Source organism: Gigantopelta aegis, chromosome 14, assembly GCF_016097555.1.
Source record: "Gigantopelta aegis isolate Gae_Host chromosome 14, Gae_host_genome, whole genome shotgun sequence".
Lineage (NCBI taxonomy): Eukaryota > Metazoa > Mollusca > Gastropoda > Neomphalida > Peltospiridae > Gigantopelta > Gigantopelta aegis.
In genome coordinates this window covers 41,981,555-42,099,875 of record NC_054712.1, presented here as the reverse complement: position 1 = coordinate 42,099,875, position 118,321 = coordinate 41,981,555, and the positions used below count along the sequence as shown (strand labels likewise).

General features: G+C 36.8%; 4 protein-coding genes and 1 long non-coding RNA gene across 6 annotated transcripts; 3 read left to right on the top strand and 2 right to left on the bottom strand.

The window, feature by feature from the left end:
* Positions 1 to 26,133: 26,133 nt before the first annotated feature.
* Positions 26,134 to 34,007, top strand: LOC121388845 (triple QxxK/R motif-containing protein-like). Of its 2 annotated transcripts, none has more exons than XM_041520360.1 (4): positions 26,134 to 26,171; positions 28,915 to 29,083; positions 30,681 to 30,766; positions 32,894 to 34,007. In XM_041520360.1, the coding sequence occupies exons 2-4, from the start codon at positions 29,005 to 29,007 to the stop codon at positions 33,005 to 33,007; spliced, it is 279 nt and encodes a 92-aa protein (XP_041376294.1). In that variant the 5' UTR covers positions 26,134 to 26,171; positions 28,915 to 29,004; the 3' UTR covers positions 33,008 to 34,007. The 2 variants fall into 2 exon arrangements, with proteins under 2 accessions (XP_041376294.1, XP_041376295.1); XM_041520361.1 differs by having other exon boundaries at positions 26,167 to 26,249.
* Positions 34,008 to 36,099: 2,092 nt separating this feature from the next.
* On the top strand, positions 36,100 to 40,498 carry LOC121388076. Its single transcript, XR_005959929.1, has 2 exons — positions 36,100 to 40,220; positions 40,272 to 40,498. It is a non-coding gene; the product is annotated as an uncharacterized LOC121388076 (long non-coding RNA).
* Positions 39,141 to 64,143, bottom strand: LOC121388075 (cyclin-D1-binding protein 1 homolog). The gene is made up of 10 exons (XM_041519285.1): positions 64,053 to 64,143; positions 56,910 to 56,981; positions 55,780 to 55,859; positions 53,910 to 53,991; positions 51,952 to 52,045; positions 51,361 to 51,431; positions 49,673 to 49,749; positions 48,708 to 49,013; positions 47,707 to 47,753; positions 39,141 to 42,220 (listed from the first exon to the last, which is right to left on the bottom strand). Exons 1-10 carry the CDS (start codon positions 64,138 to 64,140, stop codon positions 42,112 to 42,114), a joined length of 1,026 nt encoding a protein of 341 aa, XP_041375219.1. The 5' UTR covers positions 64,141 to 64,143; the 3' UTR covers positions 39,141 to 42,111.
* Positions 64,144 to 64,227: 84 nt separating this feature from the next.
* Positions 64,228 to 90,138, top strand: LOC121388314 (xaa-Pro dipeptidase-like). Its single transcript, XM_041519604.1, has 16 exons — positions 64,228 to 64,331; positions 66,914 to 67,097; positions 67,890 to 68,017; positions 69,348 to 69,411; positions 69,958 to 70,005; positions 70,595 to 70,656; positions 71,575 to 71,619; positions 73,972 to 74,047; positions 78,598 to 78,644; positions 79,972 to 80,040; positions 81,521 to 81,598; positions 82,371 to 82,519; positions 85,961 to 86,145; positions 86,531 to 86,638; positions 89,481 to 89,564; positions 89,903 to 90,138. Exons 1-16 carry the CDS (start codon positions 64,312 to 64,314, stop codon positions 90,053 to 90,055), a joined length of 1,500 nt encoding a protein of 499 aa, XP_041375538.1. The 5' UTR covers positions 64,228 to 64,311; the 3' UTR covers positions 90,056 to 90,138.
* Positions 90,139 to 95,237: 5,099 nt separating this feature from the next.
* On the bottom strand, positions 95,238 to 116,299 carry LOC121387987 (dnaJ homolog subfamily A member 2-like). The gene is made up of 10 exons (XM_041519174.1): positions 116,190 to 116,299; positions 108,263 to 108,322; positions 107,384 to 107,486; positions 106,697 to 106,823; positions 106,320 to 106,400; positions 104,589 to 104,722; positions 102,792 to 102,934; positions 100,436 to 100,634; positions 98,777 to 98,904; positions 95,238 to 97,876 (listed from the first exon to the last, which is right to left on the bottom strand). The coding sequence occupies exons 1-10, from the start codon at positions 116,256 to 116,258 to the stop codon at positions 97,694 to 97,696; spliced, it is 1,227 nt and encodes a 408-aa protein (XP_041375108.1). The 5' UTR covers positions 116,259 to 116,299; the 3' UTR covers positions 95,238 to 97,693.
* Positions 116,300 to 118,321: the final 2,022 nt, after the last annotated feature.

Here is a 118,321-nt window from a genome sequence, read left to right as displayed (position 1 = left end):
TGCTGTTAAAGTGTGCTTATTCCTAGTGTTATTATAAGTCACCAGTTATGGGATTTTTATTTTTGTTTTTATTTTTTTGTGGCAGTAAAATATATCTCCCAATTTGTGACACCATATAATCTCAACATAATAACATTACGCCCTGAAAGCTAACAATTTTCCCAATGATGAACATAATTATGATGTACAATGTGTATGTAGGCCCCCGCCACATTTTGTGCTGGGGTGTCGTTGAACATTCGTTCATTCATGCAATGACATATCCAGTAAATAACAAAAACCAAATAAAAAATGAAAGATTAAAAATTAAACTCCACCCACCATTCATGCTCATAGCTTCTAAGGTACAGGCTTGCTAATATGTAATAAAAAAGAATCCTGATCACTACAAAACGAAACAAACATTAACGAAAAAACATAGATCTATTTGAGTAAAGTATTCACTCAAGCCCACAACGAAATAAGCACTTGTCCGTTTGTCCTGACAAGTGAAAATGTGCTAGGACAAACACATTTTACCTCGATAGTTGTTCTATGGACAAGTAAAAATGTTCAGTGCAGTTTCATTTGGAGCAGTCAGAAACTTAAAACTGTTTTGTTTTGGTGCATAGACATTGAAGACGACAAGGCATTCAACACGTATGGACCTAGATGTGAAATAAAATGGTTCATTTCATTACTTTTTCGTTTTATGTGGAGTGCAAGATAAATAAAATAACTGGTTACTGTCTAAAGCTATCGACTTTATCCTGCTCAGCTGAAATGAAGAATGTTGCGAGGCTCTATCGAGCACCTTCGCAGGATAAAGCCTTTGAAGAATAAAATCTTCGTAGGATAAAACCAATATCGTATGACAGTAGCCAGTTATTTCCTATATATGCATGCATGCACACACACACACATGCATACAAATACATACATCACACACACATATACACGCGCGCGCGCACACACACACACACGTGTGTGTGGTTTAAAAAAATTACAGCCTGGTTTTTATACAAGCATTAAGAGATGTAGGCAGACGCATATTTAGTATGCATCACGGCGTAACATTGTTAATAAGCCCATCTAGTCCACACCCACCCCACTAGCACCCACTCCAAAAAAAAAAAAAAAAAAAAAAACGAAGAGAAGAAGCTTGATCCAAGGCATGGAAATCTGACACTGATAAAAAGTTAATTATTAAATATCATTTGATATCACAAAGAAAAAAACAAACAGCTTCTCGTGTGTTAATTGCACAAATAAGAGAATATTTATCATTTTCCTTCTTGCTCTTGTTCATTTCTTCGGTCGTCTGTCTTCCCTTCTAATCTTTCTTTCTTCTTGTTTTTTTTCTTATTGTTTTATTATTTATTTAAAGTAAATAAATATATAAAAAATAAAAAATCATCGAAATCAATACAATGAAAACCAGAACGCTCACCTTGACAAGTTATCTGCTTTTCGTTAGAAACCCCACAATTTTCGTCTTTAAAAAAACACTGTCTGGTAGTGCCAATTCCATTATGGTCAAGAAGATGTCTGCACCTATACACAGGGCCGGATTTAGACCTTGGGGTGGAGGTTGGGGTGGCGGGTCACTTCATGTTCGGGTGGTGCCCAACATAGAAATTAAATTACATGCCAAATAAAAAATGAGCTAATTTTATAATTATTTAAAAAAAATGTCATAAAGGAAGTCCTTAGTTGGGGGGGGGGGGGGGGGGGGGGGGGGGGGGGCTCGGGGCTCTGGAAGAGTGGCCCGAGGTAATTGCCCTCTTTGCCCCCATAAACCCGGCACTGCCTACACAGTGCACTTGCGTGCGGGTTTTGGGAAAGACGAACCTTGCCAAACACGTTTATGGTGTTGCTAGCAATGGTTTTATTTTGCATTTGTACAACATCGAGGGGCGGGACGTAGCCCAGTGGTAGAGCGCTCGCTTGATGCGCGGTCGGTTTGGGATTGATCCCCGTGGGTGGCCCCATTGGGCTTTTTCTCGTTCCAGCCAGTGCACTACGACTGGTATATCAAAGGCCGTGGTATGTGTTATTCTGTCTGTGGGATGGTGCATATAAAAGATCCCTTGCTGCATTAGGAGAAATGTGGCGGGATTCCTCTGATGACTACGAGTCAGAATTACCAAATGTTTGACATCCAGTAGCCGATGATTCATTAATCAATGTGCTCTAGTGGTGTCGTTAAACAAAAACTTTTTTGTACATCATCGAGGTAAATATTATTTTATTTTTATTAATGTTATTAATGTATTTATTTGTTTATTTATTTATTTGTTTATTTATTGTTATTGTTATTTATTTATTTTGCTATTTATTTATTTATTTTGCTATTTATTGTTGCTTATTTATTTATTTTTATTTATTCATTGCTTTATTTATTGTGTTATTTATTTATTTGTTTGTTTTGTTTTGAATGAATGAATTTATTTATACTTTAGGATTTTATTTTAATGGGTCAGTTATTAAGTCAAATACCGCAAAATCCCCGTCTTTAACGTTGGTAGCCAGAAAAGGGACCATGGGGCCATACCCCCCCCCCCCCCCCCCCCCCCCCAACCAACCCCCTTCCCCCAACCAATCACACCTCGTTTTCTCACACGAGCTTTTATAGAGAGATATATGTTTATTTTCCATAGACCCCGTAGGTGGTCCTCAAATAAATACCGCCAGTAAGACATCCAAACAATCTTTAAATATCTTTAAATGTAACATTTAAGAAATGTTTAATAGTAGCCGTAACGTGTATGGTCATTACGTATCTGCCATCGGTATATTAAGTATCGTATCTCTGAAGTAGCAATGACACATTCGTAGAGGGTAATGCAGCCATGAGTCACTGTCTACAGAGCAGAGCGGATCGTGTGCACGGTATATGGTTGCAATTCCGTTTGTAGGAGGACTGCCACTTTAGAGCACGCACTAGAAAGAAAGACATGTTTTATTTAACGACGCACTCAACACATTTTATTTACGGTTATATGGCGTCAGACATATGGTTAAGGACCACACAGATATTGAGAGATGAAATCCGCTTTCGCCACTTCATGGGCTGCTCTTTTCGATTAACAGCAAAGGATCTTTTATACATGCACCATCCCACAGACAGCATAGCCCACCGACGAGGATCGATCCCACACCGATCGCGTATCGAGCGAACGCTGTACCAGTGCAGACGACAGAAACCATTCTACACCTACCGTAACACAGGTTCGTCTGAATGCGTGCACGGTAGAATACTATTTTAAAGTTAAAGTTTGTTTTGTTTAAATACACCACTAGGGACATTGGTCAATTAATTATGGGCTACTGAATGTGAAGCATTTGGTAATTCTGACACGTAGTCTTCAGAGGGATGCACTTTCTCGGAGACAGGAAAGCACATACCACGACCTCTGACCAGACATGGTGCACTGATTGGAACGAGAAAAAAACACAATCAGTTGGATCAGTGGCGTAGCGTGGGTTGCCAGCGCCAGGGGCATGGCAAGTATTGCGCCCCCTAACCAGTGGACCGTTAGCACTTCCCGAGTCCCACCAGTCCAGACTTTTGCGCCATGGGCAACCGCCCCGGTGGCCCTGCCCACGCTACGCCACTGAGTTGAATGAATCCACCGAGGTCGTTCGATCCTGCGACGAGAGCAACTCTGGCAAGCACCCAACCAACTGAACTAAATCCCGCCCCGATTACTATTTTAAGCAAGCGATTGTAGGTATTTTCAGAAATATTGAATCGCTGGTGAAACTATTTTGAGGGCAAAGTAGGCTACAGGTCTTTAACCACGTGCCAGCCATTCATCTGAACTAGATGGGATCCTTCTTATTTTACAACGACACTATTGAGTAGTTTTTGTGGATTCGGAATCACGTGGTTGATGATGTCATAATTATGGATTGTGTAATGACCTCCACAAGCAGTGTCAGAATCAAGGTGAACTGTAGGATGGAGTGTGCTAAGCGAGACAATTGCAGATCGTTTTCGCGTAATGCTCGTGATCGGACATGATACATACCTCAGTGTGGCGCCAATACAACTCAGGACAGCCGATAAGTAGCGCATACATCTGACTGACGGGTATCTTTAGATAAGAACCTGTTCTCACATCAACCAATATAACCACACACATACAATGTAACGAGCGTGGAGCGTGATCGAAACCCGACTTCTACTCATGCTAGAGAATTATTCTAAAACAAAGTAATAAAGATTGATACCATTGACTATACAATGTCGTGTATTTACCATTGTACGTCATCTTCATAAATCAAGGCTAATATTCGTTCCTCGTATTCAGCCTTGATACATGTAGTCAAGATTACTGATATCCACTACTAGCGCCCTCTATTGGAAGAAAATTTGTAACACCGATTATGTCCCTTACACGATGACATCGCTGACCAATCACAGCATCGGTAACATGTGACAATCATGAAAGCAATATAAAAAATTAACCGCCGGACGCTGACGCTGCCATCTTTGTTTACAATAATAAGGGAATCAGATCTCATCGCATCCAATGAAATTTAAGCATTTTGTGGCACGATTTCTTGACGACATGTATCAAGGCTGAATACGAGTGTCACGGGGATCCTATAATACCCGTAACTGAATAAAACTCGATTATCCAAATATCTCTCCTAACTGTATATCTATTAGATCTCTCTGTATCAGGCAGTTTAAAACCCGAGTGGCTCGTCTCTAGGTATGATCAGAGATAGATCTTATCTAAAGTATATGTTATTATAGCACGTTTAGTTCACTAGAAAACACAACAAAAACACTATACACTTTGGAATCTGTATTAATACTATGCTGTCAAATGTACTGCCGCAGTAGTGATTTACAACAACAATAATAATAACAACCCAGAACTAATCACTTAATTAGTTAATCACTAGGTGTCTAGTTTACACAATATTCTAATCACTTCACCGTGATACAACACCCACACGTGTGATAATTGAGAAACGCTTCCAGGGGAACTTAATTAATAAAGGAATTACAACTCTATTCCTAACTGGTTAATTTTTAATTAACCCTTAACTACTCATTCAGTAACCTTGTAATACAGAATTAATACTGGTACCTGTCACAATAAAGCCAATAACCTACAGTTTACCTAGGTCCTCTAGGATGACTGGTTAAGCTTTAATAATTTTAGACAGTGAAACCTACAATTTACTTCGTCAGTTTACCTGGAAACACTGTCTAATTAATATTGGTATAATACAGTATTAAAATATTTAAAGTCACATCAATCACATCAAGGTTATACAACAGAGCAGAAATAATATTTACCAAGTCCAAACGGACGGGTTCCCTGGAAGCCTTCCAATATGTTTCTCCCCGATATCTCTAAAATCCTATCTATTTATTACAAAAATCCGAATATCGCCTGGGGGTACAAGGCGGTACCGAATACCTACAAGTGATATTTCCAGAGCGACCAGGAAGGCATATTTTTCTTAGCTGGTCAGACTAGCTGTCGCCAATCGCTAAAAATCACGGTCGTAGAACCGCACTATCGGAGGTATTACGTAACCACTGGCCACATGGCCTCCACACCTGGACTAAGTGCATATTGGGATGCACGGTCGCGCGAAGGTATTACGTAACAAGGTGCCCACCTTGTCTAAGTGCATATTGGGACTGCACACGGCCATCTAAAACAATTAACATCGCCACAGGCGAAAAACAATTAAGAGCATGGTCCGTCACAACGAGGAACGAATATTAGCCTTGATTTATGAAGATGATTGTACGTATGCGTATCCACCGGCGAAACACTATCCCCAAAAGAATCCATCTTCAGTGCAGTTACATCATTAAATATTTATAATACCTACACACAGCAAGTCGCCATTGCAATTGGGAAGTAAAACTTTTTGTAAAATACCAAATAAATCGTCAATTGTTCCTGCATCACATATGAAATATTCAGTTGAAGGGTGTGATTTTACCTCTTCAGTGTGAGCGAAATATTATAGTTTACCATTTTTCTCATTGAAATACCCAACACTGTTGTGGTTTCAATACCATATTTTACATAGAATTATACCAACAAATACCTCTTTACAAACAATAAACTTGATTGATTCTAATATGTGTAACTATTTTATAACTGTCCTAAAGTCGTTGAACTCTTAGAGTATTCTAGAACAATGGTTACTACGAAAAGGTGAATATATCCAGTTGAATAGGAACACAGTGGAATAATAAATAGTAAAAATACATTTGTAAATTGGTTGTTAACATAAAGTATTACATATACAAATCAAAATCACAAAAGAGTAAACTAAACGAAACTGGTATCAAATTAGGAGATGACCATATGGAGTTTTTAGATTTGCGGGTGTTATTGTCTATTTGATGCCGCAAATGTCATTTTAGACCGAAGGCTTTAGCCTGAGGTCAAAAATGAAACAAATGAAACATTTGCGGGCATCACAAATCTAAAAACTCCATATAGTTATGTCCATTGTAAACTGAATCGTTTTTCTACGGAACTAACTGTATATTTGGTATTTCTTGAAAAAAATAACTGGCTATAATCTAACTGTAGACCCTTGAATCGTCAACTTCGCCTGTTCCAATCGCTAATGACGTCATTGGCTTTCCGGGTGTTATTTTCATTTGATCCTGGAAAAAGAATGTAATTAAACATTCACAATACAGAACACATTCGCTATCAGTTTACAATTTTTTTTATTAAAGATAAGATATAAATAAATATTACAAAACCTGTTTACACCCATAATTCGACGACAATTGGGAACCCTAGTTAAAACTGATATATATATATATATATATATATATATATATAAAAAACAAAAACAAAAACAAAAACACATGAGTGTCTCAGTTCCCAACTGTCGTCAAATTATGTGTGTAAACGAGAGATATATATCCAAACTGGCGTTATAATTATATATATATATATATATATATATATATATATATATATTTTTTTTTTTTTTTTTTTTTCTCTCACCCTCAAGTATATGGAACATAGCTATCCCACGAAAGAAAGCCATGTAAGAAATTTCTATCTTACATGGGATATCACGCGCTTGCGTTTAACATGACGTTGTTTATAATATATGACATCATATTAATGTGAGGTGGTGACGTGAGGTCATTCGACAGTTTTAAGTTAATATTTTGTTATTAAAACCTTCATTTTAAAAGCTGCCTTGTTAATTTGTACTGTTAAATATAATTTAACACATGAAACAAACACGGTAAATACAATAGTGTAGTTTATTTAAGATACAATGGTTAAATAAACAAGTTACTTATTCAACCATCTGTGTTTGTTCGTGTAAAATAATGGTTTATTTACCGAATGAATGAGAGAAAAAGACTCCATCATATGTTGTCATGTGGGATAGAATGGTGAACATTCTGTAATCTGTATAAATTAGTGAAGTATATTTCAGGTAATATGTATATTACCTGATTTTTTCAGCTAATATACATAATACCTGAGTGAAACAGGTAATATACATATTAGCTGAAAAAAATCAGGTAATATACATATTACCTGATTATACAGATTATCTGTAATATATATATATATATATATATATATATATATATATATATATATATATATATATATATATATATATATATATACACACATACAGAGAAACCTGCCTTAAGCGGTCACACAAGGGAGTAGATAAAAGTGGCCGCTTAAGACAGGTGGCCGCTGATTACAGGTTAAGACATATAGTCTTTAAAACATTTGTTGTTGTTTTTTGTTTTAGCGTCTGTACTGCTAATTAACGGATGTGTGCTTCACAGTTTACTATAAATAAACTTTTGACATGTCGCCTCCTTAAGGAAAAACTGCAACTGGAATGGATTAAATTAACCCTTCTCAACAAGTTTGTTTTCTCTTTCCATTTAATTATTTAATTTCTACTTCATGCGGTGTATTGTCATAGAAAGTGAACCTACAAATGTCAAGCGTAATAGTAAACATTTACTGTGGCCGCTTAATACAGGTATTTTAGCGATTTGGGTGGCCGCTGGCCGCGTTAGACAGGTGACCGCCTATTACAGGTGCATTTACGTTATAAATCATTTGGGAGGGAAAAAGTGGCCACTTCAGGCAGGTGACCGCTGAATACAGGTGGCCGCTATATATATATATCTAAGTGGAAATAGAAAGAAGAAAAAGAAAGATATACTTCCAAACCGGCGTCATAATTATATGTGACAAACGTGGAGCGTGATCAAAACCCGACTTCTATTTATGCTAGACAATTATTCTAAAACATAAAGTAATATAGATTAGTTATATTTATCATTGTACGTATGCGTATACACGGGTGAAACACTGTCCTAAACAATCCTTCTTCAGTGCATTTACAGGGTTGAAAATTAACATGAAAACCATGGTCGCCAGCCTAAAATCTTACTGGCCCTTCTCAAATTCAACTAGCCGTCCAATTTAACTGCACAACAAAAATCAAAACTAGAATTTTGTTTGTTGAATAATAACCATGTATAATAATAACCATGTATATAGTCCGTGTGCGTCAGAAGGAAAACGATGAATGAAGTTAAAATTCATATTAAAAAACATATTATTAAGTTTTAAACCATACAAACCCAAAAACCTTTTTTTTTGGTAAAAGAAATCCATTATAAATAAAAAATGTTTCTTTACAAATTACAATTAAATGATACAGATTAAATATAATGTTTAATACAAAAATGCTAGAACAGCCAATTTATGCAGTTTGACGTGTATTGTCTCTGAAGTAACTGATATTGCAGTATAAAGATACTAAAACCATAAAAGGTAGTACTGCGCATGTTTTAGTAAATTAGTCTGAGTGGCAGTCCTCTTTATGGCGATGCAAGAGAGATGAACTCTCAAGTAAAGGATTTTCTAGGGATAAGTTGTTCTATAGACAAGGCACTAGATAAGATTGATGGAATCATCCACTATTTCCCCAAATACCCATACAATTTAATAAATTACTATGTTTTTTTAATGAAATTTATATTTACATGCCAATTAATTGACTTTTGGAATAATCCCTGTAGTAATGGAAAATTTCATTGTTAGTGTGAGTTAAAACTACAAGATAAATTTTAATTTTGTCCCAGAATAAAATACTAATAAGCTAATGAATAAAATACTAATAAGCTAATTAAATAGGATTTATTTGTACCATAACATTTAATAATGTAAAAAAAAAAAAATAGGTCTACTAGATAATTATGGCGTATCCAGTCCATTCCAATTAGCCGACGACTTTAAAAAACAAAACAATTCAAATGTCTACAATATGTTTTGAGCTATATTTGTTTACAATCCCAGACCAAAATCGTAGAAGCTGAAACTTAGTCTGTCAGCCTGGGGCTGTCAAAATATAGCACATGTTCAATAATATCGTCTCTTGCTAGATCTGTAGTTCGCGCCAAAAGAGACGCGGTGTCTTTTGTCATATTGGCCATTCGATCCAGTTTCACTGCGTTTCTTTTTTAACTGGTACCATACTCGCCAGACTTTAAAATCGATGGTCGCCCAACGGACTACCTTTATAAAATTCTTGGTTGCTCTTAGCGACCGGGCAACTGCTAATTTTCAACCCTGATAATGTGTGAAGTTTCATAAAAAGAGGATTAGAAATGAAGACGTAGAAACAGGACGCGATATATATCCTATCGACGATTCGTTAACAAAGTCCAAAAAGAAAACCCCGCTATGAAATATAGTTCCCCAATTTATTATTTCTGAACTAACTTATACGTACCTCAATGTGAAGCTAATACAAAACAGTGCAACCGCAATTATCTGACAGACGTGTACTGCATCTCTCGATAAGAAACATGTTCTCGAACAATATAATATCAAAGCACAAGCAAAGTGACAAGCCTCTAAAGTGGACGCGATTAGACGTCTGAATTGATCAGATATATATCGATTATATTTCTTCTGTGGGTATGTCCACCCATGGGAGGCACACTGTTCGCATAGTCTTCTTCACCATTCCAGTCAACACCATCTTCCACCCGTAGCAAATAGACATGGGATATGCAGCATATTCATTGGCGGATCTAGAAGGGGAGTCACATTGGTTTCATAGGCGCGTGCGCAGACCGGTTTCTTTTTAAGGTTACACACACATACACACACACACACACAGAGAGAGAGAGAGAGAGAGAGCTCCAAGCGAATTTAAAACAAAAAATTTACTTTTATCGGGGAAGCATGACCCGAACCCTCTTCAAAATGTCGCTTCTCACAGTCTAGAACTTCACAAACCCCTGTACTATCGCCTGTCTCATACCCCCTCCGCCACCTACCCCCAGCCCGTTCTTAATTCATTGATTTCCATAAAAATGCATCTCTGAGTACATTTCTTTCAAACAATTCAAGGGAGCATTCCCCTGAAACGCCCTACAGACGTCGCTTTCGACAAACGTTTTAGAATTTTACTACCCCCGCTAACTTACAAAATGCTGGATACGGCCCTGATTCGCAATATGGTTTTCACACATCACCCGTTGACATTAAAATGGTATTTGAAAATCCCCATGAAATGCAATCATATCCTTCATAGCACTTTTCCTGTGATAGTTGGATCACTTTTGGGGCATCACCTGCACTCATATAGTCCTTCCCACATGACATACCTTTTTCATACTATGGAATGTACTACAAGTTATCTATTTCTAAAAATTATTATTATTATTATTATTATTATTATTATTATTATTATCATTATTATTTTTTTTTTTTTTTAATTTTCTAAAACACATTTATTTTTCTTCTTGCGTCAAATAAAACTGAAATTATTTACCCAAAACCCCAATATTATAGGATTGGACGGACTATAATCGGTGAATCTGTTTAAATAATCAACAAAAACACATAGCAACGACATGTCCCGTGTTTAAGTGTTAGTGTTGATATCCTTTCCATCCGACTTGTTTTGCCGAGACATGTTAAATATCTCATCACTTCTTAACCAAGGACATTCCCAGAGGAAAATATGATATGTCCTTAGAAAGGTAAAACACTACGAAGATTATTCCACGCTCGACTCTTCAAAACATGGCAACTATAAATGTGTCAACTATCAAAATTTAATATTTCAACTCAAATTATTAGATTTTCATACCAAAAACCGCCGCCATTTTAGTCAGCCATTTTAATTGTTTGACAACCAATTTTCTGATAGTATTACAAACAGCTTTGATGAACTTATAGCATCCATAAACATCAGTTATTGATGGACTGGCGGTCATTTTCGAAGTGGCCGCCATCGTGTTCGCACCAATTTGAAATAATGTCATCTTATATTTTCATGAACTATACACCCTAGGGATTAATTTCAGTTCCGGTACATTTCACTTTTGGTGGCCTCTGCTGCATGACTAGTCTGCAAAAGAGCTATAGTTTTTTTAGTAACCGAGGCCTGGAAGTATAACAATTGTCACTATGGCTGAAATTAATCTCTACCTTGTTGAAGAACCAAAAAATAATTCAAAATAAAATATGAATTTTTAGTGTTATTATTAGTAAGTAGGTTTAAAATTATAAGTATTGTCTGTTAATTCTCTTACGTTCATTTGGATATGAACAAAAACAAAGATCATCAGCAAACATCTGTGTTCATACCCCATGTTTTGTGTTCATACCCAGATGAACATAAAATAAATAACAGATAGTCCTTAACTGACTTCATCACTCATTATGTTTACAACACACAGGTCTCGAAAATGTTGCCACACACGTTTTCAGAGCAGGGTCCTAATTTACATGACAGGAAAGGTGGGGGGAGGGGAGAGGGGACCGCCTGCACTGGCAGGTGCAAGTGAGCACTAGCAGCCCGATCAAATCGGTAGCAGGCGGGTAGGGGTGGTGGTGGTGCTATGGAATTTGAATGGAGCAGTTAAATGCCAAAGAGAAAAGGGTGCGCAATTTTGATTGAGGGAATTTGGCGCAATTTTGAACGGTCGGTGGAAAGGTAAATGGCCGAGCTAATATAGGTTTTGATATTAGTGAATCGAGAGTAGCTCGTTAATTTTAGACCTCTACGATGCTGTGGTGTCTCCCTAGGTTGCCCATAGGGCCCTTATAAGAGGGCGCCCATCTCACATTGTAAGCCTAATTTACACCAGATATGTGTAATATTTGCACTGAACACTTGTAAGAAATAATATGTGGCCTTTATGCTGGTAACCTTGAAATGACCTTGGGTCAATTTTCAAGGTCATATTTTCCAAAATGGCCACCGGTCGAATGCTATTACTGTAATTAATGTCTAAAGGTAGTCACTTAGGAATTATATGAAAGCTATATACATGCATGACCAGACCCTGAAATATCTTTCAGATGCTTTTTAAGGTCCCATGTCTATTAAATTCTGCAGTTTAACGATTTACATCTAGTGTTACGATGGGGTTATGCGTCTACCAAAACTCTGAAAACAGTTGTTTACAGCAGCTGCGGTGCACAACATTGACCAGAACATGAGTAGCACGTATCAGAATGTTTTTTGACACTTGTGTAAGAATGATATTTTGAGACTTGTGCCAGAATGATTGCTTCTGACACGTATAAGAATGATTTGTGACTTGTGTCAAAATGTGTCTTTTTGTTCCTTGAATCGTGTGAATATGTGTGTGTGTGTGTGGGGGGGGGGGGGGGGGGTCTAATACTGTCAAATAATATTTAAGTCTCGTTTCAATGTTGTTGTTTTTTTTGTGTTTTTTTTAAACATGATTTTCTGAGGCTCGTGTCAGAAAAAAACCCCTCTACAAAAGGACTAAAAAATATCACTAACAATAATAATAATTTACAAAACAACTAGATGCGGTCATACTTGTATTAGAACACATTACCGCTTAACACTGTAATTTTTGCCGAAAATTAATACAAAAGTTGGAATTACATGAACCCAAACAAATGGGTACCGTATTCGGTTTTAAAGAAACACATATAAATAAAATAGTAGAAGATGGAGTTGATAGGAACCAAACTCCTCTACTGTGGGTCCAGGTTAACGGTCAAAGGTCAGTTGACAGTGCTTAAGTGAGACTGTGTAGCTGCCTTGCATCTTACTAACTAGATGAAATTCGCTCTGGGTGAAGTCGATATAGGGATGCGATCGTAAAACTTACTAGCCGATCACATCACAAGTACACGACGGAGATCGGTTTTCTCCGTCATTTTTGTCTTTCTTAGGGACGCAGGGCGAGACGTAGCCCAGTGGTAAAACGCTCGCTTGATGCGCGGTCGGTCTAGGATCGATCTCCGTCGGTGGTCTATGTCTCATTCCAACCAATGCACTACGACTAGTATATCAAATGCCGTGGTTTTTTGCTACTAATGGAAATATGCAGCGGGTTTCTTCTCTAAGACTGTTAGTCAAAATTACCAAATGTTTCACATCCATTAGTCGATTATCAATAAATCAATGTGCTCTAGTGGTGTTGTTAATGAAAACAAACACACTTTTCTCAAGGGACGCAAATCTTGGTTGCTAAGACAAAATGACAACAGGTCGCGACAATACACGTCAACAGCAGGTTTCTAACCTGTTTTTATCTTGTTCCAACCAGTGTACCACGACTGGTGTATCAAAGGCCGTGGTAGTTGCTATTCTCTTTATGGGATGGTGCATATAAAATATCCCTTGATAGGAATGGAAAATGTTGCGAGTTTCCTTTCTAAGAATATATGTCAAAATTACCAAATGTTTGAAATCCAAAAGGCCGATGATTGATGATAATGGTGTTGCTAAACAAAACAAACTGTAACTAACCTGTTTCCAAGTGCTACACTTAACAGTTGACTTCTTGTGCATACGTATTCTAAATATTTAATATGTATGCCATTTGTGTCAGACTGACTGACAGCACACTCAGAACTGTTCCTTTAAATAACAATGACAAAACAAACTTTAACTAACCTGTTTCCAAGTGCTACACTTAACAGTTGACTTTTTGTGCATACGTATTCTAAATATTTAATATGTATGTCATTTGTGTCAGATTGACTGACAGCACACTCAAAACTGTTCCTTTAAATAACAATGACAAAACAAAACAAAAATTATGAAAGATGGGGACTTTTAGAAATGACTCGGCGAAATGAACAATACACGTTAATAGCAGTTCGCTTCCCTGTGTCTTACAGTTTGGCTTACAGCTGAATTCTTTCTTATACCTATTATAAATATTGAATGTGTTTTCACCGTCATATTAGACTACCTGGCTAAGGTTCACACTAGACGTAGTCTCGTTCGTGTCCTTAACCTGCCAGGCTGTCTACGTTTGTACGATAACAGGTTTCTTTTCGAGTACACGCCAGTCAGAAGTATGCGTCTGCTAGCAATTGTTCTGTGTTGCATTTGCGTCAATCTGAGGTAAGAAGAATGGGGAAGGGGGTATACTGATGTTAGGCACAACACACACACTAATACACGCGCACACATACACACAAATACATACGCACGCACGCACGCACACATGGCCAGTGCACATACATACACACTTATATACGCACACACATACACCCAGATACATACACACGCACGGCCAGTGTACATAATACACACACAAACGCACGCACGCAAGGTCAGTGCACATACATACACAACACACACACACACACACACGCGCATGGAATGCACATACATACACACTAATACACACGCACGCAAGTAGTTGTAGAAATGAGTTTTGGCCCACTTTCTCCTATTGGATTAACATGGGTGAGGTGTCACTCCTCAGTGTCACCCGCCCCCACCCCTAATAACATAATATTCCATTTCAGTCGTGGAAAGACTCGTAGGATGCTGATATCTAACAGTGACTCATGTGATATCACAGTATTATAATATTCTCTTTCAGTCGTGGACAGACTCGCAGGATGCTGATATCTAACGATGACTCATGTGATATCACCTTATCATAATATTCTCTTTCAGTCGTGGATAGACTCGTTGTAGGATGCTGATATCTAATGGTGACGCATGTCATATCACAGTATCATAATATTCCCTTTCAGTCTTTTTATATATTTTTTCTAAATAAAGTTTATTAACCCCATAAACAAATTTGTACGGGTTGAGAGGTTGATATCACTACCTTACAGTTTTATTATAGGTTAGAAATTGTACATAATATATAAACTGAAAATATATAGTTGTATATATATTACATATACATACATATACATATACACATACATATGTGTGTGTGTGTATATATATATATATATATATATATATATATATATATATATATATTATATATAGCACATGGTTACCAGGAATGCCCTTAGCGACATGTAAACAAAGTTGGTGCTTGGTTTGAATTGCCTATTAAAGCAGCTAACTGTTATCCTTGTTTAAAATGCTATATTGTGGAACATTTGAACTGAAAACAGACGAAAACGGTGACGAATATTTACAATTTAATAAGCGCGATACCAAAACTAGAGACGGGAACACTACTCACCAACGAGCTGTTAATCCACAACAGTCACTTTTTGGACCCTCATTTTGGCTTCGTACACAATAAATAAAACATATCCAACGGTAATTTTGTGATATGATATATTTGACAAAAAGTACTTTTTATTTCTTTTATCTGTTAAAACTTAAAATTAATATTTTGTCCAGAATTATGAAAAATAAAACACCGACCTGTAAACAACCTTGTCTGCTTGTTATAGGAATTTGACAGGGGTCAAAGTTAGTAGACTAGCTTTTATTTTAATGTGGCGAAGCATTGTAATAATATTGCTAATTTTGAATTTAAATGACATCATATTCCAATGACGTCACTTTGCATCTCCTTACAATAACCATAAACTGGGTACATGACATTTCCTTTTTAAGAATATTGGAAAAATTCCAATGCAAAATTGCTATTGATTTTATTTTAACATTACTAATGCACCTGAATATGTTTGAACAAAATCTTGTGATTAAAAAATTGTACCTTTTACAAAATATGGATAACATATGCTATATTTATTATGTACGAAGCCAAAACAAGGGTGCGAAAAGTGACTTTCGTCGACTTTAACAACAATGACATCGCATACGCCGTCTCCTCGCGTAAAAAAACTTAGATGAACTGACAACCGGATTATTCAGTGGAGCGATGATTTATGGGTGCACATTTAATATGAACTTAATTTTTCAGCAACGAGTAATTCCATGAACATCAATTTAAAAGAAAACACATCGATGACGACAGACATTGAGTGAACAATTCTTGACATTTTTCTTCGTTGATAAAACTGACGCGCTGAAGGTTTTGTGACGTATTACGAGCAAATTAAATATTACATTGTTTGTGAATTTTAGCTATTACATTGTCTTTAAAGGGCATTTCAAACAATATCATTAAAATAGGTAACTTTTCACTCATTCTTTCTTATTTCTTTTTATTTGTTTAAATAGAACTATGTTCCTATGTGTAATAATTGGTGGTTCATCGGTCCGGGTAGTAATACAGCTTACCTAGTTGTGTAAATTGAGAAATCCCCGTCATTAGCTAGCAGTGTTACAATTTTTTAACTCTTATTTGGAAACACAATTCCAATTTAGGGTATGTAATAAATACAAAACTACATATATGTGGTTTTCTGATTTCTGTATTCCACAAGTGTATTTCCGGCAGCGAATACACGAGTGGAATACAGAAATCAGAAAACCACATATATGTAGTTTTGTCTATATATATATATATATATATATATATATATATATATATATATATATATATATATATATATATATATATATATATTACCTTATGCTAGTAATAATGAATATTTGTTCATGAAAAAATAAAGATTTCTGTGGTTAACAGAAAAGGAAGAAAGAAAGATAGACGGAAAGAAAGATTGAATTTAAATATTAAATTTGTATTATTAATACATGTCTATGGGAATAATATTAAATGGTCTCTTTGTTTATTTAATACATCACCTATAAAAATTATACCAGTTTTAAGGTATTTTAGGTATTTTTGATATATATATATATATATATATATATATATATATATATATATATATATATATATATATACACATATATATACACGCACACACATTTATTACAATTTTGCAATTGTACCAACTGTGGTGTTAATGCCTTGAGTGTCATCTACAGTTTTGGGGTGTTGCTTTTGTTGTATTTGTACTCAGCTATATGTGTCTCTGCAAAATCGATTTTGTATTTGTTTTAGTTTAAAGGTAATTAAATAGTCACCATGGATAACTAAATCTTTTGTAGATATGCCTGTAATAGATTTAAAGAGATTAGTCCACTTAGGTTATTCGTAAATATACGTCGGTTGGGTTTTCTAATAGACCATATTTTCATAAATGTTTCCATTTCCGCTATTTTTGATTCATAGTTCAGTTCATTAATTAACCAAGTACGGTAAACTGCTCAGCACCTCATTCTAACTTCCACCTGGTATGATTGTCCCCTGCGCGTGCTGTAACCTCACCGTGGTGCAGGGGTGTAACATTTTCTTTGAGAATGGCCAATACAGCACAAAATTGAAGTTTTGAGTAAAATTCAGTATCCGTAAAATTCTGTGATATTTGTGTTTTTGCACAGTTCTTTACACTGTTTTTGTTTAAACCTTGAATTTTTATATTGATGTTGATCATCACTTTATTTATTTGCATTACCATAGTTTGACACCCAATAGCCGATGTATTTTTCGTGCTGGGGTGTCGTTAAACATTCATTCATTCATTAATTCATAGTATGATTGTAAACTTCCTTTGAATATTTTTTATTTCCTATCAAAATAGCTTTAGATTTAGTATAATTTATTTTGAGGCAAGACACTTGCGCATAATAGTCTAAAATTGACAGCGTATTGTATAGAGACTGTGGGGAACCATTAAGAATAAAACTTGTACCATCTGCATATTGTGATATTAAGTATTCTTTTCCATCCATGATATGATGCCTAGGATTTCAACAAAAAAAATATAAATAAGGAGACAAGGAATCACCTTGCCTACAACATTTTTCTAACTTCAGAGAGAAATCCGTTTTGTATTACACTTGATCTGGAATTATTATATGATGTTTTAATCCAAGTTTTAATAAACGTCTTGAAGTTAAAAAATGTCTAGTGTGTCTTTTTATAAAAGTCCAGGATATTGGGTCAAAAGCTTTTTCAATGTCAGTTAAAAACATGATATCATATATTAATCTTGTATTTTCTTCTATACATATATATGTACCCTTGGACAGACTTGTTGTAAGATGCTGATATTTATCGGTGAGTCATGTGGTATCATAATATCATATTCTCTTTCAGTCGAGCAGATACTAGCTGGACGAGGATTAAATTTATGAATAACGTCGAGATGCTCAAGGACTTCATATCTTCGAAAGTCGTCTTAAATAAAGTTATGTGTGTGCAGAACTGCAGATACAATACTCGCTGTGTAGCATTTTCCTACCGCAGTACCGACCACGATTGCCGTCTTCATTTTGCGCGTTTCTCAAATGGCAACCTTCATCAATCCTATGGCTATGTCTCTTACGATCTAGAATGAATTTGGCCTTGCACTCAGACCTGGAAGATACTAGTTTACCTTCTTGGCAGGTCCGTAGTTGAAAGGGAGGTGGTGGTGGTAGTGTCGTCCTCCGCCTCCCCATCCAAAGAAAAACGATTGGCCTTGCTGTATTGTCAATAAAGCCACTGCAATGTTTACATCGATGTTGTCGTGTGTGTGTGTGTGTGTGTGTGTGTGTGTGTGTGTGTGTGCCTGCATTAAGTGTGTCCTAGTAAAAACTGAATAGTTCCCCCACCGCAACTGGTCTTCTTCGTGTTTTTGTCTGTTTAGTTATTGAGCCAGTTGTTTTAATGCAAATTTCTGCTGTTATGAACTATAGCTATATATTTTTAATTCTTTCTTCGGCTCTTGAACAATAACTCAGTAATAAAAAATACCAATAAGAAGTGTCTGCATCAGGTATGTAAGGGTCATTATCAGATAAAGTCAGACCAGACTCGGCGGTGACGTGGTTAGTCCATTGGACATAAGGCTGGTAGTTACTGGGTTCGCAGCCCGGTACCGGCTCCCACTCAATGGGTTGATGTAAGACGACTACACCTTCTTCTCTCTCAGAAACCACTAAGAAACTAACCTAATGTTCTTGACAGGAAGCCCAGATAGTTGAGACGTGTGTCCAGGACAGCGTGCTTGAACCTAAATTGGATATAAGCATAAAAATAAGTTGAAATGAATGAAAGATATTAAAGTCCCAAATACAGGTTTTTACTTTCAAAAAGTAACTATTTTTGTTTACATTAATTATTGGATGACTTGATAGAATAGACGTCGGGGGATCATATGTCAGTGTTAGCATCTCAAATTAATAACACAACATATAACATTAACACGTATTATCTTTAAATAAATTTGAAAGGTTATCTAGAAGTTGAGCTTTTTGTTTGTTTTTCTTTAAATAATAAATGATTAATTTAAAAGTGACATTTATATTTTAAATGTGCAAAATGAATACTTTTAAAAGAGATTCATGGTTGTTTTCGAATACAATTTTTATGTCAACGAGTGAAGTGTAAAAACCATATTTTCAGAAATTGCGAAACTATGGTTTTCACACATCACAAGTTGACATAAAAATCGTATTCGAAAAACTTTGGAGTTTTTTGTTAATATTTTTCTCCGATCCTATCGAAAACACGTAACACCAAGATATATTTGTTCGGGTTGAACTATTGTTGAACATTTATTTGACCATGGAATTTTTAAAAACGAACTTGGGGTTGATAGTTCGATTAGTGCTACATATAAGACCACTATGTTATCTGAAGATGAAATCGACAAACGTCAAGAATCCGAACACATGTCCATTCCTCTTCTGTATTAGATTCCAAAATTTCACAGAAATCTTAAGAGTGGTGCATCGAGGGGTCCAGCAAATGCACCGCCATATCCTTGTCTCAAAGACTGACCATTATCTTGACCACTATCAAGTGGTATTAATAAATTATAATATGTGGATTCTCGAGAATTCCAAAGATTTACTTAAAGATTTGATTTTTCAATATTATATACAACAATTTTCACGACAAGATTAAGGAAAAAGTCATTCCATAATCATTGATGCATTTGTTACAAAGACCGGTGAACGAAGACATAAATACATCTTCCACGGATCTGGACAATTCGTAAAGACCGATAGTGAATCCAGATTAAAGTATACTGAAACAGACATATGTGATGTGCATATATACAACATATACGTCAAATATGGTGATTATGACATATTGACAGGAATCAGGAATTCCCGTTGGCACCAACTGTGCCCCAATACTCGCCGATTTGTTTCTCTATGCATATGATTAAGAATTTTGACTAATCTGGTTAAATTAAAACAAAGGAATCCGGCTAAAACTCTTAACTTTACTTTGCGCTATATCGGTGATCTTATATCATTCAATGATAGCAGGTTTACAGATGACCTTTCATTGATTTACCCACATGAGTTAGAAATAAAACAAACATCTGAAGCTATTAAATCAGTTTCCTACCCCGATCTATGCACAGAGATTCAAAGCGACACTGGTCTCCAAACTTTCTGGGGGCGGGACGTAGCTCAGTGGTAAAGCGCTCGCCTGATGTGCGATCGATCTAGGATCGATTCCCGTCGGTGAGACCATTTGGCTATTTTTCGTTCCAATCAGTGCTCCACAACTGGTGTAACAAAGGCCGTGATATGTACTATTCTGCCTGTAGAATGGTGCATGTAAAAGTTCCCTTGCTGCTAATCGAAACGAGTGGGCCATCAAGTGGCCAAAGCGGGTTTCCTCTCCCAGTATCTGTGTGGTCTTAACCATATGTCCGACGCCATATAACCAAGATAAAATGTCATGTCATGTCATGTCATGTCATAGGGTTTTACGTGCACATTCAGAACAAGCTGTTGTAGCGCACGCCTGTCGTGGGCGCAAGAGCCGGCCTTGTCCGGCTCCTCCGTCCATGACAGGGATAAAATGTGATGAGTGCGTCTTTAAATAACACATTTCCTTACCTCCAAACTTGCTTATCACAATAGCGCCAGTATCTTATTCAGCACACAAACACCCAGCAGTAGCCTGGGTACTGGCAGAGTCCAATCAGGTTGTTATTTGAACCACGTCACAACAGTAGCATATTATTTAGTGGTATGCACCCTGCTGTGTAAGCATAGAATTTCAATTAATGGAAATACAACACGATCAATTACTGATAAGGTGAAAATATAGTTGTCATGGACAGAGACAGGTATTTTATTTAACTCTCACCTTATGCACACAATACAAAAATGCAACATGTAATGAAGTCCAACTATTTCTTCTCCATTTTAATGGCAGAGTCGCTATATAGCCCAGTATTAAAGCGCTCGCCTTGTGCGCGGCCGTTCTATCCCCGTCGGTGGTCCCATCGGGTTATTTCTCGTTCCAGTCGGTGCTCTGCAACTGGTATAACAAACGAGGCCTGTGGACCTAAACGGTCATCTGAGTATATTACTGACCACACCTAGCAGACTTATGGAAGGAAGGAAATGTTTTATTTAACGACTCACTAAACACATTTTATTTACAGTTATATGGTGTCGGACATATGATTAAGGACCACAAATATATTGACGGAGGAAACCCGCTGTCGCCACTTCATGGGCTACTCTTTTTGATTAGCAGCAAGGAATCTTTTATATGCGCCATCCCATAGACAGGATAGCACATACCACGGCCTTAAAACTTCACCCGATACACAGGGACAAACGGGGGACCCAACATTACTAACATTCACAAATTAGATAAATCATCTATTACCCTTTGCACATATGGAGACTGTTAGGATTTCTGGAAGAAGAAAGAAGATTTTTAAAATAGGCTTAATTTCCCCGTTGTTGTCCCCGCCCCTCAGGGCCGGGGTGGGGGTGGTCAGATTGAAAAAAAAAAAGATCTTAAAACAAATTTCTATACAGATGTGCAAAATTTTGAAAATCTTAAAACATTTCTATACAGAGTTTTAAAATATACGTAACTTGATTTATATATTCTATTATACTTTTCCCCGCAGCTAACCCATTGTCCTTGACAGACAGCCCAGATAGCTGAGGTGTGTGCCCAGGACAGCTAACTTGAACCTTAATTGGATTTAAGCATAAAAATAAGTTAAAGCGAAATGTGCAACTCGTCAGTGAGATTCTCCTTTAGCGAATGGGTTTCAACAGTTAGTTTTAGTAGGCGCAGACACTAGTTTCAGCCCGTGGAAATGGACACTAAGCTTAGCTAATCTACAAACATGCAACACACACATATGGATAAGGTTATAACAAAGAGAAGCTAAAGTATTTGATGATTAAACAGGGAAATACAGTAAAAACCTGGATGACCAAGAATAACTTTCATAAATTAATAAACTAAATAATAAGATGTATCTACTTCTAATTTAAATGATCAAAAACCTGCTTTAATAGTGAAAATATGTCGTAGTGTTTAAAAACTAGGGTCTGTTATTAATATTTTAGTAAAATTCTTACAAAACGTTCGTTGCTTTTTATTCTTGTACCATAACGTCGATCCTTCTTTCATCCCCTGCACTTGCATCATACGTCAGTTGTTTTAAAATGTATCTAACGAGCGAAAGCGAGTTTGATATGTTTTTAAACAACGAGTTTTGAGATAAATAATATCTTAACGGACACGAATGTATTATTCTATTTTTTACATATCCTCAAAAATCATGTTTTAAGCACATTTTAACATCTTTTTCGACTAAAAGGTATTTACAGCCGTTGCATTTGTAGCTGACTTACACGTCACAGACACACGATTGCCAGGTTAACTATACGCCAGAGTGTACTCAATTTCCACGGGGCTGGGTTTTTTTTTTATTAGACGTATGGCATTGGTGACCTGGTTATCACCTCGGAGCAGCCAGCCGTATGTCTGGAAAGTGCTAACACACGTACGTGTGTAAACAACTATGTGTTATCAAAAATAAGGGAAGCGAGAGTTGGTTCGATATTCAACGTTCAACATTCAATATTAAATATTGTTCTGACAGAACAACATTCAACATTAAGAATATTATTTTTGCAAGATGCAATTAGCACTCTTTAAAAACTTCAATTCAAACTTCAATTCAAATACAAGTGTTTGTCTATGAAAACAACTAATTCTCAGTGGCTTGGGAATAAACGATAATATGGGATGGCTCAGAAATAAAGCAAAGTGGTAATCCACGCCAAAATCTTCTAACACTGTAAAGGTATTGAAAAAGAATAGACCGACGCACAATTCTGAAAGTAAACATATAATTTTTATTATTTGCAAAGAGGTGTTCATCCCACCAATACATAACAATTCTGAAACTAAACACAGAATGTTTATCATATGACAATTAGGTGTTCAGCGGTGCACATTCAACTCATATATAACGAACACGGGGTGGCTCAGGGGCAACTTTCAGGTTAACGCCCCATTCATATATATGGTACACAATATAACTACACTACGCTCGTTTACAGTCACACAATTCTAAAACTAAACGTAGAACGTTTATGAAATTCTACAGATCCGTCCTCTAGTGCATGTTCTATGGAAATGTAAAGCGTCTAGGGTGGCTTAAGACTCTATCTGAACGTGACGCCCGGTTGAAGGTCGAAATTCGGAGATCAGCTCAATATTCAGATTAGACCCACAACACCGAAACTAAACATAGAATGTTTATCATATGATAAACAAGTATTCAGTATGCGCATCCAACCCATAAATAACAAACGTAGTGTGGCTGAGGGGCAACTTCCCTAATAACGCCCCATCAATATATATGGTACACAGTTTAAAATCAAGTTACCCACAATTCTGAAACTAAACATAGAATGTCTGTAATATGATAAACATGTGTTCAGCAGTGCGCGTCCAACCCATAAATAACAAACACGGGGTGGTTGAGGAGCAACTTCCCAAGTAACGCCCCGTCAATATATATGGTACACAGTTTAAAATAAAGCTACCGACATTTCTGATACCAATAACATTCTATGTTTAGTTTCAGGATTGTGGGTACCGTAGCTTGATTTTACACTGTGTACCATATATATGGATGGGGCGTTTCGTGTGAAGTTGCCCCTGAGTCACTCCGTGTTTGTTATTTATGGGTTGAATGTGCACTGCTGAACACCTCTTTATCATATGAGAAACGTTCTATGTTAAGTTTCAGAATTGTGGGTAACCTGATTTTACACTGTGCACCATATATGTATATGGATGGAGCGTTACGTAGGAAGTTACCCCTGTGCCACCCTGTATTTGTTATTTTTGTGTTAGATGTGCACTATTGTTTATCATACCAATAACATTCTATGTTTAGTTTCAGAATTGTGGGTCTACTCTGAATATTGAGCTGATCTCCGACTTTCGAGCTTTAACGGTGCGTTACGTTAGGATAGAGCCTTGAGCAACCCTAGACTTCTTATTTCCATAGAACATGCACTAGAGGATAGGTTTGTAGAATTTGATCAACTTTCTATGTTTAATTCCAGAATTGTGTGACTGTAAACGAGTGTGGTGTAGTTATACTATGTACCATATATTTTGATAGGGCGTTAGCGTGAACGTTGCCCCTGAGCCACCCTGTATTTGTTATATATCGGTTTGATCTGCACTACTGAACATGGGCGTACGACCCGGGGGGGGGGGGGGGGGGGGGGGGGGCAGGGGGCAATTGCCAAATCAACCCCCCAGCCCCCCTAAATCAAAATTCGGGCAAATCACGGGGGGGTAAATTCGGGCAAATTTTATCTGGCACTCAAAAATTTCGGGCAGAAATCACCCCTCCAGCCCCCCTAAATCAAAGAGTCCCCATACGCCCCTGATCACTGGTTGGTGCAAGTGGTTTATACCCATATCATTATCATTCTGTTTAGTTTCATGTGTGCGTATGTTGATTATTTCGCTATATAATGACTTTCTTTTGTAGATTCGGCGAGACTTAGCTCCGTGCTTTATTTCCGAGCCACACCGGGTTATTTTATATCCCTAAGCCACCCCTGATTCATACACTTAAATTTGTATCGTAGATTTTGAAGAATGGTGTATAATTCAGAAACCCCCCCTAAATATTGAATGTTGTTCTGTCAGAGCAATATTCAATATTGAATGTTGAACGTTAATTAAATATCGAACCAACTGCAGCTTCCCAAACTGAACCGAAAGTACGTGATCTTCGCTTAATATAGTCACAGCTTCCGATTTTTTTTTAAACTATGCAGCTCCGTTCATAAGCTGTGCTTATCAGTGTTGGATCCAGAAAATCCATTTGGGGGGGGGGGGGGGCACATTGGCATGAAGTGGAATGTCAGTGGAACTTTGGGGGAGATTTGGAGGGGGATCGTAAAAAAAGAAAGAAAATTAGTATATAATAAAATTATAACTATCGCAAAATTTAGGGGGTGGGGTGGGCCCCTGCTTATGCAATCCTGGATCCGCCCATTTCAGTTGATAAAACAGAATAAGGCTTGATCTATATTATTTATGTTTAATATTTTTATATGGAGTTAACTTTGTAAAAAGAAAACAAATTAGTGTGTTTGTTTGTTTCTTTGTTTGTATTTAACATACTAGGCCTATGGCTTCGTTCCAGCTATTGCACTACAAATGGTATGGGGTTTGCTGTTTGTGGGATGGTGCATATAAAAGATCCCTTGCTGCTAATTGAAAAATTCTGTCCTGCACGGGAGAGCTGGCTTAGGCCGACACCTGCGCCCATGACAGGCGTGCGCTACAACAGCTTGTTCTGAATGCTTGAACTGACCTAATGGAAAAATGTTGCGGGTTTTCTCTTTTATGTCAGAATTACCGAAAGTGTGACATCTAATAGCCAATGATTACTGAATCAGTGTGCTCTAGTGATGTCGTTATACAAAACAACCTGGGATTTTTATTTACTATCTGCAAATGATACGGTGGACAGGTCGACGTTTCAAAGTGTGGTGTCATGTTGCGTGTAGTAGTTCCGAGGTATGATTGGCCGAAGTATTCCGAATAATACCGAAGAGATGTTTCGAAGTGTCATCCAGAACGGTGGCGTGAGACCCTATTCTATTGCCGTGTTGACAGTTTGGTACGTGTAGGTTTCTGTGGCTGTTGTTTATGCGGATTGGTTATTTTTTAAACAAGCTGTTTTACTGACATGTAACAGGTGCATGCATATGCAAAACGTACAATGTATTCTAAAATGTAAAGTTATATTGTTTAGTGTTAACAACGGAACTGACAGAAAAAACAAAACAATAGCAGCTAATGCATTGACAGTGTACCGTAAATAACATTAAAAACGTGCGATCGGAATAAAATAATTAAATCCCGGACCTCGTCGTCAAAACGAACGCTTTTTCCCCAGTAAGACTTACGAATATTCCAGCATTCAGTTCATTTAGGGTTAGGTTTAGAGTTAGTGATAGTATTAGCATGCATGCATGCTGGAATGTTCGGAGGTCTTTCTGCAAGGGATCATTTATATGCACCATTCCACAGACAAGATAGCACATACCACAGTCTTTGATATACCAGTCGTGATGCACTGGCTGGAGCGAGAAATAGCCCAATGGGCTCCCCAATGGAGACTGATCCTAGCAGACTGCACATCAGGCCCGCCCACATACCGTATATCTGCACAAGACTAATTCCAAAAAGTTCTGATTAGAGTCATGGGGATTGTGGTTATGACTGTCTCACTATCTGGGGTCTAATTCACTAAACTCGCAACTTTGCGATCTCGCAGTGCAATGCTAAACAGGGCTAGCTCTGGGTGATGAGAAAATGTTGCCAAATCAACATTTTAAACTATAAAAATTGCAAAATACCAGTTATTTTCTAATAAAATTTATTCACCAGATTAAAATAAAATTTGCCGTAGATCTCACTTATTTGGGCACAACATGAACATTTGTCTTTTCTGAGTGCAGGAAGGTCATTTTAGTTCAGTACTGTCATTATTAACAGCTGCTGGAGAGTTGTCTTAATTAAGAAATGCATTTCAGGTTATTTTAATCTAATTAAGCTTAAAGGAACATTCCCCTGAGTTTGCTGCAATTTTTAAGATTTTATCGACTAATGGAGACTTTTTAACGATTGTAATTACATATCAAATATATTGTTCTGCATAAAATATTAGTGGCTGTATATTAAACGTGTTTCTGATCATTCTAATATTTGTACTATGTTAAATTTTATTTTATTTCCTAAAATATATTTTTTCGTACAAACGAAATTATTTGAAGACAACATCCAGTTTGGGCTTCTTACAAATATGACCAGAAACACATTGAATATACAGACATTAATATTCTAAACAAGAAAACATATTTAATATGTAAGGTTAATCGTAGAAATAATTTATTAGTCGGAAACATCTTACAATGCAACAAACTCAGGAATGTCCCTAAGCCCTTTAACATTTCAGTGGTTTTGATGTCAGCATGTTTGTACTTAATTTGGGCATATATATTAGTAATTTCCCTAGAAATTAGGCAAGGCATGGTAGACCAAACACTTTTGGGGCATTTTCACCATTTTCGAGGCACTTGTTTTTCATTAAAAATACAAAATATTAATTGAAATAAACATAAATGTAATTTATGTACTTGCTTTAATAAATGAATGGTAAAAGATATAAAAGGCATATTTTATTAATTAATAATACCTTTTTGGGTGTTTTGGAAAGTCAATTTTATAAATAATTACTGAAAAAGGCTTCTTTAATCTCAGGGCAGCATGGTGCTGATTAAGGCAAGATGGCACTAGACTACTGAGGCATGGTGCCGCACCATGCTAAAACAAGCTGGAGAAAACACTATATATTTTTTCTTACACACCCATTGGTGAGAACATCATGTTTTGTTTTTTATACCACATAGTTGTTTACACATGTACGTGTGTTAACAATTTCAAGACATACAGCTGGCTGTTCCTAGGTGATGATCAGGTCACCAATGCCATACTCTAATAAAAAAAAAACCATGATGGAAATCGATTACACTGTGACATATAGTTAACCTGTCAATCATGTGTCAGTCAGCTACAAGTGTTACAGCTGTAAATAACTTTTAGTTGAAAAAGATGTTAAAATTTGCTTAAATATCGGGCCAAAAGAAATATGGCCTGCTAAGAATAAAGTATGGCCTGCTGGAAATAAAGACCACATGGAAAGAGGGGAATGTTTGGTTTAGTGTGTGGAAAATAAGGTCATCTAAGGTATATTTAAGAGAATGATGGAATTAGAATATATATAGATTCCAGGGCCGTACCCTCCGGGTGGTGGGGTGGGGTGGGTGGCAGGGGGGTGGGTGGCATATGTGGCAGGGAGGAGGCAGTTGCCCCCCTGAGAATCTCACTTTTTTTTTTTATTCCAGAAAATAGCATACACATATTTGGGTTTAATTTGTATTTTGTTTCATTTGTTTATAAAAAGTAGTGCCCCCCCCCTAGAATTTTGATCAGGGTATGTCCCTGGATTCACAATAACAGATGAGAGATAATCGTACATACATGTATATCTGTCTCTTGAAAAATGGCCTGCGATACTGCAGTATCTAGTTCACCTGCTAGTGCTAGGATAACCAATAATAGCTTTTTGCTCACGCGCTGCTATTTTGATCCCCGTGATATATGGTTCCAACTTCGTCTGTATGAGGACTGTCACTTTATCCATGTAAATCTAACATATACTTTTACCAATATACATAAAACAAAGTCAGTCCCAGTAACTACCTTGACACACACACCACCATTACCCCCCCCGACCACAGATGCCCACAGTGCTGAGAAAGTGTTAAACATTCATTTCCTTTATTTTATTATTGTAGATTGTAACAGATCAAGGATGTAACTGACCACTGAACACAAAATATCTCGTCCGTCCTTGCAGGGGAATTACAGCCAAACTAACAACGAATATGGGGAAGAAAGATGCTACCAGCAACGTAAACACCGGGACCCACGTCCCACCAGTCGAACAGTACCGGAAACACATAGGTGATACTTTTACCATTCCAACCTCACCCACTGAACAGTACCGGAAACACATAGGTGATACTTTTACCATTCCAACCTCGCCCACTGAACAGTACCGGAAACACATAGGTGATACTTTTACCATTCCAACCTCACCCACTGAACAGTACCGGAAACACATAGGTGATACTTTTACCATTCCAACCTCACCCACTGAACAGTACCGGAAACACATAGGTGATACTTTTACCATTCCAACCACCCTCTGAACAGTACTGGAAACACATAGGTGATACTTTTACCATTCCAACCACCCTCTGAACAGTACTGGAAACACATAGGTGATACTTTTACCATTCCAACCACCCTCTGAACAGTACTGGAAACACACAGATGATACTTTTACCATTCCGACCACACCCATTGAACAATACCTGAAAGACATCTATGGGTGATATTTTTCCTGTTCCAACTATACCAACTAAACAGTGCTGGAAACACATGTGATACTTTTCCCATTCCAACCACACCCACTAGTACAGCAAATAGAAATATGTGTGATATTTTTCCCATTCCAACCACACCCACTAAACAGTACTGGAAACACATATGTGATACTTTTACCATTCAAACCACACCAACTGAACAATACCACAAAGACATCTATGGGTGATAGTTTTCCCGTTCCAACCACACCCACTGAACAATACCGGAAAGACATCTATATGGGTGATACTATTTCCATTCCAACCATACCCACTAAACAGTACTGGAAACACAAAGGTAACACTTGTCCCATTCCAGCCACAACTACCGAACAGTACTGGATACACACATGTAATACTTTTTCCATTTCAATGACGCCCACTGAATAGTACCAGAAACACATAGTACTTTTCCCATTCCAACCACACCCAGTGAATAGTACCAGAAACAGGTGATAAATAATCCATTGTTTTTGAAATTTGCATTACTTCATATAGATGTAATAACATAAAAATCATTACTTTAAATAAAACATTTTTAAGAGACATTGAAATTTATTGACCTTGAATTTGGATACACATAAATTGACACCACATTTAAATTTTGTCTCTTTATTTCAATAGTTTAATTATGTTTTAGATTTTTAAAGAGTGATTAAGATAGTTAATATAAAAAATGATACCACAACAACAAAAATGTTTTAATAGTTTTAATTTTTTAAATTTTATAACAGTTAAAACTTGTGGATGGCATTTATGCCTCCAATTATATGTGCCACATGTAATTATATCCTTTTTGTGTTATTTCAGGTAAACAGGATTATAAAAATAATTATATACGGTATTTAGTCTAATACTATTTGTGTTACTTCAGGTAAACAGGATTATAAAAATAATTATATACGGTACTTAGTCTAATACTATTTGTGTTACTTCAGGTAAACAGGATTATAAAATAATTATATACGGTACTTAGTCTAATACTATTTGTGTTACTTCAGGTAAACAGGATTATAAAATAATTATATACGGTACTTACATGTGGTCTAATACTATTTGTGTTACTTCAGATAAACAGGATTATAAAATAATTATATACAGTACTTAGTCTAATACTATTTGTATTATTTCAGGTAAACAGGATTATAAAAAGTCAAAGAAAGACACAAAGGCACAAAAGAGACATGCTGACCAGAAGCAATCTGTATTAGGTATTCAGGTGAGATAACTGTGCATAGTATACAGGTACCGGCCTCGGTGGCGCAGTGGTTAAGCCATCGGACTAGAGGCTGGTAGGTACAGGGTTCGCAGCCCGGTACCGGCTCCAACCCAGAGCGAGTTCTTAAGGGTTCAGTGGGTAGGTATAAGGCTACTATACCCTCTTCTTTCTCACTAACCACTAACCAGATAACAACTAACCCACTGTCCTGGACAGGCGGCCCAGATAGCTGAGGTGTGTGCCCAGGACAGCTAGCTTGAACCTTAATTGGATATAAGCATGAAAGTTGAAATGTAAAGGTATATAGCTACTGATAAGATTATTAAAATTTCCATCACTGGGTTATCTTTTCAAGTAAGTCGCATATAATTAAGCAATGTATATAGGTGCACAAATGTGATTAAATGTAAGAACAAATAGTTGTTTCCACTTAATGTACCATATTTAAAATAATAGTTTAGTGTGTCCTACACTTTACAGAATAATACGACTAATAGAGTTTTGTGCATGAATGCATCAGGTATTTACAGAAATAGAAAATCTAAAGGTCTTTTATCAGAAATTAAAAAGTCGGAGAAAACTTAGAGAATTCAACACAAGCAGCCATGTGCGTTAGAAAAGGTATACCTGAGGTGGTGAACATTTCTATCTGAAGCCCAGGGTTAAAACGTCCCACAATTGAAAAAGTAACTTTTTTTTAAATTTGACAATTTTATCATGAGTAAACTGCATTGTCATATTTTCCTTGTAATAAAATTGAACACTACAAATTAACAAGATAACTTTAATTAATAATGTAAGTTTTAATCACACTGGTGACATAGAGACTAATACATGAGTGGCCGTTAAGATACGATTTATCACACAACGAGTTGTTTTAAAACGTTATCTAATGAGCGAAAGCGAGTTTGATATGTTTTTAAACAACGAGTTGTGAAATAAAATGGTATCTTAACGGACACGAATGTATTATTCTATTTCTTACATATCCTCAAGAAAACAGGTGTTAAGCAAATTTTAACATCTTTTTCCACTAAAAGTTATTTACAGCCGTTGCACTTGTAGCTGACTTACGCATCACAGACACATGATTGCCAGGTTAACTATACGTCACAGTGTAATCGATTTCCAGAGTGCTGGTTTTTTATTGGACGTATGGCATTGGTGACGTGGTCATCACCTAGGAGCAGTCAGGCGTATGTGTTGAAATTGTTAACACATGTACAAATTTACTGGTCAGATGAACCAACATTTTATCACAACAAACTCTGTCACATTTATTACCAATGGCAGAACTTTTGGTATTAACTGCTTTGTCAAACGTCAAGTGCAAATCAAACTATAGTACTTAGGCCCTCCACAAGTTCAAAATATTGGACTCGAGTACTCGAGGGTCAAACTCGACCCGACACATACATTAGATGATGATGAGATTAAGGAATAAAGTAAAATAGCATTATGTATCTTAATTCCAGTGCTGAATATGGATGCCAAATCATGCCATTTTAGTGCATTTAGAAACCAGGTGATATTTTCAGTGTTGTGACAGACGGCCAGTTTAAAAGAGAAAGCAGCGCATGATCATATAATTATTGTGTAACATTATATTGCTGATTATTTACTGCTGAAATTATTGTCCTACATTGTCCATTGTATTATTGTTAAATCATTAAATTCCACCTTGAATGGGTACGGGTACGTGAGTCTTGCTAGACTGCCCGTGCCTGAGTACTCGTGGAGAACCTATTATTACTATATATACTGTGTTGTCTTCTCTCTCTGCAGGGGTGGGAATGTAGCCCAGTGGTAAAGCATTCGCTTGATGCGAGGTCGGTCTAGGATCGATCACCGTCGGTGGACCCTTTGGGCTATTTCTTGTTCCAGTCAGTGCTCCACAACTGGTATAACAAAGGCTGTGGTATGTACTATCCTATCTGTGGGATGGTGCATATAAAAGATCCCTTGCTGCTAATCGAAAAGAGTAGCCCATGAAATGGCGACAGCAGGTTTTTTCTCTCAATATCTATGTGGTCCTTAACCATATGTCGGACGTTGTATAACCGTAAATAAAAAGTGTTGAGTGTGTCGTTAAATAAAACATTTCCTTTCTTCTCTCTCTCTCCACAGGAGGTGATTCTGATCGTGGGAGCCATGTTCGGCCTGGTGGCGGGTGTGTATCTGCTCATGTACTGGTACCTGGGGACGTGGGAAAGCGCAGCCGTTGATGAAACGCCCAACTAACAATAACGTGCAATATTTCACTCTTCAGTCTTCGTGCAGCTCCGTGGTGCTTCGATTTTAATTACAATGATTTTTAATATATATCCCAATGTCCCATCCACATCCTCTTGTGGACAATATAGAATGCCCTCCAAAACATGATGGGCCAAATTTATGAAGCCTGATTTTTCTTAAATGCAGTGTTTCAGCACTGTAAAAAGATGTGTTCCCTCCAAATACTGCCACATTACCCCCACCAATATACATTTTGTGAGATAATAGTAGGCTCAGCAAACGCCGTCCTTTATGTTGCCCAGTGGTAGATCCAAGGGTGGAAGAGTTAAATGGTTTACTGATCAGTCCAGTAATAATAATTAATGATGACGTTACAGGCCAACAAATATTATGTCGGGAGAAGCCAGTAAATTATTTTTTCCCTCACATCAAATAAAACCTTTAATGTCTCCAATACATTAAACAGACTGACCAGAGTTTGCTGCCATGGTAACATGTTTCTGACTGCCAATTTGTTTTATTTACTGCTGTATAACATTAAGTTTGACCAATTACTGTGAAACCCCTCTAAACCGGACACCCTTGGAACCAAGACAAATGTCCAGTTTTTGAGGGATCAGGTTTACAGAGGTTAAGTTCAGTCCTGGTTTTTAAAAAGGGACTCTATGAAACGTCTGGTTTTGAGGGAATTCTAGTTTACAGAGGGTCCGGTCTTGATACACCACTCAGTTCTATACAATTTCTATGTCAGAATACAACATGTGACTACTAATTGTAGGGAGTACTCTCCATTGATAACTAACTTGCAAAAAATCAACACATATTGTCAGTTATCTCCTCGTATGCCAGAGAGCACTGCCTCATTTTGCTGTTGTACATGTGGCAATATACCATATATATATATATATATATATATATATGTATGTATGTATTTATGTCTGTGTGTGTGTGTGTGCGTGCATCCATCCATCCATCCATACATAGATATATATACTCTTCAGAAAAAGTAAGGGAACCTGAAATATTAATGTTAATATCAACTATTAGACTGAACATACATTTTGACCACAGACATCCTAGTAAAGAACGTTCAGGTCTGTTTATCAACACACCGAAACACATTCCATAGTTTGCACATGCATCACGCAGTTGCCTCGTACACGTGCGTGGGGTGTCATTCTCGATTTTGACAATTTCAAGGAAGGTCCATTAATCACTGGAACATTATTTCTGTCAATCTTTTTCATTCTGTGGATCATACAGTTGTTTTGTTTTTAGTCATTTTTATTGTTTGAATTTGCGATTTACTGATAAAAAAGTCAACTTATAAATTTCACTTCTGACCTCAATCATCCTTCAAGATCTTTGGTGGCCATAAAACCTACTGTAATACTTAACTACCGGTTGTAATGTTTGATCAATTAATTCACTATTAATTATCATATAACCATTCCCCACAGCTAATATGCCTTACAATTTTGGCAATTGTAAATTCTTATTAGAGTTCCCCTACTTTTTTTGAAAAGTATATACAAGTAACGTCAAACTAGTGTATTAATTAAATAATGCATAGGTTAACCTACTTATAATTATCAAAGAAAGTATCTTGTATTATTTGTTTTCTTGAAGAACTAATTCCTATAACCTGCTATAACAAGTATCGACACAACAAATGGTGGTGTTTTGTCTTTCGAGAACCAGAAGCACAATGAATTGTCATGATCTATTGAAATTCTATACAAACAAAATCAAAGGTGTAGCACCCATTAGCACGTGCGTAATGCAAAAAAATCTTAGAATAGGTCGAGGCTGTCTGTAATTGTTCTGTAAGATATCTTCTTTCCTTTTTCAGTATCAGTAATTAAGTTTCCCCAATAAAGTGGTGTGCGTAATGCTAAAATGTTTTTGGCTATGCCCCTGAAAATGTATGCAGTCATTAAAAGGTTATGTTAGCGTCTGTTCACAGAGCTAGCAAACTCGGTACAGTCTCTTTAAATAAATAATCTGTCTCAAACACATTTTTTTTTTAATAACATAATGTTAAAATGTTTTAACTGTTTTCGGCATTATCAAAGCAGATGTCACTGGTCATATTGCTTTCTAGTTTCTACCAATAATTGAAAAAAAAAATTCTACCTCAAAATTCACATTTCATTTCAACTTAATTAAGGTTCAAGCACGCTGTCCTGGGCACACACCTCAGCTATCTGGGCTGTCTGTCCAGGACAGTGGGTAAATTGTTAGTTGGTTAGTGGTTAGTGATAAAGAAGAGGGTGTAGTGGCCTTACACCTACCCATTGAGCCCTTAAGAACTCGCTCTGGGTTTGAGCCGGTACCTGGCTGCAAACCCTGTACCAACCAACCTGTAGTCTGATGGCTTAGCCACGACGCCACCGAGGCCAGTCAAAATTCACAATGATAATCAGCAATGCTTATGAAAAAGTCTGTTGCAGCATTGATATGAAAGAACATTTTGATCAGTATCGGATATTTACTTTGTTAAAGGCCCAGACCCTAGTTTCAGCCCATGAAAATAGACACACATTTGGATAAGGATTATAACAGAGAGAAGCTGAAGTCTGTGATGTTTAAATAGGGAAAAACTGTCTGAAAATAACTACAGAGTTTATCTTGATAACCATTACTTCTCAGACGAACATGCATTTTTAGAATTATGAAAAATGCATTTTGAGGTATTACCAAAACCCGGATGACCAGAACTACTTCAGGTGTACGGAAATGAATATTCTAAATAATAAAATGTAAGTACTTCTAATTTAAATGATTAAAAACTGCTTTAAAGGAACATACGCTAGCTTTTAAACACTAAGGCATATTTTTTACTATTAGAGCCATTTTTGATAACTGAAATCATACTTTACTTAGATTTTATTGTTTAGATTATCCATTTCCGCACATTCGAAGTGTTTTTGGTCATCCTGGTGTTTTTAATATCACAAAATGCATTTTTCATATTTTTAAAAATGCACGTGCGTCTGAGAAGTAACAGTTATGGAGTCGAGTTTTAGTCTATTTTTAGAGGGTATTTCACCATTTTAAGGTTATAGACTCATGTTTCACTCAATTGTAACGTTATCCAAATGTGTCACAGGTTTGTAGATTAACTAAACTTAGTGTTAATTTTCATGTGTTTAAACTAGGATCTGTCCCTTAAATAGTGAAAAATATGTCGTCGTGTTTAAAAACTAGGGTCGGTCACTTCAGTATATGGACTAAGTTGTCATCATAAACTGATCTGAATTTTCAAGAGCTGCATCAAGACCAAAATTGACAAAAAAGGAACAGAACCATTTTAATTGCTTGTTAGATACATTGTGCTTGCAAAGTGGTATATCCAAAGTGGATTAACTTCCCTTGTATGGTTAATATATAATCAGTTAGTAAATATGTCTGATATCAGTACATGAAACATTGTGTTTTTCTCAAATTGATATCTTGTGGATGTAACAAGTCTTGTAAAAACTAGGGGTGGGAATTCTCCTCAGATCCACTGTTTTCCTCATGGAACATTGTGTTTCCTTGCATTTTAATCGTCCTTTCCTCCCAAATGTGTCCGATGGCACAGATTTTAACCTAGGATTTCAAGAATTTCTGGGACCCCTCTAGATTTTCTCTGTTTTTTTTACAGTTCACCAATTCCCACCCCTGAAAAACACTCCAGTTTATATTTACTGTTTTGGTAATGGAGAACTCGTCTCTTTATTAAGACAGTGGAGCAGGGACCAGAATGATTTTACACATTCCAGATTTATAATTATTCTCATGAGTTGTCAATCCGAGCTTTCTTGTGAGCTGGTGGAATCGGGAAGTGACTGGTTTGGTCAGTTTGTTTGTATTTCTGCATATGACAACAAGCCTTAATTACATTGTCTGCTCACACAGTCATTGATATTGGTCACAATTCTTATTTTGTAGCTGTCTGTGAAAAACCCCCAACTAGTTTGTTCCCACAGAAAGACTGTTGATAAATGTGGAGTACAGTAATAATGGATTTATCTGAGCATGAACTCCATAAAATGTCTTGGCTATTTAATTTTTTTATTTTTATTTTACAAAACCCCTAAAATATTTAAAGGTTGGATCATAGAAACATAATTTTACACTGCTTTCCATAAACATGTAAATGCTTTTAGGGTTTTAAAAACTTTTTGTTTTCTTTTACATTGCATTTTATACTGTCAATTTAATTAACACAAATTCAGTTACAGATTGGCATAAACGTATTGGCCTGGCCATGATAGTACTGGTTCCATCAGCTCTGAACCTTTTTAATATCATACAATGTCATGTTCTGATTGTGGCAGGTTTGTGTGTATATTTTTAGTGACTTAATATGTATATATATTACAGCACTATGCATAATTTTAACTTGTTCATTTGATGCATAATAATAATAATAATGGTATTATGATATTAAAGTATATGTTTACGCTAGTCTTACTCTGGTAGTTTGAAGATGTCTTGACAGATTATTGCATATATATTGTAGGTACCATGCTTTTATCAATGTTTTGTTTTTGTACTCCGATTGGTCCCAGACTTGATTACATTGGACAGATGGAAGTAATCGGACATTGAATCTAGATCTTTTAAAAACTTTATTATTAACATTTTGTTATGGCCATTAGTGGCAGATCCAGAAAATCCATTTGGGGGAGGTGTGTGTGGCCCAATGACACATTGACACATTGTGGCCAAAGCCAAAAATATTCATGAAAGGATGCCTCATATTCTCCAACAAAAAAAGAAGCTAAATTTAAGGGGAGGGGGGAGGGGCCCCTTAGATCCGTCACTGGTCCTTAATAAAAAATATAGTAACAATAAATAAAATAATGAAAAGTACATGTTTAAAACAAATTATATATATATATATACACATACATATATATATATATATATATATATATATATATATACATATACACACACATACACACATATATACACCCACCACCCAGGATTTTTGTTGAATTTACAACAGTAAAAAGAAATGGCAATATATGTATGCCCACTATGCTGCTGTAATCAACAGAGTGTGTCTCACCCCAACCCTCATCTTCACAAGCCCTTGGAATCTCCCAGTGCAATCAATTCTGGAATGACCCATATGTGAAGAGATGTATTAAGTCACAACAGACCCAATATTACAGTGGCGTAGGAAGGTGCCAAAAAAAAGATCTTCCATTTTTCTTTTCACTGTATCCAAGTCTGCAGTCCATACAAGAATATATTTTGCATTTATTTAATATTGTATACTTATATCAGGGTTTGTGTTGTCTTCTAGTCTTTATAGACCGAGTAATATCTTGCCTGTCACATACCTGTGCCGTTGTTCACCTACCCTTGCCACGCTGTTTAAGTCTGCACAGATGTCTACAGATCACCTTTTCGAAAGCATGCACTGTTTGGAAGGAAATGGTTTATTTAATGACGCACTCAACACATTTTATTTACGGTTATATGGCGTCGGACATATGGGCATGAGATCCGACTTGCGGCACGGATTCTGACATGGGCAAACTTTAACTGAAAGTAGAACATGATTAGTACAGTGTAGAATTACGATATATTTCTATTGGTCAATGACCACACAAATATTGAGAGAGGAAACCTGCTGTCGCCACATCATGGGCTACTCATTTCGATTAGCAGCAAGATATCTTTTATATGCACCATCCCACAGACAGGACTGCACATACCACGGCCTTTGATGTACCAGTCATGGTGCACTGGCTGGAGTGAGAAATAGGCACTGTTTGGATATGATTTCTCAGTCTACCAGTACTGATTATAGTAACCGTAGTCCCAGTTGGCAAGACAACATTTTGTTTTCAAAATACTGATTAGCAGTATTGTTCTCGGTTTCATTATAGTCAGATTTATTGTTATAGATATACCTACAGAATGTTTTTAGCATCACAAGAATTGTGTGGAATAATTTGCAATATGTTTCTATTCAACAAGAAAGGTGCTATATACATTAAACCTTTCAACATGTTTTGTTAAGACATACGACAAACAAAATGGCAGCCATAAAAAGCCTTGCAGTCATGCAGTTTCCATTAGCTGCCATAACTTAATATTCGTAAACAAAAAAGCAACAATAGAAAATGCCATCCATTTTTAAATATAATTTATTTTTAGATATAATTTTTACAAAGTATTTGCATACTCTCCAAGAAAAAGAATGAAATGTAGGCAATTAGAACATTAAAACATTATCCAGGTATGTTACTATAAGACCGGGGTACACTGATACAGGATAATATCAAATAATAGTCGGGCATTCCTGCCAAGACATGAGATCCGACTTATGGCACAGATTCTGACATGGGCAAACTTTAACTGAAAGTAACACATGTTTAGTACAGTATAGAAATTACAATATACAATGTATTTCCATTGGTCAAAGGGTCTACCCCACCTCCCCCAATTATTTGTTGGAAGCCATGTGACTGACAAATAAATATGGGCCATTTTTAAAAAGGGTCTCCTTTTCGTTCTGTCCTGAACTCATTGTTTATTGCAAATAATTTTTAAATATCTTAAGATTATAGACAACAATAGCTGTATATGTAGCACTGGATCTAGGAATAATGCCTACACAAGTTTGAATCAATGGTTCAAGCTTTAAATTATTTGCAATAAATAGTGTTCTAGATGAGACAGAAAGGAGATCTGTATATAAAATTGTTCATATATATCATTTGTGGCTTATTCTAAAGAAAAAAAAACAATTACAGCATAATAATTACACTGAAACATATTTAACTGGCCTGTGGGACTGGCATCATTTAAATTATACTGGTCTCCAGTAATTTCTGTTTGTCTGGGGTGAGGGGCTAGTGTTACGTTTCTACCTCTGTTAGTAGAAGACATACTGAATATGACATTTTTCACGTGGTACCACTTGGCTTATCAGAAAGTGAAGGTGGCTACAAATTACTGTATATCGCCATGTATTGGCCTACTCAATGGATACGCCGACCCCTTAGTTTTCCCACTCAATATCTGGTGGTATGATATGTAAGCTGACTCAACATTTATGTAGCTGAAGCAGGCAAAAATATAGATGTATCCGATCGAGATAATGTCAGTCTCCTGTAACCCGTGAATCACAGGAATTTGTTTTGGTGAACTGATCAAAAGTACAGTGTACAAAAACTATTTTAATAAAGATTTCAAGATAAGCTTATAGGTATATAACTACAAAAACTATTTTAATAAAGATTTCAAGATAAGCTTATAGGTATATAACAAGATTAAATTATCTTGGTTCTGTCAATGTACTAAAAATATCTCTTGACTTTACAGCTCTAAGGCTTGTTGCTTCCAGCACAAATGACTTGTTGAATATTGTATAAGAAATTCGATTTCCTTCCCCCTTTCGATATTCTTGCTATCCTACTAGTATGAGAAAATGTATAACTTACGGATGTGCACATATAAGAAAATAAACGTATTGTTATATGAAAATTTGTTGTCGTGGATTTTTACCCGATAGGTCTCCAACTGAAGAAAGGAAAAGAATTTGTTTAACGCCGCCGTAGCACATTTTAAACTAAGATTTTTGGCTATATTTATTCCAATGTCACAGGGCTAGCTCTGCCATTCGCCAAATTCGCCAATTACAAATGTCAGGAACGATTGGCGAAAACATTTCATGTAATAATTGGTATATTGTTGAAAAAAATAACAGTGGATTTTGCATATTTAAAGATAATTTTACGAATGGTTTTACTTACCAAGAGCTAGCCCTGAATGACCTCTGCTCTGTGCTAGTCTTAATTGAGTAAACTAGTCATAGTAGCAGTCCTCTTTGTGGTGGTCAAATGGGTGTATTGACCAGTAAAGGATCACCGTAGGAGTGGCTTTTTTCCTATAAATGAGGCACTAGATACATGTAGACTGGTTAATGACCATTCAACTCTGCATTGTGTGGAGATACGGTCTTCATCACAGATAAAGGTTTTTTTCTTTAGATTCATTTTAACACTTGGTTGAAATAGTTAATGAGGAAACTTGCAGACACTTGGTTGAAATAGTTAATGAGGTAACTTGCACACTTGGTTGAAATAGTTAATGAGGAAACTTGCACACTTGGTTGAAACAGTAAACGAGAAAACTTGCTGACTTGGTTGAAATAGTAAAAGAGAAAATTTGTATACTGGGTTGAAACAGTAAATGAGGAAATTTGTACACTGGGTTGAAACAGTAAAAGAGAAAACTTGCTGACTTGGTTGAAACAGTAAAAGAGAAAACTTGCTGACTTTGTTGAAACAGTAAAAGAGAAAACTTATACACTTGGTTGAAACAGTAAAAGAGAAAACTTGCTGACTTGGTTGAAACAGTAAAAGAGAAAACTTGTACACTGGGTTGAAACAGTAAAACAGGAAACTTGCACACTTGGTTTAACAGTAAAAGAGAAAACTTGCACACTTGGCTGTAACAGTAAAAGAGAAAACTTGCACACTTGGTTGAAACAGTAAAAGAGAAAACTTGCACACTTGGTTGTAACAGTAAAAGAGAAAACTTGCACACTTGGTTGTAACAGTAAAAGAGAAAACTTGCACACTTGGTTGTAACAGTAAAAGAGAAAACTTGCACACTTGGTTAAAATAAATAGTAAGAGAAAACTTGCTAACTTGGTTGAAATAGTAAAACCACCACACAGGCTACTCCTAAAGAACTGCAGCAAGGAATCTTTTTATGTACCCATCCCCAGATGTGAACACATATACCCGTTGCTGGGACAGAACAAGGAAGGAAGAAATGTTTGATTGAACTATACACTCAACATATTTTTTATTTATGGTTATATGGATAAAAAGTCTGTTTTTTGGAGAATTTCAGTTTACATAGGGTCCAGTATTGAGAGATATCACTGTATATCCATTTGCATCACTTTAAGAAAAACAAGGTTTTGCTGCAACATGACGCAAATATCACACCAAGCATAGTTTTAACACCCTGTGTTTGCATATCACTCGGCACTGGATGTTAGTTTTACAATCTTGTTCAGAGTGTGTTCATGTATCAAGGGGCATTGGATGTTAGTTTTACAATCTTGTTCAGAGTGTGTTCATGTATCAAGGGGCATTGGATGTTAGTTTTACAATCTTGTTCAGATTGTGTTCATTCGCCTTCATCAAGAAATCAATCCACTGTTCGTCATCTTCTGTTGTCAGATAGGAATATCTGTAAGAGAAAAAAAACCCCATACATACAATGAGATGGAGAGAATTAAAAAAAATATATAACGAGATCAAGAAAAACTAATAAAATAGAGAAAAATCACATTATACAATGAAATAGAGAGAAAAACTATACAGTAAAATAGCGAAAAAACTAAATATTATACAATGAAATGTTTATCTTTGACCAAATGAAAGGAATGAATGCTGAAGGAAGGAAATGTTTTATTTAATGACGCACTCAAAACAATTTATTTATGGTTATATAGCATCGGACATGGTTAAGGACCACATAAATACTAGAGGAAACCCGCTTTCGCCACTTCATGGGCTACTCTTTTTGATTAGCAGCAAGGGATCTTTTATATGCACCATCCCATAGACAGGATAGCACATACCACAGCCTCTGATGTACCAGTCGTGGTGCACTGGCTGTAGCGAGAAACAGCTCAATAGGCCCACCGACGGGGATCGATCCCAAACTGACCGTGCATCAAGCGAGCGCTTTACCTGAGTCTGAGACGTGAACATCATGGCAATGCCATACAAACTGTATGCGTGTGACATCATTAGAGATGAGTCTGGGCTCAAATTGTATAAGCATGTGCCCTGGACTCCATGTGAAAAGTGGAAAAAATTGAGGGGCATGTTTAATTATAACTCTTGAATTAATGATCACGCAGGGCTTACATCCATTACCCTGATACCGGGAGTGACTCGTACGGAACCATCTACACATGTATATAGCTGATTAAAACACTTGGAAGTGACTCGTACGGAACCATCTACACATGTCTATAGCTGATTAAACAGTGTGCTGAAGTGTTCAACATTCATCCCAAACTGACCGTGCATCAAGCGAGCGCTTTACCACTTGGGCTACGTCCTGCCCTGGCATTAATGTGGACCTTGAGGAATTGCAATAATTGGCGAGGTTTAGACTGCATGTATGTGTTTTCTCGTTCCAGCCAGTGCATCACGACTGGTATATCAAAGGCCATGGTATGTGCTATCCTGTCTGTGAGATGGTGCATATAAAAGATCCCTTGCTATTAACAGAAATATCTAGCGGGTTTCCTCTCTAAGACTATATGTCAAAATAACCAAATGTTTGACATCCAATAGCCGATGATTAATAAATGTGCTCTAGTGATGCTGTTAAACAAAACAAACTCTCATTTACACGTACAGTATCAGGATATCGAGGGGTTAGTGCCAGAACCACTTATCTCCTTTCCACTTCAATCTGAGAAAACTGCACTGAAAACTTTGGAATGCACTTAAAAATCGGAAACTTAACTTTTGCTAAATAGTTTGCTTTTAGATGCTAGCAGTTATTTGTTTTAGTATAAACCTTAAAAGTTTTGTCTGCTAATAATAATAAATCATGATGTAATTAGATGAAGAACTATTTAATTTATTCTGGCTCCTGGAACTTGATCACAAACAACTCCAACCAGCATGCCAGAGCAAGCTATTTTATAAACAGTTTTTCTTACATTTCAGCATATGTGACAAATTGTGTGAATTTCAAGTCAAGAATAATGTTATCTTGCAGTGAGTCCATGTGGCATACAGTAAACATTTAATTTCGCAGCAGCTTCTGAGACACCTATTGGGTTTGTGTTGTTAATACTTTGAAAATGTACAGGCAGCAGGAAGTAATTGTAAACAATAACAAATTATCTTTGGATGGCAGACACTGGAAAGGGTCATGGGTGTTTCCAGCTGTGTGCACAGTAACCTTATCCTACACTGAGATGGTAAATTGTGCTCCCTGGTATTGTAGCAGGTTGTTAGAAGCTCTTAACAACTTTAGAAAAACAATTTGTCAAACAAAGCAAAGCCTTAAAACCAGTTATAACAGATATATTTGTTATACTAATTATTACATGAAATGTAAGCTATCATACCAGTTATAACAGATATATTTATTACACTAATTAAACACGAAATGTAAGCTATCGGAGTAAACTGCACCACCTGTAGTGTTGAGCTACTGACTGAATTAATAATAATCAACCATTAAGATAAGTTAATACGTTTAATGATTTTTAATACACAGTAATTTAACGAAACAAAATGAATACAGGGCCAGTAACTATATTCAGCATTTTTCTTTAAAAGTTTTCACTCGTTCTAAAGTGTCTACGTTTTGACATGTTCTAAAACAAAATTATGTTCTTCAATTTAATGATTTAAACAGCAATTTAGAGAGAATAAAATGACAAATATATTTACAATCAACGTGTAATGATTCCTAGCAGAATGCGCATTTTCGTAGGTTTTACAAAAATGCACGACAATCTCAATGTGTGTAAGATGTTTGCATGCAACATGGGTCACATGTTACTAAAACAAAGTTATATGTGATTAAAACTTACTAAAATAATATGACATTAGCAAATGATTACCACAATTCTACTGTCCATGCAAGTAATACGACTAAAGGTACCTGTGTTGAAACCAAAATCTATTGATTGATATACTTTAAATTGCACATATATGCACTGGCGTATCTGGGTAGCCAGGGATTGGGCACAAGAAGACCTCTTTTTTCACAATACCAACTTTTATAATGCATGTCACCCCATAAAATGTGTAAAAGCAGTGCCCTCTATCTCCACTCCACCCCCAATAAACAATCCTGGCTACTCTAATATGTATGTATATATATATATGGCTAGTGAATTGTTAAAATCACCTATTCCATGTTCCATGTTTTTTTTAAATCCTCAAACTCTAGGCGTTTGGTGTTTGTGGATAGTTGTGTATCAAGTTTCAACTGTTATTTTTGTTACCCTAAGAATTCAATATAATGCAGGTGGAAGGTGTATGTGTCCCGTGATCGTGACTATGTGGATCTACAAAACAAAGCTGGCTATGACACAGCACAACTCGAAACAAATCCGGTAAGTGATATCTTGAAATCTGAGCTGGATTATTATCACATCTTAATTAACCCAGTGTCTTTCCGCAACGTTAATTTTCAATCTAGACCCTGGCAACCTGATCTGGAAGTTGTTTAAACCATAGTTATCATATGTCCTCTCTGTGAGGTATTTCGACACTGGTCTGTAAAATGCAAAAGGAAAATTGTTACTGGCATAGTGGCTGCTCCAACAAAACAGCGACACGGTATCATTTATATGCATTTCCCCATTGACAGGAAAGTACATATCACAATCTTTAATGTACCAGTGAATGCCATTAAGTACAATAAGACCAGGTGTAAAACATATCTAAATACAGTTTAATGCATTCGTCATCAGCACTGATCTGGTGCGTGATTAAGTATAATGTTTGTCTAATGCACTCGTAGAATGATATACAATGAACAATATTTATTATTAGTATGCATATTTATTTTATGCCATTTATATAAAGGGGGTCGCTTCTTCTAACCAATTAGTTATAATATGAACTACCATGAACAGATTCCGATTTAAAGAAAAATACTTGACCTGTATTTACTAATTCATGTTCAACTATATGTCATATATTATATAATGTCTATAAAATATACAATGACTAGAAAAGTTACAATCCTGTGATGATGCCTTTGAAATAATATAAACTAATTTCCCTCTATGCTAAGTAAATTAAAATATTTTATAGCGTATGGTCATAAAACATTTATCATCTTTGGGCTGGCATCCTTTTTACAATAAACAATTCCCAGGCATTTTCATTTTAAATTGCAACTTAAATTTATTTTTTATATAATATTCAAATTGTCTACAAAATATAGACATAGCTAGATCATAATTTTTAACTAAGGTTATTGCATATGGGAGCCATGTTTAAAAAAAGAAAGAAAGAAAGGAATTTTATATTTAATGACACACTCAACACAACTACAGGTATGTGGTGTCAGACATGTGATTAATGACCACAAATATATTTTAGAGAGGAAACTATGGGCAACTATTTTTTTTATTAGCACCAAGGGATCTTTAATATATGTATCATCCCACAGACAGGATAGTAGGCCTACATATCATGGTCTGTAACACCAGTTGTGAAGCACTGGCTGGAACGAGAAATAGTCCAATGATTACACTAACAGGGATCGATCCTAGACTGACCGTACACCAGGCCAGCACTTTACTACTGGGCTACGTCTTGCCCCCGGCAAATTAATTTAATTATATTATTTTTTCTCTAATACACATAGTAATAATTCAGACTAAAATAAGGGAAAACAACTTTCCTGTTTAACTAGTTTCTCTGTCTCTGTTCAGTTAATATTTTCTTAACTGCGTGTTTCTTCTGTAGAACTAAATGAACTCTGCAATCACTTCTTATTAAACTATTTACATAACCGGCAATTATTCAGCAACTAGTTAACAACACACACATTTGACTACATTCCAGATGTCTAAGAACTAAACACTTCCAGCCCCCCCCCCCCCCCCCCCCCCCATTGTCTGCAATCCATCTCAGATTATCACAAACGGACCGGTCATCGTGATGCGTAAACAGTCAATTCTAGCTACTTCAGCCAGAGTTGTTATTTCTTTGCAAGCCAAAACACCCAGCCTGAGATAGTTTACATGAAACACCTTTCGCTGGATGTAAACACTTAGAGCTAGCATATGTCATTAGCCTGTCATGTGGTATGGCACCTAGGATTCAATCTTCTCAGACAGTTTACAGCCCACCACAATCCAGTGTTGTAAGCTAAAGCATTATGTCTGTCAGCTATGGGTGATACTACAAAATTCTAGCGAGACAGAATAAGGTAGTGCTAAAAACATGGTTTTTGCCTTTTGTGGATATGGACATAAAAGATAATTGGTTTGGGTTCTGTTCTATAAAAGCATAAATAAATGACTGGTTTGAATGAGACATTGTGTAATGATAGTACACCTTCCCATGATGCTGACAAGGTGATTAACTCATTTTTGTATAATTCACCATATAATGGGTTCTGGCACTAACCCCTTGATATATTACAAAAATGTGGTAATGGATGTAAGTCATATTCATGTAAGCCCCGTGTGATCATTAACTAAAGAGTTTAGACGGTACCAATTATAATTAAACATGCACCTCAATTTTTTTCACATGGAGTCCAGGGCCCATGCTTATAAAAGTTGAGCCCAGACTCATCTCTAATGATGTCACAAGCATACAATTTGTATGGCGTTGCCATGACGTTCACATCTCAGACTGACAGACTCTATTAAGACAGAAAGACATGTTTTATTTAACGATGCACTCAACACATTTTATTTACGGTTATATGGCATCAAACATATGGTTAAGGACCACAGAGATATTGAGAGAGGAAACCCGATCGCCACTTCATGGGCTACTCTTTCCAATTAGCAGCAAGGGATCTTTTATATGCACCATCCTACAGACAGGGTAGTACATACCACGGCCTTTGATATACCAGTCATGGGGCACTGGCTGGAACGAGAAATAGCCCAGTTTTATAAGCACCAGGCCAGGTTACCCAATACATATAATTAGTAAACATACCTCATAAAACTAAGATGGTTTGCAATTTCTGACGATAGTGTGTTGCTCTGAAATAAAGAGAAAAACATTTGCTTTACACAAAACAAAACATACTGCTAAAGGATTACAGTAAATAACAAAAGATCTAGGTGATTACAACTGTGCCTGATCACCGAGTATCAAAAATAACTATAGCCCAAATATTGACCAACTACATCACTGACAGCAATTACATCTCTGAGAACACTTCCACAATTATTCATTTCTCCTCCGAACTGAATATGAACATGCAAATAGGCTTAGTAAATACATGTGTATTTCAGCAATTTGCAGATTACATTAGCGGCTTTGAGGACAAATGAGCTGGGTAGATCAATGTTTAAAACTTTATTAGAATATGATTACATTAATTCTGACACACCTACATTCTCCCAGCATTTACTATAGCTCTAGTATAAAAATAGAAATGACAGCCATTCACTGCTGAGGGTTTCTAAATATTCCTTTTGATTTTAACTGAATTATTCACTAACATACCCGCATTAAAATAATATTTAATTTTGCCATAAATATTGCATTGAACATTCAGTGAATAAAGGAATATAAACTTGAATGTGTAGATTAATAAACAAATAATACTTAACTCACCAATATGTGGCTTGTAAATTGTTTTTTTAAGAATGCACACTCCCTCGCACCTTTTCCACTACATAGAATTAATACCAAAAGTTTGTTTTGTTTAATGACACCACTGAAGCACATTTGGTAATTCTGACTCGTAGTCATCAGAGGAAATCTGCTACATTTTTCCCCAACGCAGAAAGAGATCTTTTATATGCACTTTCCCACAGACAGGAAAGCACATACCATGGCCTTTGACCAGTTGTGGTGCACTGATTGGAACGAGAAAAAAACAATTAGTTGAATGGATGCAAACCCCTCAAACGAGCACTCAACCGACTGAGCTAAGTCCCGTCCCCCTAGTATTAATAAGTTCAAACAAGGAAACTAGATTAACTTACATGTTCTCTCACTACTTCATCTGAAATGGGTGGATACAGACTGGCCGCCAAATCATCAACTAGCGGACTCAGTCTGATCACAGCTTCCACCACCTTGTCCAGCACCTCGACGGCCATCTTGGATTGACAGCTGCCCTGGGACTTGACTGCTGACTCAGTCTTCTTGAGCAGTGACTTGACGGTTTTGATGAGACCGGTACACGACACGACAAGAGTTTTGTCTTCTGCGCTCCATGACACCTCTGGTTCGTCGTCAGCTCTCTCCTGCATCTCGTTAAAATCAGCCACTTCTTCACAGTGCACAGCCTGAAGATGAAATGAAATAATGAGGAGACAGCAATGCTTGCTTAATGACACACCAGATAGTGAAACTCAGAATACCATGGGGCGGGATGTAGCCCAGTGGTAAAGCGTTCGCTATTTATATTATTGAAAAATTCAATAAGGGTGACAGACAAATTAACACCAGATTCATACAGTTATGAACGTCATTTTTCCAAGTAAAATATTATTTGGACCAATCCAAGCATAACAAAAGTATTTCAAGATTGAAATGACTAAAATATGCAACTTCGAGAATGAATCTTTATGATGAGCTTAACGGACATCCTGTATGTTTTATTTAACAACACACTCAACACATTTTATTTACTATTATATGGCGTCAGACATATGGTTACGGACCACACAGATACTGAGAGAGGAAACCCGCTGTCGCCACTTCATGGGCTACTCTTGTTCGATTAGCAGCAAGGGATCTTTTATATGCACCATCCTACAGACAGGGTAGTACATACCACAGCCTTTGATATACCAGTCGTGGTGCACTGACTGGAACGAGAAATAGCCGAATGGGCCCACTGACGGGGATCGATCCCACACTGACCGCGCATCAAGCAAGCGCTTTACCACTGGGCTACGTCTCGCCCCCAGACATCCTGCAATACATTTTCCACAAGCCTCACCTCATGTAGTTCCTGCAGAGCATCAGTAACAAGCTCCGAGGTGTCGGCAACAACAGCCAGACTGGCCTCTTTATTGTCTGTAAACACACAAAAACAAAACGTGACATCCAATAAAAGAGTGTACAGGATTTGTACATTTTGTCTTTAAAATCTTGATTAGCGAGTTTTGTTAGTTAATTAAAAATTGAGTAGCAACTACTGTTTAATTTTAAAAAATTGTGTATCTATCTCTGAAACTTGTGTGACAAATCTCAATGCAATACTGAAAAAGATGTTCTCTAGAATGCCTGTGACAGTGTTTATTTTGTATTTATAAACATATTAAAATAAGGAAAGGAAAAGAAAGTGAACCTTTCCTTAATGACACCCTGTCATATGTGAAAATATATCTACTAAGTTTTACGAAAATTGGAGTAGAAAGTGAGAGAAGAAACTCAGAGAAGAAACTCGCTGCTAACACATAAGTTACAGCAGGTCTCTGAGAAAATTAACTGAACATTTGTGTAAACCATTTGTGGATTTTGCAAAAACAAGTTGATGTAACTCTTTTCAATTTTTGCATCACCCATCATGACCTAAATAATGTCCTAAATATGTTTGAATGAAGACTTTTTGTGATGCAAAACTAGCCTTATGTGAGCAATGTGCAAAAGAAACTATATTGTCTCACAGTGTGCATATTCAGTTCTGATATGTCAGTTGTGGAGCAAGCCTCATGCCTAATATAAAACCATTAAAGTGTAGACTCAAAGACTTCAGTAATGTCTTGTGACTTTAATGTCATGGCAACACATGTATGTGATATCATTAAAGATTTGTAAATAGATTCTTATAGGCTAGACTGATGGGAGTAAACTAGCGAGATATGGGGAGCCAAAGAGAGAGCTCCCCTTAAATGACAAGGTCTGAAAATTATGAATATTTCTATTTATTTTGTAAATTTTCCTTTATTTTAAAAACGAAATACCAACAGAGCTGCTATTAATGCCACTGAATTAGTGTCAAGTGATGTTATGTTGGTCAGTATAGGCATCAGAAGATGGCAGCAACTGGAGGGGGGGGGGGGGGGGGGGCACTTATTAAATTCAAGTTCATATTGTGGCCCCCGAGTTTCTGAGTTGGGGGGGGGGGCAGTACCCCCTGGCCCCCCGTTTCCGATGCCTATGGTCAGTGATGCCATCAACAATAGTTACAGCACTTTATTTAGTGATTACAACACACAGGCGTAAGAAGGTGCCAAAAAGTGGGGCACACACACACATATATATATATATATATATATATACATACATACATACATACATACATACATACATACATATATACATATATACATGTATAAATACCATCGCTGCTGCTACAAAGTGGGGGGTGGGCACATAACCCTACTGCCCCTCCCACCACTTCCTATGCCAGTGCAAAACCAAAATTCACTACACATGGACACCATCATTGTTTTAATGATAGATTCAGACATTTCACTCAGCGTTACACAATTCGTTTTTTGGTGGTTTCTGTTTGTACAGTGTAGACTATTCTCCGACAGAATGAGAAATTTCACTTAGTGTTACACATTACATTTTTTTGTGGTTTCTGTTTGTACAGTCACATTGTAGTCAGTGTAGATCATTCACTGACAGATTCATAAATTTTACTCAATGTTACACAATATGATGTAGACTATTCACCTTTAGGCAGGGATGGGAATGAGTCAGCCTGTTGCCAGACTTGACCTGTTGTCTGCAGCTGTTCAGATGACCTAGTGCACAAAGAACAAGTAATTAGTGTGATCTACTTTTAAAAAAACTCATAAGACAAAAAACAAACAAATATTTAACATGGAGACAAAGAAATTTTTGTTTCGTTTTACATATTACAAAGTACAAACATGGATGATGATAACAGAGACGCTCATGGCTAGCTCTGGGTGAGCAAAGAAATTTGCCAAATGGTCTATTAAACTTTAAAAATTGCAGAAATTGTCAGTTATTTTCTAGAAGCCCTATCTGGCATGGCAATAATAGTTATTTACTAGCCCAACAGTGAATATCACTAGCCATGGGAGTGGGGCTACCATAATCTAGAAGCCCTGTCTGGCATGGCAATAATAGTTATTTACTAGCCCAACATTGAATATTACTAGCCATGGGATTGGGGCTACCATAATGTAGAAGCCCTATCTGGCATGGCAATAATAGTTATTTACTAGCCCAACATTGAATATTACTAGCCATGGGATTGGGGCTACCACAATGTATAATCCCTGCAAACTATCTCACCCTGCGGTGAAGTGAGCCACATTCTGAACAAGACTTTTCACCTGTTGAACGATCTCCAAGACTGAATTCTGTAGAGCTTTCCGCAACGTCAACCCTACGAAAAACACATATAGAAATGCACACATGCAGGTCCATACCCACGAAGGGTTATACAGTCAAACCTGTCAAAACTGGATCCTGAATAAAACAGAAACCTGTCTAAACTGGATCCAGAACAAACCAGAATCCTGTCAAAACCGACCAAGTCATAAAAAAATTATAAATTCTAAAATGCGACTCTCTAAATACCGGATCAGGTCTAAATCAGACAAATATTAGGTCCCCGGAATGATCTGGTTTTATCGTGTAGGGAGGAGGAATATCACCATATTATAAACACATTTTTGAAAGATTAATGTTTGCTATTAAAGATAAACTTTTATTTTATTTTTTTAATTTTAAAGGAAAAGGAAAAAAGAAAAGAAAAGTAAAGTTTGTTTTATTTAACGACGCCACTAGAGCATATTGATTTTTTATCTTATCATCGGCTATTGGACGTCAAACATATGGTCATTCTGACACTGGTTTTCTTAGAGGAAACCTGCTGTCACCACATAGGCTACTCTTTTATGACAGGCAGCAAGGGATCTTTTATTTGCGCTTCCCACAGGCAGGATAGCACAAACCATGGCCTTTGTTGAACCAGTTATGGATCACTGGTTGGTGCAAGTGGTTTACACCTACCCATTGAGCCTTGCGGAGCACTCACTCAGAGTTTGGAGTCGGTATCTGGATTAAAAATCCCATACCTCGGCTGGGATCCGAACCCAGTACCTACCAGCCTAACCACGATGCTGGTTATCAAAAAAAAAAAAAAAAAAAAAAGGGAAAAAGGATTATGTTTGCTATTAAAGGTATACATTTACATTTTTGTAATGATTAAAGATCTACTTTCACAAATATATGCCAACTCCCATTCCTAAAAGGAAATTCTGTGTACATGTGGTTGACATAGTTAAATCAAGATGGAATAAAATCAAGTTATTTGATTTAAAGGACTTTTAGTTTCAGGTCAAAACAAATTCCCCTGAAACACCATGTTCTCGAAACTACTAATTTAAAAGAAATAATATATGAAGAGTTTCATCGCAAAATGCAATAAATGCCATATTAAAAACCATTGTGCGAAAACACCACTCACACTGTTCACGTATAGACAAACACAAGTTCAAATTCAGTTTTCAGCAAAACGCAATACAACTGTCTGAGGATATACGGCAGATTGCAGAGAAACTGGCGTAGTGTTTGGAATAAAACGTTTTTAGGACTGGGCGTGTATAGTGGTGTTTATCGCATTTTGTAATGAAACTCTTCATTCATATATATATATATATATATATATATATATATATATATATATATATATATATATATATATATATATATATATATATATATATATATATATGAACAGATGGGACTACCACCCTACTCCATCCCTTAAAAAGATAAAACAACAAGCAATAAAGACATAATAAGAAATATACCTGTCCAGTAATAGATGATGGTAAAAACATACTAAGCCATGTTTTCATTGGTAGCATTTTCAAGCTTATAATAAAATAATCATACAACTCTCTGTTCTCAGTAGATATACATGTACATGTAGCTCTGGGCCATGGTATGTGCTATCCTGTCTGCCGAATGGTGCATAAATGGTTTGCTCTCTAAGACTATATGACAAAATTACCAAATGTTTGACATCCAGTAGCCGATGATTAATAAATCAATGTGCTCTAGTGATGTCGTTAAACAAAACAAACTATTCACCGGTAGCATTTTCAAGCTTATAATAAAATTATCATACACCTCACTGTTGTCAGTAGATAGAGCTGCCTACTTTTTTCAAACAGCCTCCTACTTTCAAAGACTGACTGAACTGAGTTACTATGTACTAGGTGAAGGAATGACCAGCTGACCTTGTGACAGAGGGAGGGAATAGTAGGCCGACACCAACGCCAAGATGACTCCTTGCAGAGATCCGAGCAGCGGCTCACATTGCTGAAACAAACACAGGACAGTGTGCGTGATTACAGGCTATAAAACTCCATCATATGTGGTCATGCGGGATAAAAAAAAGTACACCAGAGGTGGTGGAAAGTTCTACCTGGGTTCCAGGGTCAAAATTTCCACCACCAAGGGTGTACTTTTGCTATCCCATATGATAGGATATGATGGAGTCTTTTCCTCTCATCCATTCCTTAAATACATGTAAATGATTAGTTTACACAAACAGTTTTTCTCTCTCATCCATTCCTTAAATAAATTATTTACTTACATGAACAGTCTTTTTCTCTCATCCATTCCTTAAATAAACTTAGTTCACACGAACAGTCTTTTTCTCTCATCCATTCCTTAAATAAACTTAGTTCACACGAACAGTCTTTTTCTCTCATTCATTCCTTAAATAAACTTAAGTTTACACAAACAGTTAAAGATGGCTGAAAAAGTAACTTATTTATTTGACCATTTTATCACAAATAAACTGCACTGTCATATTTCATGTGTTGCATAGAATTTTAATACAATAAATTAACAAGACAGCTTTTATAATGAAGATTTTAACAACAAAATATCAATCTAAAACTGTGGTTTAATGACTGCGGATAACCAACTTGCATTACTATGACATCATATATTACAAACAACATAATACTCCCCATTGTAAACACAATGACATTATAGCGAAGAGAAAAAGAAGGAAGTTGAAATCACATGACTGGAACTACAGGGAGCATACAGTGAAGAATTTTAGGCCATCCCATTGGCTGTTGGGATGTTCAGACCAGACCACTTGCGTGGGGGGAGGTGCACTTGTTGAAAACAGGTAATGTTGAAAAGAAAAACAAAATACCCCCCATGATAAATGCAATGACATTATAGCACATTAAAAATAGATTTATTCTGTATGGGCTGGCATCATGGAATGGGTCTGTCTTGCATAGCTGGGGATGGGAGAAAATGTAATAGGATGGGAGAAAATGTATTGTTAAAAACACAGTAATATGTCATCATCACAGCTATATTAACAGGAGAAACACACTCATTCCATTTTATTACTACCTAAATAGAGTCCTGTTTAGAAAAAAAAGGTTACACTTAAGAACAGAAAAAAGGAAGAAGAAATGTTTTATTTAATGTGGCACTCAAACATTTTATGATTATATGGTCTCAGACATCTGGGTATACTCAGGATAATTCGGAATGTTTTCAAATTATTTTCAAATCACTGGCATGATTCTGCAAGTACGGTTTTGATTGGTGGACATGAGCTCCAACTGGCTGCTGTTAGATCCACATGTAATGGTGGAGCTAATTTTAATTAGATTGGCAGCAAGAGATCTTTTATTTGCACCATCCCAGGTTATTACAGTTTTTGTTACACCAGTTGTGGGACACTGGCTGGAACAAGAAATAACCCAGTTGTACCAACGGGGTTTGATCCTAGACTGACAATGCATCAGGTAAGCACTTTACCACTGGGCTATGTCCCACTCTCTAAAGTACAAAAATGCACTTCCACATTTGTCATCGATGATCAAAAGTAGGCTGGCATTTGTAATATTTATTTTAAAGCACCCAATATTTTGATGTTAATCATCACTTTTATTACCAAATAATAATAAATGTGCAGTCACTTATTTAACGGCAAAAGAAAGCGGTATTCTGGCTTAAATGCAAGTTTTGTAGTAAAGAGGTTTAGATTTTTTTGCCCGTTAGTTACCAGTAACATTTTTACTTAATTTATCCCGACATCATACAGAGTACATAACATAACAAGTGACTAACCTTTTTTGTTGGTGGTGGTGGGGATGAAAAAGCTAAAGATAACTTGGTTGCTTCAGCCGACAAACCTCTGTATATCGCACCTGAAAGAAGTAAAAAAACCACAAATTAATTCCAGCAATAAATTTATGTAATAAAAATTAATATTCAGGACTGTATTAATATAGCATACTGTTTACCAAACACTAAAACCATATTGTAGATTTATCGATCTATGATCCATGGTTACCTATGGTTTCTGCATTCACCAGAAAGTGTAACAAATGTTTTAAAGGGACATTCCTGACTTTGCTGTAATTTTTAAGTTGTAATCGACTAACAGAGACTTTTTAACGATTGCAATTATGTATCAAATATATTTTTCTGCATAAAATATTAGTGGCTGTATATTAAATGTGTTTATGATCGTTCTAATATTTGTACTATGTTAAATTTCATTTTATTTCCTAAAATATTTTTTTTGTATGTACGAAATTATTTGAAGACAAAATCCAGTTTGGGCTTCTTACAAATATTAAGATGACCAGAAATACATTGAATTCACAGACACTGATATTCTAAACAAGTTAATATATTTAATATGTAAGTTTAATTGTAGTAGAAGTATTTTATTAGTTGGAAACATCTTACATTGCAGCAAACTCAGGAATGTCCCTTAAGGCCTCTGAAAATTGTGCCAACAATTAATATTAATTACTATCATAGATTTTTACATAACACTGAGTAAGTACTAGTCACTGAATTTTACTATAGGCCCCTAAATGAAAACCCCTTAAAGCTGTAATATTTTTATTAGTCTGTTAAGATATAAATTGCCATCGGTAAATCACTTCAACGATGGCAATATGTATACACCTGGTGCACATTATCTGTTAGTATTTAACATAAATTTGTACATTTGAAATATATGCCTATATGTGTACATACAACAAAATAACCGTTTAGTCATGAATGTTTATATGTTGCAAAAGTTAGCTTTAAAAAATTGCCATTGGTGGGCCTTTTGACCCATGGCAATCTTTTAATAAAATTACAGTGGGCAACCAATTCTCACATTCAAACCCTGTAAACTGCAGCCATAACATATCGTGGGAAAACCCAGCACATGTATACAATGCACTAGGACGTCTTACCTAACCTGGTCCAGTATGCATCCACATCAAAGGGTGTAGCATCATCATCTTCTGGCCTGCAACTGTGATCATCTGTCAAAGTAAAGCAAACGTTAGTTTTGTTTAACAACACCACTAAAGTACATTTATTGGCTGTTAAACATTTGGTAATTTTTACATTTTTTAGAGAGGGAACTCAGTACATTTGTCCATTAGTAGCAAGGGATCTTTTATATGCACCATCCCACAGGCATTCAATAATACCAAAACTTTTGATCCCTACTAGTAGATGGAATGACATATTAATGTCTTTATAAAGTAGGGATTTAAATTTTTGGTATATGTAAATACACGTTAAGTGGCAATAAATTTGTCATGTATGAAAAGAATATAATCAAAATATTGCGGAAATATATCAAATTTACCGATATACAAGAAATTTTGAATTTTATTCATGTATAGGCCTACTAATCTGTGTCAAGTGCCTGTGTGTTTGAAATAGGTCAGCATAAACAAAACGTTTCATTTGTGTTAAATAATTTTTTTAATTCCAGGTGGTCCGACGGACTACATGTTTGCAGCTTCAGGTAGTCCTGTTAATTTTCAGGTAGTCTTAAGACTACCGGACTACCGTTAAGATTGAACCCTGGAAGCTAAGCGGACAGAACTAGAAATATCTATCAAATAACCACATCCAGGTCTACGCAAGGTTCGTTTCTCTTTATTATCTGTCTTTCTTTTTTTCAGGCTAGTTTTTTTATATTGGGGTTTATTAATTATTTTCTTTAGTTTTTATCAGTGTGTTTTTTTTTGTTGATTTTATTATTATTTTGGGGGTGAGGGGGGGGGGGGAGGGATATATAAATGTTGTCATAATATAGTGTGTGATTAAAAAAAGTCCAACTATTTTAAATTGGATGGCGGAAAAAATATACAACACAAAACCGTGAAAGTTTGTACAAAACCAGTATATTATTTTACATGTATATGTTGATGGTAAAAGTTTCAAATTCCATAAAATGGTATCTATAGTAGCAAACATATTATACAAATATAATTGAACAAGCACCGAGTGTACTGGTCATGATGTCTTGATTCAAATTAATAATCTATAGGCTATTGATTTGTTTTTTTCCAAGAATAACTCTACTGTTTGTTTGTGTGCTTTCTGCTGCATAAAATGGAATTTTCCACTGCACGAGTGATGTGACGTGGCACTATAAATAAAACGTGTATAAAAGAGCCTGTGTCCTTGGTGCCCGGTCATTCCCATGAATGAAGCTAAGCAAACAGAACTAGAAATATTTATAAAATTACCACATCCTTGTCTACGCAAGGTTCGTTTCTCTTTATTATCTGTCTTTCCTTTTTTGCAGGCTATTTTTTTTATATTGGGATTTCTTAATTATTTTCTTTAGTTTTTATCAGTGTGTTTTTTGTTTTGTTTTGTTTTTTGTAGATTTTATTATTGTTTTCGGGTTATGTGTGTGTGTGTGTATAAATGTTGTCATAATATATTATGTGATTAAAAAAAGTCCAACTATTTTAAATTGGATGGCGGAAATAAAAAGTATACAACACAAAACCGTGAAAGTTTGTACAAAACCAGTATATTATGTTACATGTATATGTTGATGGTAAAAGTTTCAATTCCATAAAATGGTATCTATAGTAGCAAGGGAGCGAGATGTAGCCCAGTGTTATAGCGCTCGCTCAATGCGTGGTCGGTGTGGGATCGATCCCCGTCGGTGGGTCCATTGGGCTATTTCTCGTTCCAGCCAGTGCACCATGACTGGTATATCAAAGGTCGTGATATGTACCACTCTGTCTGTGGGATGGTGCATATAAAAGATCCCTTGCTGTTAATCGAAAAGAGTAGCCCATGAAGTGGCAACAGCGGGTTTCTTCTCTCATTATCTGTGTTGTCCTTGACCATATGTCTGACGCCATATAACCGTAAATAAAATGTGTTGAGTGTGTCGTTAAATAGAACATTTCTTTCTTTCTTTTTTCTATAGTAGCAAACATATACTGAACACCATTGAAAACGCACCAGGGATAATACACTTATATTTTGGTATATTAATGCACTATAATTATTTGGTTATTAGTTTTTTTTTAACGTAAGGGGTTTATCTGTTTAACTAACAACAGACGCCGACATCAAAGTTCGTAGAATTTTATTCAGTAATAAAAACTAGAGTGACTATCAAAAACGAAGTCAGTAATTTGTGTGACCACCTTTAGCATTCACACATGCTAAGCAGCATCGACGCATGGACAGAATCAGCCTCTGGATGAGGTTCTGGGGTAACCTCTGCCATTCATCTTGGAGTGCCTGCTCAAGATGCCGAACGTTGTGAAACTGACGTTGGTGGAGACGTCATCCCATCTCATCCCACAATTCTCGATTGGAGAAAGGTCAGGGGATAGTGCAGGCCATTCCAGGACAGGGATGTTTGCATTAGCTAAAAACTGCATGGTTAATCTCACAGTGTGCGCTCTTGTGTTGTCCTGTTGAAAGGTGTGCAGTTCTGGGTGTGCAGCAAACTGGAGTGCGACAATTCTTCTCAAGACGTTATCAATGTAATACTGGGCTGTCACCCTTCCATGGCAGATATGTAAAGGTGTTCTATGGTGATAACTGATTCCGCCCCAAATCATAACACTTCCGCCTCCCCATCGGTCAGTTTGGACAACACACTCATCTTGATATTGTTCTCCACGACGACGCCAAACACGTAGTCATCCATCAGCATGTCTAAGATGAAATCGAGATTCGTCTGAAAACAAGACACCTTCCCACTGCCATCTATTCCAGTATCAATGACGATTACACCAGTTTAAACGTACATGTCTGTGATGTTGAGTAAGAATTGGCCCAATGTAGCGGCATCTAGTGTGCAATCCTGCTGCAAGTAAGCGGCATTGTACAGTGTTTGCGCTAACTGGACCATTTCTCCCTTGAATTGTAGGTGCTGTGCGGGCAGCTGGTTGTGTGCGATCATGTAAATGTGTGCGGATGATGTAACGATCTTGTCTTGGTGTTGTAACCCTCTGTTGGCCAGGTTGTGGTCGATGTCGAGTGGTCCCAGTTTGTTGTAAACGACTAAACAGTCTCGATATTGTTGAGTGATGACATGTAAGACATTGTGCTATAGCGCGATTTGATAATCCAACATCATGCATCCCAACAGCTCTTTCGCGTTCTTGTGGTGTCAATATGGGCATTGTAATAATGTTTTGTAACCTAAAGGAACAGTACAAAATTACAGTGGCTTTAATAGGCCATGATCTAAGCTATCACAATTTGCATGCAGTCACTTGTTGCACGTTATTTTTCAGAAGTGCGACATGTGTTGCGTTTTGGTGACTATCTCGATAAAGTGCATTGTTATAAAAGTTCATTATTTTAATTTCTTAATGGTAAATTAATAAGTTACAGAATTTACAGTTCACAATTTGTGTGCATTTTCATTTAAAACGTATAACATTGAATACAATACCATGGTGCTTTTCAATGGTGTTCAGTATATTATACAAATACTACACCACCGAGAAGCCACCCAACATGACTGAACATGCACTGAGTGTACTGATCATGATGATCGACTGTTATTTTGGTTAGAATCAACAAAAATATAAATGGCATTACCATTGATGTTGAAGAATACCTGATAAGACAATATGCTGCTAAGATGATACTCTGCTAAGACGGTATGCTGATAAGACGATACGCTTCTAAGATGGTACGTTGCTAAGACGATACGCTGCTAAGACGATACGCTGATGATATGCTGATAAGACGATACGCTGCTAAGACTATTCGCTGATAAGATGGTATGCTGCTAAGACAATACGCTGATGATATGCTGATAAGACGATACGCTGATGATATGCTGATAAGACGATACGCTGATGATATGCTGATAAGACGATACGCTGATGATATGCTGATAAGACGATAGGCTGATGATATGCTGATAAGACGATACGCTGCTAAGACTATTCGCTGATAAGACGATACGCTGCTAAGACAATACGCTGATGATATGCTGATAAGATGATACGCTGCTAAGACGATACGCTGATAAGATTACGTTTATTTTCGATATATCATTCCAGTCTCTGGATAGTACAAATGGCCTTACTTGATGACTGTTTCTCAGATACATCTGGTTTAAGAATTAATTACACAAAACCGAAATCCATTTGGATAGGTACACACAATGTAGCTAAAAACATTCCAAAGAAGTCTATCATAATAAAAGATGCAAACTAGAATGGGGTTTAGAAAATGTTAATCTACATGGTATAAACTGTTGTTAATTTAGATTGTATTATAGAATGTAATTATAACTCAAAGATTATAAAAATGCAGTGCTTAATTAAAACTTGGTGAGGTAGAAAACTGTCGTTTGGAAGGGTTACAGTTCTTAAAACTTTAATAATAACTAATTTATAATTATTACTGCTAAATCCACCAAAACAAATGATGCAAACTCTTTTAAAAATGGAGTTTTATTAACAAAGGAATTATTTCCATTAACGACTCGATTGATAAATGAGGAAACCTTTTTTTAATTTGAAACTTTCACCAAAAATATTTTTTATTATTTTTATGATTATCACTACTGAACGCTGTAAAATCTATTTAATAAATTAAATAGGCAAAAGAGTTTTGATTGAATTGGTACATCTTCGAAGATGTCCATTAAACCAGTGTTTTCAGATTTGTATAGCAAAGATAAGTACCGGTCATATATTAAAAGCTAGCATGGACGCTACCGTTCACGTCACTTTTTTTTTCTTTTCGGTATTATAAAACAGGTCTTTCTATCAGCTACATAAGGTAAATAGGGGCAATCAATATACAAATTATTTTACGTGCGCTGTTTGTTAAATGTAACGTGCGTTATTTTTCACTCGCCAGATTGAAATTAGGTGTGCCGTACGAGTGTGATCGCACATGCGCACCGTAAAAAAACAAGGTCTGATTCTGCATAAATGATGTCATTAGGGAGTTCTTAAATTTTCATCAATGATTCACTTAACATTCTAAAATGGAGACCATTTTTTTCAAGATGACCACCATATTATTCCACCAATGTCCATTATTAACATTAATAAAGTTCACAGACTTTTATCATCTCAGTGTCATTTTATATATTTCAATAATGTGCAGACATATGATTTTTTTCTTCTTCAAATTGTTTAATATTCATCATCTTTCAGGCATCGAAATAAGCAATGTGTCTGGTAACCCTTTTACGGGTTACCACAAAATATAGCCTGGTATAACCTATAGGTTACTGCTGAAAATAGAAGTGTTCTGGGGTTTTTTTCTCTTATTTTATCATACAACAATGAAAGATAATAATAATTCTGAAATTGTATCGGTGAGTACAAACATCAGTACGAGAAACGAAATCTAGTAGGGGCTGCTTAAACGCGGATTGCCGAAATTGCTTGCCATTGCACAAGTGCGCACGAACATCGGTGCAATTTTGTACGAGAAAATGAAACGCATCTAGTGGACGCTGCTTAAACGCGGAATAACTAAAACTGCTTGCAATTGCACATGTGCCTGCGAACATCGATGCAATTTCCTTACAAGAAAATGAAACGTGGATGAGCGGATTTTATTGCCGTTTTTTTTTACATTCAGAAATGAAAGTACCACTGAAATTTTTGTTCACTGACTTTTCTTACATGTGGTAACCTCCCGACTGTTCTCGACTTATTTCGATGCCTGATCTTTGAAACCCATTACATCCTGGTAAATGTAGAAAGTTTTAACTAATAATGATTGTATATAAGTGAGAAACAATATGTATTCCTCAATGCATCCACTTTGTGGAAATGAACTAAACCACGTGACCCAGATTTACAACATTAACCGGTACAACAAAACATGACTAATAAAAAGTAAAACTTGTTGTCGCCAGTAATCAAACATTTAATATAAAAAATACAAGATGTCTTAAACAGTATTTCATTTTATTTAATCGCATTTTCTAGCTTTACGACAGGCAGCTGGCAGTACACTACTGAATAGTAGTGGCCATGTGGACATGCAAATAGTGCTTATTCACACCGTGAGGCGGATCAACTGAACAAAACGGGTTGAAAATGTTTGGTTCTAAAAATTGAGATGGGGAAAAAAAATATTTTGCAAATTTCTTCGCCAAACCGAAAATTCTTTTGCAAAAAATTTTCACAATTGGCGACTTTGGCGAACGATGAGTCCTGCCTGTGAAGCTCAGGATGTGTCGTTAAAGAAAACAAACTTCTTTTAAAGCTGCAGTGTCTGGAATGTTTTTATTATTTAAGCATTTAGAATAGATGATCCAGTTCTGTTTGGTACATAAAAGGCCCACCACATCGCTATAGTTTCGCAATGCTCGCTTATCTACATTATCTAGGTCAACTGCAAACCCAATGGCCAGCTAGTTTTTCTTCAATTAGCGGGACGCCAGTAGAACTGGGAATTTATGCGATTTGCACAGGCGCTGAGCTTCTCATGTGATTTTAAACAAATTTTACCGTCTTGATTGAGGGGTCGTCTCATACCTCCAAAATATATTTATATCCATAGAGGTATGGTACAATACCTTTCCAGGGGTCGGTGGGGGATTTGCTTGAAATTTTGACAGTGACCAGCGGTTGGCATACGCGTTACATGTAAGGGGGTGTTAATAATTACGTAAACGCCCTAGGGGTAGAGAAAGAGGGCTGGTATGCTAGTGGTTACGAAACGGTATGGTACGAAACGTCTAGAAACCATCAAAACCGGTTTTAACAAGAGAATAGTATGTATCCTCAACCAAACGTTCTTTGTACAGCGCAAGAATTCTCATTTCATTTTTTGAGACGAACCCTAAAACACACCTGTCAACTGAAATTGACAAGAGGCTGTCGTTCATAGCGAACTTACACACATTTTTAAAAGTGCAGTTGAACTTGTATTTCATATTTGTGCATGATGATATTATTATATGCCATAATAATATTATCAATTATGGCAACCAGACACTCGGACACACTAACTTCGGACACACTGTAACTTTAAAGTAATTTTGTGTCTCTTCTTCTATTTAGTAACTATTTTAAATACATTCCACATAACTATATTATGATCAGGTTTATAAGACATGCTTAAACCTTGAATCTGAACAATAACAAGCTGTAAATTGTCAACAAATTGTTTCAGGACATCAACATGCTCTGCCATCGGTTGTTTGTCAGCCATAGCTGATTGGTTGGTTGTTTGTATTTCCTTACAGGTTTTTAGAGACCCGCAAAAACTGTATCGAGGTCGAGTGTGCTTATGTTACTCGTAGAGGTGGAGTGTACGCAGGAAGAAAGAGTGAGGTTGGATTGGGGTGTGGACTTTTCATAAAATTGAAGTGTCAAATAAAGGATGGCGTCTGCAAGAGCGCAGTAAGTGATCAGGGGGTATTTATAGCTACACAATGTTGAATTAGATCGGTTGTCAACTTTAACTGACATTGTTGTTAAACGTTCTAAAGGTAAACGTTTTAGAGTTGAACTTTGGAGTTGCTGTTTTCAAAAGCTTCCTTGGTGACGTTTGTGTTTCACTACAACACCAGGAAACATTTCAAACACTGTTTGAAATGTTTCCTGGTGTTGTAGTTAGTTCTATGGTTAATCCAACACAGGTAGCGATATTTTTAATAAATTAATGTAAATGTTCACACAACGTCTTTGAAGTTGTTTTTACTCCAACCTAGTTCATCAAGATTAACGTCGAATTATCAAACTGTGCAAGCACAAGCCAAGCTTGCACTTTCGATGCAAGTTTCGACTTGATGAACTAACTCCAACCCAAACAGTGTTTCATGGGGAGTCCACCAAGGCTATCATGTGCTGTCCTGCCTATGTATGACAAAGTGCATATTAAAATGTTCCTTTAAATTAAATTGATGCAATAAAAAAGAGTTTGTTTTGTTTAACGATATTACAAGAGCACATTGATTGATTAATCATCGGCTATTGGATGTCAAACATCTGATAATTATGACTCGTAGTCATTAGTGGAAACCCGATACATTTTTTTCATATTAGCAGCAAGGGATCTTTTATACACACTTTTCCACACAGACCGAAAAGCACATACCACAGCCTTTGACCAATTGTGTTGCACTGGTTGGAATGAGAAAAAACAATCAGTTGAACAGATCCACTAAGGTGGTTCGATCCTGCAATGCAAGCACCTCAGGTTAGCGCTCAATTGACTGAGCTAAATCCCACCCTCTTCAGTGCAATAGGACTGCATAAATTTCATGATGAATTGGCCATATCTTAGTTAAAATGTGTTTTGTTTAACGACACCACACTTGAGCACATTGATTTATTCATTATCAGCTGTTGGATGTCAATTAAAAAAAACCCAACCCAACATAATATTATTATCATAGTCTTAGAGAGGAATTCTGGTACTTTTTTTTCATTAGTAGCAAGGAAACATTTATATGCACTATCCAACAGACAACCATTTGTATACCAGCTAATTTTTTGTGTACTGGTTTGAATGAGAACTAGCACAGTCAACCCACTGACAGGGATCGATCCTGAACTGACCACACATCAGCCTAGGGGTTTATTACTGGACTACATCCCGCCCCTGGATATATGTTAGAGTTAAGACTAGAGCTGGGCGGTATACCGTATATACCGTTCGGTATCGGTATTATGTCAATACCGATTTACCGTACCGAGCAAAATTCAAAATACCGAAATTTCGGTATTGAAAAATATTTCCCGGAAACCACTAATAATATATCTGACGAACGCAAAATGGGTTGGTATAAATCAGACGAGAGCCTTGTGTATAGAATTTAATTGTATTTAGATGAAATTAGCGGGTGAGCCTTAACACAGGCGTGCATTTTAAGCCGAGTATACCGAAAATAAAGCTCGATATCGGTATCGTGTCAATACCGAATACCGTACCGATACCGAGGTAAATCACCCCAAAAATACCGATATCGATACCGAACCTCAAATTTCAATACCGGCCAGCTCTAGTTAAGACACCAAATACCTTAGAGGAGCAGGATATACATGTATAGCACACAGTGGTAACTGGTAAAGCACTCACCTGTTGCGTTGTCAGTCTGGAAATGATTCCCATCGGTGGATCCATTAATTATGCTATTTCTTGTTCTAGCCAGTGCTCCACAACTGATGTAACAAAGGCTGTGGTATGTACTAATGCAACTGTGCTATCTGGGAAGGAAGGAAGGAAGGAAGGAAATGTTTTATTTAATGACACACTCAACACATTTTATTTACGGTTATATGGCATTGGACATATGGTTAAGGACCATACAGATATTGAGAGAGGAAACCCACTGTAGCCACTTCATGGGCTACTCTTTTTCGATTAACAGTAAGGGATCTTTTATATGCACCATCCCACAGACAGGATAGTACATACCATGGCTTTTGTTACACCAGTTGTGGAACACTGGCTGGAACGAGAAATAGCCCAGTGGGTCCACTGATGGGGATCGAATCCTATCTGGGACGCTGCATATAAAATATCCCTTGCTGCCCATTACATTTCCTTTCTCATTATTTGTGTGGTCCTTAATCATATTTGATACCATATTTAACTAATTCAAATGTGTTGAATGCATTGTGAAATAAAACATTCCTTCCTTCCTTCCTTCCTTCCTTCCTTCCTTCCTTCCTTCGACTTGCTAATAGTATAAGTTTTTAATAAGTTTTACTATTAAACAATCTCTCTCTCTCTCTCTCTCTCTCTCTCTCTCTCTCTCTCTCTCTCTCTCTCTCTCTCTCTCTCTCCCTCTCCTCTCTCTCTCTCTCTCTCCCTCTCCTCTCCTCCCTCCCCCCCTGCACTTGCTTGCTCGCTCGATCAACCAATAGTTAAAACAATGTTGGCTACTAAATAGCCATAGTTTAAAATATGTCCAGTGTCACTGAACAAGTATTTCTTTCCTTTCATTTCCCAATTAATAATTACATTCATTTTATAGACCGACGTTCTGTCGTGGCAACCACACGCTGAGCATACCAATGGAGCTGTTTCGTGAAAACCGGAAGCGTCTGTGTGAGAGACTGAGAAGCAACAAACAAGTGCCGGACGGAGCGGTGGTGCTCCTGCAGGGAGGAGAGTACACAACACGATACTGCTCAGACAATGAACCGCTCTTTAGACAGGTTCGTATTTATATACATGTCCATCTATGTTTTTGTATAATTTGTATTATTTAAATTCCAATTGACAATTTGCAAATAAATGAATTTAGTGCACAAATAAAAATTAGGTTACACAATTTTCCAAAGCCTGAGTTTATTTCATATTACACATATCAGTCTTAAACTGAGAAAATAATTGGCAAGTGACATGAATCACTATTTTAACAGATACACTTGTCTTTTTTGTATTGTTATCCTTTCATTTTGTTTTTTTTATTAACTTAACATTATCTAAATGTTAAATATTAAAATATCCTTGAGATTGCAGCAGTACGTTTCATATGTCACATCATTTGTGTATGGGGAGCGGGACGTAGCCCAGTGGTAAAGTGCTCGCTAGATGCGCGGTTGGTCTGAGATCGATCTCCGTTGGTGGGCCCATTGGGCTATTTCTCGTTCCAGCCAGTGCACCACGACTGGTATATCAAAGTCCGTGGTATATACTACCCTGTTTGTGGGATGGCACATATAAAAGATCCCTTGCTGCTAATCGAAAAGAGTAGCCCATGAAGTGGCGACAGTGGGTTTCCTCTCTCAATATCTGTGTGGTCCTTAACCATATGTCTGACGTCATATAACCGTAAATAAAATGTGTTGAGTGTGTTGTTAAATAAACCATTTCTTTCTTTTTCATTCCTGTAGGTGTTTGCATATGGTTCTGTTTTTTAAGTGCTAGGATATCATTAGATGTAATATCTTTTTGCATATAGTCCAGATAAGGTTAAATAACTTCTGGTGTTCCATATTTTACAGGAATCCTACTTTCACTGGATGTTTGGAGTGGAGGAACCAGATTTCTATGGTGCTCTGGATGTGAAGACAGGGAAGGCAATTCTCTTCGCTCCCAAGCTTCCCGACTCCTATGCAGTTTGGATGGGAAGGTGATTTTAGTGTTTATAAAAGTAAAGGAAATAATAAAGTTAAAATTACATGACACGAAGTAACTGGTTTTTTTAGATATTTCAAAACGTATAATGTTAAGGGGTAATCAGAGCTTCGTTCTTGTTAATACCCGATTGTTTGGTTATACAAATTATATTTGCATTGTTCATTATGCTGGTATTATCCTGACTTTCATAACATTAAATACATTAAAACAATAAACACAAATTTAAAGGTGCACTCTTATAGTGTATAATTTCAACTTCCCACCAACATTATTTGTTTACTTTTGCTGTGATATGTAAACAGCTAGTATACCTTCAACTGTATGCCCATGACAAATTACAACAGTTACTAAATACTTTTATTTACTAGTATCTAGACAGACAAAAAACCTCACCGTTTTTACCGATTTCATAAGATTTGTTACGACATGATAGGACATGAATCTAGTCATACTAAACTATAAAGTCAGTGTTCGAAATAAGCACTTGTCCGTTTGTCCCGGCAAGTGAAAATCTGTTCGGACAAGCAAAATGTGCCTCGGTGGTTGCCCAGAGGACAAGTAAAAAATTTAAGTGCAGTTTCATTTTGAGCAATCATAAACACCATCCTGGTACTTTAATAAAACAAGTGACAATGTTGGCGTACAAATAAATTTCTAGATGTATTTGTGTGGTGAACAGGTAATATTTTTTGCTTATTTCTATCACTGAAAGTCATATATAACATATAGCTTTGATAAATTGCAGAATTATCATTCATCTTAAAAATATCCAAACCCTGAGTGAGTGCTCCGCAAGGCTCAGTGGGTAGGTGTAAACCACTTGCACCGACCAGTGATCCATAACTGGTTCAACAAAGGCCATGGTTTGTGCTATCCTGCCTGTGGGAAGCGCAAATAAAAGATCCCTTGCTGCTAATCGGAAAGAGTAGCTCATGTAGTGGCGAAAGCGGGTTTCCTCTCAAAATCTGTATGGTCCTTAACCATATGTCTGACGCCATATAACCGTAAATAAAATGTGTTGAGTGTATTGTTAAATAAAAATTTCTTTCTTTCTTTCTTTTTTATCACCACAACCGGACTCCAAATCTAAAACATGATCAACTATATCTTGAACGCAGAAGAAGAAGAAGAAGCTGTATTTTTCCTTGGTTTTTTTTATCACTGTTAGTTTTTAATGCAATAAGTTTTAAAGAAGTGAAATAATACATTAACACAACTCATTACCCACCAAAATGGCAAGTCTGCTGCATTTATATGGAAAACCAAAATTATAAAACAATGTTCTTAGCTTCAGATTTGTTATTCTATTTTGTTTTCTATAGGTTGTTGTCTCCTGATGACTTCAAAATGTGTTATGGAGTGGACGAGGTTTATTTTACAACAGATGTAGGTTTCTCTTGGTTTCTATTTTATTCAATAATGAACGCCAATTTAAATAAGTCTATTTTTATTAGAAAGGTAAAATATAAGAATTATTTTCAGATGGCAGGGAACATTTTGTTTAGTATTGCAATTCACCACACAAGTTTCAGAGGTCACTACACAATTTTTAAACATCAAACAGTAATTGCTAATCAATTTTCAATTGAATAGAAATATTGCTATTCAAGATTTTTAAAACAAAATATTTCCAAGATGGTGACAAAATCATTAGTGTCGAGTTTTGCATTTAGCTTCAATGTTAAATTTTTGCATTTAAATCAGTTTCTCAGATTAAACTGTCAGTTCCAGAAAATTATAACTTCGTTTATAGAAAATTAATCTTATTGCATGTTAAAAAGTTCAACCATTTGTTAAATAAATAAATAAAAAAAACTAGTATCTCATGATCACAGCTTAATAAATCAATATGTTGTAGTGGTTTTGTTAAACAAAACTTTCTTTAGTATATATTTTTCGAAGCTAAGCTATAATATTTGTTTCTAAATTCAGATGGCTGAAAAACTGAGGGAAATGAAGCCTGCAGTTTTATTGACATTGGTGGGTATATTTGAACACTAATATAAAAGTTAAAATTAAGAAAACAATACATGTTTAAAAAAAAAAAAAAAAAATCACTTTTGTTATTAGTTGTTTTAACATTTCACAGAGTTGCCAGGGTTTTTAAAAAATATCTTTTCAAAATTGGTGAGTGGGTTGTACTTAAACATCAGACTAAATCTATAAGTCTTGCAACTTGCAATGGATTTGATGGACTGGGTGTCATACAATTTTTGTTTCATCAAAATTTAATCCTAATAGGTCATTACATTGAAAAAGACAAATGCATTTCACAACCTGACTGTATTCAAGCATGTACAATAAACAAAATTATAGAAACTGAATTAAATTACAATTTATTTGATGTTTTGTTGTACCTATTCTGAGTTAAATGACATTTCCATGGATGTTTTGTTGTACGTAGATTTCAGACATTTCTGTTGATGTTTTGTTGTACGTTGATTTCAACATGATCAAGTTTAAAACAAAAAACATTATATAAAAAAAAAAAATTGTACTTTGATTTCAACATGGTCAAGTTTAAAACAAAACAAATTATAATTATTATTTTTTTGTACTTTGATTTCAGCACGGTTTGAACACGGACAGCAAAAACTACAGCCGGGAAGCTGCTTTTGATGGAATAGCCGAGTACGTTTCCCATGTCGTGAAAAACAGTTTTCACATCTGCTCCTTGTTCTATTTGATAGTTACCCTTAAACATGTTTTGTCATTAACAATACGTATACTACATGAACATTACTATCATAACCTACACTCTTGTGTGGATGGGACGTAGCCCATTGGTAATGCAGTCACTTAATGCGCGGTCGGACTGGGGTCGACCCCCATCTGTGGACCCATTGGGCTATTTCTTGCTCCAGCCAGTGCACCACGATTTGGTTTGTGCTATCCTGTCTGTAGGATGGTGAATATGAAAGATCCCTTGCTACTACTGGAAAAAGGTAGCGGGTTTCCTCTCTATGACTGTGTCGAAATTACCAAATGTTTGACATACAATAGCCGATGATTAATAAATCAATGTGCTCTAGTGGTGTCGTTAAGCAAAACAAACAAACATGATTAACAGTATGTATACTACGATGTACATGAACATTGCTATCATTACCTACACTCTTGATTCCTTTTATGGTACATAATAAATTATTATTATTAATACTTCCAATGCTAGTGTAATGTTTGTTTTCAAAGACTTTCTACACACTTAACATAACTGATATTAGACATAACCAAAACCATTGTACAGTAAAATGTCTTATCATTAATTAATGTTGTATTTAATTCTTGTTTTTCATTTGTATTAAGTTATTCATGATTCTTATACTTTATACCAATACACCTACTATTAAATTAGTTTTATAAAATGTATTAATGGTATTATTTTTGCTTATAGCACAAAAATTAATATATAAATGAGTGAATGAGTAAATGAATGAATGAATGAATGATGGATTGATGGATTGATATGCTAGTGGAAATTTTTTTTATATGCATTCTTTCTTGCTATCTTGTTTGCTGAAGCTTTGAAAATTAAATTCTTTTTTTTAGTTTCAAAGTCGACAACAAAGTTCTTCATCCAGAAATCACGGAGTGGTAAGTTATTTTTACTGTCAATGTCATGGTTATCCTTAACATGTGTTTCTGTTTTTTCAATTGTTTATTATTCCCTTTGTCCTTAAAATGTATTCTTGAATGAAAAATGTGGGTGGGGGAATGGCGTGAATAATTGAGTTTAGTTAAGTGAGTGTTTTTTTTGTGAGTCGAGTTACAGAGTACCATCTTTCTTTTGAAATGTTGTTCCACGTTAGTGACGTCATGTCTGTTATTGGTTAAAGAATTTGTCCTGTGTTTGTTGCCATGATAACATGTTCCTAAGTAACACAGCCTAAAATAATACACCTATTTATAACTTTACCTAATCCAAGTGAACCACTAATCAAGTATTTAAATACATTATTCTTTAAATTTATTTGGCGCAATGGTACTGAAAAGTTAGCAACCAGTTTAATAACTCAAAACTATAAAGATGGCGGAATTAAAATGATAAACGTAACTAATTACATTATAGCACTTAAAAATGCATGGATTCGACGAATGATTATTAATAACCCAAAGTGGACTAATCTCTTTAAATCTATTACAGGTATGTCTATACTCGATTTAATTATATATGGCGACTATTTCATTACTTTTAAACTTGAACGAATACTAAAAAATTTTGGAGAGATACATTACACAACTGGTTACAGATACAACAACAACCACGTAATATAGATGACATTTTGGGTATTAATATTTGGTACAACAGTAAAATATGTATAGATAAAAAAACATTTTTATACAAAAAATATCTTACAACTGGTATCATATTTATAGGTGATCTATTGAATGAACAAGGAGCTTCCTAAAATACGCAGATTTCACAGCAAAATATCACATACATACAAATGTTTTGCAATATGCTTCATTAATAAATGCTACTAAATCTTTTATACATAACTTAAATATCTTAACGGATGATATTTTTTACATCATTAAAAAATCCCATTTTCCCATTTAAACTAAGCATGTTGTTAAATGACAAAAGTGGCTGCAAACATATATACGATATACTAAATACTAGAATAATAATACCAAAAGCACAAATAAAATATGCAAATGAGGGGTTTATATATAATATACAGGAATGGGAAACGTTTTATACTCTCCCTTTCCATAGCGTGAAAGATACATCCTTAGCATGGTTTCAATATAAAATTCTGCACAGAATCCTGGCGACTAACAAATTCTTACATATGATTCATTATATTGATTCTAATGCTTGTAGCTTTTGTAGCAATTATCCAGAAACACTAATACATTTATTTTTTAAGTGTGACAAAGTTCATAATTTATGGAAAGAAGTAAAATCATGGAGTTTATGTAAAACAGGAAACCAAATCAATTTCAGCAAAGATATCATCATATTTGGTATAACTAATAACAAAAACAGTAGCTTCATAAATTGGTTAACTATAAATATCAAGTATTATATCTACAGTATGAAAATACAGAAAAAATGTTTAAATATATAAAATAAATTCAAGTCAGTTTTTGATAGCTGATATTAGTCATAACCAAAACCAAAATGTGTTCTTTTCTCATTTATTTTTTAACTTCCACTTTTTAACAACACATTATAACAGTTTAATAAACTGTTTATCTTCTGTATGTTATGATCGATACATTCGGTCTACTGTGGTTAGTACGTAACACACACAGAGGCAGATCTAAGGGGTGGGTGGGTGGGGGGCAGAGGCCCTGTCCCCCCCTAAATTTATTTAAAGTTATAATTTTATTATATATTAATTTTCATCCCCCCCCCCTACAAACCTCCCCCAAAGTTCCCTTGGCATTCCACCTCATGTCATCCCCCCCCCCCCCCCCCCCCCCCCCCCCCCCAAATGGATTTTGTGGATCCACCACTGACACATCTATAATGTAATTCTGGTCTTGTTGACTTTTCCAGTAATGAATGAATGAATGTTTAACGACACCCCAGCACGAAAAATACATCGGCTATTGGGTGTCAAACTATGGTAATGCAAATAAATAAAGTGATGATCAACATCAATATAAAAATTCAAGACTTAAACAAAAACAGAGTAAAGAACTGTGCAAAAACACAAATATCACAGAATTTGACGGATACTGAATTTTACTCAAAACTTCAATTTTGTGCTGTATTGGCCATTCTCAAAGAAAATGTTACACCCCTGCACCACGGTGAGGTTACAGCACACGCAGGGGTACTTTTCCAGTAATGCGCAGTAAAGGTTGATCTTTATGTAGCTTTAGACCGTCTTCTTTTTATTCTTCAAGTTGTAAAGAACTTAAACACTGTATAAAGAACAGATTTGTGACTGGTTTTCTTTCATTTCAATATTCTTGTTTATTTTCTCACAGCCGAGTGTTTAAGTCTGACTACGAGCTTGATGTGCTTCGATATGTCAATCGAATCAGCAGTGAAGCCCACAAAGAGGTAATAGGAAGTTTTGTGAAGTTCAGACTGAGCCTGGCTTCATAATTATCATCATGGTTGACATATCTGACAAGTGCTGCTTTAAGCAGTATGATGCTGTATAATATTAAACAAAATTTGCTTTCACTTTTCGCTTCTGTCATAATTGTTTTTACATGTGTGGAAATTGTTTTGAAAGGAATGTTGTTGTTGCTGTGAATGTGAGGTTTATGGTTAACCTGTATCGGCCATAGACGTCGGAAATGGGGACTGCCAGTGTGGCACTGGCCCCCCCTACTCTTACACTGGGGGGCCACAATATGAACTCGCATTTAATAAGTGCGCCATCTTCCGATGCCTGTGTCAGGCCTCTTGAGAATTGAACATCTGCATTGTCTATTTATCGGTTATGCAGAAATAAATCTAGGTAACACATTTTCTTTTTGGCAAAACCAGTTACATCCAAGTAATAGGTGATCCAAATTTTGTGCGAACAAAAAATAGTTTACACAAAATTAGGTTAGCGAGAGCAATGCACGAATGATTGTTCTCGCAATTTCCAGAGGCCAACTGTATGGCAGTATGAGTGACCCTAACACTAACACTGCGGTGTGATATATAGAGGATATTTCAAGTGTTTTTGTCAAATATGATTTATATCTCATTGAGTGAAATTTGCAATAATATCTCACGAGTCGTGCAAGTGTGATATGATTGCAATCTTCATGAGATGAGATATAAATCATATTTGATAAAAAAAACATCACATTTTCTATTTATTATATAACTTTTGGCAATTTACCTATATTTTTTAAAAGCCAGCAGAAAAATAGTTCCGGCTTTCTTATAGTGAAGATAACACTTTCTACAGTGGCGATAACACATTTTAGAGTGAAATAGTGAAATTCTCACTCTAAAATGTGTTATCGTCACTGAGTGACTGATAACACTTTTATTTCACTGATATTTTAACATATTTTACTAAATGTTATATAATAAAGTTTTGTTATTTTGTTAACTGTCATGCTAAGGCCAAAATTTTTTTATTTTGGTGGTCTCTGGTCAGCGCATGGGTCAGTTAAAACAACAAATTCGAAATTTCCTCAGTAGCTACAACAGCACTATATATACAGAAATAATGCTGCACCAACTCAACTAATTATATTGTGACACACCATGGGTCCATGACATTGTGGGTTTAAATGAGGTCATTTGGGGATAGAGTGGAAATAATAAAAGTTGCCTTGGCTACATATGGAAAATGTGGAGGAAATCATTTACGGTACAAGGGAAATGAGGAGACGCAGGGCTCACACTGGAACAAACTGTGGTTTGGCCAATTTTCAGAAATGTAGAGTATTTCTTTGAAAATCCTTGAAATGTGCTTAATTTGAGAAATATTTTATTAGCCAAAGTCTAAATTTTGTAGCCATTTTGTATAAAAATTTGCAATTGGCTAATTTGGCAATTTACAGGGTGAGCCCTGGAGGCACCATTGCCATTGAGAAGGGATCAAGAAAAATAAGGACATAAAAAAACAAATATATATATAGGGTCTATGCTTTTGCAGAAAAAAAGGTGGAGGGAAAAGCTGCATGCATCGCTGCATCAATTCTGGAACTTTGGTTCGACCAGTGACCGTCAATTTTTGTTGGGGGTGGGGGGTGGGTGGGGGGGAGTGGGGGGTGGGGTGGGGGGTTGACCTAACATTGGTGTGATACAATTAAAAATTGTGATTTTGTTTAACCTAACACTGTTTTGTGAAATACCTTTGCGATTTTGTTAACCCTAACACTGTTGTATAATATAGCTCTGTGATGTTGTTAACCCTTACACTATTATGTAATGTAGCTCTGTGATGTTGTTAACCCTAACACTGTTGTGTGATATAGCCCTGTGATGTTGTTAACCCTAACACTGTTGTGTGATGTAGCCCTGTGATGTTGTTAACCCTAACACTGTTGTGTGGTGTAGCTCAGATCTGTGATGTTATTAACCCTAGCACTGTTGTGTGGTGTAGCTCTGTGATGTTGTTAACCCTAACACTGTTGTGTAGTGTAGCTCAGATCTGTGATTTTGTTAACCCTAACACTGTTGTGTGATGTAGCCCTGTGATTTTGTTAACCCTAACACTGTTGTGTGATGTAGCTCTGTGATGTTAACCCTAGCTCTGTGATGTTATTAACCCTAACACTGTTGTGTGGTGTAGCTCTGTGATGTTATTAACCCTAACACTGTTGTGTGGTGTAGCTCTGATCTGTGATTTTGTTAACCCTAGCACTGTTGTGTGGTGTAGCTCTGTGATGTTATTAACCCAAACACTGTTGTGTGATGTAGCTCTGTGATGTTAACCCTAGCACTGTTGTGTGGTGTAGCTCTGTGATGTTGTTAACCCTAACACTGCTGTGTGATGTAGCTCTGTGATGTTAACCCTAACACTGTTGTGTGGTGTAGCTCTGTGATGTTATTAACCCTAACACTGCTGTGTGATGTAGCTCTGTGATGTTATTAACCCTAACACTGCTGTGTGATGTAGCTCTGTGATGTTAACCCTAACACTGTTGTGTGGTGTAGCTCAGATCTGTGATTTGTTAACCCTAACACTGTTGTGTGGTGTAGCTCTGTGATGTTGTTAACCCTAACACTGCTGTGTGATGTAGCTCTGTGATGTTAACCCTAGCACTGTTGTGTGGTGTAGCTCTGTGATGTTGTTAACCCTAACACTGCTGTGTGATGTAGCTCTGTGATGTTAACCCTAACACTGCTGTGTGGTGTAGCTCTGTGATGTTGTTAACCCTAACACTGTTGTGTGGTGTAGCTCTGTGATGTTAACCCTAGCACTGTTGTGTGGTGTAGCTCTGTGATGTTATTAACCCTAACTCTGTTGTGTGGTGTAGCTCAGATCTGTGATTTTGTTAACCCTAGCACTGTTGTGTGGTGTAGCTCAGATCTGTGATGTTGTTAACCCTAACACTGTTGTGTGGTGTAGCTCAGATCTGTGATTTTGTTAACCCTAGCACTGTTGTGTGGTGTAGCTCAGATCTGTGATGTTGTTAACCCTAACACTGTTGTGTGGTGTAGCTCAGATCTGTGATTTTGTTAACCCTAGCACTGTTGTGTGGTGTAGCTCTGTGATGTTATTAACCCTAGCACTGTTGTGTGGTGTAGCTCAGATCTGTGATGTTGTTAACCCTAGCACTGTTGTGTGGTGTAGCTCAGATCTGTGATTTTGTTAACCCTAACACAGTTGTGTGGTGTAGCTCTGTGATGTTGTTAACCCTAACACTGCTGTGTGATGTAGCTGTGTGATGTTATTAACCCTAACACTGTTGTGTAGTGTAGCTCAGATCTGTGATTTTGTTAACCCTAACACCGTTGTGTGATGTAACCCTGTGATTTTGTTAACCCTAACACCGTTGAGTGATGTAACCCTCTGATTTTGTTAACCCTAACACTGTTGTGTGGTGTAGCTCTGTGATGTTGTTAACCCTAGCACTGTTGTGTGATGTAGCTATGTGATGTTATTAACCCTAGCACTGTTGTGTGGTGTTGCTCTGTGATGTTGTTAACCCTAGCACTGTTGTGTGGTGTAGCTCTGTGATGTTATTAACCCTAGCACTGTTGTGTGGTGTTGCTCTGTGATGTTATTAACCCTAGCACTGTTGTGTGGTGTAGCTCTGTGATGTTATTAACCCTAACACTGTTGTGTGGTGTTTCTCTGTGATGTTATTAACCCTAGCACTGTTGTGTGGTGTAGCTCTGTGATGTTATTAACCCTAGCACTGTTGTGTGGTGTTGCTCTGTGATGTTATTAACCCTAGCACTGTTGTGTGGTGTAGCTCTGTGATGTTATTAACCCTAACACTGTTGTGTGGTGTTTCTCTGTGATGTTATTAACCCTAGCACTGTTGTGTGGTGTTGCTCTGTGATGTTATTAACCCTAACACTGTTGTGTGGTGTTTCTCTGTGATGTCATTAACCCTAGCACTGCTGTGTGATGTAGCTCTGTGATGTTATTAACCCTAACACTGTTGTGTGATGTAGCTCTGTGATGTTAACCCTAGCACTGTTGTGTGGTGTAGCTCTGTGATGTACGTTGTTAACCCTTACACTGTTGTTTGATATAGCTCTGTGATGTTGTTAACCCTTACACTGCTGTGTGATTTTGTTACAGGTGAACGGCCTCGGTGGCGTCATGGTTAGGCCATCGGTCTACAGGCTGGTAGGTACTGGGTTCAGATCCCAGTCGAGGCATGGGATTTTTAATCCAGATAACGACTCCAAACCCTGAGTGAGTGCTCCGCAAGGCTCAATGGGTAGGTGTAAACCACTTACACCGACCAGTGATCCATAACTGGTTCAACAAAGGCCATGGTTTGTGCTATCCTGCCTGTGGGAAGCGCAAATAAAAGATCCCTTGCTGCTAATCGGAAAGAGTAGCCTATGTAGTGGCGACAGCGGGTTTCCTCTCAAAATCTGTGTGGTCCTTAACCATATGTCTGACGCCATATAACCGTAAATAAAATGTGTTGAGTGCGTCATTAAATAAAACATTTCTTTCTTTGTTACAGGTGATGAGGGGTGTGAGACCAGGCATGTACGAATACCAGGCAGAGAGGTAGGGACAGTCTCAGCTGGAAACTCTTTACTGACCCTTCTGTTCCCATGAAAATAAAGCACCATATATATCTCATGTTTCCACAGTATTTATACAGTGCTTTATCTTGTTTAAAATGTGCTGAGAGGTTGTTAAAGAAACGTTTCTTTCCAATCCAATAAACAGCTCTTTAGTAATAATGTTTATTACCCCAAAGGCTGTGGTATGTGCTGTCATGTCTGGTAAAATGCATATTAAAAAGTCCTTGATATTAGTGGGAAAAGGTGGTGGGATATGTCTATGTGTTACAGGGACCACATTTTGTATATCCATAGCCAATGATTAGTAAATCAATGTGCTCAAGTTGTGTTGTTTAACAAAACACAAATTTAACTTTTAACTTTGATTACTCACATTTATCCTAAAACCTACCTGTAGTATTCATATCATGAACCCAGTATTTATATATAGTATTCATATCATGAACCCAGTATTTATATATAGTATTCATATCATGAACCCAGTATTTATATATAGTATTCATATCATGAACCCAGTATTTATATATAGTATTCATATCATGAACCCAGTATTTATATATAGTATTCATATCATGAACCCAGTATTTATATATTTTAGTGTATTAATTTGGGTGATACTTTTTTGCTGTCTGTGGGTCATTTGTTTACTTGCCAACAGACCTGTATACCTGAGCATTACATTTTGATAAGATTTAAAGTGCATGGTGTCAAACTACATTAATTTTGTGGTATTCATGATGACATCATATATAGTACCCATGGACACAACTTTAGAAGTGTGATTTACTAAATGTAAAATTAAAACATTGTTTTAGAAATATTTTAGGATAAATAGAATTCACTACTCATGTTTTGTAATGTGTAAGTTATCAACATCATCTAGTTGATCAGTATTTTAGGGGGGAGAGTTGTGACAAATACTGATTAACAGACTTATGCAGGGATGTGAGAGGTATGCGCAAATGCATAAATGCATAAATGCGCTTTTCCATTTCATCTAAAAAAACAAAAACATGATGTTCAATACTGTTGACCACACAAGGTTCATTTGCATGTTTTCACGGTTTCAAGTTTATGAGGTGTGCCGTATAAGTTATAACCAGTTTAGACTTGTCAGCATTGAATGCATTTGTTAATTGGCAGTTCCAGGGGTTGCAAACAACAATTTTCCTTCAGGGGCCCTTGAGCAGCCCCTGGACCCCGGCCGCAATAAGCTTTTTCTTTCCAGCCCCTCTCACATCCCTGCTTATGATGAATCCTCTATTTCTATAGTGTCCGTTAATTTAGTATTGTTTGTTTTTCTTCAGTATTTTCCAGCACTATGTGTATTTTAATGGTGGACTTCGCAACATGTCCTACACCTGTATCTGTGCAAGGTGAGTAAGTCTCTCTAATTAATGGTTTTCCTTTCAGCCTCTTCAAACACCATGTTCAAGTGAACGGGGGTTGTCGTATATTGGCATGGGCACATGGTGTGTGTGGAAGGTAATTTACAACCAATTGGAACCAGGTGTTGTCTCCATTTCTAAGGATTTTACATTATTATCGGGGAACATTTTGTTTTCAAAACTTGATTAGCAATATTTCTGGTCAGTTGAATTGCGAAAGATACTGCATGGACAAGTGGCCCATTCTAGATGGCCCATTTCATGTACATATATATTAGCAAGATAGTAAGTTTTTTTGCGAAATAAGATGTCAGAAAATTCACAAATATGTTTAGGTAATTTAATACAAGATGGAATGGGGTCATTGTAGTCAGTTTATAAAATGGAGATTGCACCTTCTGGTTACCGGTACTTTTTATTGTGTTACTGCAGTTTTCTATTACAATTGTATATAGTGGATTCATGTGCATTGAAAAAAACAGAGTGAAACTTAATACTTTTATTTATTGATAAAATGTGCTTACAATGTTCTTGTTTTTTTAGCCACTTAATTATAAAGCCATATAGGCTAAAATACACTGTCACTTAATTGAACTACATATATATTGTCATGAAATGAGAAATTGGTCAGTATAACTTTTTCAGTCATATACAGTTGTTTAATCACTGTTTTTTCTGAGCATTCATTTGAACAGTGTGTTAATCTGTATTACTTTTACTGTATGCTGCAGGTCTTGAAATTAATTTTGGGAAGCAGGAAGCAATACCGATATTTGCTTCTGAAATTTTAATATTAAAACAAAAGCTAGAAATCGAGAAGCATATCTAGAACAAAGATACTGATATAAGTTCTGTTGTTGTGTCAGACTTTAAGATGGAAATGTGGAAGTGGAACTGTATTTACGTGCCCCTATCCAATCAAGGTTCAGGCACGCCCACCTCGGACTTAGCATCGGACTTCGCCAGTGACTAATTCCGGAGCAGGAGGGGGGGGGTGGATTGAGTTTGAAGTGGACGGAATTTGCAAAAAAGCCATTTAGCGATAGCGCGGATCAAATAGCAGACACCAAGTGAGGCCAAGCTGTCATTGGCTGAAGTTCGATTCCTTGGTAAAACCTGTCAAAAACCTGGGCTACTCTTTCCAATTAGCAGCAAGGGATCTTTTATTTGCGCTTCCCACAGGCAGAATAGCACAAACCATGGTCTTTGTTGAACCAGTTATGGATCACTGGTCGGTGCAAGTGGTTTACACCTACCCATTGAGCCTTGCGGAGCACTCACTCAGGGTTTGGAGTCGATATCTGGATTAAAAATCCCATGCTTCGACTGGGATCCGAACCCAGTACCTACCAGCCTATAGACCGATGGCCTAACCACTACGCCACCGAGGCCGATAAAAAAAAGAAAAGAAAAAGGAATGAACTGAGTGTTATTATGTTTAATGTATTTGTATAATTTGTTTTTTTAGTGGTGACAAAGGATCTGTTCTGCACTATGGCCATTCCGGTGCTCCGAACGCTAAAGTCATAAACAACGGTGACATGTGGTAAGAATTCTTGTGGAACTGTTTACAAAGACCACCTGAAATATGTGGACAAAATTTACAAAGGGGTGTTAATGTTTTTGGGTTGGGGGGTGGGTGGGAATGGAATAAAATAGAAAAAGAAACATGTTGGTAACAGTGGACTTAATAGTATATTCGGGGCAGGGTGTAATCCAGTGGTAGAGCACTCACCTGATATGCGGTCGGTCTAGGATCGATCCCCGTCTTTGGGCCTCCATTGGGCTATTTCTCGTTCCAGCCAGCCAGTACACCACAACCTGTATATCAAAGACTGGTATGTGCTATCCTGTCTGTGGGTTGGTGCATACAAAAGATCCCTTGTTACTAATGGAAAAACAATGTAGCTGGTTTCCTCTCTAAGACTAAATGTCAGAATTACCAAATGTTTAACATCCAATAGCCGATGATTACTAAAATCAATGTGCTCTAGTGGTGGTGTTAATTTTTTTTTTTTTTTTTTTTTTATGTTCTCATATAAATCCATTTCCCCCATCTTGATACAGACGTGTGGTCAAGGTCAAGTGGTTTTACACGCACATTTTGAACAAGCACACGCACAAATCCCGTCAAAGCTGGCTCACACATTCATTCATCTTTCTCATCTATCACCCTCTGCCTATCATTCTCATTATCTTAATATAAAAAACTTTCCAATTCATAAATAGATTATGCAAATGTTCAATTCTCCAAGCCTAAGAATATGTGTGTTTGTGAGAAAACATGCCAACTGTCGGGAGGTTTTGTATGTTTGTAGTTTGTTTGACCTCGGAGGGGAATACTACTGCTATGCGTCTGACATCACATGTTCCTTCCCAGCCAATGGAAAGTTCACACCAGAGCAGCGTACAATCTATGAAGCTGTGCTCAGTGCCAATCGAACCGTCATGAGGGCTGTCAAACCAGGTACTAGTGATTAGTGATTTCTTTCATACTCTGTAAATTTACCGGCCTCGGTGGCATCGTGGTTAGGCCATCGGTCTACAGGCTGGTAGGTACTGGGTTCGGATCCCAGTCTAGGCATGGGATTTTTAATCCAGATACCGACTCCAAACCCTGAGTGAGTGCTCCGCAAGGCTCAATGGGTAGGTGTAAACCACTTGCACCGACCAGTGATCCATAACAGGTTCAACAAATGCCATGGTTTGTGCTATCCTGCCTGTGGGAAGCGCAAATAAAAGATCCCTTGCTGCTAATCGGAAAGAGTAGCTCATGTAGTGGCGACAGCGGGTTTCCTCTCAAAATCTGTGTGGTTGTTAACCATATGTCTGATGCCATATAATCATATTCGGGAGCTGTTTGATATATATTTTTGTGGTGTTATTCAGGAGTGAGCTGTTTGATATATATATTTGTATTGTTATTCAGAAGTGAGCTGTTTGATATATTTTGTGTTATTCAGGAGTGAGTTGTTTGATATATTTTGTGTTATTCAGGAGTGATCTGTTTGGTATATTTTGTGTTGTTATTCAGGAGTGAGCTGTGTGATATATTTTGTGTTATTCAGGAGTGAGCTGTTTGATGTATACATGTATGTATTATTCAGGAGTGAGCTGCTTGGTATACATTTTTTTTATTGTTATTCAGGAATGAGCGGTTAAATATATATTTTTGTGTTATTCAGGAGTGAGCTGTTTGATATATATTATTCAGGAGTGAGCTGTTTGATATATATTTTTGTGTTGTTATTCAGGAGTGAGCTTTTTGATATATATTTTTGTGTTGTTATTCAGGAGCTGTTTGGTATATATTTTTGTGTTGTTATTCAGGAGTGAGCTGTTTGATATATTTTGTGTTATTCAGGAGTGAGCTGTTTGATATATATGTATTATTCAGGAGTGAGCTGTTTGATATATATGTATTATTCAGGAGTGAGCTGTTTGATATATATGTATTATTCAGGAGTGAGCTGTTTGATATATATGTATTATTCAGGAGTGAGCTGTTTGGTATAAAGTTTTGTATTGTTATTCTGGAGTGAGTGGTTTGATATATATTTTTGATATATACTACTCAAAAGAATTTAAGGGTCAGACGATATTTTCGACATTATTTTCTGAATGTCAATTATATTAGCTAGACCATAATGTCACGCATGGTATTGTTCCATTTTGACGAAAGTGGGTCTAAGCAACCCATAAATGAATTAAAATCCACCGTCATTGACACTGTCGACTAGTTCTAATGGCGAAAACATGCTTACATTTGCACGTAAATTAGGGCGAAAGCGAAAGGTCTGCTAAGTGCCCATGACTTGCTTTTTCACAAAGCGCTTCATTTGCACGCTTTGCACGTGTATTCCATGTTCCCAATGCTGAATTTCCGTATAATTGGAGCTTGCGTTCGTGTACGGTGCACACTCCAAATTCGACAATGGTACGACTTCAACTGACTATCGAAGATCGAGGAAGGGCTATTGCTTGGCTTCAGGATGGCAATATGCAAAGAAATGTTGCTCTGAGACTTGGTGTCAGTCAGAGTGTCGTTGGCCGACTGTGGCAACGGTACCAAGCAACGAATTCTGTTTGAAATCGTCCACGTTCGGGAAGACCCCGAAGAACTACAAATAGAGAGGACCGCTACATCACCAATATGGCTCTACGTCAACGCACAACCACTGCACGCCGATTACGTGACAATCTGCAGACTGCGACTGGAACTCGAGTGTCTGATCAAACCATACGCAATCGTCTGAGAGCCAATAATCTACGCTGCCGTCACCAGGCTGTTTGACCACCACTCCTACCACGTCACAGAACGGCCAGACGTCACTGGTGCACGCTTCATCTGCGGTGGCAACGTGTTCAGTGGGGTCGAGTGATGTTCACTGATGAGTCCAGGCTTAGTCTCCAGTTCAACGACGGTCGGGTTCGTGTCTACAGACATCCTGGGGAGCGCTTCGCTGACATTAACGTTAGACAACGTCACCGGTTCGGTGGTGGCAGCGTCATGGTGTGGGGCGGCATCTCTATCCACCACAGGATCCCCTTTATGTGGTGGATGGCAATCTGAATGGAATCCGCTATCTGAATGAGATTATCCGGCCGTTGGTTCTCCCAGGCCTTCAGCAGATTGGCGGCGGGGCAGTTCTGCAGGATGACAATGCCAGACCCCACCGCGCCAGGGTGGTAACGGACTTTCTCAGACAACAAGGTATCGCCAGGATGGATTGGCCATCATATTCGCCTGACTTGGCCCCAATAGAGCACGCCTGGGACAAATTAGGCAGGAGAGTTCGGGATAACCATGCCCCTCCGGCCAACCTTCATGATCTGGGTCAACTTCTTATGGCAGAGTGGCAGGCCATTCCCCAAGAGTTCTTCAGACGTCTGATCAACAGCATGAGGCAACGATGTGTCAAGTGTATTCGCGCCAGGGGTGGATTCACACACTATTAAACGAATGTTCTAATGTGTAAAATCCATGTTTGACAACCTTCAACTTTGACAGCATGTCATGTGACTTTCTTGTATACAGTGACATTTATTTGTTTTTTTTGTAAATATGGAACAATAAATAAAAAAAAGTGTGTAGTTTACATCATCTCTGAAACTTATTTGGTTATAAATTTTTGACCCTTAAATTCTTTTGAGTAGTATATATTTTTGTGTTATTCAGGAGTGAGCTGTTTGGTATATATTTTTGTGTTGTTATTCAGGGGTGAGCTTCTTTATATATATTTTTGTGTTGTTATTCAGGACCTGTTTGGTATATATTTTTGTGGTGTTATTCAGGTGTGAGCTGTTTGATATATATGTTTGTATTGTTATTCAGGAGTGAGCTGTTTGATATATATGTTTGTATTGTTATTCAAGAGTGAGCTGTTTGAGATATATTTTTGTATTGTTATTCAGAAGTGAGCTGTTTGATATATTTGTTATTCAGGAGTGAGCTGTTTGATATATTTTGTGTTGTTATTCAGAAATTAGCTGTTTGATATATATTTTTTTGGTGTTATTCAGGAGTGAGCTGTTTGATATACGTATTTTGTTTTGTTATTCAGAAATTAGTTGTTTTTGTGTTGTTATTCAGGAGTGAGTTGTTTGATATATTTGTATTATTCAGAAGTGAGCTGTTTGGTATATAAATGTTTGTTTTGTTATTCAGGAGTTAGCTGTTTGATATATATTTTTGTGTTGTTATTCAGAAGTTAGCCGTTTGATATATATTTTTGTGTTGTTATTTAGGAGTAAGCCGTTTGATATATATTTTTGTGTTGTTATTCAGAAATTAGCTGTTTGGTATATATTTTTGTGTTGTTATTCAGGAGTTAGCTTTTTGATATATATTTTTGTGTTGTTATTCAGAAGTTAGCTGTTTAATATATATTTTGGTGTTGTTATTCAGGAGTGAGCTGGGTGGAGATGCACCAGCTAGCCGAGCGGACGTTGCTGGAGAAACTCAAACAGATGGGGGTGTTGCAGGGAGAGGTGGATGACATGATGAAAGTGAGGCTCGGAGCCGTGTTCATGCCGCACGGTCTCGGCCACTTCATGGGCATCGACACTCACGATGTGGGAGGATATCCAGAGGTAGGTTTTAAAAAATAATAATAATTAAATTATATATATATATATATATACATGTATGTCTACTTTATTTTTATTAACCCAGATAAAGATGATCATGTCATTATCTGAATTACAAAGTATACAGCACAAATTATTTAAACCGCATAGCTCATAGCGTATAATGTAAAAACTGATAAACAACTGTATAATAATAAGCAAAAAACATTTACAATGTATGGCTCATAATTAATTTTTTTATTAACAGTTGTATAATTATTGTATAATAATAGAAATGAACAACTACTATTTAACATTTTAGAACCGTGTAGTGATCTGTGAAACGTATAGAGCAATTTACAGCGTAATACCGAACAAAATGTCTCCTGTACCACTATACTTGTTGTAGGGTGTCGAGCGGCCGACCGGTGCTGGAATCAGCTCTTTGCGGACGGCCCGTGTATTGGAGGAAAGAATGGTGCTGACCATTGAACCAGGCTGCTACTTCGTCGACGCGGTCAGTAAACTCCGACAAACGGAGGGGTGTCGTTAAACATTCATTCATTCATTTGTTCGTTAGTTCGGACAAACGGTCATGATGCTGAATGGTCATTTGCTAGATAGAATGAATGAATGAATGAATGTTTAACGACAGCCCAGCACGAAAAATGCATCGGCTATTGGGTGTCAAACTATGGTAATGCAAACAAAGTGATGATCAACATCAATATAAAAATTCAAGACTCAAACAAAAACACAGTGTAAAGAAGTACAAATATCACAGATAGATACCGACTTTTATTCAAAATTTCAATTTTGTGCTGCATTGGCCATTCTCAAAGATAGATAGATAGATAATACGACATGAGTGGCCATTGAATATAATTTATCTTGCAGGTAGTACTCCACCAACCCCTGCAATTGGCAATGCCGTGGAGTTTTTAATTATCCATGGCAATTTTTTTTTTGCCATGGACTACATATATATTCAAGGTTTTATTAATGGCATGTGTTTTTTTTGCCATGGACTACATATATATTCAAGGTTTTATTAATGGCATGTGTTTTTTTTGCCATGGACTACATATATATTCAAGGTTTTATTAATGGCATGGTTTTTTTTGCCATGGACTACATATATATTCAAGGTTTTATTAATGGCATGGTTTTTTTTGCCACGGACATTTTCTTAATTGCAAGGGTTGTAAACCAAATAACTTTTCGGCTGGGTCATAGTTCGAGGTGCACCAATCTTTTGATAGAGCAGTTAATACCACAAATCCTGTCATTGGTAATAAATGTGGGTGTGTTTGTTTCATGTGGGCCAAAAATGTAGGCAATTTTTTATTTCATCTAGTACCACTGTGTCAAGTAGCCTTGTGCTTGGAACATGTACGGGGTACTTGTCAAAGAAAAAAAGTACTCAAATTTTGTGTGGAACTAGGGTAGTCATACATGTAGATGCTACCCGTTATTTCCGAAATGAGCAACTTCACCCCAATTTTTTCTGATTTACTTTAAGGGTGCAGGGTGATAGTATTTATATCTGTGGTGTATGTGTCAATTGATATGCAGCAGGTAGGTGTTTTAGCCTCGTATGTTGTCATCTATGGGATTTGATTTGGTAGTATTTATATCTGTGGTGTATGTGTCGATTGATATGCAGCAGGTAGGTGTTTTAGCCTCGTATGTTGTCATCTATGGGATTTGATTTGGTAGTATTTATATCTGTGGTGTATGTGTCGATTGATATGCAGCAGGTAGGTGTTTTAGCCTCGTATGTTGTCATCTATGGGATTTGATTTGGTAGTATTTATATCTGTGGTGTATGTGTCGATTGATATGCAGCAGGTAGGTGTTTTAGCCTCGTATGTTGTCATCTATGGGATTTGATTTGGTAGTATTTATATCTGTGGTGTACGTGTCGATTGATATGCAGCAGGTAGGTGTTTTAGCCTCATATGTTGTCATCTATGGGATTTGATTTGGTAGTATTTATATCTGTGGTGTATGTGTCGATTGATATGCAGCAGGTAGGTGTTTTAGCCTCATATGTTGTCATCTATGGGATTTGATTTGGTAGTATTTCTTACATATATTAAAAATTATTTACAGGTTGTAATTTACTTACGTGTCACAAAGAAGTTAGAAGTGTGTTTTGTTTAACATCATCGGCTACTGGATGTCAAACATATGATAATTTTTACAGTCATAGAGAGGAAACCAGCTACATTTCTTCATCAGTAGCAAGGGACCTTTTATAATGCACCATCCCACAGACATGAGAGCACATACCACAGCCTTTGATATACCAGTCATGGTGCACTGGCTGGAACGAGAAATGGCCCAATGGGACCACCAATTGATTGATCACAAGTGTCACAAAAATGACAATTTCAGATTAACTATATGTCACAGAGTAATCAATTTTGAAATCCGTATTTCATAAATAGTAAAATATTTTAATTACAAAAACATTTTCAAAAACAGTCAGGTGCATTAGTATTGTTAAAACAAAAAACAGTTCAATAACAATTTTCCATTGGGATTTTTTCAGCATTATTAAAACAGAAACATCATGTACCCAACTTATTGTTATTGTAAGAAGATGGAAAGTGATGCCATTAAAATTAAAAATCAGCTATATATCAATACAATGCTATGCCACATTAAAATAAAAACTAGTCCACTAACCCTGTCCTTGAAGCCTGTCAAAATAATTCCGAGAGCAGACAATTTACATATTGGTATATGTTTTTATTTTTCATAATTTTAAACAAAATATTATGTTTAAGTTTTAAAAGATGAAAGATATAAAAAGCACATTTTGTTAAATATATCATATAAAAAAAATTACTGTTGGATATGTTATATTTATTGCATACGAAGGCAAGAGTGCGAAGAATGACTGTTGTAGCCCAGTGGTAAAGTGCTTGGTTGATCCATGGTTGGTCTGGGATCTATCCCTGTCAATAGGCCCATTGGGCTATTTCTCGTTCCATCCAGTGCACCACGACTGGCCTATCAGTCCATGGTATGTACTACCCTGTCTGTGGGATGGTGTATATAAAAGATCCCTTGCTGCTAATCGGAAATTGTAGCCCATCAATATCTGTGTGGTCCTTAACCATATGTCCGATGTCATATAACCATAAATAAAATGTGTTGAGTGCGTCATTAAACAAAACGTTTTCTTCCTTCCTTCTTAGCGATAAAAAAAAAAATGCAGATTAAAGTTCCCTCACTGCTTATCTACAAAACTCTTCATGTGAGGAAGCAGTACATACTATATGACACATTATACGACATCCTTGACAATTAGCAGATTAAAATATTTAAACCATTTAACTCAATTCCAGCTCCTTGATGCAGCACTGAGGGACGAGAACCAAGCAAAATTTCTGGTTCAAGAAGAAATACGAAAATACAGGTCATTTGGTGGGGTACGTTGATATATGATATAGTTACAAACTTTTTTTCATATAATTTACTCTGGAAATTCTTATTAGATATGCCGATTCTTTAAAAAACCTGAATGTTATCCTTGGATGTCAGAAAATGATGTCATTACATCAGATGCAAAGTCTTTATGTAAAACAGACTACTGGAAGTAGTTTAAAAACTGATTTATTCATATTTTTAACTAAACAAGTTATATTGATGTATATAGTCATATATTTAGTATAAAATGGTTTATTTGTTTATAAATTAGATAAAATCACAACAAACGACAAACAGTTCTTTATAAATAAAGTTTACTATCGCTTTGCTTTATGGACAGGTGAGAATAGAAGACGACATTGTGGTTACCCAGGACGGAATGGAACTGCTGACTTGTGTACCCAGAACTGTCGAGGAGATCGAAGCACACATGGAGCAAGGGAAACAATCCGGTCAGCGACCTCTTCCACAGGAGAGCCAGAAACCTGTTTAATGGATACAGATGCTCAGTGAAATGTTCAGACATTTGTTCAAGACAAATAATCAGCTTTGATTAAATAACATATATGCTAAGAATTATTAACTTGGGTGTTTTTGAAACAGATTTGTAATATTATTTAGAGTGTGAAAACATTTATTTAGACTTTAACTTTAGTGTTTTTAAATTACAAACATTATAATAATAAAACTAATAATAGTAATTTTAGTATTTTTAAAACATATAGACTTTAGAATGTAAAAAGATAAATATATGTGATCACAATAATGAACTACTGTTTGCTTTATAGAACACAAAAATTATAGACTTTAATGTTTTTGACTAAAAGAAATGATGATTGAACTAATTAGAAGTGTATACAACTACAGGAAGAAATGTCGATTTTACACTAACAGAAAGTATTCACATTTAAAACAAGTATTGTCGACTATTATGTAGACTCAAATCTTGTGATTTTTAATTTAGTTTTTTAATTTCTGATACGGGAACATGATACCGATTTTTAAAGCTAAGAGGATCTTTAAAAGCTGAAACCTTTCAGTGTTTCACATCAACTACAATGTACATTATGAGATTGTTTACACAAAAGGTCTTAAAACTGATAAAAAGCTTGAAACTCACATCGCTGTGATATGATTAGCAATATATTATCCAGTATTTTATGTCCATTGTTCAGGTCTTAAGAGTTCTCCGATTGATCCGGGTTAGGCCTTTTTCATCAATGGAGCACATAGAAAATATGGGGTTGGGGTATGGGGAGAGCTTTCTATTGTTGTTTTTTTTGTGTAAATGATCAGTAGTCATTAAGAGAAAAACAGACACCAGGTACTGTCAATTGGTTTTCATAAAATTTGGTTTAAATATTTATCGACAAGTAATATATGCCCAATTGGGATTAGCAAAGAGGCAAAAGACTTGATGCGTCTCCATAGAGCAGTGAGGATATAAAAAAGGATCTTGGACCATACTACAACAAACTATATTCAGTGCAAGGTTGTTACAGGTCAGTGTATTTATGTCCTGTTGTAGTTACTCTGTGAGTAATAACCATTCAACTCCCACCCCATCTTGGGGTTTAAATCTGAACTTAAATATGGTGAATGTACTTCATTATTAGACCCTACAGGTGCAGCCGGAGAGGACTATAGATTCTAACACCATTCTCCTGTCCGTCTGGTATATAGGTTTATCATGTACCGTTAGAGATCAAGTTTGACTTTGATGGCAATTTACCCATTTTTCACAGAGTAGTAGCCCTTGAACATGACCATATTACTGGCTGTCATTTCGACACTGCTGACATTCAGTCCCACATTACAATATAGTGACTGTAACTAAAACTCTCAATCTACAGTGTTAGAAGTTTACCATGTTACTGGCAGTCTGTTTTTAAATATCAGACACCCCTTATAATATGACTTGTTACTTGATTCAATGGGTACCCATTTTAAGTGGGGTTTTACTGTACCAAAAGTTCTTTCGCTGTACATACAATGCTGTGTAATGGTAATGTAACTCTTATAGAGATAATCATGTTTTCCTTCAAATAAAATAAATTTGCTTCAAATTGCCTGCGATTCTTCAGTGTAAAGCTATTTGTCATTTTTACCTTTACTTTACAACATATCAAAGGCTGGATAAACAGCCATGTGTCACACTGTCAAAATAACATTATTACAGTACACTCTAAAATGGCCAGTTTAATCTGCGAAGATATTATTATTATTTTTTTTATCTCAAACAGTTGATACACGGTCGGTTTAGGATTGATACCTGTCGGTGGGCCCCATTGGGTTATTTCTCGTCAGCCAGTGCACCATGACTGGTATAAAATCCAGTTATTTTAAGCACTATTCAAATAAGAATCAATTTTAAGATATACCTTTGCTGTTGATTTTGTGTGTGTTAAAATAATTATGATGTATCGAGTTATCACTGACTCAAGTTTCTTAACAAATTGATTTAAATATTATTTATATATTCATAATATGTGCTATTGTTCCTCATGCTATACATATTACATGTATGTTGATGTTGTTTCTTTGAATGTATGTATGTATAATATCATGTATAGATTAGAGAGGGCCTCATGGGAGACCAGTCACCTTGTACTGAATGTGTTTACCCTCTGAAAATAAAGAATTTTATTATTATTATTATTATTATTATTATATCAAAGACGGTGGAATATGCTAACCTGCCGGTGGAAAAGTGTATATAAAAAGATCCCTTGCTGCATTAGAAAAAATGTAGCGGGTTCCCTCTGATGACTATGTCAAAATTACCAAATGTATGAAATCCAATAGCCCTTGATTAATGAATTAATGAATCAATGTGGTCTAGTGGTGTTGTTAAATAAAATTAAATTTGTGTTTAAATCCTGCTGCTAATAGTTATTAAATGTAGCTGTAACAATTAGCATCAGAATTCAACAGAAGCCGAGGTACAACTGATCAACATCAGCTTTTTTTTCTTTTTTCTTTGTTTGCTCTAGTCTTCATCAAAGAGTTACTACTAGTGTGAAGGTTTAAAATACATATGGCACAACAAATCGGATTTTATCTGATTAAATGTACTTCTTTCTCACTTGTTGCCAGATATTTTATGAATTGCAAGTAATGTATATCGATTTATAATTCTGCAATTAGTGTTAATGTGGTTATTACACACACACACACACACGGGTCAAAACCTAGAGGCAGACTCAGGCCCATACAAATCTCAAGCCAAGATGGCCATAACATACACTGTCCCCCACTCCCAAATCTCCCTCAGTTGAATAATGAATTAATAACTGTCCCTGCCAGAGTTGTAGGACAGGCACCCCCAACCAACACCACCGTTTTCTATGGTGTTATATATAATATACTCTTCAAAAGAAGAAACGCAAAACCACATTGTCGTAACATTTGGAGAATTGATTTAATTATTGAATGGTGAGTCCGATAATTACCAAATGTTGCAGGATTGTTCACAATTCACTCTAGTCCATTGTGAGTAAGTGATAGGACACACCACCAAGGTCAAGGTCATCTGGAGTCAATACCGGGTGTGGCCTCCGCGTGTGTTGACAACTGCCTGCCCATTGAAGCAACCAGAGTACGAATGACGTCCCGGGGGATGGTGGCCCACTCGGCCTGCAAGGCTGCTGCCAGCTCGGGCAGGGTCTGGGGCTGTGGTTGTCGCTGTCGGAGGCGTCGGTCCAACTCGTCCCATAGATGCTCAATTGGGTTCAAATCCGGTGATATCGATGGCCAAGGAAGGACATTAATGTTGTTGTTCTGTAGGAAAGCCGTTGTGAGACGTGCTGTGTGAGGCCTGGCGTTGTCATGTTGGAACACTGCGTTGGCGTTGGCCATAACTGGAACGATGTGTGGCCGGAGGATCTGGTCAATGTAGCCCTGTGCATTCAGGTTGCCCTGCACGTGGACCAGGTCAGTTCTGCCAGTGTGTGAGATGGCTGCCCACACCATGACACTACCCCCGCCGAATCTGTCCACTTCCTGCACGCAGTTTGCCGCATAACGTTCACCACGACGCCTATACACGCGACATCTTCCATCATGACGTCGGAGCAGAAATCGGGACTCGTCACTGAACCACACCTGTCTCCATCGCAGTTGAGGCCATTGTCGATGAATCTGGCACCACTGCAGTCGGAGTCGACGGTGTTGTGGTGTTAAGATGACACCTCGAACTGGACGTCTGGCACGGATTCCTACCTCACGTAGGCGGTTCCGTACGGTCTGGTTGGATATCCTGCGCAAACCTGGTATTGCTGCGGCTGTGGAGGTGGCAGTAGTCAATCGTTCCCGAAGGTGGCGTACCCGGATGTAGCGGTCCTGCCCGGGGGTAGTGACCCGTGGTCGACCGGATCTAGGGAGGTCACGTGTTGATCCATGTTGCTGGTAACAGTCCCCCAGTCTGGAGATGGTGCTTGGGGACACATGGAATGCCCTGGCAACGGCCGTTCTGGATTCGCCTGCGTCTAGTCGGCCGATGGCATTGTTTCTCTGCGGTTCACTGAGACGTGGCATGCCCTGGATTGTCAACTGTCGGCCAGATACAGAGGCCAGGCAAGCGAACACCCTGCACTTTTATACTGTCGGTGTTCATGTTGCATGTGCAGACAACGCACGTGCAGTGGTGACATGGTTTGCACGTGGCTGCATTTTTGCCAATATTCACATTTTGGAACTTTATTGTACAGTAGCTGCGTTTTATCGAATGTAACCGTGGGAATGTGTTTGGGACATGCAATGACCGTATATTCACAAAGCATGAACCGGTAGGAAACATAAAATCGGAGTTATAACCCATTTGTACCCTTTTGCGTTTCTTTTTTTGAAGAGTATATATGCAACTATTATAGTAGTACTATAGGTTGCAACTTGGGGTACCTGTGATTGTAGGTTGGACTATACCAATTCAAATCCCATAGGCGACCATGTGAACGTTTGTGTTTAAAAACACTATATGCAATATATCAACCAAACTATATCAGTACTACAACCCCTACCTAAAAGTATTAACTGAAGAAAATGGTACCTTTCATGGCTCATTTTCGGTATAACCAGATGTTTTTACAACATCCCTAGTTTCGCACAAAATTTTAGTACTTTTTTTTTTACATGTACCCCATACATGTTCCAAGCACAAGGCTACTTGACAGTGGTACTAGATGAATTAAAATTGTATACATTTTTAGCCCAGATGAAACTAATTTTTTTTTTACAACCAACACTCACATTTATAACCAATCACAGGACTTGTGGTGTTAACTTCTCTATCAAAAGTTCGGTGCACCTCGAACTTTGACCCAGCCAGAAATTAATTGGTATAGTGCTACTTGTAGGCAGTCATAGACATACAGGCAACCATTTTTGAAGGAGCAGCTGGCTAGTTTTTGGCAGAATAACGAAAATGCCCAAATGTGGATAACGGCATTTATTCATATTAGCATTACCTCCAAACAGCTGTAAAGGGTTGAAAACAAATCACTATGCATTTTTACATGTATTAAAACTACTTTTGTGGGTAGAATGTAATATAGTTAACTGGGAAATTGGAATGGCCACTGCTCTGTATTAGGTACAGATGCTTTTATGACAGCTTTGCCATTTTAAGTCTAATCTCACCGTAAATATATAAAAAAGAAAGAAAACAACAAACCAGATACCAGTTATCACAAAAGATAAATGCATTTAATATGATTTCTTTAAAACACACATTTATACCTACGGATGTGGACAAACATAAAAGTATATAATTTTATACTAGCTATAAAAATCGATGCATTCAAATCAAAGAAGTTCCCATTGTTTTTCTTCACTTTTACAGTTTACGACTGCTTTGAATCACATTTAAATTACCTCATACGAACAAAGAAATACATGTATGGCATAGTACATTCAATAGGTCATTTAATTCAGATTAATACTCCATACAAATTTAAAATGTATAATTGTTAATAGCCAATCATACGCTATTAGTTAAAAATGAATGTATGTGATGTCAAATTGGTTGTGGTTCCAATTCACAGAGGGTATGGAGGGTAAAATAATGTACCCATAAAATCTTGGAAATTAATGGATTATTTTTATAATTTTTACAAAGATGATATTAAGAAAACTGCGTTTAAACTTTGTTTATAGAACATTAATGTATCAAGTTAATGGGGCACCAAATAATTTTGAACAGCGTTGGATAGGGTACAACTGGGCAACCGTGTACTAAACGATTATGATAGCAATATTTATAGCTCCGAGCACAGACTAAAACATACAACTATTAAACAAAATGTTATGTACAGATTGAATGCCAACAAAATGTGATAAATATGTAGACTTTTCCAACTTATATACATCTAGAGAATTAAGAACACACAAATGCACACACACACACACACTGACACAAACGCACATTTTGTTATCACATCCGATAAATATCAACCGAGCCAATTGAGGGATAATAATGATCGTGGACACACAAATGTGGAAAGCTTTGCTGGGACTTGGGGAAAATAAGGGCGCGAGTTGTTCATCAAAGAACGATGACAAAAACAGTTGGTGTACAGCTGACATCAGGAATTCAAATAAATATCCTACAGAATTTCACTTTCAAAAAGTGATCAAAACAAGCAAAAACAGTAAAAATTAATTCACGTCCAAGATAGTGGAATGGATTTGTTTGAATGTTTAATCCATAACTCGCATTCCTTTTCAAACAAAAAGTAATAAAACTTCTTTGTTGCCCTTTTTATAATATAAGTGAAGTGGTGGGTAGGACAGAGGTTTTCGGAGGTGTGAGGGAAGAGAATGGGCTTCTACATATATAAACTGAGTAGGGATAGGCACTTACATCATTCCTGTGCATTGCAATGTCTCCCATATTCCATGATACTGTTAATTAGGCATTACGGCAGTATGTTATCTTCAACTGTATTTGGGCAAGGGGTGAAGATAGGATCAAAATAAGACATTAGCAGGGCTAGATCTGTGTAAGCAAAACCATTCATCAAATCATCTTTAAATATGCAAAGTCCACCATTATTTTTCAACATAAAATTCGCCAATTGTTCCTGAAATTCGCAACTGGCAAATTTGGTGAGTGGCAGAACTAACCCTGCATTAAGTCACCAAATTTGTGAAGATTTACAATTTACCGACAGACCGAATGACGTATGAATGTTGTATCCAAGACTAAAAAACACGATTCTTATTTAAAACAATTTCAGCAAACTGTGAGAAACAGGAGTGTATTTCCAGAGCAAGATGGAAATGTACAAATGACGATCAACCATAACATGACATTATTTACACACACATATTTCCCTCAACTTTAGACATTTTAATACGCAAGCCCAATGAGTCCTTTAAACTGAAAACAAAACTTTACGTTCCCACACCCAAATGATATTGGTTTACTTTTGTTACATTTGCTTCAATTGGCCAGACCAGTTTCTTTTTAAAACAAATTGTGAATAAATTTAACACATAGGACAGGTTAGAAAGAAACTGTTACTGACCATTTAGAGTACCAAATATTAATGATTAAAACAACCACATGGCCATATTCAGGTTACTGAGTTTGTGGGAAGGCTGGTGACAAATACTGAGTTGAGAAGACAAAACAAACTATCACATTTTACAAACTGGAAAAACTAATTTTGTTCGGGCACATTTATAGTTTTTCCATGATACTGGATTACACAATGAAAGAGTCTAAAACAGTGCTCACAAAGCAACAACCATCAATTTCACGTCTTCTGTAATTCGCATCCACATTCACAAAAAAAAATATACAGTTCTACAAGAAATAAATAAATCTCAAAAAAACCCAGTCGCTTCACTGAACATAGATTTGACGTCCCGCACAAAGAACTAATTAAGACGCGGAGAGATTTACGCATAGGTGGAAGATGACGACTACGTCACACACACCGTTGTCAACATCAACAACACCTGCGCCACGGGCCGACTCTGCCCACCGAGAGTGACCGCCCCCAGTGTAGTCGGCCCAACGAGGTTGACTCCCATTTTAGTCGGCACACCAAGGGTGAGCCCAGTGTTACCGGTGATGCTAGCTAGCTGTGTATGTGTTTTCGTGACGACGGCGTGTCGACGGGCGGCGTTATTGATGAGCGCACTGCACGCGTGGTCCGTGGTGGTCCTCGTCATCATCCTCGTCGTAGGCCTCGCCGCGAGCCCGGCCGCTGCTGCGCGTGTCCTCGAAGTCAACCAGGTTCACCTCCTCCACGTTGTCACCCTCAAGCATGTCAACCTCCGTCCTCGCCGGCAACAACGCCTCAAGTGCCTGGAAATAAAAAAACCCACAAAATATATACAAGCGACTCGGTAATAGCAATGCTTCAAGAGCCAGGAAATGATAATAAAAAACTTAAATCCGTATCATTCCAATCTGTAAAGGGGCGGGACATAGCCCATTGGTAAAGTGCTCGCTCGATCCCCGTTGGTGGGCCTATTGGTCTATTTCTCGTTCTAGCCAGTGCACCACGACTGGTATATCAAAGGCCCTCGTATGTACTACCCTGACTGTGGGATTGTGCATATAAAAGATCCCTTGCTGCTAATCGAAAAGAGTAGCCCATGAAGTGGCAACAGGTTTTCTCTCTCAACATCTGTGTAGTCCTTAACCATTTGTCCGATGCCATATAACCATAAATAAAATGTGTCGAGTGCATCGTTAAATAAAACATTTCTTTCTTTCCAATCTGTAAACACTCTTTTGTGGGGCGTGCCTCAGTGGTAAAGCATTCGCATGATGCACGGTCGGTTTGGGATCAAACCCGGTCGGTGTGCACATCGGGCTATTTCTCGTTCCAGCATGTGCACTATCAAATGGGAATATCAAAGACTGTGGTATATGCTATCCTGTGGGATGGTGCATATAACAGATCCCTTGCTATTAATGAAAAAATGTATCTGGTTTCCTCTCTAAGACTATATGTCAAAATGACCATATATTTGACATCCAATAACCGATGATTAATAAATCAATGTGCTCTAGTTAGAGAAGATGATTTTTTACTCGAGATTTTGTTAAATTCTTAGGTTCTGCAGTAATTGTACAACAATTAATGTGAAACAAATGCAATTAAAATGATATGCGGTTTTATTAATGCCCACCTAAAAGGTGTGTGTAACTGGACCAAACTGTAAAAAAACCCACATTTGTAACTTGTACAATCCTAACCTTTAGCTTGTCTTCTGGTATAAAGTTCTGTTTTGGAAACGTGATTTCAAATTTGATATACAGATTTCCCTTCTCAAACGGATTTCTATAGATGGGCATTCCTTCATTCCTTACTGCACGAATCATGCCTGGAAAAAAGAAAAAAGACAAAAAACAGGTTATTTTGGCTTGTCAACTTAGACCACAAAGAATAATGTTGCTACAGGAAACGCAAACCGTAATGTTGCTATAGGAACAAGGAGGAGCTGATTATGCATAATACCGCTATTCTTTGAGCTACTAAAAACTGCATGCACTGACATTCGACATAATACGAAACTTGGAAGAAATGATATTAGAGGATCACCACAATGTTTAATCAACAGCTATTAAGTGTCTAGTATGGTGAATGCTACACATATATTTATATCTGCCGGTGTCTTGGGAGCGAAATTCGCCAACAGACAGAAATGAAAAAGCAACATTTTAAGCAACAATTTAGAAAATTTGAATAAGTTGCACTTGCAGCTGATGTCACAATAATTACACATCTCCCATCTCAGAGTACACTGCCTCACATCTCGTAGCGATTTTGTCGTTCTTTTCCCAGCAATGGTAAACATAACACAGCACCAATTTAACAATGACTTCTACTTGACATCACAGACAATCTAAATTACATAATTGTCACAAAAACAATAATAAAAAAGCCCATGCATCCCACAGCCACGTATAATATATTCTCATCTCCAGTTGGCTCAAAAGCACAAGAGTCTGCAAATCAACAGAAATGATAGGTAAAGTATTAAAGATAACATTATCATATAGTAATAAGAATGTTTTAAATACCATAAGAACCCCTCAACCTCATTGACAAAAACTATGTTCAGGGAGTACAGGATTTTAGCATTTACTCACATATTTTCAATGTAAATGTTTTATTTATAAATAAATAAAATAATGTTGATATGTAAAAGGGTAAGTAGTATGTTCACGGTTTGTTTTTTGTTTTTGTCGTTTTAATAAAAACTTTCTGAGTAGTTAATGTTGTTTAAAAGTTACGCAAAACAATTTATAGTCATGTTTACTTATAAATACGCATTTGTGGCCAGATGTCCTTTGATATGGACGTCGATTTTCATTGCTGTAAAGCAGCCAAATATATTATTAAATAAGTTGCCACAATCTGTTATCAATTCCACAAAATGATCACGAGGTTCTGCCATTGTTGTGAAGCAACAATACACACAAAAACAACCTTTTCGACAAAAAATTCACAGGTATTTGTCACAAAAAAACAAAAGAAAAGAAAGAAAGAAGGTAAAGCAGTCACTTTAAGTTTTGATCAAAACTATTTCCTGTCAGTCACATGACCAAAACTATTTCCTGTCAGTCACATGACCAAAACTATTTCCTGTCAGTCACATGACCAAAACGACAGGAAATACAAATTAGTTAATGCATTGCATATGACATGCAGTGTGTCGGCTAGTACATATATTGCCTGCTGTAGTCAGAAGGTCAGGGAAACAAGAATGAAGATCCTAAACCAGGATTTATTAAAAAACCCCAGAAAAAAACAACAACAGACAGGCAAAAAAGGGCAAACCATTTGGTGTTACCCGATCCTATTCAAGAGAAAGTTACTAGCTGTGGGTAGCAGTACAGAGTCATACATACCTGGATTTATAACGCCCCCTGGTGGGTTTTTGATAAGAAGATCCCGACCGTCAAGATGTTTTAATGTGAAGTGGAATCCACAGAGGGCTTCAGTGAGACCTATAGTGTAGGTACAGAACAAGTCATTGCCCTCACGCGAATAAAAGTCATGTTCCCTTTGTTGTAGAACAATTATCACATCACCTGGCTCCATATCGGGCTGCAACATAAAGTAACATTAGACTAGTTGTATCTCTATACAATCAATAACCCCAATACCCGATTAGTAAATAAACACTAGTAACATTAGACCAGTTGTATCTCTATACAATCAATAACCCCAATACCCGACTAGTAAATAAACACTAGTAACATTAGACTAGTTGTATCTCTATACAATCAATAACCCCAATACCCGATTAGTAAATAAACACTAGTAACATTAGACTAGTTGTATCTCTATACAATCAATAACCCCAATACCCGATTAGTAAATAAACACTAGTAACATTAGACTAGTTGTATCTCTATACAATCAATAACCCCAATACCCGACTAGTAAATAAACACTAGTAACATTAGACTAGTTGTATCTCTATACAATAAATAATCCCAATACCCGACTAGTAAATAAACACTAGTAACATTAGACTAGTTGTATCTCTATACAATCAATAACCCCAATACCCGACTAGTAAATAAACACTAGTAACATTAGACCAGTTGTATCTCTATACAATCAATAACCCCAATACCCGACTAGTAAATAAACACTAGTAACATTAGACCAGTTGTATCTCTATACAATCAATAATCCCAATACCCGACTAGTAAATAAACACTAGTAACATTAGACCAGTTGTATCTCTATACAATCAATAATCCCAATACCCGACTAGTAAATAAACACTAGTAACATTAGACTAGTTGTATCTCTATACAATCAATAATCCCAATACCCGACTAGTAAATAAACACTAGTAACATTAGACCAGTTGTATCTCTCTACAATCAATAATCCCAATACCCGACTAGTAAATAAACACTAGTAACATTAGACTAGTTGTATCTCTATACAATCAATAACCCCAATACCCGATTAGTAAATAACACTAGTAACATTAGACTAGTTGTATCTCTATACAATCAATAACCCCAATACCCGACTAGTAAATAAACACTAGTAACATTAGACTAGTTGTATCTCTATACAATAAATAATCCCAATACCCGACTAGTAAATAAACACTAGTAACATTAGACTAGTTGTATCTCTATACAATCAATAATCCCAATACCCGACTAGTAAATAAACACTAGTAACATTAGACTAGTTGTATCTCTATACAATCAATACAATCAATAATCCCAATACCCGACTAGTAAATAAACACTAGTAACATTAGACTAGTTGTATCTCTATACAATCAATAACCCCAATACCCGATTAGTAAATAAACACTAGTAACATTAGACCAGTTGTATCTCTATACAATCAATAACCCCAATACCCGACTAGTAAATAAACACTAGTAACATTAGACTAGTTGTATCTCTATACAATCAATAATCCCAATACCCGACTAGTAAATAAACACTAGTAACATTAGACCAGTTGTATCTCTATACAATCAATAACCCCAATACCCGACTAGTAAATAACACTAGTAACATTAGACTAGTTGTATCTCTATACAATCAATAACCCCAATACCCGATTAGTAAATAAACACTAGTAACATTAGACCAGTTGTATCTATACAATCAATAACCCCAATACCCGACTAGTAAATAAACACTAGTAACATTAGACCAGTTGTATCTCTATACAATCAATAATCCCAAAACCCGACTAGTAAATAAACACTAGTAACATTAGACCAGTTGTATCTCTATACAATCAATAACCCCAATACCCGACTAGTAAATAAACACTAGTAACATTAGACCAGTTGTATCTCTATACAATCAATAACCCCAATACCCGATTAGTAAATAAACACTAGTAACATTAGACTAGTTGTATCTCTATACAATCAATAACCCCAATACCCGACTAGTAAATAACACTAGTAACATTAGACTAGTTGTATCTCTATACAATCAATAACCCCAATACCCGACTAGTAAATAAACACTAGTAACATTAGACCAGTTGTATCTCTATAAATTAGTTTTGATGAACAAATCACGTACATTTTTATAAAGAGATTACAGAAGAAAAAAAAAGCAAATGAGTCTTGAAAGGGTGATCATACAACTCGCTGAACCTAGAACAGCATTTACCACTGCCTGTTAATGATGCAGCAGATCATTATTAAATGAGTGGTTGTTGTAGCCAACACACAGTAATTAGTACAACATGGTAGTTACTCACCAGCTGGTCCCCCTCTCCTCTGAATGGGATCTTCTGCCCATCCCGCATACCCTTGTCGACGTGGACCTCGAGTATTTTCGTCTCGCTCGTCACCTTCTTGCCCCTACATTCTTTACACCGGTCTTTTTCATTGATCAACTCCCCTGAAATCAAACGCTTCGGGCTCAGTAAATGCATAGAACAAATCTTCTCCAAGGGCAGAGTTTAAAGTTTGTTTTGTTTAACAACACCACTAGAGCACATTGATCATCGGCTATTGGATGTCAAACATTTGGTAATTCTGACTCGAAAATCATTACAGAAAATCCACTACATTTTTCCTAATGCAGCAAGGGATCTTTTATATGCACCACACCACAGACAGGATAGCACATACCACAACCTTTTATATACCAGTCGTGGTGTACTGGTTGGAACAAAACATAACCCAGTGGGCCCAATGACGGGGATCACACCCAAACCGACCACACATCAAGCGATCCAAGGGCAGAGGAAGGAAATGTTTTATTAAATGATGCACTCAACACATTTTATTTACGGTTATATGGCATCGAACATATAGTTAAGGACCCAAGGGCAGAGATGCATTTGATTTGAGAAAAGCAGGAGGCTATTGCGAGATTTTCATCGAAGAACAAGGTCTGCATCTACTGTACCATGTTTATGAGGTTGCACTACAATCCAAAGCTCGAGACAAAATGTGAACGTTTTCACATCTACTAGTTGAAGCCAATCAAGCACAATCTGAAATGTGGCTACCAAAGTTAAAAGTGTGTTTTGTCTAACGACACCACCAACACACACTGATTTATTAATTATCTGCTATTGGATGTCAAACAGTCTTTAGAGAGGAAACCTGCTACACTTTTCTATTAGTAGCAAGGAATTTTTATATGCACCATCCCACAGATAGAAAAGTACATACCATGGCCTTTGCTATATACCAGTCGTGGAGCACTGGCTTGAACGAGAAATAGCCCAATGGGCCCACCGATGTGGATCGATCCTAAACTGACTGTGCATCAAGCAAGTGCTTTACCACTGGACTACATCCCACCCTTGTGGCTACCAAAGACAGATTTTCAAATTCAACCAATAAAGCACTTTTATCATCCATTAAAGGCTTTTGTAGGAGATATCGCGGGCATTATAATTTGCGATATTCTCCAAGGAGATATCGCTTCTTTTGTTACGTCACTGTGTATGTTTCAGCACTAAACCTATCATTAGTGACGCCATACCACCGTCAATTTGCTAGTTAACAAGTCTACTGCTACCAAATACAGTGACATTCAACCCACATTACTAACATTGTTTACAACTGTCGCAAATGAAAAGAATAATAATGGATGATAAAAAGAATACCGCCCTCATGTCTTGTGACATCAGCACTTGTTGATCAAAGTATAAAAATCCTCAGCAAGCATTGAATTTCATACTTTTATCAACTCGTGCTGATAAATTATGAATTGCAAGACACTCGGGGAGTATTCTCTATTGACCGAATGATTTGCTAACTATAGATACCACATCAGCAGCATCCTGGACAGGCTACATTTTCCTATTTCACTTTAAATATAACAGTACTGTTACCTGCCCAAGCATTAGTTAAGAAAACATTAACTGTCGGGGTTTTTTCTTGTAGTGTGTGTATCACTGATTAATATGTAAAATATTTGTTATCAACTTCAAACTGATCAATGGAGTTATTTAATGTAAAACTGAAGACTATAACAGGATTGCTTGCCTACTTGGTGCTTTTTTTTTTCTCAAAGAAAAAAGGTTTTGTTTGCCTACCTTCCCCGTGACACTCGGGACATATAGATTGCATCTGCTGCACCATGCCCGGCCCCAGCTGTCTCATAGTGATCTTCACGCCACGACCCTGGCACGTACGACATTTTGACATTGCACCTTGTTTACCACCCAACCTGAAATACACAAACAGAGCCATGATATACTAACTACATGTCTGTATTCTGAGATGAACATAATAATTTTAATAATGGTTTTATGAGTAAACATTTGGTTTTTTTGCTGCAGAATGAAATAATCATCTTTTGCTTAGAATAATTTCTCGAAGCCAACTGCTAAACAGAGAGAGAGAGAGAGAAAAAGAGAGAGAGAGAGAGAGAGAGAGAGAGAGAGAGAGAGAGAGAGAGAGAGAGAGAGAGAGAGAGAGAGAGAGAGAGAGAGAGAGAGAGAGAGAGAGAGAGAGAGAGAGATCAGATATTTACAAACAGTTGTCAATTTATTACGAACAGTTATTTGTCTTCTATTGTTTACAATACAAATAATCCAGTGTCCAACAAAAAAAAACAATCTGAAAAACTCAAATTTAACACAATTAATTTTGTGATATGATCCAAGTACTAATTAAACAGGAGAGAAAGTCAGGGTCAAAGTTAGTCTTATTTTTGTCTTCCATACATTAACTACATACACCTACAATGCTTTAACACCCATATTTATGAAACAGGCTTCTTAAATTTGGCCTATAACAATTACTGCTTTCAGTCACACAGTCTCATCATGTCCCCCACCTCCAATCCAATCTAACTGGCCTCACCCTCACAACAATACAGGATAGCTCTTTCCACTGAATCAAAGTTATACGGCAGTCCTTAAGGATTGACTATTTCCACAGGGGCGAAAAATTTCTCGCCTTGTCACCATGGTTCATACAGCAATTTAGGTGTTTTTTAAGGTCAATGTAAGTAAAATTTAGGGACTAAAACTTTGCTGTTTGCCATTTGCAACGACCTTCGAACTCAACAAAATAATGGGAGTGTTCGAGTGGGCCGTCGAAATCGACAGAGAACTGTCCTACACATTTTCATTAACATAAATATGTAGAATCCACATAGGCATAAATGTCCGATACAATTCAGGTAATTTTACAATATTCCGTTTTATTTAGTTTGCACTGAGATTAAGACTCTTGATTACTATTTTAGAAACATGTTTTATTTTAGAATGACCAATCAAGCGCTCCCCAAAGTTACAAACAATGACGATGTTTTACGAATGAATCGTTGGTATCATTTTGGCAATGTTTCCAGAAGAAGAAAAATGTCTATCGATTATTTGGCCAATTTAGGGTCTTTTGTGAATATGCCTGTAAAATCTAGGACTTTTTAGGGCTAGATCATTAAAATTGGGTTTTTAAAGCAACCCTTCAAATTTAGGGCCTTTTCAAGCATGTGTGAACTCTGGTCAAGCACTGATATTGTTAATATATTTATTCAAAATTACTGTGAATTGGTACACTGGGAGCAATTGCTCTCCTACATAATTTCAGGAGAGCAGTTTCTTGCTCACCATTGATTTTCAAACCACAAGCACCGATATGGTTTCATTCACAAGAAAGTAACTTGTTTCTTTTTTGTTTGCACCAAGTGGGTTTGAGGTGGGGCTGACCAAAGTAAATGCACATAACGTTAGATGTCATGTTACGATATAAAAAGGCAAAATATCCTCACCACAATCATAAAATCCACAAATGAAGCTATATTACGAAATGCTTACCCATTACACTTTTTGCAAATTATTGTTTTACTGAGTTGCAGCTTTGCTGTTTTGCCATTGTAAAGATCTTCTAGCGAAACTCTGAAAGAAAACGAAACACACAAAACAGTGTAAAGTTTGGTTCGGTTTAACGACACCACTGGCGCACAATGATCCGTTACTCGTCAGCTATTCACTACTGGGTCACAAGCATTCATCTATTCAGGCCTTGGTGAAATGAAATGTTGCATAATCCATTAATAAGATACACCCAGAAACAAATTATTGTAAAAACAGAAATCTGTTGGCTTTGGGTTTTTTAAAAATTAAAGTGTGCAAAATAAAGTATATTTATTGGAATTTAATGTTTTGTGCAAACAGTAAAGATCTCTTCCTACCTCAGTGGGTGCATTGTGTCTTCTCCTCGTTTCCGACGGTTACGCCCCCCAGACATAGCACCCATACCCGGAAAGCCGAAAAAGCCTCCAAACAGATCGTCAAACAGACCACCTCCAAATCCTGAACCTGAAATACAATAACAATGATCACAACATGGTAACAGTGTCATATCTCACTTGCTACAAGTGACATTGCTTTTACTGTAAACATCCACTCGTGTCCACAAATTCATATAAAACTATTTAAATATTTTATTTGTTGGTATCTTCACAAGCATATAAACTGTACTCTCTTTAGCCTTGCCCATGCACTCCATGTTAAATAGACTCGTAAAAAATGTCGGATCGGAAAGGAATAGGATTTATTCTAGTGAAAGCTGGGATTACTGCCCCGTTCCTAATATACGTCTTCTACACTAAAGCACATTGATTTATTAATCCTCGGCTATTGGATGTCAAACATTTGGTTATTCTGACATAGTATTAGAGAGAAAACCCACATTTTTTTCCAGTAGTAGCAAGGGATCTTTTATATGGACCATCCCACAGATACGACAGCACATACCACAACCTTTGATATACCAGTCGTGGTGCATTGGCTCCGTAACATGTTTTTAAACACAACCGCGACAATTATTTCACTAAACAAGAAGAACCAAAGATAATGTTTCAAAACATTTGAGTTACCTCCTCCTGCGCCTTCCTTGAGCCCCTGCAGGCCATATCTGTCGTAGGTCTCCCGTTTCTCCGAACTCGACAACACCTCGTAAGCAAAACTTATCTCCTTGAACTGAAAACATCAACACACAATAAGCTAAGTAATACCACACAGTGCTCTCGTCTCAGATGGTTACTCAAAAGCACTGCCTGTTGTGAGCAAGGTTTTATCATCCTAGAGTTTGCTTACATACATGTACATGCCACAACCTCATGTATGTTTCTCGGCAAGCCTTGTCCTGGGTCGAAAGTTCCATCACCTCAGATGTACTTTCTCTATCCCACATGACGGAGTCGTTTTTCTTCCATCCATTCAATAAGTAAAACATTATTTTACACAAAAAAAAAAAGATTGCTGAAAATTAACTTCTTTATATGACTGTTTTATCATATTTTCTGCGTCTGTTTCATGTTAAATGCAATTTAACATTAAAAATGAATCTTAAATAATGAAGGTTTTAATAACAAAATATTGATCTAAAACTAACCAACTCGCATTAATATGATGTCATATATTACCAATGCTGTAATACACCCCCCCCCCCCCCCCCCGTATTAAATTTATTCCGCATGGGCTGACATCATGGAATGGGTCTGTCTTGCATGGCTAGGGATGGGAGAAAATAACGTTTGAAACGATACCAACGAGCTTTTAAAAATGACCTATTGGTTTAATTGACCACTGAATATATAGTAATAGTGGACTGGAATTAACGTTTCGTATACAATTTACAAAAACATGTTGAATTAAGCTTGAGATTATATGATGTGTTTCAGTATCATCAATATCATATATTAGGAATAAAAATTGTATTATGCTCGGCTCTGGTATATATATATATTTCTTACCTTCTCTCCTGCCTCGGGATTTTTGTCTGGGTGGTATTCCTTCGCAAGCCTGTAGTATGCCTAAAATATAACGTATTTTAACAATCAGTTTTTAGTTTTACACATGTATGTAGATCAGTCACACACACATTCAGTTACCAATCATTCACTATTGCTAATAACTGCCACAGACGGGATGTATCACAGCAAAACTGCTACTTACGTATTTAAACAAGGCATCAGGGGTGGGAATTGGTGAACTCTAAAAAAGAGAAAATCTAGAGGGTTCCGGGAAATTCTTTTAATCCTAGGTTAAAATCTGTGCCATCTGACACATTTTGGAGACAAAAATAATTAAAATGCGAGAAACGCAATGTTTTATGAGGGGAAAACCGCGGATCCGAGAAGAATTCCCACCCCTGAGGCATTAAACAGTTGTTAATTCCTTGTTACATTCTTTTCACCAGTGTTCTTGCTGGATCATTTTAGGGGGTGCTTTGATGACCCTTTATTTTGCAACCACAATCAACAGAGTGTATGGGAGAGGCAGGGTGGGGGGGGGGGGGGGGGGGGAGAGAAGGTGGGTGCCTCCCCCAGAAAGAAAATGGGTTACGTTTAGGGTTAGGAAAATCATACAGTAATGATAAGTCATTAATTTTGTCAAGTTAACTTAAAAAAAAAATCTGCAAAAATGTTTGGGTATGGCACCATCCCATTTTACCCTCTAGCAGAAAGAAATGTTTTATTTAACGATGCACTCAACACATTGTATTTATGGTTATATATGGCGTCAGACATATGGTTAAGGACCACACAGAGATTGAGAGAGGAAACCAGCTGTCGCCACTTCATGGGCTACTCTTTTCGATTAGCAGCAAGGTATTTTTTATATACACCATCCCCCAGATATACCAGTTGTGGTGCACTGGCTGGAACGAGAAATAGTCCAATGGGCCCACCGACAGGGATCGATCCCAGACCGACCAAGCGATTGACCACTGGACTAATATCCCGCCCCCCTCTAGCAGAAACCCTGATGTATAAGCAAGTTTTAGAGATTGCTATGCAATCCCAAATGGTAACTAGATAGAAAGAAGAGTTAAAATGGGACATATCCATAAAAAAAAGACTAGAACTTTAATCAATAAACCACTACTTCTCAGATGCATGTGCATTTTTAAAAATATGAACAACATAATTTTTGGAATTAGAAACACCAGGAAAAAAGAAAGAAATGTTTTATTTAACGACGCACTCAACACATTTTATTTACGGTTATATGGCGTCAGACATATGGTTAAGGACCACACAGATTTTGAGAGGAAACCCACTGTCGCCACATAGGCTACTCTTTTACGACAGGCAGCAAGGGATTTTCCCACAGGCAGGATAGCACAAACCATGGCCTTCGTTGAACCAGTTATGGATCACTGGTCGGTGCAAGTGGTTTACACCTACCCATTGAGCCTTGCAGAGCACTCACTCAGGGTTTGGAGTCGGTATCTGGATTAAAAAATGGGATCCGAACCCAGTACCTACCAGCCTGTAGACCGATGGCTAACCACGACGCCGGTAAAGAAACACCAGGATGACCAAAAATATTTGGGTTCTACGGAAAAGGATAATTTAACCTTCTGTATACAGTGCATTCCCCAATTCATATTTCCTGCCGTTTTGCACACGACACTCACCGGAAACGGAAATATAATTAAAGAAAAAAGATTTTTTTTCAAAATGGTGGCTTTTGTTATGATTTTTTCAAATGAAAATACCTTGAAATTTTGAGTTCAAAAAGTGGTTTTCGGCAAGTATTTTCGCTCGACAACAATGGCGGTCATTTTCAGGGATCGATAGCTGATTGTGACAGCTAATTTGATAATAAATTTGATAGTTTTACCAACAACGAAAATTACCAAATATTGCAATATGAATCGTAGTTAGGGTTTAAAAAAAAATTCTGGTCAGAAAACCACTGTTATCGGGAATAATGGACATAAATACTGGACAGCTGGCCACAAATGCCTGTAAGTAAACGCAACTTTTTCGATGTTTTGCCCAATTTTAATCATCATTAGCCGATCTAAAATAATAAAAATTAAAAAAAAAGACACGAAAATAATACTTACCGATTCATATATGAACTTTATTTCATGTATTTATAAAACATTTAAGTGAATATATGTGAGTAAAAATTATAAACGTGTACCCACTCAATGTGGTTTTTGTTAAAAATGAATCCAGTAGTCTAAAGGTTAAACAATAAAACAGTGTTTCCCCTAGAGGGCAGAAGGACCCCACGAATTTCCTTACCGGGACCGTAAAAACTGTAACCATTAAAAAAAGGGACTCACCTCAGCGAATTCGCTGATATCATATTTTTTTTAAATACAAATACTAGTAGTCATAAATATACTAGTATTCCCCAAATATGTACATTGTTAGAGCCGGATGGCCAGTGAGTTAGAAACAAATCAACCATCAAATGAAAAAAAAAATCAACCAACATCGATCATATGTAAAAAAAAAAAAAAAAAGAATAAAGGATCTGCAAGTCAATACTTTTAATTTTCTTCCATATGCCACAGTTCACTAATGAATATATGGTCACCAGTAATCTATGCCCCATCCCTGAAATGAACACACCTACTGACATAATTTTATTCAAGTCCAAGTTAAGCAATATCTATTGACGCCATTTTCCTGTAACTAATAAGTGACTGGCATCCAAACAGTCGTTACTCTAACACAGTGCAGGTGTAATCAGGTAAACGGTGACCAATCAGGTCAGGTTTTTTAAAACTTGCACATAACCATTTTTTTTTTTACAAACTTCCAAATACATTTTTTTTTTTTAATTACATTAAAACATTACGTAATTAAATTTGCAAGACTTGCAAGAAATTATATTCAAGTACATTATATGATGAATTAACACAAATATAAAAATGTACCTTCATATATATATACTCTTCAAAAAAAGAAACGCAAAAGGGTACAAATGGGTTATAACTCCGATTTTATGTTTCCTACCGGTTCATGCTTTGTGAATATAAGGTCATTGCATGTCCTCAAACACATTCCCACGGTTACATTCGATAAAACGCAGCTACTGTAAAATAAAGTTTCAAAATGTGAATATTTGCAAAAACGCAGCCACGTGCAAACCATGTCACCACTGCACGTGCGTTGTCTGCACGTGCAACATGAACACCGACAGTATAAAAGTGCAGGGTGTTCGCTTGCCTGGCCTCTGTATCTGGCCGACAGTTGACAATCCAGGGCATGCCACGTCTCAGTGAACCGCAGAGAAACAATGCCATCGGCCGACTAGACGCAGGCGAATCCAGAACGGCCGTTGCCAGGGCATTCCATGTGTCCCCAAGCACCATCTCCAGACTGTGGGACTGTTACCAGCAACATGGATCAACACGTGACCTCCCTAGATCCGGTCGACCACGGGTCACTACCCCCGGGCAGGACCGCTACATCCGGGTACGCCACCTTCGGGAACGATTGACTACTGCCACCTCCACAGCCGCAGCAATACCAGGTTTGCGCAGGATATCCGACCAGACCGTACGGAACCGCCTACGTGAGGTAGGAATTCGTGCCAGACGTCCAGTTCGAGGTGTCATCTTAACACCACAACACCGTCAACTCCCGACTGCAGTGGTGCCAGATTCATCGACAATGGCCTCAACTGCGATGGAGACAGGTGTGGTTCAGTGACGAGTCCCGATTTCTGCTCCGACGTCATGATGGAAGATGTCGCGTGTATAGGCGTCGTGGTGAACGTTATGCGGCAAACTGTGTGCAGGAAGTGGACAGATTCGGCGGGGGTAGTGTCATGGTGTGGGCAGCCATCTCACACATTGGCAGAACTGACCTGGTCCACGTGCAGGGCAACCTGAATGCACAGGGCTACATTGACCAGATCCTCCGGCCACACATCGTTCCAGTTATGGCCAACGCCAACGCAGTGTTCCAACATGACAACGCCAGGCCTCACACAGCACGTCTCACAACGGCTTTCCTACAGAACAACAACATTAATGTCCTTCCTTGGCCATCGATATCACCGGATTTGAACCCAATTGAGCATCTATGGGACGAGTTGGACCGACGCCTCCGACAACCACAGCCCCAGACCCTGCCCGAGCTGGCAGCAGCCCTGCAGGCCGAGTGGGCCACCATCCCCCGGGACGTCATCCGTACTCTGGTTGCTTCAATGGGCAGGCGGTGCCAGGCAGTTGTCAACACACGCGGAGGCCACACCCGGTATTGACTCCAGATGACCTTGACCTTGGTGGTGTGTCTTATCACTTACTCACAATGGACTAGAGTGAATTGTGAACAATCCTGCAACATTTGGTAATTATCGGACTCACCATTCAATAATGAAATCAATTCTCCAAATGTTACGACAATGTGGTTTTGCGTTTCTTCTTTTGAAGAGTATATATATATATATATATATATATATATATATAAAAGAGAGAAAATAAAAGAATTTTATTACCAATTTGTGGGAGTATTATACTATGAGCCTTTTAAACTGATACAATTTTTGCTAACAATTTTTTTTTTTGTAGGGAGGTGAAGTGACTTCCCATTTTATTGTTTAATGTTTAATTTTATTAATTTGTTTAATGCTTCATTCATTAATTACCTTTGTTTTACTCTAATAGCCAATAAATGTTTTTTTTAGCATATTTGTTTTACATAAAGTATCAACCTGTTGTGTAAAGTAACAAACTATCAGACACAATCTCAGTTATATCAGTATTTGAAATTGTACAATGAAAAATGATTTACTTTCTTTCATTGGCTTTATCAGTGATTAAAATTTAGCAAGTGAATTTTTAAGCATGACTAGTAAATTTTTAAACCACTGGTCAGTGTAGGAAGTGAATTTTTTTTATTTTTTTAAATTTAGAACCCTTGATACACATGTACACAAGTAGAGATAGTGGATATTCAATCATCGCTAGTGAATTTTATAAATCACCAATCCCATGGTTTGTGAATTTTATTTAAATTCTAGAAGACCTGGATTTTAGTTTAAAAAATACTAGTAAATGACAATCAATAATCCAGTAATATGTATTATCTGTTTGTGCTTAGTCTAATAATTTTATACTTCCTGCAATGTACATGCTATGAACACTCAATGTTTAGAGTTCAGTGACCAAGATGGTACACACTTAATGCTGGTACATTACATGCATTTCCGTATCATGCACAATGGCGCTGAGGTTCAAATAGTAGTGAAATACTTGATAATAAAAATGCAGTTACTATTTTAATATTTATTTTTAATCTGTTTTCAGTTCACAAAGTATATTTTATTTTTAACAATAAGGAAAAAAAACCCATCTTGAAAAAAGAAATCCAATATAGTCCACAGCGAAAACAAATGCTGCAGAGAATTCCAAGGGCTGCATATGCCATGCGACCATACTGGTTGCAATGTAGATGGCTGTTTACATTTAACTAGTTTATGAATAAATTTGTTTTAGGGACTGTAGCAAAATTATATGAAGCCAAAAGAGACTAAAAATCATTTAGTCTCTCTGCACCCCCCCCCCCCCCCCCCCCCCCCCCCCCCCCCCCGAACCCAAGTCACTAAAATAAGAGCAACTTTGGCTTCACATTGGTGGAGGTGCCCAAGGTGCTATATGAACCAGTTTGTTTTTGTTGAAAGAGACAGGGAAAGCTTTACCCCCTGTTTACCTTTAACAAAAACAAAATAAAGAATATCTAGATATAAATAAAAAGAATGTTCTGGGTTTTTTTTAATTCTCTTTAATAAAATGAAAGTTTTGATAAAACCAACTAATCAGGATAGCTTCTTGGTTCCGTTGGTGAATTTGCTGAACAGGTTCACCTGTCTAGCAGGCATTTTGGCGGTTTTAATTCTCAGAACAAATGCGGAAACATTTCCTCGCAGTACGTCATACAGTGTGGCCAATCTACATCATAACCAACAGGGTTTCCGTAAACAGCACACGGGCTACATTTCGAATACCTACAAAGAGTTTTGATAAATCTCGAGTGCGTTCAGCGTAATGGCACTCTTTCGAGATAATCTTAAAAACGGCAATACATATTGTCGAAGGAAACATGGCGGAAAAAACCCTTAATATATCTAATGCCTCTGCATTTTATTTCATGTAATTTGAGAAAGTATTTTGTGAGATATTAATACAATTGTAATTAAAATACAACCGATTGCAGTCGAAAAAACTACATCACTACGTTGTTTTTTTAATGTAAATTGGCCACACTGTCCTATTTCGGCTGTGTTCAACTTCAAGATGCATTGTAAAAACATGCGCTGTACATGGTTTCCACATCTGGTTTGGTATTGTCGTCTGCAGTGAAAAGTGTATTAACATTTGAAACTACACAGATAGTTTTTCAACTCCTTTTTTATTTTTAGAGGGTGAAGCCTTGTTTTCCAAAAAAGATGAAATGACCCTAGTGAATTCTTTGACCCCCTCTAGATGAAAATTTAGTCTCTTTTGGCTTTAAAATACTTTTGCTACGGTCCCTTAAATTGGTCACTTTTAATAGTCAAATACTAGGAAATAGTCCTTTTATCTGTTAACAGACTAAAGATTATTTCCAACGTAAGACCTGAGAAAGATTGTTGTGTGCTCTTCCTATCAATAGATTAGAAGTACATTTTTTAAAATTTTTGATAGATTATACTACTTAAGAGAACAGCCGTTAAAAATTTGTCAAAGTACATAACTACATTGTCTAATTATAAAAAGATTTTTAACCCATAACCATCTAAAGAGGGCACTTATGATTCATTTTGTTTTTATTACATACCCTAAAATTATATTTTAGCATAAAGCCTGGTTGTGATTAGGGTTGGGGTGGAATCCGAGTCGTTTCGCCCCAAAACAATTTCGTCCTTATCCATCTTCGACCTGAGACTGAGTCGTTTCGTCCCCCGGTAAGGTCATTTCGCCCTTTATCCGGGTTGTTTCACCCCAGGTGTATTTTGATCTAAATATTTGTGGCTTGTGTCCTCTCCCGTATGCCATTTTCTGTTGTGAAGAGATTATATCAATATGGTGTGTTGTAGTCTAATATTGACACTCCCGTAAACCGTGCTTGAACCTTCAAATTAAATACAGTTTTGGTTGGTTGCAAATGAACTTTTTTTAAAATAGTCATATTAAAATTGTTTGTGTACAATATAAAGACACAAACACTAAAATTAATTATCACTAGCAGTTGCAAATATTACATATTATATCTTTAGCCATAGCTCGCTACCATGATTTATTTATTTCTGTTAAAATAGCTCTTTGCTGAAAAAAACAGACAATAGTTATATGAGGGTGGGAGAGGCAGGGCGAAATGACACGCTTGGAGGACAAACCTAGCCGGGACGAAACTTAGGTCAAATCTGGATACAGGCGATACAACCTGATGTACCATTGGTGTGGACCATTAGGCTATGGTTAGGGCTAGAAGAAAACTGGTGGAAATATTTCCTATGTAACCACAATTTTTGAAGGCAATTGCCCCCTAACCACTCACAAGAAAAAAAAAGTGCCATTTTAATTCTTTATTCATAAATTTTATATATATATTTTTTGTGCCTGTTGAAAATACCCCATATTACTGTGGCCTGGTGGTATTTTTATTTTACTATTACCACTACTCAGTTTCAAATAGGCGCGGCCCCCGTACTCAGTTTCGGCCAAGGTGCAGCACTGCTGGCCGTTCTAATGATCCCATATGACCGTGGATTCACGTAACTATGACCAAGGATGACGAAACGGAAACAATTTATCAAAATGTCTTTGTCATCTTGTAAAAAAAACATTCTACACCATCGAATTCATAATATTAGTCAGCCCCCAAATTAAACCACTGACTTCTTTTGAAACTATGGAAAATGTATCCAGCGATTTAACAACAATACCTTTTTGATTTCCGAATCTGAAGCATTTTTCCCCACACCCAAAATATCATACAACTTTGTGTCGGCCATCTTACACGAGGTTCTGACGTCACTAAGTCAACCAATCGCAGCGCTGTGCGTTCGTTTCTGGAACTTTCAGGTTTCAGGGGAGTTCACCTAAGAAGAAAGGAAAAACATTTGTTTAACGACACCTGAGCACATTTTACGCCCAGACCCGTGTGCATGAAATTATGTAAAGTGCAGACACAGGGTGGGGTGAGGTCTAGCGATCGAACTTTCTAGCGAGCTCGAGTCATGCTCCCCTGGAAAATATAAATAAAAAATTAAAAAAAAAAAATTGCTTGGAGTAGGAAGAGGTTTCGATTTCCAATGCAGGCGTGTGTGCAAGGCGTTTAACAGGAGGGATTCCAGATTGTGGCAAAAGACGTTTATGGGAGGGGGGGGGGGGGGGGGTTGAGTAATGCGCCCACAGAAAATACATTTTAAAAAGAACATTTGCTTGAACATGGAGGGGTTTCCATCACCAACCCCCCACCCATCCCACCCATCTTCTGCACGCACCTGAAGGGCAGGATTGTTTTCCATCCTAACCAGTGGTGTCTTGACTATGGAAAAATACACATTAAAATTTCTCATTGTTTTTAGGAATATTTTATTTCACGAGGCTGTTTTCTTTTCTCATCTAGACAAAGCGTTGAAACAGCACACACACACACACGCGCACACGCACACGCACGCGCACACACACACATACATCGAGAGAGAGAGAGAGAGAGAGAGAGAGAGAGAGAGAGAGAGAGAGAGAGAGAGAGAGAGAGAGAGAGAGAGAGAGAGAGAGACACCTACACATCAACAGGCGCGTGTGAAGAGGAGAACCTCGAAAAGTACCATACATAACCATGTCAAATCAAATGAGATATTATTTCCAGATATTTATTTTGATATATGGGACATTTATATAAAACATTTTGAGGTGTCTTCCATTACAATTTTGGAGCTTCGAAGAACAATATATAACCGTATATCACTATAAGATTGCTGTTATTATGTTTATTATATTTCCTGTCTTATGTTTGTTATTGAGAACATTTCTGAACTATATTTCAGGGTAAAAGGATACATAGCTCTATATGGGTCATTCAACAGAAAGTGTCACTTTTATGTCCCTGCACAATTTCTTTTTTCTTTACATGTAGAAAACTAAATTTGTTGTCTTTAACGATACCTTATTAATAATATCATTCTGTCATAGCATTTGTTTTCTCTGGTAATCAGCTTTGATAGAGATTTTATTCGAGATTAGTGTTAAATGTGATTGGTGTTACCTGTCCCTAGCACAACACTATATATAACATGCACTGTTAAAATATATAAGAGAAGACAACACTGAATACCTTTAATGTAATACGTACTGATGACTGACTTACTCACTAAAGAAGGAATCTTGCAAATATTTTCTGTATTCAAAAGATGGTGGGCAATATAAGCTTGTCCCTGGAGTTTTTTGTCATTGGTGTTACTGTATATACTTATGAAAAAACAAATGAAACTAAATGCTCTCCGGATGAAACATTCCACCGGTAGATATCGGCCATCAAACTTATTTGTCGAAAACAGCAGACATATGAACAGTTGTGAATAGTCATGAATGTGTTGTCAAAATATAAAAGTATGTTTATTCACTGTCATTGGTATTACGATCGTATTTATGTAATGGTTAATAATTTTAAGAAACTTTTTGTATGTTATTATAGACATCGTATGTCTGCTACAACATGCACTTTTTCAGTTTTCTCAACTGTTTCTTTAGAGAGCATGCATTAATTATGTAATTATTTGTAATTGCTGTTACCTGTCATTGGTGTTACCAGGTACTGAGTAACACCAATGACCATTAGTAACACCAATGACAAACCATTTTAATAAGATGCCGTTTTCCTCGCTTTGTCTATTTTTGAAGATGATTTGAAAATTAAACGGACTTGTGCAGCATCATAGCTGCATAATGGCACTTAGGGTAAAAAAAAATTGTTATATCTTCAACGTCCCTAACTGCGTTATGCTTGGTCCGAGCAATTAACATCCGATTTGTTGTCATCTGCTTGTTCACTTGTAAGGTTTTTCTTCACAGT

What these genes read in the sequence shown, in the direction of transcription:
- LOC121388845 (XM_041520360.1), top strand. Translation starts at nt 29,005, where the DNA reads ATGGGGAAGAAAGATGCTACCAGCAACGTAAACACCGGGACCCACGTC. An exon ending in ACAGTACCGGAAACACATAG is followed by an intron (nt 29,084 to 30,680) that starts GTGATACTTTTA and finishes GTATTATTTCAG; the next exon opens with GTAAACAGGATTATAAAAAG. An exon ending in AATCTGTATTAGGTATTCAG is followed by an intron (nt 30,767 to 32,893) that starts GTGAGATAACTG and finishes CTCTCTCCACAG; the next exon opens with GAGGTGATTCTGATCGTGGG.
- LOC121388075 (XM_041519285.1), bottom strand. Translation starts at nt 64,140, where the DNA reads ATGGCTGACAAACAACCGATGGCAGAGCATGTTGATGTCCTGAAACAA. An exon ending in CACCACCACCAACAAAAAAG is followed by an intron (nt 53,992 to 55,779) that starts GTTAGTCACTTG and finishes TGTTTGTTTCAG; the next exon opens with CAATGTGAGCCGCTGCTCGG. An exon ending in TTCCCTCCCTCTGTCACAAG is followed by an intron (nt 52,046 to 53,909) that starts GTCAGCTGGTCA and finishes TGTTTTTCGTAG; the next exon opens with GGTTGACGTTGCGGAAAGCT.
- LOC121388314 (XM_041519604.1), top strand. Translation starts at nt 64,312, where the DNA reads ATGGCGTCTGCAAGAGCGCA. An exon ending in AGGTTTATTTTACAACAGAT is followed by an intron (nt 69,412 to 69,957) that starts GTAGGTTTCTCT and finishes TTCTAAATTCAG; the next exon opens with ATGGCTGAAAAACTGAGGGA. An exon ending in CATCCAGAAATCACGGAGTG is followed by an intron (nt 71,620 to 73,971) that starts GTAAGTTATTTT and finishes ATTTTCTCACAG; the next exon opens with CCGAGTGTTTAAGTCTGACT.
- LOC121387987 (XM_041519174.1), bottom strand. Translation starts at nt 116,258, where the DNA reads ATGGCCGACACAAAGTTGTATGATATTTTGGGTGTGGGGAAAAATGCT. An exon ending in CAGATTCGGAAATCAAAAAG is followed by an intron (nt 108,323 to 116,189) that starts GTATTGTTGTTA and finishes GTTATATTTTAG; the next exon opens with GCATACTACAGGCTTGCGAA. An exon ending in ATCCCGAGGCAGGAGAGAAG is followed by an intron (nt 107,487 to 108,262) that starts GTAAGAAATATA and finishes TGATGTTTTCAG; the next exon opens with TTCAAGGAGATAAGTTTTGC.